The sequence below is a fragment of the Dermacentor albipictus genome, chromosome 1, assembly GCF_038994185.2.
Source record: "Dermacentor albipictus isolate Rhodes 1998 colony chromosome 1, USDA_Dalb.pri_finalv2, whole genome shotgun sequence".
Lineage (NCBI taxonomy): Eukaryota > Metazoa > Arthropoda > Arachnida > Ixodida > Ixodidae > Dermacentor > Dermacentor albipictus.
Window position 1 is genome coordinate 269,672,939 of NC_091821.1, and position 144,179 is coordinate 269,817,117.

Below are 144,179 nucleotides of genomic sequence, written 5' to 3' on the forward strand. Positions count from 1 at the left end.
CATTCATTATTACACAGCATTAGAAGCATAAAGACAAGATACTTTTTCACAAGGTCAATGAACAATTGTAAAGGTAGCACATTTGTATACACAGTTGAATTGTTATGTTACTGCTCAACGATACTGCATTCACAGTTACTGCAAGCTGCTGGAGCAAAGAGAAGAAGCTGGAAAACCTCCTCTAAGTGTATGTACACAAACTGTATGACAAGTCTTGCATCTACACCAGACAAAACCCATTATCTCCAAATGCTGCAAGTTTCTAATTTGCACTTAGAATGCTGAGCCAGAAAGTGTTGTATTTAGTGCTTTATAGACCCTAGTTTTTGGTACTAGCACACCAAATCACTAGCAGTCCTTAACTTTATTTTGAAAGATATCTACAGCTTGATAAGCTTCTAGCAACTTCATGTACCAGGGTTTGCGGTACAATGGCATCTCCGTAAAGCTAAGCAATTCGTTCTTTTGTTAAAAAAAAAATACTGCTGTTTGGTTGTGCAACCTGCACCAACTACAAAGAGATCTGGCCAATGCAGTAAGAAACACTGTAGTCTTGGCTTACAACAAATAGTGTTAAAAATTTTGCACAAACAGGCATTGTAGCTTGCATAGGACCACTTTGTACAATGATGCGAGAGGCAGCATGCCAGTGCATAATTGGCATTTTGTACTGGTATGATGTCCTATGCAAAGCAGTTCAGTGCAGTGCAAAGACTGCCACATGGTTAATGAATATGAAGTAAAATAGCATGCTAACAGACCCAGCTTGGATTTTGCAGACCCGAAGAAAGAAAGGATGATAGGAATGGGCAACCCTTTGTGGTCTTGTGTTGCCGGCACTGGAGCAAGTTGGCTCCAGTCAGGAAGCATGCTAAGAGTACTCAATGAAATACATAAAAATTTCTTGCACACTTGTAGCACCGTACCTCAGGAGAAACTTGCAATGCATTTTCATTCAGGTTTTCACTTCTGTACTGTGGGAGGATAGCACACTTTCCAGTTGGTAGCCCCGTTTGCATGGTAGCAGCCTGTTCAAAACATGGCAGCATTTTCATGAAGTGCTCATTATAATACCAATTTACATGCATTCAGTGCATCTGCCGGATGATTGCAGTGGTCAGGATGAACAATGGTTTGTGACACATTTGCACTAACAAGTGGCATGGCTGCATGCTGTTTAGAAATCCACAAATAGTATCCAACTGAAACAACTGCCAGGCATGGGCAAAAGCACACGACCACAAAGGATTGATAGCAGCCCTGAAGATTTTATATTCAGCACAGAATCCTCACTTCTGCTGCAAGTGCATAATAAGAACTAGAACCAGTCAAAGGAATATTTCAACAGCAAACAGGGCGCTGTTTCATGAAATGAAGCACATTTACTGTATCAGGAAAGAGCTGCCATTTTCAATTCTCAAAGCAATACAGATCTTGAACAAGAATGTTGCTTATACGACAATCATCACCATGTAATCTGTACAAACAGCAAGGCCATCACATGTCACTCAAGAGCAACCAATGTGACAAAAGTTCTACAAGCACATTTAAACGGAGCCACAGAAATGCTTCTGGCAGTATTACTTACACATGCAATGTGCTCCGCACTCCCACCAGATTACTACAAGGTCAAGTACGCAATGAGTTAAATAATAATACGTAAAAAAAGACAAAAGAAAAGTACACAAATTTACTGTACCTTCAGTCAATCACATGACAAAAATGTATAGTAGACCGAGTTTAGACAGAGCAGGGTGCAATGGCTGCTAACTACATTCTTGCAATTTCACAGGTATAACCATGCATTGGTTTTTCATTGCTTACCACTAAATTATGCCCTTGTATGAGATAACAATGGTTTAAAACAATGACAGTATTTCAAGATAGTTATGTACAAGATAAAAAGCACTTTTGTTGCATGGCTTGCTCATGACCAAAGTGTCAGTGCTTCACAGCAAGTTACATACAACATGTGACCAATGATGATTCCTATATTATTCTACATTAACAAGCTTTGTTCACACACTTGGCTGCCCTCATGAAATGCACTGCTCCCTACAACACAACTGCGTTTCCTTTTACAAATCTCTTGTGAAGATACCTAAATAATATCCCACTTGATCTGTCATATCATTATGTGCGGGGCCAATTTTCTGTATTTTTGAATTCAAGAAAAACAAAAAGATATCTGCTAATTCATAAAAAAAAATTACCCTGAAATTTTTAGGCATATTGAAGTACATCTGTCATTACATTTTCATCTCTTGGGACTGTGAATGCTTAGAAAAATGTTTCTAGTTCTGAATCATGATCTAACAATGAAATTAAAGGAGTTTGTATGAGCTAATGAAGCTGAGATATGCTAGTCACAAGATAAAATTGAAGCAGTGCTACAAGATGATAAAAATGCACTATATATGACAAAAAAATATGACTTTATGCAATGCATAAGCAACCGAATGTAGAGGTGCAAAATTAGGCTTTCATGCGAAATCTTTGTGATAGCCCAACAAAACGTAACTGCACACGCTTTACAAAAGCTTCTCCCAGCCAGCGCCTAGACACCAACAAAGGTTGCAGGGGCAAAGGCTCACTGGGACGTAACCACCCAGCTTGCAGGCACCCACTGTGGTTCTGCTTCCACTGCTTTCACAGCTGTCATCAGTTGGTAGAAGGCACGAGGAAGGTCCTCGTTTACAATGGTCAGATCAAACATGTGACCATACAGGAAATCCATCTTGTGGCCCAAATAAACAATGTCATGGAATTCATCATCCTGAAAATAATTATTTGATCCCTTGAGACAACTTTCACTGACATGAACTATCAACCAAGAGGCAGCAAGGAACATGCACACAATTACAGATTATTCACACAAAGCTCCATTGTTAAAATTTTTTAGGCTAAGATATTTGTTTCTACATTCTTGCACACAGGTATGCAGGATATTACCAAATTTTTTTTTTGATGCTTCTTCTTTTCACTTTTGAAGTGATTCCACCAAAGTTCAGTAAGCCCCACTGTGCAAGACACTTCTTATTAAGAAGGTTGTGCAGTGTCACAAGTGATGCAACCAAGCCTGGAAAGACATTCTCCTATCAAAATGCACTCGACGTGTGTGTAGCCTATCCCACTATTGTGATGACTATAAGTTCGTCAGAAAGCACAAATGACACTAAATAGGAACTGAATGCAAACTGAGGTGTTACTTAGCCCTACTATCACAAATTGTGTTGCCACTATCTTCGTCACAAAGTTATGCATTTCTTTAGGAGTGTGCGAATGTTCAAAACTTTCTAATAACGAATCACATTTTATCCAATTCGATTCCGTCTTTGAGTCAAATAGTTGCTGTTCTAAGTAAGAACATTTTTCAAATAGTTTTTGAATGCAGTAAACTTCTATTAATTCGAATGTGGTTAATTTGATTTTTTGGCTACTTTAGCCCCGACCGAAGGACCTAGCTGGTGCCCATGCATTTCTATGGGGCCATACTTTCATTATGTCGATCCTAAAATTGGTATTTGCCTAATAATTTGAACTTGACCAGTCAGCACACAAGCGCATGGCCCCATGGTGACCCCAATAGCGACCCCTTCAGTGGCACCATCTGTCTCAGCAGAGCTTAGGGGACAGTGAATGCACCGAAATTGTGTCGCCTCCCGACGATAACACTTTTCGGCCTGCTGTAGGAATATTTTCAAGCAATAACCTTAGCTCACAATGTCTGTATGTCTTTACAGTATTCACCTGATTCTAACACACAGTTTTTGTTCTTTTCAAATACTGCCAAATGAATCAGCGGTGTGTCTCGGTGCTTTTTCTGCATATTGTTTCCATTCAACCTGCCAGATAATTCCATCAATTTCATCAATCCCGTCAGTGTCAGAGTAATTCAAGTTGACTGTATTCGCACACCCCTACATTTGTTTAATGGGGCCCTGCAATGCACTAAGCAAAGCTTGTTGAGGGGCACCGATGGCACAACCCTGATGCGGCGATATTGCGCACTTCGTAGACAGGACATGACAAAAGAGTGATACTATGATGACTGGTTAAAAATGTAATGTGCGACTTACATTCCCATGATTTTGCGAGTGTTGCAAAAAAGCTCTGGCATTGTTTTACAATAATTTTAGGTATCATACAACCACGGGCAAGGTGTTGCAACCACTGGAATGATGCATCACATGTCGAGCGTTTCGACGTACCAAAGGCCATGAGAATGCCATGAAAACGCCATCAATAGGCTGAGCAGGCTTGACAACCATGGCATGCCGACTTCTGCTAATGCCCTGCTGCTATTGGGTGGCACCATGCGATGTCATGGGAAAGCAAGTGTGCACTTTAAAGCTGCAAAAATTTGAGCGGAGGGTAACTCTCATTTTGCTTGTATTTTGAATTTTCTCTAACTTTAACTTGAGTTTGTGTAGGGCAATCTTCACGATTCCTTTTGCTTTGCGTTCTATGACATGCCGACCATAGATCTACAGCAAATCTGGTGACCTGAAAACAGCACTGAAAGGCCTCTTTAATGGGCACAAGTTCACTTAGTAGTGTTCTTTGAGTCTGTAAAAAGACACTGATGCCAGGATGTTTATCTCTGCTAATAAAAACAGAAAACCCTTGATGGATATTGATGCAACAAGCATATTAAGAGAAAGACATATCTTTACACTTAAGAAGTCCCTGCATTTTTTATGAAAGTCACTTTATACCTGAAGTTTTGTCTTTTCAGCCCATTCTCTTTTCAGCCTATTCTCTTACGAAAGAAAAATACTTATGAAGCAGAAAAAGAAATTTTGAACAATAATTCAAACAGTAGCACAATTCCATGGAAGCCACATTGCATAATGTCACAAATGACATTTCAGAACAAAGTAAAATATTATGTGACATCTGTGCTGCTCAAATAATTGCTGAACTTCCCCACAAGAAGGTCAACAATTAAGGAACCGTCTAATGCTGTGTTTCCAAAAGTGGCTTGGATTTTGAGAAAAGCCAGCAGAGCTTCAGAGAATTCCCTTTGAACACACCACAAACAAACAAACAACAAGCAGCAGAGCTGACAATGTTTGGGTGCTTTCTTGCCAACTGTACAAGCAGCATGAAAAGTTTCAGTACAGGCTGCTAAAAAACAGAAGACACGATTGCTCTCAGCTGAATGAAAAACGTCACTGAAATGCTTAACACTAGATAAAAAGAAAAAAGAAAAGAGTGCCTTAAATACACACCGTAAACCCTCGTGAGCAGTTTTCATCAAATGTAGAACGTGCACAAGCCTTATTTCTTGTCTCCTTCAGTATTTCAATGCTTGGAGGCTTGATAAATATTACGAATGGCTTAAGCTCCGCCGTTCTCAGCATTTTCAGTGCCTGAAATGTACAGCAGTTAAGTAGTGAGAAATATAACTGGCTACATGAATTCAACTTTAACACATTCTATATTAAACAGCTGCAAAAGTGACAAAAGGCAAACATTAAACCTGCCATTCTTGCATACAATGCAGTCAAGCACTGAGCAGAAAAACAGCGATATGTTCAAACAGCATGAAAAGCCTGATGATGATGATGTATAGGGTTTTTTGGCGCAAGGGCCAGGGATGGCCAAACAGCACCAAGTATTGGTGCGGGAGAGTTGATGATGCAGTAACAACTGTCAGATGTATCGAGGCTGTATAGAGGCATAAAATATTTATTCCCCGTAATGTACATAAAATATGCAAGTATTAAAATGTCAAGGACAAGGAATGTGAGCGATGACCATAAAATATATTCTAAAATGAAAAAAGAAGAATGAAAAAAAAATGTGTTGATTCCACTAGCACTAACACCTCACTAAGAGCCTTGAACACAAGGGTCTGGAGGCACGTGCTCTACTAAACTTAGTACTAAGCTCGCAGCAAAACCCTCTAGATAAAGAGACAGCTACGAATCTCTCGGGCTAATAACATGCAGCACAACATCATTTAAAGAGTTATGCACTGCCCTGGTTTCAAATAGAGGTTATGGGTCAAGAAACAGTGTCGGATATAAGGGTATATTTTGTTTCTATGCCAAAGGAAAGTGCCGTCTTCGCTCTTCTTCTGCTTCCCGGCACTCCAGCAAGACATAGATTACGATCAGCCTTTCGCCGCATCTGCCACAGGGGGGAGGTTCAACGCCAGTTAACGGTATGAATGTGCAGCATATGTATGCCCTATTCAGAGGCGGCAAAATAAAATTTCAGATCATCGTGACTTTGTTAGTGATGGCCAGTTCCCTAGAACTAGCTTAATTAGATGGAGCTTATTGGCGCTTATTCAATGTTTGCTCATTCTACATGTGTTGCCAATAGCTCCCGAGTTTTTTTTAGTAAGAATGGCTTCAAGTATGTGGCAGGAACAGGTATGGTTGGATTTGCAGGTTTTGTTGCTATTGAAGTTGCCATTTTATCTGCAAGCACGTTACCCGCTATACACCTATGCCCAGGCACCCAACATTTTACAACCTGTAGGTTGGATGCATACGTTTTGCAGTGCAATGAATACAGGTCGTTGATAACAGAATTTTTGTGTTTTGTAGCAATTGGAAAATTTTGGCGACACTTAAGGAATCTGTGAATATAAAAGCCTTTGGGAGTTTTGCTTTCTTAATGTGTTTAGTGGCTGACAGTAATGCATAAGCCTCTGCCAAGAATATGCTGGTTTCAGGGTGTAGAACATCGGATTCCGAGAATGATGGGCTGGCAGCTGCATAAGAGATGTTGGCTTGCCACTTTTAAACATCTGTGTAAAGCTCTGAGCCGTTGTACTTTGACTGAAGCTTCAGGAAGTGCATCTGTATGTGCACATATGGAGCATGTTTTGTTGCCTCAATAAATTGTGTCACATTCAACAAGTTGCCATTGCCATGGTGGCAGCAGCTTCAATGGAGCCGTCAGACAATGTTGGAGGATTGAGACACCCATTTTCTGAGAGAGTTTCCTGACCCGCACTGAAAAAAGCTCGCTCACTGAGGGACGATTATGGAGTAGTGCAGCAGACGTCATATCATTAACGGATGTGTAGCAAGGGTGTCAAGGGTTAGACTGCACCTTGAGGAAATATGTGAAACTGCTGAATGTTCTCTGTAGGTTAGGGGACCACTCAGTGCTCGGAACGGCAGAGCGATATGCCATGGCACCGTAGTCTAAATGTGACCGAACAAGGCTCTTGTAGAGGTTCAATAGACACTTCCTATCACTTCCCCATGTTGCATGAGAGAGAATTTTCAATAAGTTATTTGTTTTTAGGCATTTTGCCTTCAGATCTTTAATGTGTGGGATGAACGTCAATTTTGCATCAAGCACAATACCTAAAAACTTGTGCTCCTTGATCACGGGTATTTGTTGCACATGCAGTACGATACTGAGATCTGGAACCAGCCCTCTATTTCTTCAGAAAAATACAGGAACCTTTCTGGGGGTTAAGCTTGAATCCATTTTCTTCTGCCCATTCAGACACATTGTTTAGGCCTTGCTGTACCTGTTGTTCACAAACTGGGAAATTACAAGATTTGAAGCCTAACTGTACATCATCAACATAGAGAGAATACATAATTGCTGGAGGTAGCAATGCATGGAGCATTGTCACCTTAACAATGAAGAGCATGCAGCTGAGCACGCCTCCTTGAGGTACACCAGTTCCTTGTGTAAATGTTAGGGACAATATATTGCCGATTCTGACTTGGAAAGTACGGTTAGACAGGTAGCTTTCTATAGTGTTAAGCATATTTCCTCAAATGCCCGTGTGCGACAGGTCTCGTAATACAGTGCAGTCCACTTATGATATCAACAAGAATGAAAAATTTGATTATTATAACCAATCATCGCTATATCTGAACTGCCGTAAAAAAATTTTCAAAAAAAGCTGCCGAACATACCTTCATAGCCCCGAAACCGAATTTTTCACCTACGATAAAAAAAACTGATGTTGTAGAAAGAAGGCTGCGAAAAATAAAACATTTATTTATACCTCTAAACGGCGTGTCAAGCGTTAGGCACGCTGGAATAGTTAGAAATCTGCACTTGCTTTCGCAGAAGTTTCAGGTTCACAAGTGCATCACGTCCAGTGGCTATGCGAACACTGGCGGCTATAATTTAGTGTACATGAAATCAATGACCAACTCTACTGATGACAGTACACTTTGTGTGTACATTGGGGTTGGTGTCAAAGACAAGCCCCTGTCAATCTCGTCGCCTTCGTCGCACAACGCCGCCGTCTGTCGCGACAATGATCTTATCAATATCTTTTCACAGAACGAGGCAGTGCTATTTACACTCAGAAACTCCTCCATCGAAGCACCACCTATTTTATCGCCAGCAGCAACATGCTCCCAGAGTTCAGTAATGTCAGCGGCTGCTAACGTGTTGGTTTCTCCCACGGGGGTTTCGGCCGGGCGCACGAATCCCGCCGTTTCCATTCATCGACATGGTCACTGGTTCTAGCATTCACGAACATAGCGCTCACGGTTTTCAAAATCGTCAATATTATTGACTGTGCGAACCGGTACTTTGAGTCTTGCAAAATTTGCAGCTTCATCTCAAGTGACACGGCTTTCCACTTTGTCAGGGCACCTACTACTGCTTCCACATCACATTTCCACCCTCGCTGAGGGAGAGAGAAAGATTGTAGAAAGGGAGTGCAGGGGTAATTCCCTTCTAGGATTTTTTTTTCTCTCTGGATGCTTGCCGGCGACGCAGACGCGAAGCAGCTGACACTATCTTGTAGCATGCTGCGCCAACTTGCGATGCTCTTCGTAGCTTTCGCAATCGGCGTGCTGGCGGGACGCACTGCGCGGTAATGGTGGCAGATACGGACTCGCATAGGCAAACCTCTCGCCCCGTCTCGGTTAGGGGAACTTAGCAAAGCAAATTTCTCAATTATTCTGCATGGAAAACGCCGCCCAAAAGGCAGAATTTCGATCGTTATATCCAATATGCGGTGAATAAAATATCTTTATATATATATTTTTTTCTCATATCCCAAATGCATAAGTTGATACTCGATGTATTGTTATATGTGGTATCGTTATAAGTGGGCTGCACTGTAATACCGTACCGCCATGTCGTGTCGTATGCATTTGCCATATCTAGGAATACAGACAAGAAGTACTGCTTGTGTACAAATGCATCACGGATGTTTGCTTCAATATGCAAGGGATGGTCGGTTGTAGATCGGCCTTTTCTAAAGCCACAATGAAAAGGATCAAGCACTTTGTTGGACTCTAGGAAATGTACGAGACGGCGATTGACCATTTTCTCCAAAAAACTTACAAAGGCAGCTTGTAAGTGCTATAGGATGGTAGCTGGTCAGCAATGAAGTATCTTTACAGTGCTTCAAAACTGGGATCACAATAGCTTCTTTCCATTTAGATAAGAGGTACCCAGCAGCCCAGATAGTACTGAAAAGTGTGTGGCGTTATTTGTGTGTTGGAGTGCTGGTGCTTAAGCATATCGTACATGATTCTACTGGGGTCCAGTGCAGAGCTCTGACATGCTAAGGAAGCTTTAAGTTTGGCAATGTTAAAAGGACGGTTATAAGGATTGTTTGGGCTATATTTTCGATTCAGTAGCTTAAGTTCTTCTATTGCTTTATATTTCAGAAAGTTGTCCAAATAGTTAGTCGAGCTAGACCCGTGCTCGATGTGTTCACCAAGAGCGTCAGCCTGGTCTTCCAACTTGCTCCCTTCATCCTCTAGGAGCAACAGATGGATTTGTTGCCCCTTAAGCTTCCTTAGTCTGTTCCATACTTGCGCCTCCTGTGAGTATGAATTAATACCGGAGACGAACCTTTCCCAGCTTGCCCTCCTAGCTTTGTGTCACGTCCACCTTCCCTGTAATTTAATGTTATTGAATTAGATCAGATTTTCCGCAGTTGGGTATCGACGGAGTATGCTCCATGCTTAATTTTGTTTCTTCCGCGCCTTCTTGCACTCATCGTTCCACCACGACACTCGTCTTTTGGATAAGATATCGCTCGATTGTGGAATAAATTTGCTTGCTACATCGATGATGAAAGCGGTAAAATAAGCTTAAGCGTCGTCAATACTAAAATCGGTGATAAAATGCCGGGATAGGTAAGTTGATTCCTTAAAATAATCCTAGTCAGTGGAAGCACACGTGGAGGACATTCATGTTGTTAAATTAAGTTTTAAATTACAGGGAAGTGGTCCCTTCCGTAAGGATATTTAATAACGCTTCACTCTAAGTAAGGGAGAAGAGCTGTTGAGCCAATCGATAGGTCTATAGAAGAATAATTGTGCAACATATTGTAATAAGTTGGTTCGTCTTTATTGAGCAGGCATACACCGGTGTTTACTAAGAAGTTCTCTATGAATCGGCCTCTCGCGTCACATCGCGAGGCTCCCCACATTGTGTTGTGAGCGTTATAATCTCCCACGAGTATGTAAGGTTAGGGAAGCTGATCAATGAAGTTATAAAAGTCTGGTTTTTCGAGATGATGGTTCAGGGGTATATAAATGGAATGTACAGTGACCAATTTATTAAAAAGAATAGCCTGAACTGACACTGCCTCATGGGATTGTCTGAAGGGCGACATGTCGGCAAGCTACAGACTTGTTGGACACTACTGCTACACCGCAAGAGGCGTTAGCCTCATCGCAGTCTTTCCAGAAGATGGGGTAATCAAAATGAAAATTAGTGTTCATAGGTTTCAGATGTGTCTCTTGAACACACAGCAACTTTGGATTATGTTTGTGTATCTAATATTGTCGAGGTAATGAAGAAGTCCTCTGACATTCCATTGTAGTATTTGCATCTCCATTATGCATAAATGTGTTTTCTGCTGTGAGTTTAAAAGACGAAGATTAGCTCATGGGCCCTTTCCGGGTGCCGTGATGCAAGCTTTGTGTTTTTTGAAGTGATTGCGAGGGTTTTGTCGCTCCTTAGGCGGTGGCGGCGCCATCTGGCTAGTTGTTGTGTCCATCGCCTCTTGCGAGGTGTTGGACACGCATTCTTCCGAGCGCTGCATTTGGCATGAAGGCCTCGACACATCGGACGAGACCTTTGAGGCCACCGGCCTGGAGGTCGATGGTCCCTTCTGCTGGAGTGGTGGAACAGTGCTAACTGTAGCCATCGATGGGGAGGGGGAGATGGCATCACTACTGGCTCAATGCATGGGGGCCGGACAGCCGCCGGAAGTCGTGTCGCCGTCCCCCAACGCATCACATCGGCAAAAGTGTTCTTGGGCAGGTAGGATACCCGCCTACATGCCTCCTTGAAAGTTATATTTTCTTTTACTTTATTTGTTACTATTTCCTTTTCTTTTTTCCATGAAGGGCACGACTGCGAGTATGCAGTGTGCTCCCCATTACAGTTTACACAATGGAGGGAGTTCTCGCAAGATTCAGAGGCGTATCCATGGGCACCACCTTTCGAACAAGTTTGGCGGCCTCGGCAGATTTGTGAACTGTGGCCGAAATGCTGGCATTTGAAACATCTGAGGGGATTTGGCATGTATAACGAAACATGGAGCTTGATGTACCCGGCCTCGATGGACTCGGGCAGAACACTTGAAACAAATGTAAGTATCAGGTGCTTTGGATTTCCTTGCTGTCACGCTTCATCTTAATTCGTTTAACAATGATGTTCTGCTCACTAAAGCCCTCAAGGAGTTCAGCTTCAGTTAGCTCCAATAGATTATAACCTAAGACAACGCCACGATAGGTATTCTTAGTACAATATGGGGTTACTGTTACTTGAGCATCCCCAAATGACACTAGATTGGGCAGTTTTTCATGCTGTTTCTGGTCGTGGAGCTCTAAGAGGAGATCACCACTTGCCATCTTTAATGCTTTATAACCTGCACCAAAAAATTAGGTAAGAGACTTCGAAACAAGAAATGGCGAAATTGTTTGCACTGGTCAATCTGGTTTTTCAGAATGAATCACATGGAAAGAGGGGAACGATTCTTTTTGGCGACCAAAAAACTGGAAGACTTCATCGGTGCACCCTTTTTTCTGAGGGCGATCAGGAAGTGGGGGGAAGGAACTAGCCATAGATGAATGTGTAGTTTTCGGCAGTAATGCCAGCCATCCACCGTGACACTGCAAGGACTTTTTGTCAGACAAGTGAAACGAATAAGAAGAATCTGTAGCGAAAACAATTATACCCACCACCTAAATGACCTTAAAGTAACGCTAGCGGAAAGGAACTATCCACAAATTCCTCTAGACTGGGCTTATGACATCGCGTCAAGATTAGAGAAGCAGTCGGAATTAGTAGCTAAGAAACAATCTACAGCAGAATCTGAGAGACTGCCAGCCTCTATAACAAAATATTCTAATGCCCTCCTAAACATAAACAACATCATATGAAAATACAACCTAATGCTATAAAGTAACGAGCGTCTGAGAAAAGTGTTCCCGGATGTGCTAATGGTTACCTATCACCAAAACAGAAACCTTAAAGACATGTTGGTGCATACAAAAGTCAGCCAACATCCTCCCCCATAATAATAACCTTATTCTCCCCCAGGTGCAATAATTTGTATGCTTGACTTTCTGTAAGAAACAATATATTGGTGAAACAGGGCTATCAATGAACGTCAGGTTAAACTGACATCACGCTGACACAGCTAAAGAACTTCCCAAAGCGTTGCTGAGCATTTCAACCAACCAGGTCATAACCTTGATGAACTTAGACTCTACATACTACAGTTTAAAAAATTAAAATATGAGGTTTTATATGCTAAAGCCATGATTTGATTATGAGGCACACAGTAGTGGGAGACTCCGGAAATTTGGTCCAGCTGAGGTTCTTTAATGTGCACCTTAGTCTATGTACATGGGTGTCTTCGCATTTCGCCCCCATTGAAATGCGGCTGCCATGGTCGGGATTCAATCCCGCGACCTCGTGCTTAGCAGCCCAAAACCATAGCTACTAAGCAACCACGACAGGTACACTACAGTCAAATTTCTGTTCTGCGTGAGACAGAAAATACAGAGAATCATACCTCATTGATAAGTTCAAGACATTGCAACCAATAGGCATTAACGTTTCAAAGAGAGCTTTAGAATCTATTCGCTACTCTAAATTTCAAACTATAGGCAACAGCATTCATTGGCTTGCTTAGTTTTGTAATTGGGTTGTCAATAATATTCCAACCTCCCTTTTCTTTCACTCATTCTTTTCGCTGTTAATTTATACATTTATTCTTTTTTTCCATGAGCACCATTTTCTGCTGCTACTTTTATTCTCTCTTTTAGATAGATGATAGTTCACCGACTTCCAGCGGAGCAGATAAAATCCCCCCCCCCCCCTGCTTCCCTTCGTCCAGGCCTCTTCCACGAAAAGAGGAACCCACTATGGGTTCCTCTTTTCCGGCTGACACACGGTGCTACCTCACATTCCTTCACAGACGTTCAGTAGCACAACTTTCTTTTCAATTCTACACCCTCGGCTGCTAACACACCCTCGGTCATTGCCTCGCTTCCCTGCCTTACCCGCTACCCCCTTTAGAAGAACCGTACTTATATATTGACACATGTACTTGCTTATCTTTATCGGGCGATCACGTATCACCACCTAACAAATTTTATCGCGCAGCACAGGACGCACCTGCATGTATCGGAAGTTTCTGGAATGTTGTCGATGGTTCCATCTGATGCCTGTCACCGAACCTTGTGTAATCTGATTGCATGTATGCGCAACGCAAATACTGTGGAACTTTGTGGGTACTCGAAATATACACTGACGCAAGTAGCCAAGGCCTCGGTGCCATCCTAGTCCAAAGAAAAGACGGACTTGAACGCGTGATATCTTACGCTAGCCAATCGTTGTCAAAAGCGGAAGGCAATTATTCTACAACCGAAAAGGAATGCCTCGCCATCATTTGGGCTACAGCAAAATTTCGCCCTTACCTATATGGCAGGCCATTCAAAGTCGTCAGCGACCATCACGCCTTGTGTTGGCTAGTGAATATGAAGGACCCTTCAGGACGGCTGGCGCGGTGGAGCCCAACACTGCAAGAATATGATATCACTGTAACCTACAAGTCTAGACGAAAACAATCTGATGCCGATTGCCTATCAAACGCCTCCCGTGACTCGCCGCCGTGAGATGACAAGGATGACGACGCCTTCCTTGGAATATTAAGCGCGGAAGACTTCGCTGAACAGCAACGAGCAGACCCGGAGTTGAAAAACCTCGTCGAGTATTTGGAAGGGCACACCGATGTTGTCCCTAGGGTATTTAAGTGAGGACTGTCATCGTTCTAGCTTCAAAACAACCTACTCGTAAGAAGAACTTCTCACCAATCCGCGCCAACTACTTTCTTGTTGTTCCCTCAGGGCTGCATCCAGAAGCATTGCCACCCTACATGACGATCCAACCACTGGATACCTCGGATTCTCCCGGACACTATTGAGGGTACAGGGAAGGTATTATTGGCCGTGCCTGACCACCGACGTCGCCCGTTATTTCAGGACATGCCGAGACTGTCAGCGACGCAAGACACCACTGACAAGGCCAGCGGGATTACTACAGCCAATCGAGCCTCCTTGCCGACCATTTCAGCAGATTGGGATGAACTTGTTGGGACCCTTTCCGACGTTAACAACCAGAAATAAGTGTATCGTTGTGGCGACAGACTACCTCACCCGCTTCGCTGAAATAAAAGCTCTGAGGAAGTGGCGAAATTCTTTGTCGAGAACATCTTGCTGCGACATGGAGCCCCAAAAGTCCTCATTACCGATAGAGGAACGGCCTTTACAGTGGAGCTCACTCAAGCGATTCTGCAGTACAGTCAGACGAGGCACGGGAGGACAACTGCCTACCACCCACAGACGAATGGTCTTACGAAGCGCCTGAACAAGACCCTCGCCAACATGCTAGCAATGTACGTCAACGTCGAACACAAGATCAGGGATGCCGTCCTGCCGTACATAACCTTTGCTTACAAGACGGCGGCGCAAGAAACAACACAGATCACGCCATTTAAGCTGGTTTATGGCAGAAATTCAACAACGACACTCGACGCCATGCTGCCGCACGTCACTGACGAAGAGAATCTTGACGTCGCTACCTATCTCCAGTGCGCCAAAGAAGCCCGACAGCCCGCCTGCCTACAGATCAAGAACCAGCAGCGTACCGACAGCTGACACTACAACCTCCGACGATGCTTCGTCGAGTACCAGCCCGGCGACCGTGTTTGGGTTTGGACCCCGATATGCCGACAAGGACTCAGTGAGAAACTATTGCAACGCTATTTCGGACCCTACAAGGTCATCGGACATATTGGCGCACTGGACTATGAGGTCGTGCCAGATGGCATTTCGCATTCACAGCGGCGCCGCAAACAATCTGAAGTGGTCCACGTGGTGCATCTTAAACCCTTTTACGCATGCTGACGAACTTCCTCATTTTGTTGGTTCTTTGCTACGGGTGTTTTTCTCTATTACTTTCGTTTGTTTGCAGCATAGTTGACAATATACTGTGCCTAGGAGAGCCTATGTCGCCTTGAAAAAGACAAGTCTACTTGTCGAAACGTTGGCTCCTGCTTTCACCTTGTTTTCGTTTTGCTCAGCATTGTTTCATGCAGTTTTAGGCTTCTCAACTATTCAAGAAGGTGCCAGCAAAATTTCAGCCACAGCTGCGTAGTAATAAAGTGACTATGTGCATTTTTAGATGGGTTGGTTGTACCTCAGATAGTTGAAGTATGCCCATTAGCACTGTGTTGAAAAAGCATTTACAGCACAAAGAAAAGACCGCATGAAATGGCTACCATCATTGTAGAGGCCATTTTCCTCTCTTTTATGAGCTCAAGCAGTGGCATTAAGGGTGAAATGGATGCACGCAAAGGCTGATGAAGTCAAAAGCAACAAATTTTTGGCAGCAACTGCCAAAGAAACAAAACTCAAGGAACTATTGGCACAGATGGTGTTATTTGACTACAATTTAGCATCCCATGGTTCTTCCTATCATCACACAATTTCCTGGAACATGCAGCTTCACGCATTCAAACTGTTTTCAACTGCCATTTTTGGTGCATGTTGCGCCCTACTGTCCCACTGCCTTTTCTAGTGCGCACATTTGCATCTCTAAAATAGCTCTCATGTTCGGCAGATGGTCAAACAGCATCGTTTTATTAAACCAAGTGGCACAGCCTGCGATAGCGTGCTTATATAAAAATTCCATCGGCAACTGGACTAAGAAAGAAGTGATGACAGGCAAAAGTGGCTCACGCTCTGGGCTTTCTATGCCACTTTGAGAAATCAATGCAGTTTTTCCTACGATGATGGACACATCTTTTCAGCGAGCATGGGTACTTAAAATAGCCACAGCCCTGGCAGTCATAAAATCAAATAATAATAATAATAATAATAATAATAATAATAATAATAATAATAATAATAATAATAATAATAATAATAATAATGTTTATTTCGCCTTAAGATGTACAGATCATTTTGGCGGGTTGGCCCAAGTCAGGAGGAGACTTGTTGGGCCGTACCCTGCTCAACAAGTGCTCGACGAAAGTGATTCAGAAGATGCTTGGAAAGTTGCACACTGTTCATGGCATGCACATGGCATATCCTTCCGAAAATAGCTTTGAAGAATGCTAATCCAAAACGACAGTGAATGTAGAAGTGGAAGCAAATGTGGCCAAACAGAAGTGGAAGATTAAAGCCATTCTCACGGAAGATTGCATAACACAAGAAGAATGTCTCATATATTTTCCAGGAAGGTTTTAGAGGCCACATGTCAAGTACAAATAAAATAGCACAGTTCTAAATCTTAGAAGGCGTTTTTGTCACTTTGCATTCTTTTAGCAAAGTTCAAGATTACAAAGACTAGTGTTTCTACATAACATTACACAAACTTCGTTTGAGAGAGTTTTCTGGGGTTAAATTTTATGCAGAATGTTACAGTGGACTCAGATTTATGGTTTGCCTTTCTTCTTAGAGTAAACTTGAAACTTTGAACGCAAGGTGGGAGTGCAATTGTAGCCCATGCCAATTACATATATAATCTTTTTTTCTCAGAAAACTATTGAAGTAAAAAAAAATGCTCCATAGTAGCATTGTTCTTGCTTTCCTAATATTATATAAGCACAAGAATGCTGAAATTTCTTTCATTTTGATTTTATTTTGCAATGGTAGTTTTTCTGACTAATCAATGCCTTGAACCCTTACTCTGACGATGTTACGGGAAGGAAGAAGTGTACGTCTATGCACAGATGGCTTTTAATGGCATAGCATAGAGCAGCGAAAATCCTAAACTCTTCTTCGTCGTCTCCAAGACCACAATCAGTGTCCTCTTCTTACCACATTACAGATTGTGACATCGCCCCTTGCGGAAAAAGCACCTTATTGATGTGGCTCATTGGTCTGAGAAAGGTACGGTGGGAGACGGCTGATGTGGATGATGCCAGACGGAGAAGGTACGGTGGCATCCAATGGAGACACTTCATAGGTGACAGGGGTCACCAGGCGGAGGATGCGATAGGGGCCGTAGTATCACGACAGGAGTTTCTACGAAATACCAACACACCGAGTTGGAGACCAAACCAGCACAAGAGCACCTGGTTCGTATTCCACGTCGTGATGGCGCTGGTCATAACGGCACTTCTGGCATGTCTGTGAAGCAGAAAGACGAATGCGGGCAATCTGGCGTCCTTGGGTCACTGTGACTATGACATCCCAAGTGTACTCTGTCGGAGAGTCGAGTGTGGTCGAAAGGAGAGTCTTGAAAGGCAGTCGGCTCACGACCGAAGAGGAAATAGAAGGACGAGTAGCCAGCTGTGCCGTGACACGAGGAATTGTAAGCGAACGTGACAAATGGTAGAGCTGTGTCCCAGTCACGATGTTCAGCAGAAACATGCATTGCTAGCATGTCAGTTAATGCGTGGTTCAGGCGTTTGGTAAGACGGTTAGTTTGAGGATGGTAAGCAGTAGTAAGCTTGTGTTTAGTAGCACACGGTCGAAGCAAGTCATCAATGACTTTGGCAAGAAAGTATCTTCCGCAATCTGTGAGAAATTGACGAGGTGCACCGTGGTGTAAGAACGTCCTGAAGCAAGAAACCTGCACCTCTACCAATGATGTTACGAGAAGGCAGAAGAATACGTCTATGCACAGATGGCTTTTAATGGCGGAACCAACATGCATAGAGCAGCAAGAAATCTAAACTCTTCGTCATCTCCAAGGCCACCATCAGTGTCCTCCTCTTCTCACATTACAGACTGTGACAATATACTCTATGATGACAAAAGTTTGCATCTATCCCTACGCTATTGCTTTTAACATGCTGTCCAAACCCAAAAGTTTTCTTAAAATTGAGCCAGAGATTAGGAAGTTCACTTTCACAGGTTGTATCCCCCCATAAGAGAATGTCTTGCCTACGGGCACCACCTTGGGGCTTGGCACTTTCCTGTGTATAGCTGGCAACTGCTACTGCGCTTTGTAGGAGCTTTCAGGGAGCACATCTGTGGCAGAGCCTGTCAGCATTCACATGAGCAGACACCTTCAAGGCTGCCTTGGACAGCACTAGCCTGTCCGCAATATCTGGTGCACTCCTCCAATTTTTGTAGTAAAATGTTTTAACACATGTACTGCTGGGCCTTGATCTGCTGCTCATAAAAGTCGCGAGGCCTGGCTCACTGGGATGAGAATGGCTGGAACGACTTTGTTCTTTCTACTCTTTCCTCTCCTTGTTCTTTGCAAGTCAATTACACCCCCCACAAGGATGTTTCATCACACCCAGGCTTCCATTTACTTCTGCTCTAACATTGCCAAAAAAAATTGATTGTGCGTAAAGCATTGTCAACAGGTCCTTTCAGCAATCCCTCCTTCCATTTTTCAACTGTGAGATCAGATTTGTCCAATGTCTCCAAGCATGCTCACCTATGTTGTATTTTCCATGAGATCCTCCGTTCCATTGCAGACATCAAAACATATGGGCAAATCTCAAGGCAGCTACATCCTTTATTCTAAATTCCACTGCCAGTGACAATAAAGAAGTGACTTCATCATTATTCCCATTTGCTTAGCCCATTATTCTCTCTTTCTTTGCACTAAATAATATGCACAAACAAAATTGTTTAAGGTGTGTTGTTTGCTCTTAGACTTGAATGTGGAATTGCACATTATTTACTGCTATGGTTTTGCATCAGGCCTGCACATCCAGCCTGAAATAAAGTTCCTAAACTGAATATAGTTTTCTGCTTAGGAGTTAGCATATGCCATTTCAGTAGAAACTCATTCACTGGAATAGTGCTAATCTTGCCCAAGCAAGAAACTCATTAACCAACGAAGATATCAATACGCACAATTTCATACAAGAATGAAGTTTTCAAAGCAGTCACAAGAATTCAAGGCGCACAGTTCTGAATCAGAAATTCAGGCTTTGTACTGCAGCTTCACCTACACACTTGCTAGAAGCTACGAATCAGGGTGCCACCTCAAAGTCATCCAAGGCTCAGAGGACAAACAATTCTCAAGATGTATTCATACCTGTGGATGTGGATTCAGCACGCATGTGTAGCCCAGGTCAATGATGGCCCGAACAGTGTCAAGGCTGGTCCCATAAAGGTTGCCTCTGTACTCCCCGTGCTCAACAAAGCGCCCTTGCCGGATCTTTTCTTCCATTTCAGATCGGCTCACAAAATAGTAATCTCGACCATCAACCTCCCAGGGCTTAATGGGACGACTCGTATCTTGCACATCAAAGAGAAGAAGCAATTTCTATTAAAGTCTAGCAGCTCCTAAAATACTCTTCATACAGTAGAAACAAAGTAGAATATGCCATACCAAGATGCCCACGTAGCTACCCTCATCTTTATACAGGGTCTTCATAAGTTAAAACGATTCGTAACTTTAATAAAAAGGCTACGCTAGCTACACAAATGTTGCTTGAAAAGGTGGTTTATGTGCTTTGGTGGACAATTTTCACGGACATGTAGTGTTAGTAAATAATGAACAAAGATTTGTTAACTTTTTTTTTTCTTTTTGCAAACATGATATATGCTTATATAAGGCACTTGAAGATGAGCATATTTGAAAATGACTCCACTTTGTTTGATACTCCTATACAATTTGTGTTCATGAAATTTTACTCTGTACACTCATTTTGCATTCAGAGGCAGAAGTTTCAACACAAAGATGAACCTCCTATGTGATGCAGTCGATTGCGGGGGGAAAGGGAAAGTCAGTCTTGTCAGCTAAGAGCAGTAGCACAGCTCTTAGCTCCACCCGGCTTATAGACTGGCTTTCTACCAGGAATCAGCTATGACACATGGGGGGTTCATCTTAGCGTCAAGGTTCCTGCATATGAACAGGAAATGAGCAAACTGGGTGCCAAATTTGATGATGAATATCTATGAACACAAGTGTTCTAGAAGTATCAATGTGAAGTATCAATAGACCTGCGGCAAGTCGTTTCTTCATCCATTTTAATTTCCATTAACTTATCGCTTCTTTATTTCATTAATTAAGCACAAGTCATTTCCCCTATGTTGTCCTTGGTGTCAGTGTTTGTTGGCTTCTTATGATATGACTAATAAAATCGGGCCCCTCGGTTAACCCCCTTTCTTCTCATATCTCTATAGCAGTATCAAACAAAATGGAGTTGTCTCCGAATATGCTTGTCTTCAAGTGCCTACTATAAATGTATACCATGAATGCAAACAAAGCAAGTTAATCTTTGTACACCATAATTGAAAAAAAAAGAAAAAAATGCAAATCTTTAATTATTCATTCACTAACCCAACTGGTTCACAAAAACTGCGCCCGCCAAGTGCATAAGCCACCTGTGCAAGCAGCATTTGCTAAGCTAGAAGAGCCTTTTTACTAAAATTACTGATACTTCAACTTTAACAGCCTTGTAAAGCATAGAATAATGCCTCCTTTTGAACAAACTGTTACTAGATGCATGGGGAAGTTCCAAAAAAGTTCTGCCATTAAAGTTGCATTGCACACGGTGCTACAATGCCAGCTGAGTAGCATAGCAGCAATGCATTTATGGTTGGTTACGTCTGTGTTGCTGGTGCAAAAGCAACTCGGGCTATCTTGCGCCAATGAGAATGCATTTATGTTGCATTTTAAATACATCCTATTGGTATTGTAATAAAATAAAGCTCAATCACGACATGAAAATTAAAAAAAACAAGAATTTTTTAGTCAGGTTATTCCAAAATCAAAGTTTGCACAAGGCAGCATGCTTATATACCAATTCCATCATTAATTCAACCAAGAAAAACAAAAACCAATTTAGAACACACCCACTGCAGCAATTTCAAAAGCTGATAAGCATTTTTCAAGCTTTGAAATTGCTAGAGACAGATGAATATGCCATTACACCACATGCTGGAAAAGTGTCCTATAGTCACTCACAAGGAATTGTAGTTTTAAACTTGTCAGGATCACTTGCAACAAGCCTTCGCTTTAGTTCGTTGCGACCAACACCTGGAGGACCTGGAAAAAAAAATTACTTGAACATCACCACTGTTATGTCAGCACAAAGCAGAAGGCAACGTCTTAAGAACCTGCAAAAAATGAATAACTGTTTGTATTTTGTGTAGTGCAGTACATACAATGCTTTGACACCTGTGGGAATGCTGAAATATGAGTATTTAGCACCTTACTAACACAAAATTTTAGCAGCACATAATAATATCGGTCTGACCACACATAACAGAAGAATAATGGGGATGAGAGAACAGGGCATATAAAATGGTGAGCACCGATTCCACAGACTTTTGCTGCCACAACTTTTTCCTGAATATTTGTTCGGTGTCTATTGTTGCTTTTGATATCTGTTACCGATCACATGCACCAAAAGAACAATACGTAGTGGCTTAGGGCATAGAAGAAAAAGGACCATTGCATTGTACTGTTGTATATGCACAATTCACCTATATTTTGAAAAAGATAGGTAAATGTGCAACTGTAAATGTTATGCCTTACAAACTGCTGAAACTATGATTGAGGGTTAACAGCGACATGCATTACTCACAAGACTGGAAGAAGAAACACAAAAACTAATTTGTTGCTTGTAATGAGGGAATGGCCTATCCAATTTTTTTTTTTTTTGTCACAGTGAAATTTGTGGGACAATCAAGCAGGTGTCTCAATGGAAGGCAAAGCATCATTCTAACAATGAGAAGATAAGCAATAACCAGACATCTTGCAACTGAATGCCAGGAGTGTAGTTGCACCCCTCCGTTCACCACTGTAATGTCATAAAAACTGCCAACAGACTTGTAAAGCAGATTATCGAAGCATTTGTCAAAAATAGCCTAAAAAACACTGTGTCGATGTGCAGTCGGGTTCACCGTTTAAAAAGCAAATAATTTGACAAGTACATAGTGATAAGATTGCATGGTACATAAATTTGATCAACCTAACTTTTATATCGAATTTTGGCTTGAATGTGCATATATGTATTGTTCTCTATGCAATAAATACAGTTACTAGTCAGCATCATGTGTGTGAGCCTTACTCTCTTTGTCCTGCTTATCTCAAATCCTGTCATTTTTTTCATGCTCTAAAGGCGACATGTGCAGGGTGCTAAAAAAATAAAATTATAGTGATACCATATGATATTTTAATTAATTCTAATGCATCCTATGTGTGCCTCTGAAAAATAAACTCATACTTGTTTTCCAGAAAAGTTCACCAAAGCATGACATGCATGGTATAATGAAGTACGAAACCAAAACTACAATAGGTGGTGTGCAGTCTCAAAGGCTGTGCTTTGCTGTATTGCAAAAGGCAGAAGTTTATCACCTCCAAATCACTCCTTCAGCAACCTCAGAGTTCTCAATTTTGTTTTTCCAGGCAAGAACAAATCGCTATTCCTCTCTCCCACTACAAAAATCTGGTGAGAGAATAAAGGTGCTGAATTTCTGGATTTTCTTAAGTAAAAAAATCAGTGTGTGTTACGGTCACGGGCATTGCCTTTTCCAGTTTTTGTACTGAAAATAACTTGTGCCAGAATTCATCTTGTGACGACTGTCGACGGCAATGCGTTAGCACTGAATCAATATAGTGACACATCGTATTGTCACCATAAAAACGAGTTATGTATGAGGCGCGTAGTGCAGGGGGCTCCTCTTTCGCACTTCCCTAAGAACACTTGGCGCCATCTAGTGCTGCCACCATGAAGCCTGTCCGTGGCTTCCGAAATGTATGGCGCCTGAGGAATGCGTTATGCAGCAACTGGACTGCTATCTCGCTCCTCTCTGGACACGCTGCGCCATCTAGTGGCACTGCTGCAAAGTCTGCACATAGCTTCTAAGATGAGAAGTGTGGTGCACCAGTGCCTGTGAATGCTGAAAATTGTTTCCTCGCTTGCCGCACACTCAGTAGCACATGCTCAGTAACCCAAGTTGATGAGAAGTTCACTAAAGAGTGGCACGTACCTAGTGCATACATGGAGCAGCTTGCTAAAGCGCTGTGTTCATTGAAAAGCAGCACATACCCTGTGCATTCATGGCACAGCCTGTGAAAGCGCTGGGTTGCTATCCTTGAGGAACCCACATGACGTACATTCTATTCCGCCCAGCATTGGAGACAGAGGATCTTGTGTCATTTTAGAGCGCCATATTGCGAGTGGCATATACAGCACACACCTACTGGCACATAGCCGGTAACCCAAGTTGGCCTCAACGAGGTTCACTGGAGGCTCTCACAGACCGAGTGGCACATACCCAGTAGTCGAAGTCGGCGTGAAAGTGTTTCTTTGAACAGTAGTGCCTACCCAGTTCCACATCTACAGTGACCCATGTCAACATGAAAAAGGTTCATTGAATGGCAGGTATGTACACACTGGCACATAGTCAGTGACCCAGGTTGGTCCGATGGTTTCAAACCTAGTCACCTCAGCACAGCAGCCTGATGTGCTACCCATTCGACCAATGACTACCCTGTGTCACCAAGGTAGGCAGGAAAACAGATACAAACACACAAACAAACATCCAAACAGATTGATAGCCTCCAGAAAGTGCGTGAAGTATCCAAAGAATGCTTATGCATTAAACTGGGTGCACATGAGCATCCCGGATAAGTTAAAATCAAGGAAATATGGTAACTCTACGGTGAATGAGTTTGTGTGAAAGTAATCAACAAAGGCCATTAAAAAATGAAAAAGCAATTATGGGGTTTTACATGCCAAAACCATGATTTGATTACAGTCAAACCCACTTATAACGCTACCGGTTTTAACAATATATCGGTCAACGAGAAGCTGCTGCACCGTCAACTTTTGTATGTGTTCCATGGTGAAATAATCTGCTTACTACAGTGCCCCGATGCCGCATTATCGGTTATAATGATAAAATCTGGCTGCTGGGTGTCCAAGCCAAAAGGTAGTGAAATGCAAAATCCGCGAAAAGAAAGGAAAAGAAAACCAGAAATTCGAGCTGCTGCAAGATGGGCCACTGCTCCAACAGCTGCCGCACACTAGTTTTTCAGCTATCTCCGCGCGCCTCTCTCCCGCTGCCCTTCCATCCCTCCGAACACGAATGGGCTGCGCTCATAGCTCTAAGCCGCCCCACCCTCTGAAACACGAATGGACCGCGTCAATGGCGTTGCTCGCAGGTTGCTCGCACGTTGCTTGCTGGCTCCTCATTCAGCGCAGTTCTGCAAACAGCTTAATCGCTCGCATTCGTCTTTGTTGGTTGCATCAAAATTGTTCCTGGCCATGCGGTTACTCAGCCTCGTTTGATGAACAGTTGGTTTGACTCGCCGCCGAAACGGAAGATGGCTGATCCACCCGCTATTCATCGGCAATGCACAATGTTGCCGGTGAAAAGAAAGCGCATGGCTATAGATTTGGAAACTAAATGCTTCTAACTGATGAGGTGATCGTCGCAAACATGCTTGCATCAGACAGCGATGGCGATGACGGCAGCGATGACGCAGTAGGGCAGGCTGCCTCAACGTTGTCCTCACAGGAGGCCCGGCAGATGATTCAGTCCCTCCGGTGCTTCGTTTTCACGAGGAACCTTCTGCTGAACTATGTGGAGCACCTAGATGTCTTAGAGGATGCAGGCGAGCTTCGCGTAAAGCATGCAAGGCTGACAGACATAGGGTTTTTCTCGTGCAAGCCAGTGAGAAGTGCGTGGCGAGATGCTTGTGGCAACCTCGCCTCAGCGTTTCTTCTGGATTTCTCAAACTGACAGGCTGCGGCGACAGCCTTCTTGCAATTTTAAAAAGCCCCTGGGCCACCAAAGCGATACCTCGGTGGTGCTCGCATATTGCATGCCACCTGTGACTTCTCTTTGCAGTTGTTATAGCAGTGCCATTCTTTAACGCCAACAGCCACGGCTTGTTACACGCAATCGGAGCTCCAAGGAAAGAGTTAGAGTGAATACAATCAGCAGCTGGATGGAGGAAAGTGCTGGGGGGGGGGGCACTGACCTCCCTGTTATTATAGTTTTCTCACATAAGCTCTGCCATCCCCCTATTTTGAGTTTTTCATGCAACCCGGTTATAACAATTATTGGTTATAACGATGGAATTTTCGTGGCCCTTGAATACTGCTATAAGTAGGTTCGACTGTAGGAGTTACGCTGTAGCAGGGGAGCTCTGGAATAATTTGGACCACCTGGGGTTCTTTAAGTGCATCTAAATCTAAGTGCACGGGTGTTTTGGCATTTCGTTCCCACCGTAACAAAAGTAATTTGTCTTTTTTTTTCAACAGCCATTAGCATAAGTAATGAAAGCTGCAATGAACAGGTCATTAAATGACAGCTCACGAAAGAAAAATTCCAAAGCATAGATGACAGGTGACCTGTTCTGGCTCTCCATAGAGGGGCTCATTCAGTTTTTGGTTGAGACAGGGGAAAAAAAAAAAACACTGAAAGGATAGATCATGTCAACTGTACTCTCTTACATGAAGTGGACTGCCACACATTTTTTGCAGAACTGTTTAAAGAATCCAGTAATTAGATATGAACATTTACTACAACTTTCCAGCATAAACATTCACCTTTCTTTTTTTAATAGTAAATGCTTAAATATAACCAGAAATTCCCATTCTATGTTGACTATCACAATATGCCAACCATACAAATATGTACATGGCAGCAGTGTTAGAAGTAATGAAACATGTGAAACCATGTCTGTTACTGAAACTGAATTTTAAGCAGACTAAAGCACAACAGCGAGAAAGAGTCCATAAACAAATTTTCTGTGTAGCTGGAAATTTAAGAAATCTTGAACTTGCATTTTTACATGAAAATATCTGAACAGCACTTTGAAAATAAACTGACCCCAAAGTAAAGAACCAACTTTTCTTAGATTTGTCAACATCTGGCCCATATATTAAGGTATTGTGCAAACTTCATAACTATTTGAACTTTTCACTTCAAAATTATTCAACACTAATTACTATTCTTTTCGACTTAGCTTCAAAGCAAAAAAATGGATATTAACACAGGCCTAATAAGAAGTACGATAGCGCAAGGCAAGACGAGGACAAGTAAGTAAACAGGACGGCTGCTTGTTCCTTGTCCTCGTCTTGTTCTGCGCTGCCATACTGATAATGAATCACTGTCAGCTAGCCTGGGTGTCAGTTCTATTGTCTTTAACTATTCCAGGAAACAAATGAGATTTCCAGTACAAATATGGAAGGAATTTTTTTTCTGTATGTTTGTGCGATATTACCACAGAGATTGCATTAAGAATAAAAAGAAAAAGCACGAAAACAATCCTTGGTCTGGTTTGTGCATTAAAAATTCATAGGGCCGCTACATTCATATGGGCACAAATTACCAGCAAAATGTTAAGGCTGCATACATAAGCTGCATATATTGTGAAATCATACATTTTTTTAAAATATGGCACCACACAATGGCAATACAGGCACCACCACAGTCACTGCACCTCCCATGCATATGCCGCAACCGCTGCTGCAGCCACACTGGCACCTCCAATGCATGTGACTTTATAACCACAGAAGCGCAGGTCACGTGCACAGGCGCTGTCACCACACTTTTTCACCTCTCATTATTCGTCAAACAGGATTTAAACCAAAGTGCATGAAGGCCAACTTGCTACACTAAGTGCACTTTCTTATACACAGGGTGTCCCACGTAACTTGAGCCAAACATTAAATATATGCAAATGCCACGTAGCTGGACAGAACCAAGGTAATGTTGTTTGCCAACACTTGAAAATACTCAAATTATTATTTTTCATTCTGCCTAATTAGAAAATTAGGCTTAATTAATGAACAGACTTCTTAAATATTATAATTAAATGAAAAGTGTCAATGAGACAACTCTAGGGCAACATGAATAATTCCCGATACAGCTTGCTGTTGCTCGAAACGTGCTACCAAAAGTTTTTCTGGGCATGAAAGAAGCTCGCAAATACACATAAAATTGCCGTGCGACAGGCCGCTCAAGGCACTTTCCGTTTATTCGCGGGCTTCTTCCACGCTCAGAAAAACACTTTTATGCAGCACATATTGAGCAACAGAAAGCTGTATCAGGAGTTTTTCATGTTACTCTACAATTTTCTCATTTCCACTTTTCACCTAATTATAATATTTGAGAAGTTTATTATTTAAGACTAATTATCTCATTAGGCAGAATGCAAAAAATAATCTGAGTATCTCCAAGCGACAGCAAACAACATTACCTTGGCTGTGACGTAAGCAAATGGACATAAGCCGGCCAGGGTACCCCCGGGTACTATTCACGGTTACTATTCATGGAGCCCATTTATTCGACAGTAGACATCAAGAAAAAAAAAAAAAGTTCACCATATATGGAAAAAAAATTTTTTTTTTTTTTTTGCTTCTACTCACCAATGAGCACAATGGGACGGTTAAGTCCAGGCCTTGGATAAAGCTTGGCAACCTCTTCATAAGTTGAAATAAGCTCTCGATCAAAGTCTGAAAAATTTTAAAAAAACAAAAATGCAGTGCTTACTGTCATACACACTTGCTGGAAGCAGTCAGGCGAATCAAGGCAGTATTAATTGAATTCTATCATATTGGCCTCATAAGAGTCATCACCCAAGTGATGAGTTTTATGCTAAATAGCAGTTTTGCAACAGTAAATCACACTATGTTTACCTTCATTGTCAGAGACATCATACATGACCTTCTTGGCTCTCCGAGCCTTCAGCTCTTTGCGCATTGGCGAGTAGCAGCCTGCTGGCAGGCCCTCATCATCATCCTCCTGATTCATCACTCGCAATGATGCGAATCGCCTGAAAATGGAGTAAAATTACCTCCAGGTTGAACTAAGTCCGTTTATGCGTCAATTCACAGACAGAGGGAAAAAAGATGCATGCATGAATAGCCTTGGCTTTTCTTGGTTCATGTACACGTATGTTGGTTTTCATGATGCAGTCATGTTTTGCCAAATGGCACCAGGCCAGTAGAACTAGCAATACATTTCAAATAAAAATATTGTAGAGGAGCCTAAATGTAATAGCCGAAGGCAGACAGTATGCAACTGTCATATATGTATTTAAGGTACGCCACATAGAAGTTTGTAAAATCCAAGCACTGCTTTTCCCATATCAAATATTTCCCATACTTTCTTAGGACCCTATAAATGTGCAATAACTATTCTCTAGGAGGCTTCACAACGATAAATCTGGGCCAGTATAATGTAATGATATGTTTCACTCTACTCCTTTTTTTTATCATTCACAACTCATGGGCAGTTCATCACGATAACGTAAGCAGAGTGCCACTCAGACCATTGACAAAGCAAAGAAAGAATTGGAATAGAATTTGTTACATTATCGCTTCAAGAACATGAACTGAGAGAGAAGACAGGCTGCTATAAAAACATACCATCGCGAATTCTTGCATACCCGAGACACCATCCTTTCCCACACTTACCTGGCAAAACTGATTCATTTAATGCTTAAAGAGCACCACGATATCAACTAAATAGAAAGTCGAGCTCTATACCACCGTCAATAAACAAAACGTTATCTCTACACCTTTGATTGCACCACAGAGATAACATTTTATTTTGTTTATTGACGGCACCATAAAGTTCCACTTTCCACTTTGCTCATTCCGTGGTGGTCACTGCTGCCTTTTTTTATACTTTCTGTGCAAGTGAATGTGTCTGCATTTTTTTTTTCTTTTCTCTAGTCTTGATCACTTGTTATATATTAGACCTGTAGTAGTATGCCAAGTCTTTTGCTCAGCTAATATCTCCACCTCATTTGCTCGGCTAGTCTCTCCACTTATCTCCCCACAGATCCAGACAAGCCTTGCCAGGCTTTTTGTCCGTGCTCCAAACATCTGAGAGATGTTGAATAAAGCTAAATTGAAAAAAAAATAATTGTCATAATCTATCCACCTATCATAAAAATTTCTCTCACCAGCATCGACTTATTTTCACAAACTGGTTGATACACACGTTTTCCTTGTGATAGATTCTTGGAATACACAAGTTGCGTGCAGGGTGGGTGGGCTATGTAGTGTAAGTAACGTAGGATGGCAGTGCGTGTTCAAGAGGCTATTGCCCTACACTAGTAGCCTGGCATAATGCAGCACCAACATTCTGAACAGTTTAGCTCAAAGCACCCAATTGAAAAATATATCTTTTTGTTCACTACAAATAGCCAATGCTTATCAACTTTTTCCTCTTTTATGCCAAAACATGCCCAAAATTGTGAGACATATTAACAGCACTAAGGATGACAACTTTAAAAACACGAAGTACATTTTAACCTCGACATAGCAAACTCCAGCATATTTATTGAAGTGTATTTCAGGTTTATTTCACAAGTTATGTTGAAGTTACATTTAAAAAAATTATTGTTGCAGGGGGTCCCAGAGTTTGGAAAGAATTGACAGGGGACCTTCTAAGATACATAAATAGGGTAATAATACCCAGAGAGCAAGCAGCAATGGAAAGTGCAGACATGTGAGCAATCTAAATCGTACTAATGACATAAATTGATTATTTCTAACAAAAGAATTAGGAACATACAATAATGGTAATAATAAGTAATGCAACCACACGTAAGTCAACGTACAGCATAATGAAAAACTTTACAACATGAATAATCAACTTCACATAATATAAAAAACTTAACTGCCTATATATCAATTAGCTATACAAAAAAATCAAAAATGCCCAAAGGTGACATGTTGTCAGCCACTCAAAAAATTCCAATGGGTTGCTCAATTCCCTCACAAAATATTTCTCGGTGTGTGCGGAAAATAAGTAAATGTGTGACAATTTTATTCTTGTGGTAAATTAATTCCATATCGCTATGCATGAAAAAAGAGCTGTTATCTTCCCGTGATTAGTTCTTACAGCAGGCAAAAGAAGGTTATTCCACTGGGTAAACTGAGTACAATTGTCGTTAGTAAGGTGTCCACGATTAATACATTTAGTGTAAATGCATTCTATGTAAGTAAGCATCACGTGTGATGAGCCTATATGCAATCACAGATCATTTCTGTTTGAATAATTGTCATAGTGGAAGAATATGAAGTTTTGGGAACATCGATCTACAGGAAAAATCAAATAGACTGAAAGTCATTAGTTCGATGGCTTGGTTCTGAAGGCGCTGCAGATGTTCAATAGGCGTAAAACACGTGTTGGCCCAACATGATATGCAATACGAAAGATGGCTATGAATCTATGCAAAGTACAAACATAGAACAAGGCAAGGTTGGAAATAAGTTTGCGTCCTGATAATAATGTGGATACCAAATGCAATCTTTTTCCCGACTGAATGAGCATGGGCACGAAATTTCAGTTCAGTGCCTAAGAGGATGCCAAGAAATCGTGGTTCATTTGAAATCAGGAAGACATAATGAGCAATTTTAACAAAAGGTTGCATGCTGATTGAAATTCATGGGGAATGGAACACCATGAATGTAGTTTTAGTGGGATTGGTGAGCAGCTGCTTATCTTTGCGCAATAGCGTAATATTGTTTAGGTCGATGTTTAGTTTAGACTGGAGAGTGGGAACTGTGTTACTGGATGTAAAGATCATCAGCATCAGGCACGTACCACGCATCATTACACAACTTCTCAAATAGCAATACAAGTCGGTTTTGGCACTGAACTTGGTATAGCAGCAAACGAGCGATCCAAAAGAACTGTGACTGTTCCAAAAATATATTTTTTTCTATAATTCTTCCATAGCTAATAAAAAAAAATGCTACTATAATCGGATACAACTTAAGTCTCCAGTGTAGCCACGCCAATGCCCTCATAACTGCCAGCCACTGTTAATCCGCAAGGCTGCAAATAATTCGTACTTCTAACTTTTTCTCTTACCCAAATAAGGTGGTAACCACAAAAATAAAATTATTAGCGCCTAATTTTATACGTTTTTCCTTGCCTATTATAGTGGAATGGCAGAAGCCTAATTCTTTATTGAACTGAAATAAAATGCTTGCAAGGTATTGTCAAGTTTCACTTCAGTTGGCAGGGAAATTTCATGAGTAAAATGGGCTCAGCAGTGAAATGAACTGTACTGCAGACTTCTCAAGAGTAAAATGCTCAGACTTCATACCCTTTGTCCCTGTCTGTTGCACATCTCATTGCATCCGTCAATGAAAGGACTCAAGAACAGCAGATGCTCCGGAAGCATCAAGTACGATGCCATTTTGAAAAGGTTGCATGACGACGATTTTTTTGCTTATGTGATTGGCTGGCGGAGTAAAACAAACCTGTGGGGTCCCTGTGCCATGGTTGCCAACTGCTGTTATTTTTAAAGTTGTAATCTACTATAGAGATCTTTATTTTACACTTTCACTTGTTTAGTTGTTCTTGGTGGTGTTCTTCTTGCGCTTCTTTTCTGTGCGAGTCCATTTGATGTGGTCCCTTGTTTGCCAAGTGAAGGAGAGGTGTACCTCTCTTTCACACCTTATTTCATTTCTCTTTTATGGGCTTATGCGTCTTCATGGCGAATGGTGGGCGTTATTCACATTTGTACTAGTAAAGGTACCCCTCCCCCCTTATTTGCATAGAAAAGTTACTTTGAGTTAGGCCCCCTCTTGAAATACATTCCTGGGTACATGCCTGATCAGCATATATCATACATTTTATCTTATTAAGAACAGTAGATAAGCCACTAATGAAAAGCAAAAAATAAAAGGGGGCCTGAAATTGATCTTTGGGAGACTCCTACATTGACGAGTTTGGATGATAAGAGATGACCATTAACTAGCACCTTCCGAGACAGGTTACTCAAGTAGTTACAAATAAAGTTTTAAGGAGGACCAGATATGCCAAATGATTCAAGTTTAACAAGCAATATGTGATGGTTTATGGTATCAAAGGATTTTGTCAGATCAATAAATACAGATTCCATATTTAGGCCTCCGTAAATAACTTAATTTATTCAGTTAAGGTGATAAGCACCAGTTCTGCAGATACCCTTGATGAAATCCACATTGCTGATGGGACAAAAGGTTATATTTTAACAAGTAATGCATTAAACAAGTGTGGAATTGCTTTTCAATCACTTTACCAAAAAACAAAAACAAAAAAGGAACATACAAATTGGCCTATAATTTTCTGGTGAAGTATGGTCACCTTTCTTAAAGACAGGAACAATTCTACCAGCCTTAAGACAGCTCGGAAAAACCACGACAGAGATCAATGTTTCTAATGCTTAAAGCTGAAACAAACAATACTTCCTCTAAAATTAACTTTATTTTAAAAGTATTGATATGGTCTAAACCAGCACTTGTAGTCTGAACACATAATGACTTGATGAACTTTATCTGCAGTCGTCGGAAACAAAAGGAATGACTACACCGAAGTATGTCAGGTAAAGTGCATGCCAGCTGCATATCTGTAGATGAGAAAAAATGATCGCTGAATGCATCTACTATTCTAGCAGGACCTGTATTTACATCACTTTGCTTTATTTTTGTTATGGTCTCTAATAGTCATCAACAATTTGCCAGCAACAACTCATGTCTGAATTATTTATAATGAGATCCTGATAGTAATTTCATTTAGCATGCCTTAACATACAACATTGTAGAATATTGCAATAGTGCAAGATTAAAAGACTGTGACTTCACTTTCTTATGGAGAAAGTAAATAAACAAATTTATTATGATGCATTATATTCATTTAATGCAATGAATATAAGAAAATTCTTGATATAACAAAGTATTTAACTTTTACAGCTTCTTGTCCATAGAATCTCATGCATTTCAAACTTCAATATAACAAAGTATATTTTACACAATTTCAATACAATGAAATTTCACTGCTGCCGTGAAGACAATAAATGGAAACTTTCGCGGACGCACCTCTATATTTGATGTCCAAGCGTGACAAGATCTGATTACACCCCACACGCTGTATGCTTTGAGTGCAAGGGAAAATGCGCAAGAGTGAGTGGAGAAGGATGGTGGCTTGATGCATGCTATCTTGCCACGCGAGCAAACACGGGAAGATGGCATGCATCAAGCCAAATGGGGAGGAATGGGGGGCAGGTGGACACGAGTCTCCTTTTCAAGTCCGGCTGTAGCTGGCAGGGCTGTCAGTGCGATTGTGTGCATACACAGCCCATGTGCCCTGTTTTAGAAGTAATTTGCTGCAGGTGCAAAGACAGGGTGAGCTGAGATGGCCATGGTATCGTGTGCATTGTCTTAGCATGCATTAGTGCTGGAGGTTGTGCAATCTCGAGTTTAGGATACGTGTTGAAGCGAGAGGCAGATGAAGCATTCGCTTCCCATTGCTGGTGCTTTTTATGATAGCATCACCTCACTGCAGGCATCACTATCAGCTGTGAGGGCAGAGTGGACATGAAAATGTCGCTGGCTGCACTTCCCATCACCGATGTGACAATATGATATCATCATATGCCATGAAACCGTTTCTTTTATCGCATACTCTCAAATTCAAGAAAGTGAATTTTTTTCTCATGAAAACTTTTTTTTCTTCCAATTGCCCGATATTACAGAAAATGTTGCAGCCCCTTCCATGTAAAAAAAATTCATTGGCGACTGTACTTATTTGCCTAAAAGGTAGCATTTCAACATAAAATAATTTCATTATAATGAAGCAATGTGCCAATTTTACCAACTTTGCTACATCATGATTTAACTGTGTACAGGACAGGTGCTGGAATTATGCATGGAGCGGAGGCATTTAAGATTTTTTTAATGCTTACACAAACCAGACCATTTTCATAAGAGCAAAAATAAGCAATGAGACAGTCGGGCTACAACTCTTGAACATCTTCCAACGTATAAACAGCAAAGAAAGGTCATAACTTATGTTACCATAGAGTCTAGTGTAAGTGCTTCACCTGGTAGAAGAGCTGCATTTATATTTGGGTCAAAATATTTAAGAAACGCAAACTGTAAATAAAGTCAAACATCGTTATAATGATGTCAAATGTGACATGAAAATGCTATTGTTAAATTTAATATTTACATACACTAGTAATATCAGTAAAAAAAAATTGTGACAAGTCCATGTGAAAAAAGTGCAAGCACGATACCTCCAATGAGCCAGTAACAGGCCTCCTACAGAATTTGGTGGCCTGTCACTGGCTTGCTGTTCCTTTATGTGGTGTGGGAACAACAATAAATTACACACACATGCTTTGCACTGTCACTAGTACGCAACCTGTGATCACATGGGATTGGCATGCTGGCTTGCTGGCGGCAGTCCCCTGAAGCCAATCCTTTGGTCAAAACATGTGCATGTGCCTACCAGGCATATTTTTTATATTTTTTTAGACTAGAGGACTTCTACAAATTGCTTGTGGTAGATAGCATAATTCTAATCTTTGAAGAAGCAGACATTAGTTGAACATAAATCAAAATCAAAAAGTGACTATTTAACAAAAATTCACCATTTAAGTTTTAACACTGACACTGATTGTTCCCAACTACTGAACGAAACATTTTCATCGGTATTCACGCGTGAATGTTTAGAACCGTTAGCCACCATGACTCCCACTGATTTATTTACGCCAAAATAATAATTACCGATTCTGGAATTTATTCTCTCCTTACTAATCTTAAGATTTCATCTTCCGCTGATAATACTGGCTTAAATAAAACAATTCTAAAAAATATTGCCCCAAGCATCTTCCCAATTCTGTCGGCCTTATTTTCACAATCACTATCAACAGGCGTTATCTATCACGATTGGAAGGTGGCTAAGGTAGTGCCATTCTTGAAGTCTGGGGATCGTTCTTCACCGCTTAACTATCGACCAATTTCTTTAAAAAGTAACATTTGTAAATTAGTCGAACATATTATACATTCCCAGGTCATTAACTACCTTGAACAACATAACCTCATATTTAAGCAACAGCACGGTTTTCGCAGAGGCTATTCAGTGACACTCAGCTCGCTGGCTTTATTCACGACGTACATTCATCAATAGACACTGGAATTCAAGTAGATGCCATATTCCTAGATTATTCAAACGCATTCGACCGTGTCCCTCATCGTTGACTTATTCACAAACTTACACAGCTGAACATTGACTCTACTGTTGTCACATGGATAAAAGACTTTCTTTCTAACAGGATACAATTTACATCGGTTAACAATCACAACTCATTTCTGAAATCGAGGGTTCGACGGAAGCCTGTCTGGTCGGGATGAAGCATTGAAGGAATAAAACGAAGGACACCGACCAACATAGAAGTGCTAAAAAATGAAAAATCTAAAAGACGTTTCGGCTTCGCTACGGAAGCCTTGTTCACAATGGGATGACGGAAGGTTCATGGAAGCTTATGTATGCTTTAGAACGTGACGTAAGCAGCGCATGTATGACGGGGGGAGGGTTTCCTCATTTCGATTGAGCGTGTGACGTGTTTTTTGTATCTCCAGTGACTCCAGATAAAGACGCGATTTTTGGTTTCTTTCTTGGCCGATAATTCTCGAGCGATCCCAGTCGATATTGTGGCCCGTTGCATCCGTGTGCTCGGCAAGGGCATTCGACACTGTACGCTTCTAACGAGAGCCGTCCATCGGCTCTCGTTACATGTGTACTTCTAACGAGAGCCGTCCATCGTGTACCGTAAGGACACACATACTGGCCGCTACCTGAACTTTCAATCCGTTCATCCAGACGCTCACAAAAGGTCGGTTGCTGCCTCACTGCTCAACCGTACGAACCGCATTTGCACCACAGCAGAAAGCCGTTCCACTGACTTGGACCACGTGCGAGGTGATCTCTCGGCAAGCGGCTACCCCACATCCTTTTTGACTGCTGTGGAGCGCCGTCTGTCCAATCCTGCTCGTCCGACCAATCCCCGACCAAGAAAGCGTGCTGCCATACCTTACGTTCCAGGGATAAGCGAAACCCTGTCTCGCGTTCTACGCAGTTATGACGTTGAGGTGGCGCACGTGCCCGTATGTAAGCTGAGGCAAGCGCTCGTCGGCGGTAAGGACAGGCTTCCGAGAGAATCATTTCCCGGCGTGGTCTATAAGATACCCTGCGCAGATTGCGACTACGCATACATCGGTGAATCGGGAAACTTCAAACAGAGACTGAGGCAGCATCAGAAAGATGTGGAAAAGAAGCGTACAGTGTCGAATGCCCTTGCCGAGCACACGGATGCAACGGGCCACAATATCGACTGGGATCGCTCGAGAATTATCGGCCAAGAAAGAAACCAAAAATCGCGTCTGTATCTGGAGTCACTGGAGATACAAAAAACACGTCACACGCTCAATCGAAATGAGGGAACCCTCCCCCCGTCATACATGCGCTGCTTACGTCACGTTCTAAAGCATACATAAGCTTCCATGAACCTTCCGTCATCCCATTGTGAACAAGGCTTCCGTAGCGAAGCCGAAACGTCTTTTAGATTTTTCATTTTTTAGCACTTCTATGTTGGTCGGTGTCCTTCGTTTTATTCCTTCACAACTCATCTCTAGTCCCCGTAACATCTGGTGTACCACAGGGAAGTGTGCTTGGGCCCCTACTTTTTCTAATATATATTAATGATCTACCAGATGGCATCAAATCCAATATCAGACTATTTGCAGATGATTGCGTCATATATCGTAATATTCACCCTAACTGTGATCATGACATTCTTCAATCTGACTTAAACGCAATAAACGTATGGTGTTCAACTTGGCTAATGCCTCTAAATCTTACTAAAACTAAATTCATGTCTTTTACTAATCAGGCGCCCCGAACATCAACATCTTCCTCCTAAACGACAGCCTTGTTGAACAAGTTTCCAGCTGCAAATATCTTGGCGTGGACCTAACCCCTAACTTGACGTGGAATAATCACATTAACCATATCCTCACTTCTGCAAACCGTTTGCTTGGTTTCCTTAAACATAACCTCAAACATGCTCCCGTACACTTACGCAAATTGGCACACACAACACTAATACGCCCTAAAATAGAGTACGCGTCAGCCATATGGGATCCCCATCAGGCATACCTAATAACTGACTAAGAAGCCCTGCAGAACCGTGCTGTACGCTTCATCTTTTCAGATTATTCACGAGAAACCAGTGTAACAGCATCAAAAAATCGCGCCGAGCTTGAAGCCTTGTCACTTTGCCGTAATATATCTCGTTTAACACGCACTATTCCATAAGCTCTACTATCACGTGTCTCTTCATAACGAGTTCATGTGTGAACCCTCAGCCATTTTTTCACGTGGGGATCATTCTTGCAGCGCCTTGTCTGTCGTACATGTTGTTCTTTCGTCCACGTCTTCGTAGCGCTCATTTCATCAAGTTTGCAAAGTCAAATGCATAATGTGTCATTCCCTCGCATTTGGTCAGTCATTTATACCTCACACTGCGAAAGAATGGAATAATCTGCCATCGCACATTGTCACCGAAACAAATGCCTTGAAATTTACAGACGCTCCACACAGTACCATGTATATACCTAATATATCACGCTTCACTCTCTGATTTGTAAACACAATTTTTTAATGCGCCGATAACCAAAGCCTCCACGACAGTGTCATAGTTTGCACAAATCATTTAGAGTTGCTGTACTGATAACTATCATTAATTTCCTTTTTGTGTTTGTACGTTGATGCACTGTAATTAATTTTGTCCCAGTTTTGTTTTTCTATTGTATTTACATTTACGCACTGTTAACCTCACCGATGTAACCTTTACCCTATGTAATACCCTCCCTGGAGGGCCTTTAGGGTTATTGTGAAATAAAAAAATTCAAAAACTAATTATGTTGCCACGCACATTGCAATTCACAAATTCTAGCCTGTGAGTTGGCAAAGCATATCCAGTCAGAACGAATTCTAATGATACAACGGTTTCAAGATATGCACCGTCAAACTTGCAGCAAAAAATGCAAAAATAAAAACAACAAAAAATAAATGGACCACCAACATATTTGTCACAAACTTCAGGAATATCTTGAAACTGGTGTCATCTTCAGAATTCTTTGCAGACTCACCAGCCACAACTAATAAATTGGAATATGGGTTGTGAAGTAACTAGTTAACTTATTTAGTGAAGTTTTGTCGTTAGTAAATTATGCATTTATATCTTTCGTACAAGTAATAATCACTTCTTCCGAGTAATTCAGCTCAAGGAGTAGAGTTGTACTATCTGCAACAAGCAATCTTAAAAAATTCTGTACAGCCTAAAAAAAAAGAAACACCCGGCAGTGTGTGCCATTTCATTTCTCTTGCAAGGGGCCGAACGTGGACCCAATCAATGACTATGGCTGTTAATATAGCCACGAGTGTGATGTCATGCTTGCATGCCAGTGATGTCTACTGGTATGAATATACAGTTAAACCTCGATATAATGAATTTCAGTATAATGAAATTCTCGATATAACGAAGTATTTAACTTTTCATAACCTCTTTTCTAGAACACCATGTATTTAGAACTTCAATATATTGAAGTGTATTTGCATGCGATTTCAATATACCGAACTTTCGCTGCCGCCGCAAAGGAATGCCGAGACAATAAATGGAAACTTCCACCGACGTAGATGGTCAGATGATTGAACTACAAATGGCTGCTTGCAAATGTGTTCTATATAGAGTGTTCCGTATAAAGCATTATCTATAAACATGTTTCGTATCGTGTTCCATACAGAGACTAAACCCCGTGAGGGCGATTTTATGCGCGACAGCTTCGAGTGACGAAATCGGTCGTCGCTGGAACAGATCACTCGGTCTTCTGAAAATCTATAATTCATCGCTCATCACCCGGAAGTGCTATGAGCGACTAGCCAATAACGCGAAGCCTTAACTGGATGTACATCACTCAAATACTACCAACTGCGGCACGGAATGAGCAAACGATCGAATTTAAATACATGCTAGAATAAGAACCTACTGTAAGACCTTCAGAAATATTTTATGCTGCTTCTTACAGTAAAATACATCAACTTAAATTGATAAAGCACACGTCACGCTAGTTTCAATGCATATTTGCTGCCCTCATACGGGCAACACTAGGGAGATGTCGCTCAAAATTGTCACTCGCATGGGGTACAACTTGTTGGCGACGAGTGAATGCAACAGCCATCTCCATTGCATCGCTTGTCGCTGTCACGCACAAAATTAATGTTCAAGTGCGATAAGGTCCTATCGCGCCCCACCCACTGTATGAATTAGGTGTGAGTGAAAGTGTGCGAGGGTGAAAGAAGGAGAGCTCGCTCGCAGTAAATCGCCCAAGCGCGTGCGAGGAGGCGGAGTGGGGGGTAAGTTGGCACGCTTCTCGGCCGTGGCTGCGCATGGCTGCAAGCGTGGCTGAGCACATACGCAGCCACGCACCCTACTTTAGAGGTAATCTGCAGCGTGTGCAAAGAGTGGGTGTGCCGAGATGGCGTGGCACAATGTAAGCCTTCTTACGGCATGTTTAATATTGAAGGTTGCATAATCTTGAGTTTCGGTAACCCGTTGGAGCGAGAGGCAGACAAAGCATTCGCTCCCGACTGCCGGCGCTTTTCCTGATAGCATTGTCCCAGTGCGGGTGACCCTATCAGCCTTGGGGCACGCAAAAGCATGGCTGGCTTCGCCTAATTCACACTGCAGACAAGATATTGTCAACGTGTGTGGCATGCAACCTTATCATTTGTCGCTGACTCCCATATTTATCAAAATGAATTGTTTTCTCATTGAAATTTGTTTTTGTTTGATTTCCCGATAATTCGGAAAATTTTGCGGTCCCTTTAAATCGGTTGGCGACTGTACTTCTTTGCATAGAAGGCCGAATTTCAATAAAACGAAATTTCTATATAATGAAGCAAATTGCTCATTTTACTGACTTCGTTATATCGAGGTTTAACTGCAGTAACAAGCTCCCAATGATATGTCACCAGTCGCTCCAAAAGCCATCGTCAAATTTGTCGTAGCTGTACTGCCTAAGCTGCAAATCCTAACCAGTGCCACTTCAACAAAATTCGACAAGGTGGTGGAACATTGTTCCTGGCCACCATGTTTGCAGCATCCTGCATGAAGATGTACAGTATTAGGCAAAGTGACCTATATTATGCTTTCCTGGTACAGTTTGATTCCTGTATATTTGTAAGCTTAATTTACAGTAGGTCACTGACACAAAGTTTTACTTATTGCCTGCATTGCTTTTTCTTCATTTAAAAAGAGTAATATTGTTCTGAACCATAATTGTCAGTATATGTACCTTATTATGAATGCCTCTCTCCTTTTTTAATACTAATGTCAATTTGTCTGTACTGCCTTCTTGTGGTATGTGCTCCTGTACAACAGCACAATTTTTTGTCAACACTGCCTTTTTGTATAAATCAGTCTTTTAGCCTGTGACACTAATTATGCGTGTTGTGCTTTCTCACGGCTACGTTATATTTGTAAGCTTGATTCCGTGTCAGCCAACAATTTCCTGCAAGGGTACAGCTGTCGTATGACACGCTTTTTGTCTCTGCTCCCCGCATTTCTTCTCATATGAAACACAGAAATAAATTTAAGTGAAAAATTTTAGTTGTCACTATATATTGGTTTCAGGGGTTGTTGGTTTCACTGTCATCTATGTAGTAAACCCCTTTCATTGATGGCTAGCAAATTTATCAAAAAAGCCTTGTGTTACACTGGGGCGACACTTTAAAAACATCACCTTGCTGGCACGTCATTCCGTCACCTAATAAGTGCAATAGCGGAAGTTCCGATTCACTAAAAAAAAAACACTATGCTACAAAGATGATAATTGCTACTAAGAGTGCTTGCATAAAGAAAAGCATTGGTTCTTTATAATGAAGAACACAACAAAAAAAGCCTTATGCTGATTTCTGTTTATTAAGGTTTTGGCAGTAGCATTAGGACTTCCATCTCATGGTGGCTGCTACAAATGAAACACGTCTCATGTTTTTCGCTCTTCTGGTGTCGCGCAGTTCATGCACCCACACCTGGGGACCCCGCCCAATGATTGCATTTGGAGATTTAAAAACCTCTACTGCAGGAAGAAATCAAAATGGCTTCTTTTATGTTCCTCGAGAGCAAGTTACTGCCTGACGCTGCAAGATGTGGACTCAGTTGAATTGAGGACTATATATATATATATTTTACATAGTGTGTGGCACAAACACACGGTGCAGTCATATGAGCACATGCATGCAGAATGCCCTATGTTTAAGGCACGGCAAAGAATGGGGGCTGCTTGAAATCGGACGGAAACTTCGCAAGGGTCTAAGAAGCGCTGCATAATTTCGTTTTTATATGTCAGCTTTTCTGCAGCGCAAATGTGCTACGCGGTGAAGCATACGCTATGTATTGCGGTGAAGCACTCCAAGAGTGAAAACCACTCTCACGGGACACAGTATGTGTTTCATTATTGTACAAGCGCACCCACCATCTATTGTCACAGCATGAGCACTGAGGTGCCTAATGAGCATACTGGCAGGCCTTCAGAGCTATTTTGGATAAAGGTGTGGCAATTTGAGCCCTTGTTTTGTCAATCCTGCACCTCCCGTATGAGACGGTAATGCGGCCTAGTACTATTTTGCAAAGTAAAAAGCAGGCAGTAAAAAGAAAAAAAGACAGCGGTTTGGATATTAATTGTACATGACTTCTGCTTGAATAAAAGTAAAAGCTTTGTGCACCGAAAAAAGTGCGTAGAACTTCTTAATTAACCATGAGATAATACTCCTGTTGAGAAGTTGTTTTATATACCAAAGGCAATGACATGTGGTCAGACTCAACAAGGAAAATGTTTGCTCACTAGTTCGTTCAGGCATTTTGCTTGCATTGACAATCATCGTCCGTGGTTTCTCCATAATAAATTTCGTAATACATTGTGAAGTGGCTCCTTTCCACATTTATTATGCTTCACCGCACTACATTGTGTATGCTTCACCGCTTATTACCACTGTAATACGAAGATGACCTTAGGGAACTGGATTATGCAACCCATCCCAAACGTTTACCAGAAAACTTTGCATTGGATGGATGCATGCAGTGAAAGATAAACAGGGCAATGTCATCAGCAAGTTTGATTATATACCGTATTTGCTCACATAATGATCGCACTTTCTTGTAAAAAAAATTGACGAAAATTCAGGGGTGCGATCCTTACGCGGGTTAAATTTCCCACGAAAAGAAACATTTTCTTTTTTCATCCCGCAGCAAATGCGGGATGACAAGCAGGCAGCTGCCGCTGTCAGTGCGGGACACCAAAACAAAAATGGCGGCTGGCGGAGCAAGCCAAACGCATCGAACGCGATTATTTTTCTTCTCGTGAGTACATTACACGCATTGAAACAGTTTCTTCTGTATCAGTAATAAATAATATCGTTAATATCGGCAAGTTTGCGACAATAACGTAGTCATGTCCACTTTTAGGGGACAGAAACAGAGATGGGCGCGCTAAGCTGCTGCCAGTGACATAGAAACACATGGCGGGCATGCTGCGGAAACTGTGGCATTTATCTTCACTGCTATCTTAATACGGCACGTTTTTGCTAAGGGTGGGCGAATATCTTAGCTGCGTTACAAGCATCGGCGTATGAATAGGGTATACTTCTAACATATCAGTGTAAACGTGGCCACTATCGTTGCCACTCGCGATTAGTTGCGTGCCCACGAGTGCAGGCGAGAAGAATCGAAAGGCGCCCTTTATGTTGTTGTTATTGACCAAAACCATTATGAAGCCTACAAATAATAAAGCCGAGGCAAGTTTGGTTGTAGCTTTTTTTTTTTCATGGAAGTGCAGAAAGTGATGAAAGGAATGAAATGGGGTATCTGCTTAAGAATGTTGGGTGCGTGCAGACCAGTTGGTATGTCTTCAAGAGTCGTTTGCGAAGCATTCGACAGCGATCATCATTAGCTAGACTTGGCACACGACATATCGCTGTGACAAATTCAGGATGCGATCATTACACGGGGGGGGGAATCAAATATTGGTAACAAAATTCAGGGGTGTGATCATTACGCGAGTAAATACAGTAGTAAACATGGCAAAGTTCTGTACTGAACTGTACAGCACCTAGGATAGCACCCACCCAGAAGCATTTTCTTTGCTGGCAATGTCACTTTGCAACATGACAGTGTTTCCAGTGGATGCGAAAACATCCCGAAAGCACTGCCAGCCGAAGCTATGCTCATCCTTGCAGGGGGCAAGCATAGTCCTGTCTGGACGAACTTGCAGTTAGGGGGAAACTCTTTCTGCAGTGTAGCTATCAGACGAAGTACACACACGACTTGCGGCAATGCTCGTCAATACAGGCTGCGCAGCCAGATGACATCTTTAACAAAAGATGTAAGTCACGTGTAATGTATACATTGGCAGGTAAATTGCAGAACTCGCACAATACAGTGGCAGCAGACTGACAAGCCGAATGAAACAGAATTAAACAATTACCGTGTGGGGCGCAGGCCACCTGATTCGGGTTTTGGCAAGTGCACTGGTGCTCACTGTATATACGATGCACATCAAATTTTTTTAGTATGTTTTCAAATACATTGGAACCACTACATTTATTTATTTTTTATATTTACATCAGACACAAAGCGCTACGACTAAAACATGCATATTTTTTTTAGCGCCTTGGCTTTTTGTGCCAGACCTAGAACTTCAGCTGTTGGACTGTTTAGGAGACAGAATAATGCATTGCTGACACCTTTTTAATTATATATTATTGTGCAACTAAGAAGAAGAGGTCCTGCTGCAGTTTATAAATGTGGGACCGCATTCTGTATAACACCTTCTGCATATATGTACCTGTAATGAAACAATAAACTTGAATCTGAATCTGAAAAGCTCCTTTGTGAGAACATTTAACACACCTCTCCTGGAGGCTTTGTGCAGGTATGAGTCCTGCACGAGCTGATCGCTGTCCCTCCCAGCGTGCCTGCCACCAATTGGAGTCATCTTGGCTAACCAGGTGCAGTACTTGGCCCCGGTGAAATTGCAGGCCTGCTTCCTTGCATGGAATCAGTGGATCTGCTGCAGGATCATAGTCAAACAGTGCCCGGACACGTACTCGGCTCTCACGACCAACAGAAGCTTCCTCAGCTGGAACGAGTTTCAGAGTAATGGTCCCCGCCTGGCTCTGCTGCTGCGTGAAAGAAGAGCCACCCCTCGCTGACTGGCTGCTTGCTTGCTTACTTGATTGACTGATTTTAATATTCTAAAACAACATCGGGGATAGAACAGATGCTGCAGTGGGAAACTCCAGATTAATTTTGACGAGTACTTGCAATTCCTTAATGCGCATTTAATCTTGGTGCATGAGCAATTTTGTGTTCCACTCCTACTGAAATGCGGATGCCATGGCTGGAAATCGAACCCACAACCTTGGGCTAAGCAAAAGAATGCCACAGCCATTAAGTCACTCGTTAGTAATTCCAAATCAGGTTAAATTTAACTTCTGCTTCAGTCTTGCATGATAGACCAAATTTTCACATTATACAACTTTCTTATAGTGTCACTATTTACCTCCATAGGTCGTGAAGCTCACTTGGACTTGCACTGACCCATGAGCCTGAGCTTGAAGAAGACCTACAAATGTGATTCTGAATGAGTCAAGCTGAGGCCAAGCAGGCACTAGTATAAGTCTGGGTGAGTCGAGGTGCATACAAGTGAGTGTCAACAATTGTTTAAGTGAGTTGAAGTGAGTCGGGTTGTGCATGGATCTGAGTGCCAGTGAAATAGAGGTAGCACAAGCCTGAGTGAGATAAGTACATCTGAATCACATGATTTCCTGTGTTTTAGCGTTCACAGACCTTCATGCAAAAATTATTAAAAGTGTACATATTCTCTCTTTCTCATCCTGTATGCGTTGTTCACTATGATATTCACAAACCACATAGCCCAACTTCATACTCTTGAGCGAACCTACATTTATATCCCAGAGTGGTATCCTGTAAGGTGACAAAATACACAGTAATTTGTGGAAGTGTATTTCTGTGAAATATGAGCTTTAGCTAAGATTTGAGCTTTTAAGCAGGTTTGTATTCAGTGTGCTCGTTACACACCTGTGTCAATATTACGGGACATAGTCATAGGTTGGCCATACTTAAGAGCTTACCAGACTCATACCCATTCATTTAACAGGCGTGAGTGCAAGTGATGAAAGGCAAGAGTGGATGAGAGCAGAAACAGCAGCAAGCAGGAAAGTGAGTGGTCACAAGTACGAATTAGAGTGACCGATGGTGACTCTGAATGGGTGCGAGTGTATAATTTTACGAGCCAAACAAAAAAGCCGGACTTTAGATGGAAACTCAAAATTTCTATAAAAGACAACCAAAACACTAAAGCTATTCCTAAATACAAGTTCGTCATTAGCTTCGAGAGGCAAGATTAGCATTCCATGCAGAGGTTACCAAGCAAATAATGGTAACCAAAAGTTCAGACACACTTGTGTACTATGTTCCCTCTCTCATAAACACACACAAAAGCAATAGAAATAAAGCATAATGACATGCATGTACCTTTCTCATATTTATAATACAGTAAGCAGAGACAAAAAAAAGAAAACATTAGGGCACACACAAGCACAGCTAAGCAATGCCATTCTGTCCAAGAAAACTGTTCTCACCAAAATGCTGACGACATCATGTGGTGCCTTGCCTTTCAGACTAACCCCATTCACTTCATGGACTTCATCACCAACATGGATAAGACCTGCACAGTAAGGGTCATCCTATATGTCACAACCTGATAAGAAAATCAACAGAGAAGCGTTGTAAATATTATTTTCAAAATAAAGGAACAGCCGATTAAACCTCAAGGAATACTTCACAGAAGAAGCTAAAACATACATCCAATGTGTGAATGAATGAAGACAATGCTATTTTTCAGTATTTCAAATTTTGTGTTTTTAACGAAGTGCAACCATCCATACTAAGTGTTAAAGTGGCGGAAATAGCTATGGCTGTTTTAGCGAATTCTTTGCAGTGGCAAAACGAATTTCGGAGTGGCTGCCTCCACCTTTGTAGACAGCTGCTTGCTGCCAGAAATATAGAGCTAAATGCCCAAATTTACAGTCTCCACTATGCCACTCAGATAGCAAAAAAAAACTTAAGGGTACAACAAAGCACAGGACAGGAAACAAACAGAATAATATAAACAACACTGTCATGTAAATAAAAGTACAGTAGAATGCCAATAATACGTTCCTGTTATGTTTAGGATTTAAAAGACTGGCCTTATTTAGTTCTCATAGGGTCACGTGGATTAGCTACCCGTTCGTTTCATTTCCATTTCCAGTTGTTACACACAAAAACGGATAGCACAGCTCCGATGCAGCAGCACCCGTTGGCAATGCTTACACTGACCGGTGTTTTTCACCACTGAAGACATGTTAAGGATGTGCAAGACATCAACAACAATGTTTGTCTGCCAAAGAGGTGCCGATGCTTAAGGATGCTATAATATAAATAAGAGCCCACACCACCTATCGTTTGCAGGTACGTTCTTCCAACGATGGCGTTGGAACATCAGAACCACTGATTGCATCAAACATTGTCACCGGTCTCAGCTAGGCTCACGACATCGAAAGCAGAGAAGAGGAGCACAAAGGCCCAAGCGGCCGTCCCAACCCCTTTTCACAGAAGCTGTCATGGCCTTCAATATACACCGCTGCATGAAAATTGAAAACAAGGATGCAAGTCCTCAAATAGAGGCTGTTATTATCAAACATTTGTCCCAAGCACCAGATGAAAACCACAAGTTTCATTTAGCGCAATTCATGGCAATGACCACTCCAAAAAGTGTTTATGTTCAATATAACTGCCACAAAGCAATAGAAAGCTTTATTTACCTGGTTTGAAATAGTTTGTTAGCTTTCTATAGAACTTCAAATAAAGTTTTGTGTGAAAGTAGGTTTATACCTCACCTAAGTACTGCTACATGCATTATCTCATGTTACATCTTAACACATCCTACATTCCTTTGTGGTCTCTGCAATCTGCTGTGAAGAAAAATAGAAATATAAAACTGCATGGTTATCAAAATGAGCTTAATGTCTCATTTCTCTACTTATTTACACTTCTCTTTACTTTTTTGCTGCTACTAAATATAAAAAAACTTATAGCTATATTTTCTAGATCCTGTCAATGTCTCTTGGCTACCTTCATTACAGCCGGGCCCTCCTCCTTCAATCCAAGTAACCACGCAGCCTTTTTGAACATATATGCACCTTGGCTGTCTTTTTTGCTTACCATATGGTCAAGTTAGCTTAATTAGGGTCTCTTCTTCTACAAGGTACAAGGTAAGTTCTCTTGTACAAGGAAGCCATTGCAGCACCATTTCAGTTCGTCTATATGCCTTGCAGAACTTTCTCTCCAGAAATATAAATGTTATGGTCCACATGTAGAAGCTAACCAGCACCAACAATGGGGGCTGCTTAGCAGATGGTCTCTCCTCTGCCATCTGCTACGCTCCTGTTAGAATTGCATCGAATGCCCCAGAAATTTGAGGCCACAGAGTGATTAACTATGATAAGAACTTATAGTTAGCATTTCAGAGCTCAATGTCATCACAATGATTCAAGGGCATGTGGGTCCTCTGGTACAAGCGGTTAAGATGTTACACTGCTGCATGTGCCTTTGCCAAAGTTAGTGGTGAGCAATGGCGATGCTGCAAATGGCACTGCAGTGATTTCAGCAGGTAGGCTCCGCTTTGCTGTCTGCTACACTCTGGCTACAACAACTTTCTTTTCATCTGTTTGTTCACACCCCAAATGTAAGCTGCGCCCGCGCCCGCCCGCTTACCCAGTCCGTCCGTCTATCCATGTGGCCTGGTGAGGGGCACCCTCACCAGGTCACATAGCAAATTCTGGTTATATACTGGAAGTTGTTAAGTGCCCTCTAAGGAGTGTTCTACACCAAGAATATTCCAGATTAGTTCATTAAAGGGCCCCTCTCATCAGGTCTGGCCATTTTGAGCTGACAAGTATACCAATGCATGCTAACAATCGTACCAACTAAGTATTACATCCCTAAGCATATCGGAAAGAGCTTAAGCTAATTTCAAACCAAATGGCATTTGCCTTTTTCCTTGCGAGCGCCCCACTTCCAGGCGGAGAGTCAACGTATATCATACAAGTGCACCTAGATATATGGCATTACTGTGACGTTGCTCATAGTGGCACGTGACTTCCGAGAATTATTCAAAGCAACAGCAGTTATTTGTTTGATCTGTTACTTCAATAGACAAATTAATGTTTAGAGAAATAATAAAACCTATAAACTGAATGTCTGTGTCTCTTTGTTTTACGTTGTAACATAGCAAGAGAGGTGTACTTCCATTTCATCTTCTTGTTCCCGTGTCATGCAGCCGCACGCACAGGGAATGAAACTATGTGATTTTCTACAGTGTTCGAGTACGCAATCACGCTCTGTGATCAACTTGCGACTTATACTTCTAGTCAGGTGTTCTCGTGCAGAGAGGTCAAAATCGTGCGCTGTGCAAAACGAGACAAATGCAACAGCTCACACGAGAGACTACCAGCGGAAGTGTGCCGCACAGCAAAAAAGCGAGAGAAAGAAAAAAAAAAAGGCGGGGCCTGTGACGTATGCACCACGCGGTCCTCCAGCTCCAGTATGGGAGAACACAGGGAAGAAATTTCGCTTGCAGAGACCAGACGGGGGTAAGTGGAGAGAGTTATGTTGGTGATGACGCTTGCCTCCTGAAATCATGGGTTTCCGGCACTGAAATAATTCTATCTCGGCTATTAATGAACTAACGTGAAGAATTATTGCAGCATCATGCTCCCTAGAGAGCACGTAACAACTTCCAGCATAGTATAACCAAAATTTGGCATATGGCCTGGTGGGAGGCCGTTTAATAGCAGAGATAGAAATATTCGAAGCGCTGTGAACCCATGACTGAAGCAACCGATTAAACAAATAATTGATGTTGCCTCGAATAATTTTCGAAGTCACACGTCACTGTGAGTGATGCCACAGCCCTGCATGTATGTGGCACACTTGGGTGACTGACGTTGACTCTCTGGCTGGGAGCCCGGCCCTAGCGAGGAGAAAGGCAAAGGGCATTTGAAATTTAAGCTCTTTCCAAGGTGCTTAGGGATGTAATATTTAGCAGACACGATCGTTAGCACGTATTGTATGCACTGCGCTTGTCAGCTCAAACTTGCCAGACCTGGTGAGAGGCCCTTTAAGAGTAGGCACGTGGCTAATAAACCCTCATATTGTCACGTGGTAGTGAGGGTGAAGAAAGAAGCAGTACGGTGGAATACAAAACTAGCTTTTATTGGGCGAACCTGTGCCCACAAAACAGGCTACACTTATAGCACAACGAAAGCGGCGAACACAGTCGGCGATCGTCGAGAATCTGATCAGCGGGTCAAGCGCGTCGGCTTTTATAGATCAGTCGTGGAATGTTCCAGATTAACCGATGGGACCCGCGTGCCTTCCACAAAGTTCTACACCATTCGCGTCAGGTGATGAAATCAGACAACATAAGTCTCGGCGACAACAGACAGCGGATAGAAGCATCGATAACTTTACAGAAACTTCGGATACATGCAGGCGCGTCCCATGCTGTGCATTTGTTAGGCGGCGAAACGTGGTTGCCCGATAAAGATAAGTACACGTGTCAATACCCCCCTCTTAAAAAGCATCGACCCGATGCTGTATACAAACGAAAGTAATAAAGAAAAACACCCGTAGCAAAGAAAACAACAAAATGAGGAAGTTCGTCAGCGTCCGTAAAAGGGTTTCAGACGCACCATGTGGACCACTTCAGATCGTGCGCGGCGCCGCTGTGAATGCAAAATTCCATCTGGCACGACCTCATAGTCCAGTGCGCCAATACGTCGAATGACCTTGTAGGGTCCAAAATAGCGACGCAATAGTTTCTCACTCAGTCCTCGTCGGCGTATCGGTGTCCAAACCCAAACACGGTCACCGGGCTGGTACTCGACGAAGCGTCGTCGGAGGTTGTAGTGTCGGCTGTCGGTACGCTGCTGGTTTTTGATCCGTAGGCGGGCGAGTTGTCGGGCTTCTTCGGCGCGCTGGAGATAGGTAGCGACGTCAAGATTCTCTTCGTCAGTGACGTGCGGCAGCATGGCGTCGAGCGTCGTCGTCGGGTTCCTGCCGTAAACCAACTTGAACGGCGTGATCTGTGTTGTTTCTTGTACCGCCGTGTTATAAGCGAATGTTATGTATGGCAGGACGGCATCCCAGGTCTTGTGTTCAACGTCGACGTACATCGCTAGCATGTCGGCGAGGGTCTTATTCAGCCGCTCCGTAAGACCATTCGTCTGCGGGTGGTAAGCCGTTGTCCTCCTGTGTCTTGTCTGGCTGTATTTCAGAATGGCTTGGGTGAGCTCCGCTGTAAAGGCCGTTCCTCGGTCGGTGATGAGGACTTCTGGGGCGCCATATCGCAGCAGGATGTTTTGGACAAAGAATTTTGCCACTTCCGATGCGCTACCTTTCGGCAGTGCTTTTGTTTCAGCGAAGCAGGTGAGGTAGTCCGTCGCCACGACGATCCACTTATTTCCGGTTATTGACGTCGGAAAGGGTCCCAGCAAGTCCATCCCGATCTGCTGGAATGGTCGGCAAGGAGGCTCGATTGGCTGTAGTAATCCAGCTGGCCTTGTCGGCGGTGTCTTGCGTCGCTGACAGTCTCGGCATGTTCTGACATAACGGGTGACGTCGGCGGTCAGGCGCGGCCAATAATACTTTTCTCGTATCCTTGATAGTGTCCGGGAAAATCCGAGGTGTCCAGCGGTCAGATCGTCATGTAGGGCGTGCAATACTTCTGGTCGAAGTCCTGACGGGACAACAAGAAGGTAATTGGAGCGGACTGGTGAGAAGTTCTTCTTCACGAGTAGACTGTCTTGAAGCGTGAAGGAAGATAATCCGCGCTTAAATGCCCTGGGGACAACGTCGGTGTGCCCTTCCAAATAATCAACGAGGCCTTTAAGTTTCGGGTCCGCTCGTTGTTGTTCGGCGAAGTCTTCCGCGCTTATTATTCCAAGGAAGGCGTCGTCATCCTCGTCATCTTGCGGCGGCGGGTCAATGGGGGCGCGTGATAGGCAATCGGCGTCTGAGTGTTTTCGTCCGGACTTGTGTGTTACAGTGATGTCGTATTCTTGCAGTCTGAGGCTCCACCGTGCCAGCCGTCCTGAGGGATCCTTTAAATTCGCTAGCCAACACAAGGCGTGATGGTCGCTGACGACTTCGAATGGCCTGCCATATAGGTAAGGGCGAAATTTCGCTGTAGCCCAAACGATGGCGAGGCATTCCTTTTCGGTTGTAGAATAATTGCCTTCCGCTTTTGACAACGACCAGCTAGCGTAAGCTATCACGTGTTCATGTCCATCTTTTCTCTGGACCAGGACGGCGCCGAGGCCTAGGCTACTGGCGTCAGTGTGGATTTCGGTATCGGCGTGCTCGTCGAAGTGCGCAAGTACGGGCAGCGACTGCATGCGTCGTTTGAGTTCTTGAAATGCCTCGGCCTGCGGCGTTTCCCACTTGAACTCGACGTCACATTTAGTTAGCTGCGTCAGCGGGTCAGCGATGCGTGAAAAGTTCTTGACAAATCGCCTGTAGTAGGCACACATGCCAAGAAATCTACGCAATGCCTTCTTGTCGATGGGCTGTGGGAACTCTGCTATGGCAGCTGTCTTCTGCGGGTCGGGGCGGACTCCGGATTTGCTGATGACGTGGCCTAAAAATAGAAGCTCCTCGTAAGCGAAGCGGCACTTTTCCGGCTTCAGAGTAAGTCCTGATGACCTGATGGCCTCTAGTACTGTTGCCAGCCGTCTAAGGTGAACGTCGAAATTTCCGGCGAAGACGACGACGTCATCCAAGTATACGAGACAGGTCTGCCACTTCAATCCTGCTAGAACCGTGTCCATCACGCGCTGGAACGTTGCGGGCACCGAGCACAGTCCGAATGGCATAACCTTGAACTCGTAAAGGCCGTCTGGGGTGATGAAGGCGGTCTTTTCGCGATCTCTTTCGTAGACTTCTATTTGCCAATAGCCAGACTTGAGGTCCATGGACGAGAAGTATTTAGCGTTGCAGAGCCGATCCAATGCGTCGTCGATCCAACCGATGGCACGCGGGTCCCATCGGTTAATCTGGAACATTCCACGACTGATCTATAAAAGCCGACGCGCTTGACCCTCTGATCAGATTCTCGACGATCGCCGACTGTGTTCGCCGCTTTCATTGTGCTATAAGTGTAGCCTGTTTTGTGGGCACAGGTTCGCCCAATAAAAGCTAGTTTTGTATTCCACCGTACTGCTTCTTTCTTTACCGTCACTACCACGTGACATCTGGTGGAGGTGCTGGGTAATCGGCAATGTCACATGGGCGCTCCCCAAGCTGTGGACGCGGCGCGTTGACGGCGAACCCTCTCAGTCCCATGTCGCGGTATGGGCATCGGCGGTACACATGGCCGGCTTCTCCGCAGTGATAGCAGAGCGGGCGGTGGTCGGGGGCTCGCCAAATGTCCGTCTTCCTCGCATAGGTGCGCTGGGCGACGGGTGGGTGCGCTGGCGGCGGCGGCGGTGGACGACGGACTTGCGGTGTTGCAGGACCTTGGCGCGGTCGCGCAGGGGGGCCTTGACGGCGGGCGACGGCGGCGGCGTAGGTCATTGCTTCCAGCTGCGGTGGTTCTGGTTGCACCTCAGGAACTCCAAGGGATCGGTGCACCTCTTCTTTCACGGTGTCGGCGATAGAGGCCACTTGAGGCTGTGACGAAGGCAAGACCTTGCGCAGTTCTTCGCGCACAATGGCCCTGATGGTCTCGCGCAGATCGTCCGTGGCCAGTGATTGAATTCCTGCGTAGTGGGTAGAGCTTGTGCGGCGGTTGAACTGCCGGTTCCGCATTTCGAGTGTCTTCTCAATGCCGGTGGCCTCGCGAAGGAACTCTGCTATGGTCGTCGGTAGGCTTCGTACCATTGCGCCGAAAAGTTCTTCCTTCACACCACGCATGAGTAGGCGTACTTTCTTTTCCTCGGCCATATCCGGGTCGGCGTGGCGGAACAGACGGCTCATTTCTTCCGTAAAGATGGCAACGTTCTCATTTGGTAGCTGCACTCGGGCGTCCAGCATAGCTTTGGCCCTTTCCTTGCGCACGACACTTGTAAAGGTGCGCAGGAAGCCGCTACGGAACAGGTCCCACGTTGTCAAGGTCGACTCCCTGTTCTCAAACCAAGTTCTGGCAGCGTCTTCTAAGGCGAAGTAGACATGCCGCAGCTTGTCGTCGGAGTCCCAGTTGTTGAATGTCGCGATCCGTTCGTAGGTTTCCAGCCATGATTCCGGGTCTTCGAATGTTGAACCGCGGAACGTTGGAGGCTCCCTGGGCTGCTGCAGCACGATGGGGGATGCTGGGGCTGCCATTGGGGTTTCCTTGGCCACAATCTTCTTGGTCTTCTCAGGTAGAAGTCCGTGCTCCGGGGGCAGCTGTTGAAAACGGTGGCTTGCTCGATGTTCCGGGGCAGCGCTGGTGTTGTCTTTGCGGTCCGGGCTTGGATTACGGCTTGTCGGGGGCGTCCGGTACATGGACGTAAAGCACCTCCACCAGATGTCACGTGGTAGTGACGGTGAAGAAAGAAGCAGTACGGTGGAATACAAAACTAGCTTTTATAGGGCGAACCTGTGCCCACAAAACAGGCTACACTTATAGCACAACGAAAGCGGCGGACACAGTCGGCGATCGTCGAGAAAACTAGCTTTTATTGGACGAACCTGTGCCCACAAAACAGGCTACACTTATAGCACAACGAAAGCGGCGAACACAGTCGGCGATCGTCGAGAATCTGATCAGCGGGTCAAGCGCGTCGGCTTTTATAGATCAGTCGTGGAATGTTCCAGATTAACCGATGGGACCCGCGTGCCTTCCACAAAGTTCTACACCATTCGCGTCAGGTGATGAAATCAGATAACATAAGTCTCGGCGACAACAGACAGCGGATAGAAGCATCGATAACTTTCCAGAAACTTCGGATACATGCAGGCGCGTCCCATGCTGTGCGATTACATTTGTTAGGCGGCGAAACGTGGTTGCTCGATAAAGATAAGTACACGTGTCAATATGCTACCTAAAAATTTAAAATTAAATTATGGGGCTTTACGTGCCAAAACCACTTTCTGATTATGAGGCACGCCGTAGTGGGGGACTCCGGAAATTCAGACCACCTGGGGTTCTTCAACGTGCACCTAAATCTAAGTACACAGGTGTTTTCGCATTTCGCCCCCATCGAAATGCGGCCGCCATGCTCATATGCTACCTAATAGCATCAAGGCTGCCCTATGCTTTCCTTGGCTTCATTGTTTGCTGGCTTTACATGGTCACGATTAATGAAAATGAAGCCCATTGGTTTCACTTCTGGTTAATTCATAGCGAGGGTCTCGAATCTGGCAGCTTGAAGGTTACATCTAATAATACTTCTCAAGTGAATATTGATACATCACAAACCGTTCTGAAATATACCACTAATATGTGAGTAGAAATTTCATAAAACCTTCGTATACATTACAATAAATCACATAAGCTGTAAATTCATATACTAAATTTGTTTGCTTTAGATGCTCTAACGGATGCAATTTACGGAAGTGCGATATCTGTTTTTGGTGCAGAGTAATGGATCTGCAAACTTCATGCTTCAATTTTTTTAAACTTACCAATTTCCAGAAATTTTTGTAGAAAGTTCCAAGCCCTGAATCAAAATTTTGCTTCCTACAGTCACCAGAATTTCTCAACTGCAACAAATTTCATTCAAACCAGTTTGGCGTGGGGAAGTTGTCTCAAACATTTATGCATTTTACGTGTATTTGAATACGCAGTATCGTAGTTAGCCCCGATGTCGAGTTTCTTCTAAACACGTTCACTGCAGCAACAAGTTTTGAAGTCTCAATTCCTATGCAGGATGACCCACCAGTGGGCCACTTGTTATATTCCTCTGGTGCGTCGAGACCCACCTGTGAGTCACCAGGGAGTTGTGCTCTCATACGTTGTGCGGGCTGCATCATGAGACGGGCATCGGCATTATCAGTTTATTGCCATCGCACATAACCCCAAAACAATGGAATGCCCAAGACTGGCTATCACTGGTAATCACATACACCTCTGTATGCCAGTAGATATTGCTCCTCATGCCCAGGGTCCACCTCACTGCTCAACTAATCCGCTGAACTTCGTAGTCACGTTCCATATACAACACTCCTTCCTCCTTAGTCCAAACTCAACAGTCAGCCAATGCCGGCCCAAAGCCCCTAAGGTGTTGGGGTGTTTTCCTGGGAATGCTGCAAACAGCTTGGGCCTGACGGTTCTACATTTTGCTCAGTTTGTGCTGAATGAGGTGGTGTAATGTCTGGGGGTAGCCTGACTGTTAGTTTCCCCTCAGATTCACTGTACTCTGCTGCCTTGCTGCTGCTTGCTCCGCCATTGATGCGGGCTGGACTTCAGGCCACCATTCTGCAGGTACAGGTTCTGCTACCCTGGCGGGAGTGATGCTACGACGACGACGAAGCTGGTCCACATGCCAGCGACACACACAGCTGTCAGGAAGAGCAACCTCATAAGACATCGAGCCAGTTGCTCTAGAGATTTATGGCAAAGGCCCATGGGAGGCCCTGATTGTATTGAAATGCAAAGGCAGGGTCCTTGAGCTGGAATGTGCGTGGTGTAGGCAAAGCTTCTGTCAGCCAGGAGAACTTGTCCGGGCCTGATCTGGCTGCAGCCAGTTCAGCACGGTAGACAGTTGTTCGCCCATCAGTAGTTCAAACGCACACTGCTACGGGAATATCCCGTAGCAGTGTGCGGGGTTACTTGCTGCTGTAGGGTAAACACTGCCAGGCAGTGTGCTCAGCCCACATGAATTATGCGAGATAATTCCCCCTTCATGGTCCGTACCATCCTTTCAGCCTGACTGTTCCTGGATGGAAGGAACAAAGCAGGCATCACCTGATCGATAAGGTTGGTGTCAAGGAATCCCCGAAACTCTGCGGATGTAAACTGCGAGCCACTGCCTAGCAGGCCACATGTTGTGAACAGTGTTCTTAAGGTACTAATTACATACAGTGACCGATGTCACTTGGATGGCCTCAAGCCATTTCAAATAAATGTCCACAACAATCAAGAAAGTCTGCCCTTGGAAGGGAACAGCAAAGTCGATTTGGAGGCGCAACCATGGAGTGCAGGTCTGCTCCCATAGACGAACCGGTGCCAGGGGCATCTCAAGCCATGTTTCTTGGCACGGAAGACACCACCGAAAACATTCCTCAATGGCCACATTCATGGCAGGCAACCATACGTAGATGTGGGCGAGCACCTTCAACCTAACGATGCCTGGGTGTATGGTGCGCTAGGCTTCGAGTACCCTGAAATGTAGTTTTTGCAGAATCACTACACAGTAAGCGTCCCTTGTGGGCAGACAGCTCACATTGCCTAAACATGAAGGACGTGAAATTTGGGACTCGCAGTGCCCCTCAGCCACCTCCTCCACACCAAGTTGAAGACATTGGAAAGGAGACTGCCCTTGGAAGAGCGCCTAGCCACATCAAATGCATGCACTGGAGGTTCTGAAAGTGCATCTGGAAGCACAAAAACCTCTGCTGGGAATGGGTCATCCTGGCACTGGTGCATTAGGGGAAGTCTGCTGAGGCTATCTGTGCAGCCCACTCTTTTCCTGGCTGGTGGTGGAGAGAATACTGGTATCCGTTCAGAAAGATGGACCACCTCAGCATACACAACAAAAGCATCTCTGCCGTTGGTGGTCTGTTGTGAACAGCCCAAGCATTGGCTTGTGGATCTGCAACAGGCGGCCAAACACATAGTCAAGGAACTTCTTTACTTCCACGACCACAGCGAATGCCTCCTTATCAATCTGGGAGTAGTTACACTCTGTGGAGGACAAGGTCTTCGAATAAAAAGCGATTGGTGCTTTGCCATCCAGCATTCTATGACTCAGCATCACTCCTATTCCATATGGGAACACACCAAAGGTGAGGATGATTGGCTTCTCATCAAAATTTGTCACAACCTGGTTGGATGCCAATAGTTGCTTCACCCTGTCGAATGCTATCTGTTGTGGGCTTTCCCACAGCCAGGCTATTTTCTTATCCAACAAGCAATGCAGGGGTTCTGCGATAGTGGTCTCGTGTGGCAAAAATGTATTATAAAAATTTAGAAGACCTAGAAAGGTCTGCAGCTCTGCTTTCTTCGAGGAGTGCAGTGCATTAAGGATGGCTTGTGTCTTGGCCAGTGTGAGGTAGATTCCTTTGGCATCGATTCACAAACCCAAAAACTTCACTTGAGTCCATCTAACTAACATTTTGACCTTGAGACCTGCATCTTGGTACCCCTGGAGGACTTCTTGGAGCCGACTCAGCAGTTCTTCATGAGAGGCTCCCGAAATGAGGACATCACCAAAATATAGAATGATGCCTGGTAGTCCTGGATGAAGGCAGTCCACACAGAAGGTCTTCCATTGAACTCTGGAAAAGGCCAAGCATGGCGCTGACCCCGAACTGTAATCGGCAGACATTAAAAGCACCCCGATGAAGCACAATGGTGTGTGCCTCTGCACATTGATCAGTCACTGGCAGCTGCTAGTATGTCTGTACGAAGTCTAGCTTTGCCAGAGAGAAATGCCAGCAGGTGGCTGACCACTGGCATTAGACATGAGTGCTGCTGCAAGGCTTTGTTGATCGTGCCCTTGTAGTCAGCACAAATGCAAACATCCTTCAGTGGCATAAGAATATGGGTTTTCCATTGAGAATGATATACTGGTTCCAGGGCTCCTTGTTGCAACAGTTTGTCCAGCCCGTCATCAATATTCAGCCAAAGTGCGAAAGGAACCCTTCTTGCTTTCAGGTGGATAGCCACAACCTCAGGATTAAGTGCAAGCTGCACAGGCAGTCCTTTGTAACAGCCCAGTGTTTTGCTGAACACAGAGGCAATATCCTTAAATATGTTATCAAATGAGAGTGGTAGCTGGTTGATATACTGCACTTTCGTAATATCGATACCGAGCGCCGGAAACCAATCCTGCCTGAGAAGGCTTCGGCGCTCGCCTTTCACAATTACTAGGCATAGTGGGCCATCAAAATCCTCCAACTGCACTCGGACAGAACCCATTCCATGCAAGGTAATACGGTTGGTTTGATAGTCTCTCATCATGTCAAGTGGCTGCAACTTTGGGATACACCCCTTTGGAAAGATATTGTTACGGAACAATGAAAGAAGAGAGAAGAAGAACATCGTGAGACGCTGGCTGCTGTGTATTGTTGGTGGTCAGCCATCTTAACTACTCTCACTCATTTTGTATACATATCGTAAATACACTCTTTCTATACTCCCAACATCCCCGTAACATAATGGTGGAGGTGCTGGGTACCATGGCTGGAAACAGAGCTCCGCAGTGGATGTCGCATCACCGTTCTCACCATGAATGACGGTGAGCACTTGGGATCAACGTCGTTGCCACCTCCAACGTCACCATCGCCCGTTACGTCGCTGTCCCCTTCGATTGTGGTTGTACAATGCAAGAATCCCAGAACTTTCTGCGAGACTGATGGCGCCGACGTTGAAGAGTGGGTGGCTATGTACGAATGTGTGAGTGGAATCAACAGATGGGACCCTACGCTTATGCTAGTTAACCTGTTGTTCTACCTAAGAGGCACGGCAAAGGTGTGGTACGAAAACCACGAAGAGGAGCGAACCAGCTGGGACCAATGCAAAGAGAAGTTGACAGAGTTGTTTGGCAAACCAGCCGGAAAATTGCCGCAAAGTAGGAACTGGCCTCCCATGCCCAATCACCCATGGAGTCCTATGTCTCGTACATCCAGGACGTGCTAGCACTTTGTTGTAAAGCCGATCACGACATGACAGAAGCTGAGAAGGTCGGGCACGTGCTTAAGGGCATTGCTGACGATGCATTTAATCTGCTCATGTGCAAGAGCTGCTCTACAGCTGACGCAATCATTAAAGAGTGCTGACAATTCGAACAGGCCAAAAGCCGACACATCTTGCAACCATTCGCCAGACTTCCCAATACTGCCGCAACATCAACGTGTGAAGATCAACCCGCACAGCAGCATGCGTCGCCATCAGAGGATGTGGTGCGAATCGTTAACTGTGAACTGGATGCGATGGAGCCTGCAGCTTTCTGTTCGCGTAGCCCTGATGCTACCACATTTTCAGTTCCCCTCATACAAGCCATCGTTCGACAGGAGCTTGAAAACATTGGCCGACATTCTGTCTGTGCTGTCGCCAGTCCCAGAGCTAACGAACGCCCTTCTACTATTTTTGCTCCACCCCAACGCTTCTCTCCGCGTCATCGCAAGCCAATTGAGTGGAGAACCGCGGACGACCAGCCGATATGTTTCACCTGTCACCGCATTGGTCATGTCGCCAGATACTGTCACAAGTTGTGGCTCTCAAGACCTCTCACGCCAACCAACCTGAGCCATTTTAATGGAAATGCCTGCAACGTTTCGCCCACCGCCGAGTCTAACAGCGCCAACAACTCTGCTAGGAACACGTGGTACAGTCACTCACTATCGCCGCACAGACACCAGTCTCATTCACCGCGAATGCGTCGCCCATCTCCCCGTTCGCTGCAGCCACATCGCCTTTCGTCCCGTGACTTTTGGCCGCACCCTTTCGGAAAACTAAGCGCAGCGCTCGGAGGTGGTGCTGCATTGCCAACTACTGCAGCAAATCCTCTGTCTGTGCCCACAAAGAAAAGTATAATTGACGTTAAAATTGACGGCATACCTGTCGAAGCACTCATTGACACTGGAGCCCACGTGTCTGTGATGAGTGCTAGCCTACGTAGACGTTTAAAGAAGGTCCTCACCCCAGCAGCTGCCCGATTGCTACTTGTGGCCTATGATTCTGGCTGGTAGTTCTTGGAATGTGTACTGCGCGTTTGTGTATAGCCAGCCGCCCTACTTCTGTTCTCTTTGCTGAGATTGACAACTGCCCTCACGACGTTATCCTCGGATTGGACTTTTTATCCCATCATTCCACTTTCATCGACTGCGCAACCGGCATTCTTCAGTTGGAACTGCCTCAAGTCGCCAATGCTCAGAGCACCGCTCCACTGCACTTGTGTTCGCTTCACGATGTGCATCTGTCACCTGAGGCAGTCACTTACGTCGCTTTGACCACACAGCCACAGATTCCCAACGGTGAATATGTCCTTCGCCCCATCATGGACGTGCTTTTGAACCGGAATGCTGCTCTTCCACATACGCTGGTGACAATTACTAATAGCGGCATCGTTCTTCCGCTTCTGAATTTCAGCCTGTACCCTCAAGTGCTTCCAGCTGGCATGTTCTTGGCCAGCCTTTCTAATACTTCCGAATTTGACATTGAAAGTCTGGATGCCGAGAGTGGCTTCTTAGCGCCAATTGCAGCTCACAGCTCTGGTTCCCTAACGGATGACTTTATGAAGATGATTGCACCTGACCTCACCTCTGCACAGGCCATGGACATACGTCTCCTCCTTGAATCGTACCGTGAGATCTTTGATTTCGACGACAGGCCTTTAGGACTAACATCTGTTGTTCAACACCGTATCAACACTGGACACGAATCCTATTCTTCGGCGTCCCTATCATGTATCACATGCTAAACGTAGAGTCATCCAATCAGAAGTGGACAAAATCCTCCGCAAAGGGGTCATCGAACCACCAGCCAGCCCTTGGGCTTCGCCTGTCGTCCTTGTGAAAAAAAAAAAAAAAAAACGATGGTACCTGGCACTATTGCGTCGATTTTCGTCATTTAAACAAGATCACCCGAAAGGACGTCTACCCACTACCACACATCGATGACGCCTTGAACTGCTTGCACGGAGCAAAATACTTCTTGTCCATCTATCTTCGATTCGGCTACTGGCAGATTTCAGTTGATGAAATGGATCGTGAGAAGACGGCCTTCATCCCGCCGGATGGCTTACATCAGTTCAAAGTCATGCCCTTTGGCCTATGCAATGCTCCTGCGACATTTGAATGTATGATGGACTCTCTTCTGCAAGGCTACAAATGGACCACTGTCTCTGTTACCTTGATGACGTTACTGTTTTTTTCTCCCACGTTCGGCAGCCACCTTACCCGACTCGCTGCCATTCTTGCGGTCTTCTGAAAAGCCGGCCTCTAACTGAACTCCACGAAGTGTCAATTCGGGCGCCGTCAGATTACCGTGTTGGGACACCTTGTTGACGCATCCAGTGTCCAACCAGATCTGGAAAAAGTACGCGCCATGTGCAGTTTCCCTGTGCCACGTTCTGCTTCTGACGTGCGCTGCTTCGTCGGCCTGTGTTCTTACTTTCACCGTTTCGTCAAAGACTTCGCCCACGTTGGTCAGCCTTTGACAGATCTTCTGAAGAAAATCACGTCGTTCTCATGGGGCTCTGAGCAAGCTCACGCCGCACTCAGTGGATTTCTGACCACCCCTCCCATACTTGCCCACTTTGATCCATCTGCACAGCAGAATGGTACCGAGTGCATGATAGCTTACGCCAGCCGCCTACTGTCACCTGTCGAAAGAAATTACTCCGTCACCAAGCAGGAGTGCTTGGCTTTAGTTGGGGCTGTCGCCAAGTTCCGGCCACATTTGTACGGCCGCACATTTTCAGTCGTTACAGACCACCACGCACTCTGCTGGCCGTCTTCCCTCCGGGACCCAACAGGATGGCTTGGTCGCTGGGCTTTGCAGGTCCAGGAATTTTCGTTTGTTGTCAATTACAAGACTGGATGCCTCCAGAAGAATGCCGACTGCCTCTCTCGTCACACCGTGGATCCCCATGATCTTGCTGCGCATGATCTGGTGACCTGCGTGATGGCTTTTAATGACATCACTGACATGCGCGCTGAACAATAATACGACGAATCTTTACAGTCCATCATCATCGCCAGAGTACAATCTGGCAGCACTGACGGCACATGCCACATGTTTGTGCTGTACAACGGCATCCTCTACAGTTGCAATATCAACCCTGACAGCTCTGAGTTGCTCTTTATTCTTCCTCGTCGTCTGTGATCCATCGTTCTCAAAGAACTTCATGATGCACAAACGGCCGGACACCTTGGGGTTTTGCGTACATACGACCGTGTACGACGCCGGTTCGTCTGGCCGGGTCTATACGCTCTGTGCGTCATTATGTTGCAAACTTGCGAATTGTATCAGCGCCGGAAGAAACCTCTCCTGCCACCTGTCGGACGACTCCATCCAATTGAAGTTCCCTCTGAACCATTCTTTTGTGTACACCTTAACCTGCTTGGCCCTTTTCCGACGACGACTAGAAGGAATAAGAGGATCGCTGTCACTACTGATTATGCGACACGCTACACGCTAGGCGATAACAAAGGCATTGCTGACTAGTTGCGCAACAGACGTCGCCGATTTTCTCCTCCACGACATTATTCTCCATGAACCCTGGTGCACCCTGACAATTACTTACAGACCATGGCCGCTCGTTCTTGTCTCGAGCTGTCAACGAGCTCCTCTGCTCTTGTGTCACTGAGCACAAGGTGTCCATCGCCTACCACCCACAAACGAACGGTCTTAAGGAACGTCTCAACCGAACACTCAGAGATGCTGTCGATGTACGTCTCCAATGATCACCGTGACTGGGACGCCACGCTGGTCTACGTGACATTCACGTATAACGTGTCCCGACATGACATTGCAGGATATTCACCCTTTTATCTTTTGTATGGTCGCAACCCCACATCACTGTTTGACACCATCTTCCTTTCTGTGCCACGTGTTGCAACTGAGTACGCTTGTGAAGTCATCGATCGCGCTCACATAGCACGTCGTCGCCCGATCTGATTTATTAGCCTCACAGCATATATAAAGAGAGCGTTATGACTGGTGCCATCGCGATGTTAAGTTCGCACCTGGTGCTTGGGAGCTCCTTTGGTCACCATGTCGTCAGGTTGGCCGCTCCAGAAGCTTCTCACTCTAAACAGGGCCTTATGAAGTCCTACGTCAAGTTAACAACATAAATTACTAGATTGCGCCGCTACGGTTTGATGCATCCTCAAGTCCGACGCCTGTTGACGTCGTGCACGTTTCGCGGCTGAAGCCATACTTCGCTCGCAATTCTTCGCCTACCATGCCCCGCGACGGCGCTGCACCACCCAGGGGTCATGTCACGGAACGCTGAAAGAAGAGAGAGGAAGAAGAACGCAGGACGCTGGCTGCTGCATGTTGTTGGTGGTCAGCCATCTTAACTACTCTGACTCATTTTGTATGTATAGTATTGTAAATACACTCTTTCTATACTTCCAACATCCTCGTAACAATATGTCTGGCTGTGGCATCAGAGATGATAGAAAAAGTTGATCCTGAGTCCACCTCCATCTGGCACTGTGCACCTTCAATTCCGACTCCCACATGCATCTTCTTGGCAGGTTGAAACACATTGTAGATAGTGGTCACCGCCAGACCGTCACAGTATGAAATATTTGTGCGAGGGGTGGCCCAGAAATTTTCTGTCCGGCCTTCAGCTTCGGAATTTCAACGTGGGTCAGGCTGCCTTCGGGACCAGCAAATCTTAATAATGTGCCCAGTTTTTCCACATCCCTTGCACTAGTTGTCATAGAACCGACATAGGCGGCGTTCATGTGGGCCCCAACAGCTGGTACAGGAACCGCTCACCCATCTTTCGGTGTCCTATCGCTAACAGGGGCTAGCATGCAACCAAAGAATGTCTTCTTTGGCGAGATCTCACTCCCCGTCATTGACCATCATCGTCCTTTGGTGCAATGGCCCAAATCGTGGCATTTTTATGCTTTGAAGTGAGAGTAAGCTGGGTTCCCGGACAACGGCTTCAGTGGCAACTGCTTCCTCGATAGCATTGGTGAGGTACACCTCCTTTTTGCTAGTAGTTGCCAATTCACCATGTCGTTCTGCAGCCCAAACGCAAAACGGTCCCGTAGCGCTGCATCGTGATTTGAAGGGTAGTGAGGTAGGCGGCGGCAGACTCGCTCAGTGCTTGGTTGCGGTGGTGGAATTTCTTTTGCTTAGCAAGCTGTGGTGGCTTCAGTGCTAGGCGACTGTGCAGCGTGGTAAGGATTGCTTCAAAGGGGTTATTTTTCAGCTGGCCCGGTGCCTCGAGCGTTTGGCCAAATGAAGCGTGGAGGGACTGCAGTGGCTGAGGAATGTCGGCCCCTTCTTGCCAGCGTCTCTAATGTCCTGCGCCTCAAGAAAGAACTCTAAACTTGGTACAAAGTCCTCCCAATTTTCAGGGTGGGCGAGGCCAAAGGCTCAAGCACCTGTTGTGGCGGTCGTCATTGTGAGTGGGTAGGCACCAGAGCTAGCATTCCATGACGGTGATTTGAGTCAAGTGACTCACTTAGGCTTGTTGCTGGATGGGTCCCACCCTCGCTGTCACTGTTATGTTGTGTGGGTTGCATCACGAAACAGCATTGGCAATATCAGTTTATTCGCATTGCACAAAACCCAAAACAATGGAATGCTCAAAACTGGTTAACACTGGTAATTACAGCAGAACCTCGTTGATATGATGCTGTTACATAAAATCTTATGTCACCAACATTCACAAGCAAGAACACAAGAAAATTACCCGATACAGTTATGCTTCTTTTTTACTGATTCATATGTTCCTGGAGCACATGATCTTTCGAAACCTAGGTTCAGTACATCGCCAAACTGCAATCATATGTTAAGTTTTCAGGCCACTACATCCCATCTAAACAAGAAAAGGCAAGAGGAGCACGCATTCGAGAACAGTAGCCGTCCATCACAGCAACTTCCTTGCAGTACTCGCTTGCCTATCTCGCCTGAAAACACCAATACACGCTCAGTTTCCTATTCCGGTATCAGCAAACCTTTTCCTTGGTTGTTTTGCGCCACATTCACTGCTATCCCTACCCACCCTATTGCGATAAGCATATGTTTCGCAGGACGTAGGGTGTAGTGCCATTGGAAGCATACTGCACAGATTTAATAGGTGATAACTCAAATGCGCCGCCTTTCACTGCTGCAGGCAGCACGAAGTGAGCGTCATGTTTCACTCAGACAGCATCGTAGGCATTGTATTCCAGCATCGGCCACCAGCTTGATTTCGTTTGACAACCCATGTTTGACAATGGTCGCTTGGGTGCCACCAGCTCCACGCACATTGGTATCTTGTACTGCAACAATTTGTGCCAAGTGGGCACATCAAAACTCCCACCAACCTGCCCTGATCGAAAAAGGTGCAGACCAAGGCCGAATTCAAGGAACACAAACATAAGCTTGCCAAAGCCATGAAAACGACAATGCATGTTTCGAGCCGCTCGGCCCCCCCAGCTCAGCATGCATTGGCGTATTGTGCTGTGTTGATTTGCACAACGCTTTGCTTTATGTAGATGTCAGCTAAGTCAAGTCTGCCAACATTTTTTTTAGCGACCTTGGATCGTACATTTTTTATCTAGTTTTTTCCAAAACGTATCAATGAGGTTCTACTGTTTATGCACCTCTGTACACCGACAGATGGTGCTCCTGAAGCCCACGATGCACTGCACTGCTCAACCAATCTGCTGAACTTAGCGGCCAGGTTCAGTACACATGTTCCTTTGAAAGTTCCTTAAGCTGCAGAGGGATTGGTGCCATGACTCCTCAAATCAGAAGCAAAAACATTTTTTCTCCTTTGATTTCTAGAAAAGGCTTCAGTGCACTGCAGGAAGACCCTGCACAACCACAAAGAAAGAAAAAGTCCGAGGACATCTACGCATTTCTTTTGAGTTGTGAATGTGAAAGCATTATTGTCCAATTAAATGCCACTGAGCGGTCCTTCGAGTTATGAACTCCTTGTGGGCAAGCGAGGGCATTGAGATGCTTGGCACATTTTGATTTGGTCCTACCGAGGTGCAGTTTGAACGCAGGTGAGAGCTTGCGCAGACAAGGAACGTGCCGATAACACAGGCTTCCGAAAGCGAGAGCAAGGGTGATGCAGCATTGCAGCAATGCCCTCTCTCTCACACAAGACGCGGCTCGCTGGTGTTTCGTTTCGCCCACTCTGCTACGTTAAGACAGGCTCGTGCCGTGGCACCGCCACCAATGGGTCCCCATTGGTGTTGATGGGTCCTCACTAGTGGCCTCAAGGTGTGCTCTTGATGTGGTGTCATCACAGACAATGGGAATTTAGCCGGCTACAGATGCTGGATACCACCTTTTTCACTCTTTGAGCCATTTGACACTTTTGCATCAATAAATGCTGTGACACACCTGTGACTCAGACCACAGTGAATGTGTTAATAGCAAATGTTTATTCTATACACTGGCTTGCTCAGCTTTCTGCTGCACTTTTGCAATGGTGTGCATCTTACTTGGAGGGGCCATCACTAATTGAGACTTAAAGCTTGGAGGACATGCACGGCCAGTCTATTGTCAAAATGCAGAACAGGTTTAGAACGACAGAAAGCTGAGCTAGTTGGTAAGGATTCATTATGCAAAATAGAAGTGAGGCGTGCAGACAGGACACAAGAGTAGGGAAGTGGACGACACGAACGCCGAAGCCCACGGCGTTCGTGTTGTCCACTTCCCTACTCTTGTGTCCTGTCTGCACGCCTCACTTCTATTTTGCAGAACAGGTGTTTCCAGTGATTTACAGTTGAGCCTTTCCAACAGGCAGGCAACTATTTCATAGCATTGTGCTGCTTGTGCCATCTTCAGGGTTACAGTGCAGTTAACTTTACGATTTGCTGTATGTTCAACAGATGGTGCTCTGAACAGTTTCTGCAAGCGCAATACATGTTTAGCATTAACAAACATATTTTTAAATGAAAAGCAGCTTAGTGCTCGCCCAGGAAATTTGGGCACTGAACATTAATACATCTGTTGCACTGCTCGGGCCGAAGTCACTGTGGTGTTGCAGTGATCACACTCAGTTGCTGCTTCATAGATCCCAAAGTTGCATCCTGGTGACTCCTGTGTCTGACTATGTCATTTGTGCAGCAGCTAGAAAAAGCAGCCACAGATGGCAATGATGTTCCAAGCAACGAAAGAGCCCCTTAATGATTATTGCTATAAAATTGTGAAACCTCGCACACATGGCCAGCTATTAACCTCTCACAGTGAGTTACCATCATGACATATAAGCTGCCTAAATGGATACATGCCAAATATAGAGGCAGCATCTAAGAAAAGCAGTTCAGCAAAAAAATGAAAAAGCAGCAAAAGATCACAGTAAATAAGTGATGTCACAGTAGATGCAAACATTGTAACACATCAATACATGTTCTCACCACTTCTGTCAGCAGCCCCTCCATGCATAATCCTTGCAATAGTGATTGCTTTAGCAATTTCATTGTACTTAATGGTGGCACCCTGCACGTAAAAAAGAAGTAAATTATCTTGCACCTTTGAGCAAAAAAGTGAAAATTAAACAAGCAGTTGCCTTGCACGTAAAACTGAACAACAAGAAGAACACTAAATTCCTTCCGACTAGCATATTAATCTTTCTCAATTCTGACAATGGCTGACAAAGGCTTAGTAGACTAGAAAACCAGAACCACACTTCCACTCTTGAATTTCACATCTAAATTGTAGCACATGCGATATAAGCATGATGAAACCACAGGCGAACTGGATATTATGCATACCTTCACTTTTGAATGTGCAGAAGAATCTCTGTTACATTCCTGTTTCCAGAAACAAACTTACAATGGCTGTATTTAATGAAAAATGGTTCGAGACAATCATCACCGATTTCTTTGGTAAACGAGCCTAAGTCTTCATTCATGCTCTTTCATTCTGCAACCACAGCTGCTGAACGGGACTAACCTTGTTTGGCTTTCATTCGGTTTATTTTGTTCATACATTAAGGAAGCATTTTGACATGCAAACAAGGCGCTGCCACACCTCAATGGGCAAAGCGCAGAGTGGAGCAACAGGGGGTCTCTAGATTGAGGGCCTCCACCTAAACAGATAACTGGGTTTATATAAGTGTTTATCGCTCTCACATTTTGTTCACCATATATTTTTTTATGTTGTCATGAAATGAACTGACAATACTTTTATTCATCATTTTAGCAGCTATAATTCTGTCTTAAGCTTAAACTGAAAAGTTCCAAGGAATGTCCAGCGGTGCAATTTTTATTCGCCCACACTTATCACAAATATAATTTCCAGTGCCATGATAACAAAAAAGATATATATAGTGCAAAGGAAACAGAACACTTCTGAAATGACTGGTTGCACTGATCAGATATAATGGTAAGGCATGTGGCTGGCACAAGAGGTATGCCAGGGCACATTCATTTTGCACAGCTTGGAAAGGGGTGGCATGACATGAAAAATGCCTCCTCTTGTCTCAAAATGCCTTCTAAATACCCTGTCATCCAGGAAACTTCATGCTCTTCAATGACAAGTTTTTTTAATGCTGCACTAGATTTTTAGCTTTTCCTGTATTTATCACTAATGTTAACAGCATTTAGTGGATGTTCCAGATTCATCACTATGGCGACAAGCGGTGGAGGCTAAAACTCTCAGGATTAGGTTATAAATTCATGTGCACCTACTATCGGTGTCAAAAGCTTGTGGGGCACACAACCTGCAAAATAGCTGAATTTCTACAAAACCTACACATGCAGCTTGAAATATGAAGTTGCAGCCTACATTATCCTACATGACAAGCACAGTGCTGCATTTGTTTGGGCACTGCATGCCCAAACTAAGCACTTCTGGAACCCATACCCCATGAACTTTGGCACTAACCGTACATAAGTACTCAAGGAAGTAGACAAATTGACGGCTATCATGTAGCTTAGTTGGCAAAACGTGACATAAAAGAAGACAGCTAATTTTCCTATGCTTTTATTGGCTTCATTTTCTGTTGGTGTCACATGGCTGTTTCAAAACATTGAGCCCCTCAGCTTCCCTAATTCTTTTTGCTCAAGCATATGAGAGTGTATTTTAAGATATTTGCTGATGCTGCCCTGTACTTACCATGATATTTTATGTGATTAAAATTGACTTCAGTATTCATGATGCATAGAAGTACCTCACCTTTACAACGTGACAGAGTTTGTGCAGTGCAACAAAACCTTCTCCAATATTTGGATAACTGCAGGAATGCTAATGCTAAAATTAGCTCCAAGTTTCCTACAAAAGATTATCTTTTTGAAAGAAAGCATTAGAAAAATCAGAATTACCTGCAGGCATGTTAAAGCAAAGCCCCAATAAGCACCAAATTATTGTGACAATTAAGCTCTCTTTCAAAATAAAAATAAAGCTCTAAATTTCCTCCAAAATAAACTCTAAAAACACATGAACCTACAAAAGGTTCCTGCAGCACAAAGGTGACAAGTACAGGGCCGCTATTTTGTAGCGATACCTTATGGCTTATTCTATGCTATTCTTATCATCCGCCACACACGGCCGCCTGATCCCGTTGATAATGTGGGCAGACCGTCGCTCGGACCACTGGCCAAGCGCGAAAAGCCTGAAAAAGCATAGAATCGTAAAAGGCATCGCTACAAAATACCGGCCCTGGGCACTCTCGCTGAGCGATGTGAAATATGCAACCACCCCATCAATTTCAATGGAATGAGTGACACACAGACTAGTGTTAAAAAAAAGCTCTTACTCGAATCATGACACATATCTAGAACAACGGGTCATTGGGAATGATACTTATCATGTGTGCCTACACAACAAGAGCACATAGAACACATAGAAGGGTTAAAGCTGCTATTGCTATGAATGCCCGATAGCTGTCACTCCAGAAGAATAGGCTGCATTGGACCTGGAATCTCCTTTGGGTTAAACTGCAGAAAAATGTACCCAAAGCTTACTAATGGCTCGTTGCTTTTCACAAGCTGGACTATCTTGATGGTCTCTTCATCCTCTTCAGCTTCATAGATTGCTTCTGTGAGCGATGGTAGAAAGTCCTTTTTTGCTATAATATCATGGGCCCCAAGCAAAGCCTGGTAAACAGATGGCAATTACAAATATGACAACTGCTTTGCATGAGCAACTAATACATCAGAGAAAACAACCAACAAGCAATTAGTATTAGTACCATACCTGAATGACAAAATCTTAACACAAAGTACTGCTGCAAGTCTGCTGTTGACAGATAGATTAGTTGACTGCATAGAGACTAAGGGAGTGTAGCTATTAGAATTCTTAAATGCAAATAAAGGAACTTGAAGAAGGGGGTACCAGTGGAACACAAATGACATGTACAGAAGGAAAAGGCATTAGACACGGACGGATGCTAGACTTTCAACTGTGCTTTATTGGAATTCACATTACCACACATAACCTATGATGCATGTACATCTTCAACTCCTCCAAAGACATGTGCATTGATAGCACCGTGAAAAGTACATAGCTGCATGAAACAACTGATGCACACGCATGTTCTACTCATCCCAAGATGAGAATCAATGTCAGTTTTTATCACCTGTTACCTACCCACTAGGTAAGCACGCTCCTTGTTGGTGAAACACAGACGTGTCATTGACACAGTTTTCTTTCTGATTTCCAATGTGAAAGACTTCTAAGATTTCCCGCTCATATCTAGGCTTTGCCCTCCATAAAATGGTCACATGATCAAACATTGGCACAACTTTTTTTGCACTTCTTGCAGCCACAGCAATGAATTGCCAGATCGCTTCCCTGGTCCCCGCTTAAGGATGCGTTACGCTCTTGCAAGTGCTTATTAACACACCTGCCTGTCTGGCCTATATAGACTTTACCACAAGCCAACGGAATGCAGTAAACACCAGTCTTGTACTCAATGAAGGGTGTCACATGTTTAATTTTACAGGCCCCTCTATTTCTCCTCTTGTTTCCAGTCCTCGCGCACACACTAGCCAGTCTGCAAGGTGCAGAAAATACAACGCTTACACCTTGCCTTTCAGCCACCTTCTAAATTTTGTGAGAGATTTTACGAATGTATGGCATTACTTCTAGTTCCTTCCATCGCTCTGATGTCGCCGACTTCTGTCCTGCAAAACCTGTTACTTTCCACAATCTGGCTTCAGCAGCAGCCCTAATGACCGAGAAAAAGAAGCCTGCTGCGAGCAACCACTCAACCTGCTGTTGCAGGCTACACAGTGGCAGCAGCTCTTCTTCACTGTGTCCAGAAGGCGTCTGACTGCTACACCCCTCCTGACCAGTTTAGACAGATTAGAATCATATGGCATTAGTGCTTTTTTTATTCAGAGGTGAAAACATCCAGCAGACATGGCCATTGTCGTGAAAGGTTAGTTGCAAGTCCAGGAACCTAATGCCTCTGTTATCGAGCAGTTCACAGGTGAAATTTAAACCACGAGAGCCAGCCTTAAAAACATATAGAATATCCTGTGCAATACTATGTACTATGTCCCCAGGTGAAAGCTTTTAAAAAGATTTTAAAAATCGTCAACATATCTAAACACTCGTATCACATGATCGTTGTTCAACAATGTGAAAATGAGGTAAATTTTTGCCAGGAATATACTGCATAGCACTAGGGCAATGCCAGACCCAATACAAATCCCTTGCTTTTGTAAAAATATGCAACCCTTAAACTTGATCAGGACAGACTCCAAATACCAGGACAGGAGCTCAAGAAATGCTCAAATGTTCATGCCTGCTAGGTTTTGAAAACGAACCTCCCCACTAAGTTCAATCGCTTAGGAGACATAGTAGATAGTATGACAAAGGACATTTTATCTGTTTTTAAGGGCTGCTCTCGTGGTTTAAATTTCACCTATGAACTGCCTGATAAGAAAGGCATTGGGTTCCTCGACTTACAACTAACCTTTCATGACAATGACCATGTCTGCTGGATGTTTTCACCCCAGACTAAAAAAGCACTAATGCCGTGTGATTCTAATCGCTCTAACCTGGTCAAGAGGGATGTAGCGGTTTGACGCCTTCTGGACGCAGTGCAGAAGCACTACTGCCATCGCATTGTGTGTAGCCTGAAACAGCAGGTTGAGAGGTTGTTTGCAGCATGTTTCCTTCTCTCGGTCATTAGGGCTGTTGCTGAAGCCGGACTGCGGAAAGTGAAGGGTCTTGCAGGCCAGAAGTCGATGACATCAGAGCAAAGGAAGGCACTAGAAGTAATGCTATACATTCATAAAATCTCTCATAACATTAAGAAGGTGGGTGAAAGACAAGGTGTAAATGCTGTATTTTCCACACCTTGCAAACTAGCTAGCCTGTGCATGAGGATTGGAAACAATGGGAGAAAGAGAGGGGCCTGTAAAATTAAACATGCGACACCCTTCATCGAGCGCAACAATGGTGTCGTTTACTGCATTCCGTTGGCTTGTGGTAAAGTCTATATAGGCCAGACAGTTAAGTGTGTTAATCAGTGATAAGTGTGTTAAGTGTGTTAAGAACATAACACATCTTAAGCGGGGACCAGGGAAGCAATTTGGCAATTTATTGCCATGGCTGCAAGAAGTGAAAAAAAAAAACTTTACCAATGTTCGGTCATGTGACCATCTTAGGGAAGGGAAAGACTAGATATGAGCGTGAAATCTTAGAAGCCTTTCACACTGTAAATTGTAAAGAAAATTATATCGGCGATACGTCTTTGGGTTATTGGGATTGAAGCGGTCGTAGTTGTAGGAAGGACCTTGACTCTTCGTCGGGACTTAGGAGAGCAGGATTTATTTTCATTTTTTTACATCTTAGACAAGACATACATCGACAGTCTAGCGTGACTTCCATATGGAGCCCGCAAGACTAACATACAGCAAACAGCTTACGAGCACACAGCTCACGAGTACATTTCGAGCATGACAACGAGCACTAGGACGCGCACACAACGAGCACGCACTAGCAGCCGACAATCGCTGCTTATAAGCACTTGGTCCCCCCTTGATTCCAAGCGGACGGAAACGTTCGTCCAGTCACCGTTCAACGTCACCGAAGATGACCCGCCCTTTTGGAGGTGGAGGAGGGCTCACATACACGTGCCGCACACACACACTGGTGTAAAGGTCCGGAGTCGACGACAGAGGGGCTTCGTAGAACTCTGCTCCGTCCCGGGTGGCGCTGCCGGGTAGCACATTGACTGGTGTCTCGAAAAGCTCATGGTTAGGTTCCGCCAATTACCTCCCCTCGAGAACTCCCTTGAGCTGACCCCGCGCCACGTGGCTGCCGGTTATCCGCGGTTCTCTGAAGTGCGCCCCGTCCGGTTGGATTGGAACACGTGCAGCGGGCTGAAATAGCTGGCACGTTGTCACCCCGTACGGCCATTCCTAACAGGGTTTAACGTATAAGAGTGTGCTTACCTAGCGAGTAGGTAAAAGGTGATAAAAAGTGACATTGATGCACGTGCCTTGGCAGGAGTAGAAGATGCGCATATGCGTCGGTTGTTGCGTGCGGCAATGTACTTTTCGAGGTGCTATCAATGAACATGTCTTGGTAGGAGTTGAAGATGCACATGCATCAGAGGTTATGTGCAGCAACGTTAATTCCAATAAAGTACAGTTGAAAGCCCAGCCTTCGTCTGTGTCTGATGGCTTTTCCTTATGTAGGAGTCCTTTGATTCCCTGGTACCCCCCTTTTTCAAGTTCATCATGCATCAACTGGCCTAAGAGCTTGCGCTAATGCAAATCAAGAAGTCTTTGCTATTCAACTTGTACTTGATTCAAGAATTCAATATTTAACATTGTAAAATATTCGTTTCTGTTGAAATATAAGGAACAACGACACTTATTGGAATCTCAAGGGAAAATTACCGATGTAAGCGAGACCGTTTCAAATGATTCTACCGCATAACAATCACTGGTTCTGTGAAGAGGAACCAATTTCTCAGTAAAACACATAAAGCACCCAACTTCCGTAATATAACTTTTAGTCATTCATTGAGAATACTTCACCTTTAGGCACCCTGTGAATTTGCTGTTTCAATTTAGACAAATAATTTTTTTAAGAGAAGCTTGTTTGGCAGACTTTCCCGGACTTTCCTTACCGTGCCTGCTAGGTGCTGCTGCTGTCTTTCCGAATAGCTCTCACAAAAATTTAATTACGTACCTAATGGTGGGATCAAGCCTTGATCCCCCAGTGCAGTAGCCCAATGCTCTAACCATTAGGCCACAATCGCACGTATACTTCTATCGTGCTAATTGCTAAATAGCTCTTTGAGAGAATTGCCGCATACGTCGCATTGTGTAGCATGTGTGCGGGAGAGCACATGTACACATGCCAGTTTCTTTTACACCAAAGATGCAGGAATGAAATGGGCAGCCACTTGGTTAACCGCTTTACATAGATTAAAAGATGTGAATTGGATCTGCATAACTTTTTGACACATCTCATATCGACTGCATCTCCTTAACCGACATGAAGTGCAGTATTACACTTGCCTTCCTCAGTAAATGCAACATTCTACATACATCTGCTGATGTGCGCTTCTCGTTTTATTTAACTGTCGTCATGGATCGCAGGATAACGGTAAAAAGTCACAATTCACAAACTCCTCAAAACTTTATGTCCAGTTATGGACAGCATTATATGCATGTATCAAATAATGTAAGGCTTTTTTTTACCAGACAACCTCCATGCAAATATATACATCTCAATTTAAGCAGAAATAAGAAAATATACTGTATTCAATGTTTGAAGGTTTTTTCTTGTAAATATTCATGTTCAGTTTGATTCACGAATTCAGTTTGATTCAAGAATTTCATTATTTGAACATCCTTAATAAATATTGTACGGGCGCAACAATTAAAAAAAATTAACGTGAATAGACCGTTTTTTCGTAGGCGCCGCCATATTGTGAGCGCAGTGGTGCCGCCTATGAGCAGCGCCATACTGGCTTGGGTGAAAGCGGTCTTTTGCATGGCAGGTATATGCTCGGCGGCAGGTTCTGGCGTTTGTTTTCGCCGTCGTGCGGCCTGTTTAGTATGACGTGCGTCTTCTACGTGGTAAACGGTTCTGTGAGACGTGCTGAAGTGGTTTAAAACGTCATGGCCGGAATTTCTGCTGGCGTTGAGGTGGACGGAACACGCAGCGCGATGTGTGCGCGCGTATTCGAGTCTACAATCACCCTCGGAGATGAATTGTGTATTTCTGAATGTTCCAGTCACTAATGTGACCTTATTGCAGTATTATCCTCTATTTCTAAGCTGCGGTTTAGGAGCCATGAAGCATACGCGACGATCGTAACAGCGTGAGCGTGGGTACCGTTCTGCTACGATAGGAACTGTGATGTTATACTTTAATTGACAAGCGTTCAAACTGTTCGCTGCAGGTTACATTGCGTGACTACTTGGTTCGATGGATGAGGTTTGTGCCCCTGAATAAAATAGTTTTTGCAAGTGATAGCAGCATACCTTACAGTCTGAATTACGCTTGTCCAGCAAAGGGACTGTTTACGAACTGCGCGAGCGTCCTAAGCAGTGGTAGGTGCTGGATTACATACATCTTTGTTCTATATACCGCATGGTCCAAGCATACCGCATCAGCGGTTATATATTTATAAACGTTGTGCGGCGTGACTATGCGAGGCCCTGTTGCGGCGTTAGCCCGTTTTCTCTTGCTTTTTCTAGAAAGAGGATGAGAACCAAATTTCTTTTTCGGTTGTGTTCGTTCCGTTCTCTACGACGCACTCGCACGCATTATGGAAATTTTGTCGTCAAAAATAGGCATCGCATTCTTTTTATGCGATCCCTCATATATTATGGCTGTATGCAGGCCAAAAAAGGCAATGCCGAAGCGCACAGCTTACGTATGTACCGTGCTGGATCACCAACCGCAGTAATCACTGTGTTGAGCAGCGCTATCGGCCTCATGCAGGAAGGCTAGCGTAGACATACGGTAATTTCAAGCCTACTAGACTTGAAATGCGCGAGAACGATGCTGGTGCATCACAAATATTTGATTGCGCCTGCCGCTTAGATGTTTTGTGGTTGCCTTAGGTTGGCCGTGCACGAGCATGCGCTTTTATGCTTTATGTTTTACTCCCTACGCCAAGCGATCAGATATTGAGCAGATTTACCATTTCATGCTGCTAATACAGAGACACCGGTTTTCTTTGCTGAATTAAAACCGATATAAGCAAAATAGTTCACAACACACACACACCGCGACTGATAATGTGCGTACACCGCGGCTGATAAAACGCGTCACATTTTCGCGCCCCCAAAAGATATTTCCGCCTATTGTAGTTACCTATACACCGAAAGGCTTCCCTGACGACCTTATATGAACGGACACGGCGTAAATTTCACAGAGTACGATCTAAAACATCAAGAAATCGTTCCGCAGCACGCGACAGCAATACTTTCAAGCAGCGCCGCGCCGGATCGCCCAAGCCAGAGAGGAGGAAAGGCTCTCCGCGCGCCCTATCCTCCTCGCCCGATGAAACGGTCCATAGCCACCTCATTTACATTGTCATGTTTATGAACAAGATGCATGTTTTTTAAGCACTGATGCTGCAATATAGGCCAGTCAGTCACTCATTTTTACAACCCCTACAGGCACCTAAATCCAATCACTTTTAGCATAATACTTCATTGCCCAGAAGCTCTAAGATATTTCCATATTCCCTATGATATAACTATACAAACAAATCTGAGTACCCTGTTAAAGTTGATGAAAACATCATGCACAAATAAAGCAAGAAGAAAAGATGAGTTCACACCTTGACATGTGGGGAAGATATCAAAATACAGAGCTCCTCAGCCTCTGGCTCCATATTTTTTTGGAGGGCATGTAACACCTGTGTAATAAGAAGTTAGGCATCACACAGGTGCGACAACAAATGTATTTTTTAACGAAGCTCATCAATAAAGAAGCTAATACCTTTTCGGCAGTGAGTGAGGCATCACAGCTGGAAGGAGCAATTCCTCTGTTGCTGAAGCTGACAATCTTTGTATGTATCTGCATGACAAATATATTTAAAATGATAATTAAAAGACTAAAAACATAAGTACAACCTATTAAAAGTAAGCTACTTCAGCTAATGCACCCTGTGAACAAGAATCAGTAACTTGCATACTAGTCTAGAGCTATATAAGCAAAAAAAACTGTTGAATAACATTTTGGAACAACACAACTTCCAAAAATTTTAAAAACAAGCCAGCTATATAACAAAAATGGACTACATAGTACAACCTCATTCAAACTTTATTGAAGAAAGCATGAGAGAAACATACTAACCAAGAAAACGTAAGATCCAAAGTCAGTAAAAAATCTGGCAGACTCAACTGTAGCTGATAACTACGTGATGCGAAGCACTGGGCGAATCCCTACAGCATGAGGCGCCGACATGCATAGAGCTGGTGGGCCCAAGCAGCCTGATATGAGCATCATTGTTCTCACTGCTTCAGCTATCTTACGTTTGCACTCCTTAAACTTGACCTAAGTCAGCAGTTTCTTTGGGTGGGGCATCTTGGCAGGAAATTTTGACATGCCCACTCGGTTTCTGTATGAATCGTTGAGGCACGAGATGCCAACGCTCGTGTAGCTGGTGGGGCCGCCTGAGTGACACAAGACAGCTTTGTTGTTTTCATTCAAAACGGGATTGTATCAACAAGGTTCTACTGCATTAAGAGTGTGCAAATATTCGAAATTTTAAATATTAACCAAATAGTCTTCATAGATTCGAAATGGCAGGCGACACCAGAATACGATGCTGCCAGAGTGAAACATGACGCTCACTTCGTGCCACCTGCAGCAATGACCAGCAGCGCGTTTGGGTTATCGCCTATTAAAAGCATCCAGTATATGCTTCTAATGCAACTTCGCCACACGCACTGCGAAACAGATAGATGAAATGCTTATTGCAATAGGGTTGACGGTGATAGCTCTGAATGCGATACGCAATGACCTATGAGATTTGCTGGTTGCAGAAGAGAAAACTGAGTGTGTGTGTGAGAGGAAACGGGCGCGTGAATATTCTAAATTTTAGATATTAACCAGATAGTCTTTGCCATTAAATTTGCGTTAGATTCAAGAATTCTCTATTAAACGTTACTGAATATTCAGTTCTGTTCGAATACGAGGGATAACACTTATTTGAGTTTACAGGGAAAAAGGCGAGTAGCGACTGCTCTGACTGATTCTGCTGCAGGAGAACAGTTGTTGCTACACAGAGGTGCCAGTTGCTGAGAAAACCCATGGAATAGCAAATTTTTCTTATCAATTTTCAGTCATTCAGTGAAGGCGCTTCACCATTTAGGCATAGCAATTTATTATTTGAACAATCTCGCCTTGTTTGCATTCCTTTAAACTTGATACGCAGTGCCACAGTATTGCACACTGCTTCTTCACCAAACAGCATGCTTCATGCATCTGGCGATATGCCGTTTCTGTGCTTCATTACTGTCACTGTCATACGGTGTGCCACGTATACGATCGTCTTTCTGTTTCTCATTTAAAAGCATCTCAGTTGATTGTAGATGCAGTGCTGAGTGGAATTACATTTACAGTATCAATTTAAGTAAATTAACAATTTTTTATAACACAGACTCAACACAACCTTCTTATTTCAGTACTTAAAAATGATAAAATACCCAGTATTCAATTTGACAACCAAAAGTTGCTTTTTCTAATATCAGCATTCAATTCATCAGAAATTTCATGATTCAAATACTCCTAGTAACCACTTAGGAACTCTCCAGCTGTACAACATGGACTGTGTAAAGCAGAAGTTAATTACAAGAATGAGCCAGCTAATTTGTATAAGGAAGCTTAATTGTTACATTTGGGAATTGTTTACCCTTGAAAGACAGCTTGAATGTTGCCTTGTACAACTTTTGCTGCCAGAGTGCTCTAACATAACTAGTCAAATATACCAAAAGACAATAGTTGTCTTGTACAACTCTAGTTGCCAAAGTGTTCTGAAATAACAAGCCAAACATTCCAAAAGACAATAGTTGCAACGTTCAAGTAAGAAGACCTTGAAGTTCAAATGCAATGAAATTTTCTATTGTGTAAAAAGGCTAGTTTCAGACAGTGTAGATAGTAGCCTCCGAGCAAAATTTTACATTTTAGATACGAGTGGTTTAGTACCGAAAAGTTCGCATGAATGTACATTTTTAATACCAAATATGGAAAAAAGAAGCCACTGTTACAGCTCACTGGAAATGATGCAGGAGCCAGAACATTAAAAAGCGGTACGGCCCCTCTGCGTGCCCACCAAGATTAGCCCAATAGTGTGCTGTAGTGGGCCTTTGGTTCTGTGACGTGATGGAACTATTCACTGTGAAGCAATACTGTGGACAAGGAAGTAAAGCACTAGGACACTAGACGCACACAAAGCGCAGACTAAAATCTTTTTAATGACAGTGACAGAAAAAAGTATATATAGCGAGAGTAGTCTTATTCTAGAAGGTTCCTCCGCTCAGTTCTCCGCCTGGACTTGAGGAAGTGGATGGCAGCGTCTCCCCTCAACTGCTCTTCATTGACACTCCACAGCAATTAGTGAGACAGTGTCTTTTCTAGTGGAGTGGAAAAAGAGCATCGAGTCGAGGATTACTTGAATATACATGGATTAGTCTGTACTTAATGTCTGTCTGGTGTCCCAGTTCTTTACATCTTTGTCCACAGTGTTGCTTCGCAAAGCAGTGTTTCATCATGTCCAAGATTAGGCAGCGCCCAAGGTAAGCTAAAAATATCAGAGGCAACATGCTGGGGTTTGCGTCATACTGTCAGCCTAGGTGCTATTTAAAGGCTGCTTATAAGAAATTTAGACAATTAGCAGGCTAGTAGGCTTTGAAAAAATTGCTTTGATAGTATATACTGTATACCCTGCAACACTACCAAAACGTAATGTGCCGAGAGACACAAAGGAACTATCTACAATGCATTTAAAGAGCAGTACAGCCAAAGTCCTTGATGGTAACCAGCTCGTGCCAAGCCCAGATCAGCTTCATCTTCCTTTGCGCAATGTCTTGCAAGCGCCTGTTGTATCACAACAATATTATACATCTTTAAAGTGAAAGATCATGGCAATTGGCCTTAAAGATGGTACGACATTACAATCACTTATACCATGTGGAAAATCAATAAACCAACACTGCATCCAAATACTACATAGTCTTTTTCTCAGATCCGACTTTTCTAGAAGGTCGGAAAAAAATCAAGCAACATTAAGAAATATGTGAACAACAGGCATTGCATTACATACAGCGGCCAGGAAAGGTAGTGATCATACCTTTAGAAAGCAGTCAAGCCATTTTCACAGCTTTTAGCCCAGCAAACCTTTCAGCATATTGTCTGGTAAATAAATTTGAATTTGAACAAAAACAAAATAAACTTATACACCAAGTTCTCAAGAACATTGAACCCACAAAGAATTCTGAGCAACAACGTACATGAACCAAGGCTTGGAGGGCTTTGTTTTGGAGCAGAGCAGCAAGGAAGGCACGGTCGTCATCCCCACTGTGAGCTTTCTGGCACACCTGCTCCAGTGAAGCCAGAAGCCTTTGTAGGGCTGGAAAAAGAGCCAAAAGACAACCAGGAAATCTACCTTTCAGCCATTTATTAGAGCAACCTGCCGTCAGTGAACAAACACACACAAGTTCGTTTAAGAAAATGAAAAGTATTTTACAGGAACAATTTTTGCCCACTGAACATTTGCCTTGCTAACAACAGCAGCAATACAGCCATAGTAGATGGCTGTATTTCAGCTTTTTTTTAAGTATGAATGTAATGTCTCAGCCTCTACATCCGAAGAAGATGTGCTTAGGCCTCAGCTTGCATTAACTTGCTCAAGTGCAAGGACTTGCCCATAAGAGACAAACTCTATCGAACATGACCAGGGAAAGAACAAGCTGTACAGTTTTCAAATACTAGTAGACCTGTTGCACTACTATGAGAAAGCACATGAGTCTGTCGAGAAGCATATTATATGGAGTGGACTTTTTTTTTTTTAATAGGCCCCTACACCTCTCCCAGCACAACACCTTCACTTATGAGATTCCAAATGCAGGCCTTGGCGAGGATGTCAGATTGCTTATTATCAAAAGTACTACTCAGCAGAAAAAAAATTATTCCTTGTCTCTAAGGGGGTTCAAACTTATGACTAGAGACTGAATAATAGGCAACTGCCTATTTGTTATTTTGAGCCAAGGCATATTTTCATGCATGAGCATGAATTAGGGGTTAAGAAGAGGTTTAGCACTGACGTTATAGTGCCTATAATGCCTATTTGTGTCCTTTGTGCTTACATATGCAGATTTCTGCTTTTAGCACCTGCAAATGTTTTTGGGGTGCTCTTTTTGTTTGAAGATCACATTCTGTTGCTTCTTTCCACAAGACCTGGCAGCATTGGCAGACTCTGCTGCTATTGGCAACACACCTGGCAATGTTACCTAACAAATAAGTCATTGCGTTGTCAATGTTAGTTGATCTTTTGAGGGCCTTTCACCCTCTGTCTGACACACGTTAGCAATGCAAGAGAAAAAGACCACGAAAAGTCTCTCTCCTTCTGCAGCGGACCCGTAATTCCATATTACACTGCACACAGAAAATTTAGATACATTTTGTATGCTATTCTGGAACACACAGCAACACTCCCGAAGTGGCTGCTTTCTGGAGCATCTGGCAGGCAGCGACACAAGTTTACACTAGCACCGTCAGTAGCAGCTTGCATCCCCATAAAAAATGGCAACATTGCATTTTTTTTCAAACCAGGCAAGCATTTGTGCTAAGTGTTGTAATGAACAACATAGACTCCAAAATGTGATTTTTCTGCAAAATTTCTGCAAGAACAGAGCAGTAGTAACCACAAAATCATTTTTCTATGATTTTAAGTGAAATATGCACATCCCTGTACAACAGGTGTGCACCAAGAGGTGCACATAATTTATCCTAAGGCCCAAACAATGAAATCTTCCTTTCTTTCGAATGCTTCTTAATGTTACATGAGGCCTCCTTTTAGCGAATTACTGATGGAGGAAGCAAGCATACTCTAAAAGCTCCCTTCGCCTGTCCTCACGTAAGGAACAGTCACCGCATGCCTGGGTATGAGAGCTTCCCTTATAAGCTTTATGCGAATGACTTCATTCAATTAAAAGAAAGTTGGATTTTCACATAATTTTTAAATTGAACTGCTAATATAGAGATGCATCAACACTTTCTTCCAGTTTTGTTTCAACATGAGAGACCACCACAGTCAAGCGCTAAATGATGTGTTTCAGCAACACTGGCACACCAGCGTCACGAAGTGCCACTCATGCCCAAGGCTCATGCCAAATGTGCAACTGAAACGAACGCTAACAGCTGGCACCATGCTCACATTTCTCTGCAGGCGGACGACAGCACGTACGTGCAAGCAAACATTACATGAGGCAGGGTGAATCATTCATTCAGCATCAGGAGCAGAGTAAGGAAGCATGACAGTAGCTTTGGAACAACCTTACGCTGAGGAAGCACCAAGGAAGCCTTCACCGAGGGCACCTCAATAAAGAAGCTTTCAGAGTGACATAAGGTGGCCTCACCGCAATGAAGGCTTCCTAACTGAGGTAAGAAAGATTTCGTTGTTTGGTCTTAAATGTCCCATGAACACATCCAGTAAAGATTAGGTGAGATGGCTCAAAAAGTGCTTATAGAATTTCAATATGCAGCTTACATTATTCCACTATACAGAACATGGTTATGTTGCATAGATGCCATTCAATGAATCATCAGATCAATAATCTAATGTGCCAAGGGCAACAATGATTTCAAAAAGCATGCTAAACTATGCTATTTAAAACAAGGTCTCAAATAATGAAGCAGTGCAAGTAAAGTAAAAGCAATGTTAACCTGTTTGTTGGTCAGAGCTTAAACTTTGTTAAACAGTAAAGTATACAATGAACATACCTTGGTCACTACGAGTTCCATTGTACTTGCCTCCTACAGCCATTCCCTTTGGTGGCAGCAACTCATCTTTACTGAAAAAGTTATAAATATGCGGTAAGTTTCCATTATTACTACAAACTAATAAAGACACAGTACTTTACAACAATGACATAGCTCCACAAAGCAACAAACAAGACAACGATAGCCAGCTATGACCCCGATCTGTAATTGTTCTAAGTGTTTTGTACTCTGTGTCAGTAAGAACATTAACAAAGACTTTCAAGACGATGATAGATGAAGACGAAACCTGGTAGGGCCCCAACAGCTGAAGCAAAGGAGACAAGACGGCATCTTGCGAGGATTAAATTAACAGGAGCAGTAGTACGACTGACGTGAACATACTCAGCTGCTGCCCACAAAATAAAGGTGAATGAGGCCGACCGAAAGCGCTACCAGTTGAATTTAGTAGACGCACACCCCCATTGGCATTTTCCCAAGGCTAATTCCGTCTCACACCTAGATACAAGAGTGCCAGTGGAAATCTCAACAGGGCCATTCTGATTTTGTAGCCTTGTTCAACTGACCTAAGAAACTAGTGGTGACAACAATCTATCAGGGCTTAGAGCAACTAGGATCAACCAGTGGCTCACACCAATCCTTCGTATTATGCTCGCCAATTAGCCGTAAAATATATTAGAGGCGATGCCAAAACACTGGTCTGCAAGTACTTAATCCCCAGCACGTCGATGTTCCCCATGAAACCTGACATGAGTATTGCAATGAAACGCAGTAATATAAGCAGCCGCAAAGCGTAACGCACGTATATTGCGTCAAATTATATTTTCATTGACGCATTGGGAGGAACTGACGCGAATGCTGTGTGTGGCTGCGTGAACTTGCATCTAAGCAAGCGCTTCGCGAGTACTCCGATGCACAAAACCAGATTAATGATGCTTGGATGACACACTCGACAATGAAATTATCTGTGTTGCACTAGAAACATCTCACCTTAAAAACGTCTCTCGCCAGCGCAACTAGCTGCAAGTGGGCGTCATCGCGTCACGTCACTGCAAAGAAATCCAAACGAAGCACGGCGCAGTCAAGCGAGGTTAGTGTGATGCAACAAGCGCGTCTGTTTTCCGCGCTTTGCATCTGCGCTGCGTTAGCATAAGCACAATATCTGGCATGTAGCAGAACGGTGTGTTTCGGTCAGCGCACCATCTGCTCCTTTCAACGCAACTGTAAGGTTTAACGAGTAGTTTACTATGTTGGTTTCTCGTTTATTTTTGTCCTCTCGTTTCGATCATAGTTCGATCATGGTTCATGATAAATGCTGCGTCAAAATTCAAACCACCTTCAAGTGCCGTCAGCGTCTGTGAACGACAAAGCTGAGTACGGTGCGACCAAGGTTACGGCACACGGCTCAACAGCGCAAACGCTGAGCCACAGCCAGAGCACCACTGTGCGATTAAGGAGCCAAATGATTAAACTTAGGAAACTTTAAGTTAACAGATACACATAACAAGTGCATCACGCAGTTAACCTACCTGTGCTCCCTCCTAACGACAACAAAACCATCGCGCGTTTCAGAAAACGGCGTCCGACGACTCCGAAAAGGAGGGAGTGGGAACAGTTGTCAAACATACATACGCAGGCTCAAAACAAAACCGAAAGCCTGAAAGGGATAGATTGGCAGGGTGCCTGGCCAAGCTAAAGCGCACCAAGCGCCAAGTGTGCCAAGCAACTTATGGCCTTCAAGACTCGCTCGCAATGGCAGCTTCAGTTTGAGCAATCTTGGAGGCCATTAGCAAGTGGCACTAGTTCCAAAACTTAACGTTGAGTGGTACGGCGACCGCAATAACCATTGAGTAGCGCGAATTTCAAATAAAGAAAAGTGCATTGGCGAGCCGCCTGAGCGTGATTGATTGATTGATTGATTGATTGATTGATTGATTGATTGATTGATTGATTGATTGATTGATTGATTGATTGATTGATTGATTGATTGAAGCCTTTATTTGAAATGATGTTCTGCGAGGCTGCAAATACTTCGTACTTCATACTTTTCAAGTTACCTAAATACGGCGGTAACCACAAAAATAAAATTAAAAGCGCGTAACAGTAGTTAATACCTGTTATTCTTGTCTCCACTGATGTTTAGCCCCAATTACTGAGACCCACTGTCACGTATTACAAATAAGCACACTCATTAGTGAGTGCAATGAATGCTTAACACATGTAACACAAGAATGTTCAAAGCTGAAAGTATCGTCACGAGCCACATATTGTGAACAAGTGACAAACAATATTACGCCTTTTCTGTAATTAAGCAGTTATCATTAACATCATCATCATCAACCTATTTTATGTCCACTGCAGGACGAAAGCCTCTTCCTGCGATCTCCAATTACCCCTGTCCTGCGTCAACCGATTCCAACTAGCACCCGCGAATTTCCTAATTTCATCGCACCACCTAGTCTTCTGCCGTACTCTACGGCGCTTCCCTTCTCTTGGTGCCCATTCTGTAACCCTAATGGTCCAACGGTTACCTAACCTGCACATTACATGACCTGCCCAGCGCCATTTTTTTTCCCTTACTATCAAGTAGAATATGGCTATTGGGGGCAAGGACTTACGGAGTCGCCGTCTGTCGGAAGCGCCTCCCTTGCGTAGTATATATATATGAGGGATCACGCGGCGCGCTCCTCATAGGTTTCGCTTACGGAGCTCTATAACAACACCACGCGACAGCCCTCCTGGACATTTACGTAAGTACTATCAAAACGAGGGACGTTTTTGAATGTCGATATAATAATCTTGGGCAAACTGAAAGCACAGAATCGTTTACAGACGCCACCTCTTTACCGAATACGTACAGTGAACACCACTGCGCACGGTCGCCGCGATGAAGTCTCTCGAACCGGCTTCTAGCGTTAAAGGTAGGCAAACACTGAGAGTAAACGGCCGCCCGCTGTGGTTCAGCGCCAAAGACAGGATGACCAGCTATAACGAATTGATCAAGGCCTTTCGGCTGGCCCGCAGCCTTCTCCCGCCGCCCTGCAAAGGGCTGAGCAGGTACGTCGCAGGCCGTGCTGTTCAGGCAACTACAAACGAGAACGCTTCCGAGCCCGGCGCTATTGCATAGGATGTACCCCGAATCGCACCCCGATGACAAGTGCAGAGCGTGCTGCAGGGAGACGGCCACATTCGAGCACATGCTATGGGATTGCTCCAAACATCCAAGCGAAGCTAACTCAGGACGTATACCGCCGCAGCTCGAGGAAGCAACGCGGAGCGACGACCAAGAAAAACAACTCCAGGCCGTCCAGCAGGTCATCGAGGCGCTGGCTAGGCAGGAGCCTGGCGAGCCGGCAACGGCGAGCGGGGATCCTCGCAGAGCACCCGCCACGATGACGACGTAGGCCACGTCCGAAGCGCGCCTGCGCGCTTTAATGCAGGCTCAATAAACGTTTTCCCAATCGAACGAGAGTAAACTATGTGAAATATGTTCTTATATATAGTGGCTTGTCTGTATAACCAAATGGAGCAAAACAGAATGAAGCCTCAATGAAGCGATCGCACGAGTTCTCAACGACCGACTGCGCGTCTGCATGCATGTCCGCGCAGAATGTTTAGCTTTCGCTGTGAGCGCGTTTTCGCACCGTGCCGTGAACTTTAGGCCGCAGCATATGAGCATTTGACAGTACACTAGCAACCATTGCTGCGTGGCCGCTATCAGAACTGTTCAAAAATAACCTCGTTATAGAGACTTCGACGCCTACGGCGATTATGATGTGCCGTCGCGACGATTCAATATTTTTTTGCCAAATTCTAAATTCTTGGACATTTCAATATTATTTCTGAAGTTGCGGCGCACTGTATGTTTATCGGTCTTCGCAGCGTGCGATTTCCCTCTGCTTCTTTTTCGTATAGCCAGTGCATTCATTCATAACACAAACATGACCATATGCCATGCCTTTTTTTTAATGTGCGTCTTACCGCTCCCTTTCCGTTGCAGTGAACTTGCCAGTATCTAGCATCAACAAGTTCATAGACCAAACCGTCATGACATTACCCGGGCAGCGAACGCGGGCGAGCGTCTCAGTACGTGTTTTCTGCTACTCACCGAACATCGCAGTCCCGGCGCCGTAGCAGAAATATTCCTCGCGTCTGTGCTTGCTGCATACCTGAGTTGCAGCCGATGGCTGTCTGCCGGTTCTATGTTTCGCGAGCCAAGCTTCACGCTGCTCCTTGTCCTGAAGCTACGTGTAAATAAGTCTGGCACCGGGCTCCGTTACGTACGTGCGGCACTGCGGCACCGAGCAGTAGCCTACCATGCTGCACGCCTCCAAAGGCAGCCACTACCTATTATAGTACTTTCAAATGTTGTCAAGCAGACATCCAAGGCGGTAAAATTTCACCACTTAATCAGAGCCGCAGCGCAGGTGGGACTTCAAACTTTCGTTTTCAGCTCGCTTCGGCGCTACCGAAGCAGCCGACACGGCCGCTGTGTCCACGTGGGCCCACATGCCACGTCACGCCGACGGTGGCGCCAGCTTTTCCAGTGGTGGAGTTCGCCCCCAATACCCGTTTGCTCTCTGATCCAAACCGCTCTCTTTCTATCTCTCAAGGTTATGCCTAGCATTCTTCGTTCCATCGCTTTTTAGGCAGTCCTTAACTTGTTCTCAAGCTTCTTTGTCAGTCTCCAAGTCCCTGCCCCATATGTCAGCACCGGTAAAATGCACTGATTATTCCCCTTCCTTTTCTATGATAACGGTAAGCTTCCAGTCAGGAGCTGACTATGTCTGCCGTATGCGATCCAACCCATTTTTATTCTTCTATGAATTTCCTTCTCTTGATCAGGGTTCCCTGTGATAATTTGACCCTGGTAAACGTACTCCTTCACAGACTCTAGAAGGTGACTGGCGATCCTGAACTCTTGTTCCCTTGCCTGGTTATTCATCATTACCTTTGTCTTCTGTTAATCTGCAACGCCACTCTTACACTCACTACTTTAAGGTCCTCAATCATTTGTTGTAACTCGTCTGCAGTGTTGCTGAATAAAACAATGTCATCGTCAAATCGAAGGTTGCTGAGGTATTCACCGTCGATCCTTACTCCCAAGCCTTCCAGTTTAATAGCTTGAATATTTCTTCCAAGCACGCAGTGAATAGCATTAGAGAGATTGTGTCCTTGTCTGACCCCTTTCGTTATAGGTATCTTCCTACTTGTGGAAAATTAGGGTAGCTGTGGAATCTCTGTAGATATTTTCCAGGATAGTTACGTAAGCGGTCTGTACTCCTTGATTACGTAATGCCTCTATGACGCTGGTATCTCTACTGAATCAAATGTGTTTTCGTAATCTATGAAAGCCATATATAGAAGCTGATTGTACTCTGCGGATTTCTCGATTACCTGATTGATGACATAGATGTGATCCATTGCAGAGTATCCATTCCTGAAACCTGCCTGTTCCCTTGCTTGACTAAAGTCCAGTGTTGCTCTTATTCTATTAGATATTATCTTGGTGAATATTTTACATAATATTGGGAGTAAGCTAATGTGCCTATTATTTTTCAATTCTTTAACGTCTACCTTTTTGTGGATTAGCATAATGTTGGCATTCTTCCAGTTTTCTGGGACACTTGCAGTCGATAGACACTTCGTGTAAAGAGCCGCCAGTTTCCAAACATTATGTCTCCTCCACATTTGATTAAATCGACTGTTATTCCACCTTCTCCTGCCGCTCTTCCTCGTTTCATATCTTGCAAGACCCTTCTGACCTCATCGCTAGTTATAGGAGGAGTTTCTGCACCCTGTTCATTACTATTTCTAATGAAGTTATCCTGAGTCCTCTAGGTACTATACAAGTCAGTATAGAATTCTTTCGCTGCTTTTACTATACCTTCGGGATTGCTGAGGATATTACCCTGCTTATTTTTCAGTGCATACATCTTGGTTTGTCCTATGCCAAGTTTTCTTCTCACCAATTTCAGGCTGCGTTCATTTCTTACGGCTTCTTCAGTCTTTCTCACGTTATAATTTCGAATATCCCTTATTTTCGCCTTGTTGATCGGTTTTGACAGTTCCGCGAGTTCCATCTTATCTCTTGAGTTGGACACTTACATTCTTTGTCGTTTCTTTATTAGGTCATTTGTTACTTGAGAGAGCTTGCCCTCTTGTTGACTTGGTGCCTTGCGTCCGACTTCAATTGCTGCCTCTGAAGCCAGCCTATATAGTCACGATTTCATTCATTACCTCTATGTCATATTCATGTCTCTGTTCTAAGGCTGCATATTCGTTTGCAAGTACCAGACTGACTTTGTTTGTGTTTACCCTTACCGCCACTAGGTTGGCCTGTTTCTTCTTGACCAATTTTACTCATTCTCTCTTCAAATTGAGGTGAATCCTGGCCGTCACTAACCTGTTACCACTGCACTTTACCCAACCCCTACCTTACACTTCTACATTCTGCACTATGCTGGAATCGTCAGAAAGTATGAAATCAATTTCATTTCTTGTTTCCACTTTATTTATTTATTTATTTATTTATTTATTTATTTAAAATTCCTTACAGGACCGAAGAATGGGCATTGGGTAAGGGAAAAAAATTTACACAGTATAAAGAGCAAACAATTATACAAAATTATACAATTATACAATGCTTTGTACATAATAATACAACGGAGAGTGAAGTTTACACAAACTTTAAAATTCTAAGATAAGAAAATAAAAGCATACAAGAAACAACGCAGACAAGAAGTTTTTTTTTTAATTAAGAAATGAATGTTTATGTCATGACGGAATTTTTCTTTGTTAGCTTCAGCTACCAGGATATCGGGAAGGTCGTTCCACAAGCGGATGACACGTGGAAGCGCAGATTAGTTAAAAGCGTCTGTGTTGCCGTAGATGCGCGTGAAAGAAAGATGATTGTGCAATCTTCGTGAGGTGAATGGAGAAACTTGCAGTGCAATTGGTGATGGCCTCGGTCCGTGAATGTACTTGTGAAACAGCAATATAAGTGCTACATCACGACGAGTGTTCAAAGAAGGAATTGATAAATTGTTTTTAATTTGCGTTATACTTCTGTTGCAGTTGTAATTTTGTGAAATGAAACGAGCGGCTCTATTATGAACTGATTCTAGCATAGTGGTTAAATAAATGTAATGAGGGGACCGTATTGAAGAAGCAAATTCAAGTTTAGGGCGAACAAATGTAAGATAGGCTAATTTGCGGATATTTGTCGGCGTCCTACGGAGGTTCCGGCGTAAACATCCCAAGGATCGGGAAGCATTTCCGCAGATGTTGTTGATATGTGTAGTTCAGGAAAGGTTTGTTGTCAGGGTTACGCCTAGGTATTTGAAAGAAGTAACTACAGGCACAGGAATGTTATTAATATGGTATGAGAAGTCGGAAAGGAAATGTTTGCGAGTGAAAGACATTGCATTTATCTGGATTAAGCGACATTAGCCAGGTGCTACATCAACTGCTAATATGCTTTCTGCTACTATGCTTCCTGAAAAAGGGGTTCATTATTCGCAGCAACTTCTAGCCCTGCCTTCTAGCATGCGCACCAGTTTAATTAAGACCACTAAGGCAAGAAATTTACTGGGTAGCAACACTGCCTGCTTTATGTTTTCGTGTACAACTATCAACATTTCTACATTACGTATGTGCGCGTCCAGATCGTCCATGCAGTGGCGTAAAGGCACGTTTATAGTCCGACGTTATCGGCGCGCGGGCGAGCGTCGTTCGCGGTCAGTCACGCTACGTCGGTTGCGCTGCGCCAGCCGAGATGCCATCCCCTCTACACTTCCATGCGCGCGCCGTCGGCTGCTATCTTCGGAGCATGCGCAGAAGGTTCGCCAAGTCGCGCGCCGTCCGCAAAAGCCGTCTGCGGAGTTGTGTTGGCGCCTTTTTCTTCGCGCGCAATGCATTGTGGTGCAAGAGTTCCGCCGACTCCGACGCGCGAATGGCTCAGGAGCCATATCGGCGCCGGGCCCATCAGGGGGCGTCGGAAGCCGCCGGTCGTTTTTGCCGACGTGACGTAGCGTGCGCGCGCGGGGGCGTTACGTCTCGCGTCCGGGCGATGCGGGCGTTTAGGGTTAGTGTTGTGACCCATATATCAAAGATCATTCTGCAACGTGAGCGACTTGCGACATTCGTGTGCAAAAAATAAACTATTCAGCGTTCGGCATGGCCTTGGAGAAGCAAATCGGTAAATTCCCGCTTTTCACGAGCTCGGGAAACTCAGATGAACGGAGGTTTCAGATAAGCTTCAGATATACATATTTTTACAGTTCGAATTATCGACATATCCAACTATTTCGTGATCCGCTTTTACGTCAGAGATTTAAGAACGAATCATGTGCATATATGGCATATGCTAAAGGGAAGTGGGGGACCTCTATTGAAGGTAAAATGGCACACCGTGCTATAAGAGCACCACGATATGCGACGGACGCTTAGTTGAATATGACAATTAGAACTGTTACAGGAAGAGTACACACACGCTAAAATATTGGTAAAGCTCCCAGTGTCCACTGCTGCTGCAGAACGTAGTTTCTCGACACTGAAGAGAGTAAAGACATGTTTGAGGAACCGGATAGTAGCGGCATAACCAGGTCTGGCTCTTATGTCCATTCACCGGTGTTACGTCTCAACCCCACAAAGGCGTTAATTGGACGTTTGCCACGTGTCAAACCACCATCCCTCCTATCCAGACGTCAAACGCAGCGTGGACACTGACGGTTGAAGGGCGCTCACCCCACAATTACCTATAAACCTGAGCAAATAATGAAAGGGAGGGAACCAGGACAACGTATTGAGAGGCGCTGTTAATTAGACTTTTACGACGAGTCTAATCACCACCCATCCCTCAGCACTTATCCAACCGTCAAGACAGCGTGTAAGCCGGCTGTTGCAGGGTTCCACGAAAGGCCCTCAGCCCGCCGCTCACCTAGCGAGGTGGGCCACGACGAACGAACCAGGTGTCGCTGGATGATTTCTTTCTTCTACAAATTCCAAATCAGTTTCTTCGAGGCGGAGTTAATGCGGGTTATTGCGAGCGTGGGCGTGGTATCGCAACGGAGTCGACGATGGTGATTTGCTGCTGGACAGTCTTTAGATTCTCTAATCGACTCGCCTAGGGAAGACGACGGTATTAAAAGCAGAGACTTTTCGAAAGTGAGGACAGAGGGTCCTGATGTGAACTGAGACGTTTAATTAGCTCCTGCATGGAGTGGGCTTCCGCACTGGAGCTGTGTAACTAAGCTAATAAACCATTTTCCCTTCATTTTCTACAACCTGAGGCAGTATAGTCAATGGGCTTGGTTGATTCCCTGCCCTGAACGCCACCCTAGCCGCGACACCGGGTGCAAGTCAGCGTCGACGAGTGATTTCGGTTTTTATGAAGAAGCCATTCAGTATCAGAATCGCGGTGTCAAGCAAATATTGAACCCCGCCGCAAAACCACATCTTGTCTAAGAAAAACAATCTGTTTCAAAGGCAGATTCGTTATGACTCTGAAGCATAACTGCGAGTCGGCCTAGTTGGTACAGATTCATCTTAAAACTTTTTGTGCGCAAACAAACAGGGACGAAGAATAGGGGCAACACTCGCTCGTCCTTGTGTTGCCCCTATTCTTCGTCCCTGTTTGTTCGCGCACAAAAAGTTTTAAGATGAATCGTTATGACTGCCATAAAAACAGGTATATAGGCAGGAGACGGCCTTGCGCAATAGAATCATCACGCCGTCTTCTCATTGAATAATTTTATGCCTCCTAAATATACCAGTGCATACGTTATCACATCGCTGAAAAAGAAAAGAAAAGAAAAAGAATCGAGCACAGCTTAGCATTTCTTATGAATTGTGAATGCGAAAGCATTTATGTCCAATTGAAGGTCGTTGGACGGTCCTTCGAATTAGGAACTCCTCGTGGCCAAGCGAGAGCGTTGAGACGCTTGGCCAACGCCTCCTAGATAGCACAAGTTCGGTGCACTTCCATCCGTGAAGTCATGCTACCTTGCCCGACTGCCATAGAATCTAATTGGTGTCTCGCATGCTGTTGACAAGCGAATAACGGAGGCATAAGTGCGATGCCCACATAGGTTGTCGGCTGACAAACCGAGTACGCGTTAGCACTTTACAGGGCGCCAGATCCCCCCATCCCCACACACGCTAGACACAAATAAAATCTGACAATACGCTTTCGTTGAAAACAAGTTGCCAGAGCGAAGTTCTGAAGCAGTAAAGAAATTAGAACTGTATATACGAGAATGCAACTGCTAGACAACCAGCAAAGGTACTGAAGCCAGCACGCTCAATATGGGCCACTTTGGCCCGTCAGATTTTGTGAATAAAGCAAATGAGGAAGCATATTATCGGACCCATGTTTTTCACGATATATAAGCGGACTTACATCAAATCTCCTTTTCCAAAATTTGAAACGGAGTTTATTTTATATTTTGAAAATGAGACTTTTTGAAAAAAGTTGTTTATTCAATCATGTTTTTCTTCTCTTGTGTTCATGTAGCAAGATAATGTTTTGCAGAAATGTCACAAAGGGAACGTTCTATGTTTGGCACTTTTCTCAAGTTTCTGTCTAAAATAGAAAACGCGCCAAGACGCAAGGTCAACCACATGTTGTGGTTGACCTTGCCAAAATCTGCCTGGTGCACCTGTATATGCGGCGCCAGCCAGGCTAAACCGTAAGCGAGGGAACGCTTCCATAATCAGCAGGTGCGCCATTATGGAGGTGCTACTTCACTGCCTACCCGCCGTGGTTGCTCAGTGGCTATGATGTTGGGCTGCTGAGCACGAGGTCGCGGGATCGAATGCCGGCCACGGCGGCCGCATTTCGATGGGGGCGAAATGCGAAAACACCCGTGTACTTAGATTTAGGTGCACGTTAAAGAAACCCAGGTGGTCGAAATTTCCGGAGTCCTCCACTACGGCGTGCCTCATAATGAGAAAGTGGTTTTGCCACGTAAAACCCCATAATTATTATATACTTCACTGCCTGCTCCCGGTTTCCCGTGTGCAATGGTTACTGGAACCTTCTTAGGCACCGCCGCGTACGACTCACGCTGTGCCTTTCCAAAAATTTATCTGAGTCATTTCCTGAGCCGTTTATTTCGTTTCCTGTTATCACATGTTTTCCGCATCGCTCTCATATAACGTCTTCCTGTCTTACCTCGACCTTCACCTCTGCGTTTCAATGCCAGGGGTGAATCTCCGCATGGCTGCCATTGGCTGTTTTCGAGCAGACCCTCTTTAGACGCTAGCGCCAAGGTCCCCTTCAGTTACGGCCCAACAGGAGGGCGATGCTCTAGCAAAATGGCGGCGCACACGATTGTTTACGATGTCATGGTAACAGGAACAGCAGCCACGGGATGCCTCCTCGCCCAACGTTACTAGTAACGTTGTCCTCGCCCTAGCGATTTTTTTTTCCTTTTTTTTATTATGCCGACCCGCTCCGCTCCTTTTCCCCCATGCCGCGCGCGCCGCTTACTTTTGTTTTTGCCTGTACGCGGCGCGTTCTTTTTTTTTTTCTTATCGCGCGCGCTACGGCATCCACGAGGCAGCTCACTAGCAATGCCAATGCACGCGCTACGCCGCGCATTGGCGTTGCTTGCGAGCTGGCGCGTGGTGCGCCGTGGGCTATGCGTTGGCACGCACGCAGTCTTGCCCATACTTACATTAAACCAGCATGTGCCGGGACATAAATTAAACTTCCAAAACAACAGATTTTTGGTCTCGCTTTATTGACTTCGTTTCTGAAAACAAAGATTTTTCTTATAACGTGGTGTGATACACGTTCAAAAAATGATCAAAAGTGAAAGGTGCATGACATATACATGAGTACAAAACAGAAAAGTTCACAGACAGTGAAATAAGAAAAAAAAATGCTAGAAAACACGAAGGCCGTTTCATGTACACACACATATAAAAAAGCAAGATTTTTATATAACGCCCTCAAGACCAAAATGTAGACGAGCTTCTGATATATGCACTAAGATATTGCACAATCTGGACGACGTGTATGCCATAGTCATGACAACTAAAGAAAGGGAAAACTCACTGGTAATGGCACGAACAATTACACGCAAAATACATTGAAATAGAATAAAATGCTAAGATTGTTTGATTGACAGGCCATAACCCCCCCCCCCAAAAAAAAAAGAACAAGAGCTTACTTATACAGAGAAAAGGTAGCAATCTTAAGCCGAGGTTTCAGACTAAAAACTGACTACTCAATTGATGAAGACTTCTCTAAAAGAATAAGAGACATATGGAAGAAACTTTGGGGTAGTGCAAAATCAGACCGTAAAAAAAGGAAAAAGTATCACTTTCTTTTGACAAGCTTTGCATTAACAAAAGCGCATATATTTGGGACGAAGAGAAGAAAGACAAAGTACCGATGCAAAAAAGAAAAAACGACACAGAAACAAACCGCCGAATAACCGGCCGAGCCGCACAATCAAAAGGTTAACATTGATAAATGTAAACGTCCACAGTGTCCTAAATAAAACAGAAGCCTTGGAAAGCCTTCTAGTCGACTACGAGCCCGATATTGTGGCCATCACGGAAACATGGCTATCACCCGTTATATTCGACCACGAGAGTGCTCCGCCAAACTACACAATCATCCGAAAAGACCGACCTTCACGGGGTGGAGGAGTGGCTTTACTGATAAAAAACTGTCTTCGCTTTGTCCTTCCTCCCGAAGTGGACAACGCTGAAGCCGTTTTCTGCAGACTTTTGTGCGACGGGACATCAATTGTTCTGTTTATCGGAGCCCTTCCTCTGACAGCGCATGCCTTTCAGCAATTCAAGAATATATGCAGCGTCATGTCCATCAATCCAGGATTATTCTTGCGGGCAACTTTAACCTTGCTGACATTCACTGGCCCACAATGCATCACACATCAGAAGCCTCAGAAGTGCTAATAGACTTACTGCTAAATTTTAACCTACATCAACTTGTCACTCGTCCAAGTCGCGTTCAAGGCTCAACGAAAAATATCTTCGACCTCACATTTCTTAGCAACCATTTTTCTACAAGTCAAGTACAAATGGAGATTATTGAAGGGATATCTGATCACAGTATACCTATGTGCACATTCCAGCTTGATCATTGTATTACTACACTGTCTACAGTAAAAAGTTTTTTAAACTTTCATGAAGCAGATGACTCCAGCATACGAACTTATCTGCCGCATGAATTCGATTCCTTTTTGGAAAAAAGCATCTCAGGAATCTACTGATGTAAATGTATTGTGGCTACATTTTAAGAGAATGTCCTGCACTGCATAACTAATTATACTCTAATGCAAAAGAAAAAAAAACAGCACATTAAGAATCCATGGATCACACGCGAAGTCATCCATGCTAAACGGCGCGCAAATCGGCTTCGTAAGGCAAGCAAGAATAACCCAAAACCATCTACAACCTTGAAGTTAAAATTTGCTGTTATGCATTTCAAGCAGAAACTAAAAGATTCGAAGCACTACTACTACAGTGTCACTCTTGCTAGCTTCCTAAAAATAATCCGCAAAGATTCTGGAAACATCTGCGCAGTACCGAGCAGACAATAACCAAACTAACTGAAGAAGAAAAAAGTGCAACGGCAAATAAATGTAATGATTTCTTCAAGTCAGTCTTCACGGAAGACAATGGTACACTTCCCCCTCTTCCACCATCCTGTCCCTCAGTGCTTGATCCCTTAATAATAACGGACGCCGGAATCAACAATCTTCTCCTCAACATTGACCCTAAGAAAGCAAACGGCCCTGAAGAAATTCCAAACGAATTCCTAAAGAAATATGCTGAGTGGTGCAGTAGATATCTGGGACAGATTTTTCGTAAGTCACTAGCAACTACTAATCTACCACACGACTGGAAAAAGGCTAAATACCGATGCACAAGAAAGGAGACAAAAATAATGTTGCCAATTTCAGACCCATATCTCTCACCAGCACTTCATGCAAAATACTAGAACACATCATTCTAAAACACACGACAGTGTTTATAGAACGCGAAAACATCCTATCGCCTATCCAGCACGGTTTTCGATCTGGCATATCAACCATCACTCAACTAACACAGGTAGTTCATGACCTTGCTCTTAGTATTAATAATCGTTCTCACATTGACATGATTTACTTGACTTATCTAAAGCTTTTGATCGCGTAAGCTAATTGCAAAAGTGGAGCAAGCCATCGGGAAGGGAGAAGTTTCTGCTTGGATGACAGCTTTTCTAACACACCGCTCACAATTTGTTATGTTTGACCATATGCCATCTGATGTCGTTCCTGTTACATCTGAAGTACCACAAGGCTCGGTACTCGGGCCGCTGTTATTTCTTATCTTTATTAACGATATAACCAATAATATAGCGTGCAAAATCAAACTCTTCGCGGATGATTGCGTGATATATAAAGAAATTAACAGCCATAACGACCATCTCGATCTTTCTGATTCCCTTAACACGCTAGCCGAGTGGTGCTCCCAGTGGCAAATGTCTATTAACGTCAATAAATCAGCAGCAATGACAGTAACAAGAAAAAAGCAACCCTCTCGTTTCACCTACATCGTTAATGGCAAGCCTCTTTCGATGGTTGAGCAACAAAAGAATAACGATGACATCAAACCTCAATTGGGAAGCACACATAACTAATATTACAACTACTGCACAGCGAAAGCTATTTTATCTAAAAAGACGCCTAAAGATCGCTCCGACGAACATTAAACTTCTGGCCTACAAAACATTTGTGAGACTTATTTTAGAATACGCTAACACAATTTGGTTTCCTTACACAGCAACTAACATAGCTAAACTTGAAGCCGTACAAAGAAAAGCCGCAAGGTTCATTCATAGCAGACATCGTTCTACTGACTTACTTTCACGTCTCTTAGCTTCCTCAGGCCTCAACACATTATCGACGAGAGCAAAACAAGGTGGACTAATTTTCAAATTCTGCACCGTCAGTATAAAATTCATATCACCCAGTACATTACATATTCGCAATCTAGAATGACACGGCATCAACACGAGCATACGCTAACCGAGTATTCCTTTTCTAATGACGCATTCAGGTACACATTCTTTCCTCGGGTAATCAGAGAATGGAATGAACTTAACTCGTCATTAACAGCGACAAACTCTTTATCCCTGTTCATTTCACAGCTGGAGCTCATCACAAGAGATTATTAACGACTTCTAATGTTTGTTCCCTATTCTCTTTATGTACAACTGACAGTACTTAGAAAAAAGAATTGTATACGCTTTTGTCCCCAAATATTTCACGTTTTTGCTTTGTCTATGATGTGCCCCGGTTGTTGTTCATTTTTCTGCGTTGTTTAGTGTTCTATTGTATACCTTATCTTTTGTATGTTGTTGAATATCGTTGCTTTTTAGTTCTTTGTGTAGTTCGCACGTGTATTTATGTTCGGAAAAGAAAGTGTTGATGCCCATCTGTTAGGCTCTCGGCTGAGAGCAGCAGTATTGTAAAATAAATAAACAAACAAATAAATAAATAAATAAATAAACCTGCACGAAAGTATATGAAATGCGTGACATGTTCATTACTACTGAACAAAATGAAAAATACATGGCAGAAGAAAAATAACATTGTACTGAAAACTGAAATACACATTATCACATTATTTTGCACTTGGTCACAACTTGAGTAACAGTGGCAAGGGGGAACAGAAGGTAGTTGGCTTTTCAGCAGCACAGAAAACATTCGCAGAAAGGCCTATTCCTCAATCAAAGACCAGGTAAAATAAGCCAATAAGACGGCTTTTCTTTCACCCCGAATACAATGCTTAGCAGTAAAATTACGTCACTTAATGCACTAAGTCGTACCTACTGGGCATTCCTTTGTAGAATAAACAGGAACTGCAAAAATCTGCATTTAGGACACTTACAATGCTCATAATTTCCAGAAGAAAAAATAAGCGTATCATGCCTACACATGAAGGCTGTTCGCGGAGTTTTCCCATCGGCGATTGCTGAGATAATCCACAAACACGGAACAGTAAGCTGAAAGAATATTTAGCGCCAGCAAACAAGGACGGAAGGGATCGAGACGACACCACAATGCGCTAACTTCAACAACTTGATTTTCAGGAAATACACCTGTATAACCCATGCACAGTGGCACCACCTCATCCAAATTTTAACCATCCCGAAAAAAAAAAGCCGTCTCCATATCTAACAAGTCGACCGAAGGGGCACTAACACACGTATCACTATTCCGCCAGATAGCCTGAGCCTCAATAATCTCTCGCACGTTTTTATCTTTGTGCTTCGCAAGAACCCGGCAGGATCCATACATCGGCGCACAGCCGCATTCCTGACAGTGAGTTGACAGATGACCGTATTGCTTATTTTTCACGTTTAGGCTATGTTTCCGTAATCGATCATTAAGACATCTCCCTGTCTATCCGATGTATTTTTTCCCACAGGACAGCGGAAGCTCATATACAACAGCTTCTATACGCAACCCACTGGTGCTTTTCGATTATTCGTAGAGCATCCGGCAGCTGGCTTACGGTACGGGTCCGTTAATCGACATATTTTTGCCAGGTTTTCTGGTGCTGAAAAGATCACTTTTGTGTCCACCCGGCTAGCCATTTCTTTTTTTAAAGTAACACTGCAAGAAAGTCACTCGAATCACGTCGCTACAGAATAATTATGTGCCCAGGCGGATATATTTTGAAACAAGAACCAACGCAATCACTTCACTAATTAAACTAATAGCATTAACTAACTTCTTAGTGAGGATACGGCGGCATTCGCCGAAGCATGTAAAATACGCTAGGTTGACTGTGCAGGCTCTGCTTTTTTTCTGTCCCGTGGAGGGCCCGACGCTCCTGGCAGCCCGTAAAAGCACGCCATGGAAGTGCAACCTGCACAACCATCTGACACCACAAAAGATCACGCAGTGAATTACTAGTTTGCTACCAGACCGGCTACATGGCCTTCCTCGACTGGGACGTCGCCGAACCCAGCTATAAAGGCAGTGGCTGACTCTTACCACCTCAGAGGGCGTGGCGGCATTCGCGGAAGCATGTCAACTAACTTCGCTTGGTTGACTGTGAAGGTCAATTTTCACATTCTATATTCAAGCGTTCGTACCAGTTATTACGCACGTGTTATGCTGCCGTTCCCTCACAGATGCTTCTGTGTTTGTGCTGATTGTTGGTCTTCGATGTTTCTTATACTGTGCGGTGACATAGAGACTAACGCTGGACCTACAGATCAAGAAATGCTAAAAACTATCTTATCCGAACTGAAAGATATAAAGGCAGCTGACAAAAGGCGCGATGAGATGCTTTCTAAAATGAACGCTAAACATTCGAAGCTCGAGAATATCGAAAGCGAACAAAGTAAAGATTAAGGTTCTTGAGGAATCCGTTCAGCGCCTCGAAAAGCCATCTGTTGCGACGACGGTTACTTGATCCTCGACTGGCGTTGCTACTGGGTAGCGTGGCGTTGTCGGTACGCCGTCCGGGAGGCCATCGCGACCAGGCAGGGGAAAGATGATTTCCAGTGCGAAACTTGCACTGTTTATTCCACGGTAACGAAATAGGAAAGGAAGAAGAGAATATAAACGGATACATTGCGAGGCCACTTAAGTAAGCCCGCTGAAATCGTAGGCGGGATTTCGCTCACGCCAACGTCATATGGTATGTACTGAGTCCAATCGGCGATTCGTGGCTGCTCCCTCTCTCCTAGGCGATGTTGCACGTGCATGCCTCCGCTGGCGGTAACCTGTGGGTCCCGTTTGGCTTGAGGAAGGAGGGCCTCCTCTTTACTGGCACAGTTCGCAAGAGGCGGCCCCCTCTTTGTCCCGCACACACACAGAGGGGCCCATAATCACTGCGGGGCGCCAGCCAGACTGAGAACCACCTGAGACATCCACAGGAATTTGAGATCTACCATGCGCTCCGGATTAGTAAAAGAAACAAAATGTGCTAAAGGTGAAAGTATTGACCAGCCGTTCCACTGAAGCACCTCCAACGACTCTCTGCAGTCGAAATGCCTTCGCTTTTCAAAATAAAGTGCGACTGGCTTTTGTTAGACTTCAAATGAGGACATCAGGAAGAATCCTCACTGATAGACTACTGGTTCTGTTATGAGCTCGAGCGTTATGTTCTGCGTCTATCATTGTTAAATCTTGGATACGCAGGTTGTCAGAAGGAGCAGAGCGCGCGGGAGGGTACTCGGTACCAACACCAGAGATAGCCATCTCCATCTTTCCGTCACTGATTGTTGTACGGAACCTGTGAGCTGGGATGCTACAGAGCATGGTCCAGTTGCTTGCATCATAGTAGTCATTTGCAAAGAAGCGACAGAATTTTGAACGGCCGTTTCTATGGCTGCAGGAAAATAAGTCAGGTACAGGACTGTGTATAGCTGGAACTCCAGCATAACCAAACGTTCTTTCTTTCACAATATTTATAGCCTCTCTCCTAGAGCAACGTAGTTTGTCTGTGAATTCGAGCACCTGTATTTATTGGGGCCAAACAGAACCATTCGCGCAATCGGCGGGATGGTTTTCGTTACAGAGGAACTTGAAGAACACAATCACTGTGAGCGTAACTTTCATCGCATGTGCAACAACGTTGGCTCAATTTACGCCCGCAAACGCTGAGGCCTAATTGTCAGCAATTTCGACACTGAGGAGGACGCGGTGAAGGGTCTCTACTCTGAATTCTCTGGTGGGGCAGGAAGTTACAACAATAGTGGCGATTGCTAATTCTCTTGGTTCCCTGATATTTTTCACGGATCGATTACAGCGATCTACAGCAATCACAACAGCCCCAACCTCTCCAATGTTACCGCCGAAGTTAGATTAGAGTCGACACCCTCATAGCGTAAGCGAAATGAGCAGGGACGAAGGCACTCAGTGGTGTAGACGCCAAAAAATGTGCGCTTTAGCAAGTTCGGAACACGCGTCTTTCTGGCGACCTACACACGGTACTTCCACGAGTGTTGCCACAGCTCCTGAAGGAGGAAATATCTTTATTGAAGCCACAGCTACTGATTTATTTTTACAATGTTTTAGTCATTCAGAGCTAAAGCTTTAGAATCTACAAATTTCTCGCTTGTTCTAGAAAAAAACGACAGCGAAATTGACTTTTTCAAGATTTGCTACTTTTTATACTGTCTTCTATGAAATTACTACTTTTTTAATAGATAACTGCTAAAGCGCGCTCAACTATTACCTCGCGCGAGCAACAAGCGTAAGGCAGGCGTATCATATTGAACACTTCCGACTTCAAATACAAGATGTCGTATGAGGCCCTCCCAAAATTGGTTTAGAGGTTGAGACAATGCGTCTTTTCAGCGGTAAGGGCGTTCGGAAGTCAGTGTGAATCGTGTGACTCTTCACACCACGCACAGCGCCAAGTATGTTGGAACATTCTTGAATTAGCAATAACTACACTGGATCCGTGATGGCAGAAACTTCGTTTAATGTTCCTCTTTTGCAAGCACAAGAAATGTACTGATATCTACTTATTTGTTATGCAAAAAGCTACTACCAATATTTTATTGCCTGTAGCAACACTGGCTCCACGGTCGAATTGCGTCATATCCGTGATGGTTTAGTGCAAGGATGTAGCAGGGAGAACACAGTCCTGGATAGCCTGAAGGTTATCCTATCAGATGGAGCCTCCATTAGAAGGAAGCAACGTCGCATGGATGTTGGTCATGTTGCTCCCTAGAAAAAAATCCAAATGTAGGTCATGAGTTCGAAGAGGTGCCGTCCAAGACAAAAAGAAACCGTTCGGGGGAGATTTTGGACATCAGCCTATGCTGAAACCGTCAAACTTATTAAAGAAAATACCAAAAGCAAGTACAGAAAAGGCTAAAACCACCCGAAATTCAGCCATTTCACCAGAGCCAGAGGTGCAAAAAAAGCCATAACCGAATGCCGGAAGGCCTCCATCATCGTGGCTTCGCCTGCATCGAGCTCCTCGTGCCCACAATGCATGTGGCGCTTTACGCGTGCACACACACGCGGTACAGTTCGTTCTCGACAACGTTACTAGATTGGTTGGTTCTCGATGACTATCTGCCCCTGAGTCAAGATAACATAGCGTATTGTAAATATGAATGCCAGCGCAAATACTGCGACAGTACATGTCTACAAAGGCCTGCACCAGCGTTGGCCTTTTCGTGATAAGCACGTGAAGCAGGACAGATGCAACTGAAGGAAACACTCGTGAGCCATAACGAGACGGTGAACATGACAAAACAAGGCTTTAAGGATTATGTGTACCTTGCGCACCAGCCAACACGGGCCAAGCTGTTTTAAAGAAGGGACCATGAGATATGAAGACGGGACCAGCGCTGTCTTGTCAGTCGCCTTGGCATTCTGGTAAATTTTTCTGTTATCATTTATTAGCTCATTAAACAAAATTATTTCCCTAATTTCATTATTACTTGCATAATTGTGTAAGCCCTAATGTAAAATTGTACATCGCATTCGAAAACATAATATTCAACAATTTCCCCAGTTCGCTACTTTTTCCCCAGTTATTTTTTCCCCGTTTCAATGTAATTTGAGGAATTGACGTTTACTGTGTGATTTGGTCTCGAGATCATTTAGCACGGGAAAATAAAAATTATACCGGTAAACGCAGGCTTCTGGTGAGCACATGATTATAAGCGCCTGTGTGTGTCTGTTTTCTCTTCTACGTCCTTGTGCTTTTTGCGCTACAAAAAAAAAAAACTACTCTGCAAGGTTGCGAGGCGATTGGGAGAATTTTCGCAAGTACCAAGTGTAAACAACTTGTCATCATTTAGTATACTTTGGTGACGCCTCCAGGACACCAAACCAACACCAACAGGAGAACGAAAGTTGCAACGCTTATTGGGTTGGGGGCTCACCGAGGACCCAACCGACGGAACACCTTGGTTCCAGCTTTGATCCCCCCGCTGCCCCTTGGACGCCGCCCGCTTTTTTATGCACCGGGTCATCCGAAGTAAAGAACGCACGTCAATATCTGTGTCTTGCGATTTTCTGTCAGATCTTGTTTATGCTGTCGTGTTATTTTTAGGTTGGTGAGAGGTGCATCAGCGTGCCTTCGTTCTCGCTTATCACGAATTAGTTGCATTTTCTCAGTAACCGGCTCCGAGAATTTGTTGTCAGCTTGTTGTTACGTCATTTCTTATGTCGTTATGCATGTGTCTGGAGTTTGGAGAAATTTTGTGAAGCCCATGATATAATCACGGACTCCCGATAGGTTTTTGGAAAATTTGCTCTGCTTCATCAAACACACACACGCACACACACACACACACATTATATATATATATATATATATATATATATATATATATATATATATATATATAAACGAGAAGAAAGGGGGTTAACCAAGGGACCCGATATTTATTAGTCATATAATGAGAAGCCAACAAACACTGACACCAAGGACAACATAGGGTAATTGCATGTGCTTAATAAATGAAATAAAGTAATGATAAATTAATGGAAATTAAAGTGGATGAAAAAACAACTTGCCGCAGGTGGGAACCGAACCCACAACCTTCGCATGTCGCGTGCGATGCTCTACCAATTGAGCTACCGCGGCGGCGTTTCCCCATCCACATTCTTGGGTATTTATGTGTACTAGTAGAACCCTGGGAGTGTTAGCCAGCGCCCCCAGGGGGCGCTGGCTAACAGGGGGCGTTTACGGCGAAGCGTTCGTTGAGAGCGACGTTGCATAAGTGGGGCTGTCAAAAGTCGCAAATGGGATTCTCTGGATCGTCTTCAGAGTCGGTTCGGCCGAAGAGTTTGGCGGCGTATGACTCGACAGGCTGTAGTCGCGGGGCCGCGCGATGTCCGGCTCGCTTTTACTTCGCCTCTCCCGCTCGCTCCGAGAAGCCGCTGCGAAACCTGCCGTTACGTTTCACGCTACTTTCCTTCTTATCCTCGAAAGTTTCAGAAAACTGTTGTTGTTGTGTGACTTCATGTCACAAGTACAGTGTCTGCATGAGCTGCACAGAATTTTATAAAAAAAGTGAATTTTGTAAGGATATTTCCCGATCGAGATTCCACGAACTTATGTCTTTTTGTGATTACTAGGAACACGGTAGCGCGAAAAATATGGCAGATAAGTGATAACCATATCCCTAATAATCCCGTAATTAGTACTTATAGATAAAACACTTCAATTCGAGAATTGAGGACTCAAAGTCATGTTATTGACTCAACAAAAACTTCTTAAAACAAAATCGTTTTGGGTGCTACAACCTACAGTACTTTGGCACTGCGGGCGGCGCCAAATAGTGGACCAGTGAGGTTGATCCCTTAATCCTCTCCATTGCGGGTGCAGACCAACAGTAGTACAAGCTTTCGCTGGCACGAGCTTAACTTTGGCACTGCGGGCGGCGCCAAATAGTGGACCAGTGAGGTTGATCCCTTAATCCTCTCCATTGCGGGCGCAGACCAACAGTATAGTGCAAGCTTTCGCTGGCACGAGCTTCATCTCGGCATTTTCTTTTTTTTTTTTGTGACGCCAAGAATTGACGCGAACCGCGCTCTAATTTGTTCTCAATCTTGCGGTGGTACCGCAGCTCAGATAATCACGTTTGTCCGTATAGCAGCAAATGAAAACAAGGCTTTATTGATCAGAATGAAGAGAACTCGTAATTTTCATAGCATTGGCGCTCGCGCAGCGGGGAGGCAGGTAGCGTTTTCTAATAGCGCGGGGAGATCAGCGTCACTGACAAACAATTTAATTTTCGTTTTCGTTCAGGGCTGCCCACAGACAAAATAGTGCGTGCCATACTACCTACGTCGATTTTTGTGAAGTTGTTGCTGGGCAAGATATGAATGTCGGGCTTCAATTTTGCAAATGCAATATTGCCGCTAAAATTGATAATTAAAACTTTATTATACAGATATTTTTTGTTACTTGTGACGTGAGTCATATTTTCCACGATGCCGCATTTGTATTGGCTGCCAAGCCTTATAGTCTGGTAGAAGATGTGCACATGGGCTTACCACACGTTATCAGTGCAGCACCCTGCATGTGTTATTTGGCGCAGGAAAAACAGCGTGTATATTTGCTGCATTCGCGATCTCTGGGAAAGAAACCGAAGGAGAGGGGACCCGGAGAGGGGACCCGGGGAAGGTGCGCAGTATCCAAGGCGGCTGTACTGGGGCTGAAACCCGGAAATTGTCGATATCCTCGCCTTACTCGACTACATCAGGGCGGGGGTGACAGAAGACCTATGGGCCCCGGGTGCCATGACGACCTAGCTACGCCACTGGGGAGGTGTAGTCGTAATCAAACTTAGGAACAGGTATAGATTAAACGTAGTACAAGCCTACGGTCCAGCATCCAGTCACGATGATAGGGAAGTAGATTAGTTTTATGAAAGTGTTGTATTAGCGATGAGAAAAGTGCAAACTCAGTATACTGTAGTAATGGGCGACTTCAATGCAAAAGTCGGGAAAAAGCAGGCTGATGAACAAGCAACTGGCAACTACCGGCGGCGTCGATTCTAAGAACGCTAGAGGAGAGATGCTGGTAGAATTCGCAGAAAGCAATAAGCTTCGAATAATGAACACCATTTTCAGGAAGCGTAGCAACAGAAAGTGGACTCGGAAATGGAAACAAGGACGAAACACGGTACAAAACGATATTTTAGACCGGAAAGAAAACATAACCGAAACGGTTTTTTTTTTTTTCGGAGTGAAACCGAAACATTCTTTATCAGTTTTCAGTTCAATGGGAAAGTCGGCAATCCGAAACAATCGCCGTCAGGCAACGTCAGAATTAGCGCATATCTCAGCTAGGGTTGCGCATACGTGCGTATCTCAAGCAGGAAGTCCTCTCCCTTGGTCACTCTTGACAACGAGGTTAACTTTAATTATAATAATTAAGGATTTGATTAAATAATTAACACTAATTATCTAATTAGGCGGAATACAAACAATAATCTGAGTGTCTCCAAGCGACGGCAAAGAGCATTACCTTGGTTCTGTCCAGCTAGGGGGTATTTGCATATTTTAAATGTGTAGCTCAAGTTAAGTGAAACACCCGGTATTTGTGCTACCCGATTCTGTTAGCATATGGGTATGAGCCACGGTACACTCTCCCCCGAACGGACCACTATGAGTTGTGTTCCATCGCTTTTCTTATTTGGAGCAAAGCAGGGCGCGTCTGCCTGGTAGCAGATTTTTCGATTTCGGTCGGTCGCAAAAAGAAAATCGTAGACGAATGTAGTAGCTCCACCGCTAAAGATAATCCTTCAGTCAACATCGCCACGAATGTGCTTCGAGGCGAACGAGGAAGTTGCGCGTGAGGACAGTACCACGCGCACCGCCCACTCGCTCCTCGTGCCCGCCGTGGAAAGACATCTGCAGGAACGTCAACATGCAGGACTCCACCGAAACCCGCCGGGCGATACCGTCGACCTCTGCACCCGTAAGTTATGGGTGACACTACCCGGCGGAACAGCTACTGGATGGCGGGTTGTCGCTTTTCGGCCGAGAGCCCGTTAATCTGGGGCCATTCACGGCAACAGGCTTGTACTTTGAGGCCCACATAAATTCGAAAGTCCGTGCCCGACGGTCCCGCCACCGTGCCAGGGATGCGTCCGAAGCGAAACCCCGTGGGCCACGCGGTGGCGTCCGAGGCCCGCAGCAGCGCGGCGCCGATCGATCAGTGAGTCACTGCGCGATGGCCGGAGCTAGCGGCGTGCTCGCTGCGAGCCGCGCGGCGCGGCGGCCCCTCGGACGGCAGCCGAGCCCATGAGCAGGTAGGCCCTGCCCGGCTTTTGCCGCGTCCTTAGTTGAGCCGCCGAGCCGTGCCCTGTCCCCTAGGTACGCGGGCTGCTCCGCAGGCGAGGCCGAAACGCGGCCGTTGATGCGGGCTCCGAGCCCCATCGGCTGCCTCTCTGGCGTCCGGCTGCGCTCAGTGTCGGAACGACGTCCACGCTCGCAGGCCATGCTTCAGCCCGACTCGATGAACGCGGAGACCGCCTCGCTGCCGGGCAGCCGCCGAAACCCGCTCGATGTCTTCACCAGCATGTTCAGGTGAGCCTTTCTCCGCTCGCCGGCCCACGCCGCAGCGTCTCGGATTGTGCGCGCGCTGTCACAGTGAAGCGCGGATGTCCAGGCCGATCCTGCTCGGTCGCCCGTACACCTCCGGATCGTGCCGCATCCGATGCCGCGGTGTCGCTTTCAGCGGCGGTCGCGGCATAGCTTACTGTCGAAAGGCGTGACACCAGGTGCCTCGGGGAAGAACACGCCCACACAAAATATTGTCACTGGCCTATCAACCCAACTGTTCGGTTGTCAGTGGGCTCAGCAATCCAACTTAAAGTGAAGAAAGGGGTAAAATGTCGCTCTCGTAAACGACCTGACTTTTTTCTATCGAAGTATATAGGTTGGAACTTTCACGTCGACGTATAAGTTTAGATAAAACGAGGTCCGACCTATAAATGTGGCAATATTTTCAGTTGCCTACAATAATGAATGTTGGGTTTTAACCAGCCAGCGCAGACAAGCACTCTAATTCTCAACGCGCCTGCTGTCGTCAACGGCACTTTTGCCAGAAGAGACTAGATTAGTTGTTCAGACAATGAGCAGAACACAACCATCCCGTACCTCGATGCTTCGGTGTCGATACGATGAGTCTGCTCCTTCATTTCTAAACGCAGTCGGTTACTGGCAAAAGTTCCTTACCAATGCCAGCCGAGATTAAATGTTGTCGTGCATGCGGTAACGGCCAGAATTTTCGCTTGTTGGCACAGTTTCGCTTACCTGTGTCTTGGGGCACGCAAGACTGTCCAAGTCTTTCGAGTCCTCATCAATCGATTGGCTTCTCTGTCAAGCAGAAGCTGACTCTGTCGTGGGACGTCGCGCGTTTCATCGACCCTTATGAATGGCCGGAGTGATCAGCTGTGAATCTCATGTCGGACCTCGCGATGACTATGCCAACACGCGACTGCAGTGTGCTGCATGTGTCAGAGAATACGAAAATATACTCGAATGGCAGCGCTTTACAGAGATGAAAAGTTTGTTTTCTTTGCAGGAATAGCAATACGCGCTTGAAGGCGCATGTTGTAATTGCTAGATCGAAGTCAGCTATAGTGTTCATGTCATATCAATTTACTAGAATTCTGACCCGCAGACAGTTTGACATCTCTTCACAAACGTGCTAGGCAATTCATAGCGTTGCACTCATAAATACCAGAATCTTGAGGTACGTGGACGCGATAAAGTATGAAACAGCACTCTTACGAAGATTTCGTTCTATTCGAATTCATTCAATGCCATGTTCTTGCTGTGTCAGTTAACAGTCAATTATAAGAAATTATTCTGTATTGAAAACGATTGTTAAGAAAGGCATATTCTGCTAGTATCGCACAACACATACAACTGACTTTGACGCAACTTAATAACGATTTGGAAAGTTCCATTGATGACTGTTCATGCATCGAGTGGTGACGTTTAAATCAAAACGCTTTCAACGGACTTGACACCACAAAGTATCATTATACTCGTATACTGAAATTAACCCACGCAAGCGTTGGTTTCATCTATGATTGGCACTATGATAGGTTTTTGTACTGGACGACTTATATTGCAAATATTTTCCCAGCGGCGGCTCAGTACTGGGCAAGTTGTAAAATGCATGTACAGTTATATCAGCTTAGGTTCTTACTTTGATACTTTGTACAGATTATGTTTGTTTTTGTTTGTTCTCCACCTGAATGGTTATGACGTGTATAACACAATCTCATGACTGCCGATAATGATACAGAGCCCTTGTGAGTGAGAGCACCTATTGTTGCCTTCTTGTCTCCATAATATGTAGCGCTCCTTTTTTTTTAATTTAAAACAAAGATATATCCCGGCAAGCTTTCCCATCATTTAGATCTGTTGACATTGCCACTGCAACGAAATATAATAGAACGAATGTGTGTTTTATTAATATTTTATGCGTTTCTTCCACTACAGTGTGACCTTGTAATGACTAAGGATAACATGATCGCTATAACAATCGGTCATTGTACTTGGTGGCATCTCGCTGTGAATATTGAGACCTCTGCTTCGCGAGTTTTTATGGCAGCATGTGATTTTGATTTTATATGAACTATAGAACGAATGCTTAACATCAAATCCGCGTCAATGTCGGCAAACGAGGAAGGGCGATGTAAACAGTCATGTCTGAAAATGATGCGATGACTAGCTCGAGAAGTTCTAGAGTGGCATGCACATTTTGATAGTGCGAGCTCAAAGAAATAATAAAGAAAGCAATTACCTTGCACGACCATGATTCTTGAAACTTCTGGAAAAATGAAAGATTGTGCAGAGGACTTCCACATAACTACTCGCGAAGTTTTTGTCGTTTTCTCGTACGAAGCAACGCAAACAATTTTAACTTGTGTCTACATAGATTCGCCACATTGTTGCAATGTTTGTGTCCATGATCGTCACGCTCGAACAGAAGGCATCGTTTATCGAACTCTGCCAAGACGTTCGCTGCCGATGTTGAATGACGCAAATTTCGCGTAGAAGGTCGTCACTGGAGATGGCAATTGAGTCTGTACGAGTACGCGTCTGCAGAAGTATTCGCGAAGCTAGAGCCCAGAATCCCCAAGACGAGTAGCGGTAGGATGCATGTACCCGGCACGTGTCGAGAATAGCGATTATTTCGCGGTGCTCATCGGAGGAGTGAAAGGTACAGTTTGCTGATGCACAAGGGGAACAAGTCGGTGATGTTGGTGTTTTGTTGTACCGCTGTTCGGGAAGTTATTTTATTGCGCGTATCCGGTTTTCCCGATCACATTCCCGGGATTTATAATGAAAATTATGTGAGAAGAACCACGCATTACCCTTGTCGTAACCTTGGGTTGGTGACGCGGGTAAGTTAACATCGTACACCCCTGGGCGAGTAAGCTCATGGTCAATTGTGCTGTCGTTTTTATTTACGCGTTATTCATAGGTAACGTGGGTATTTTTGCCGCCAGATGCGTGCTGCAAGGCTTAATTAAAGTCAGCAAGGGGAAGGGGGGTAGGGCGGGACGCCGGTATTAAGGTGTATTTTTGCAGAAAACTGCATCCGCGTCTGCCAAAAGTTGCATATGCATGCTTAAAACGCGTTTATTGTTTGTCCAAAATATCATTTTTTTATTTTGCATTCTTTTGATAGCGCATGTCTTTAACTTTCAAAAGCCTATACCGCTTAGGTATACGCGACTTCTAAAACACTCATTTTAGTTGTCGCGCCTACCAAAAAGTGGGCATGCCCCATGGTCGAGACTCAATTTTGTATGAAGCTTTCATCAGATAAAAACAACTTGCGTTGGACAGAAGTTTCAGTTTTGCGACATTCTTTTTTCTGTGTAGTACATCTTACAGTCATCAGGGAGGTATAGTTCTTGTGCTCTCTCTCTCTCTTTCTTCTGAATGGCGACGCGCGCTCTTTGGAGAGTATGTCGCGTCTGTGAAAGAGTTATTTCGCGCATTTTACAGTGTTTTTGATGGGGAGAATGCAAATACTAACGCGAAAACAAACGTTATATGGCGACTGCTACAGTGCAAGCGTGCTAAAGCCCCTAGCGGTCACTCCTGGACATTTGTTTGTTTCATTGAGCACGCTATCGATGGACTTGCAGCGGGTAAAAAAAAGCGACATCAAAGTGAAAGCCTAAGCAAAGCAGCTATGAAAGGACTGCACAAAGAGAAAGGAAGTCTACAATAGTAGTGATCACGAAAAAGAGTGTAATGCTCGACTGCTTTGATAAATCAAGCATTCTAGCCTCACTTTATTTGCATTTTTCTCAGAACGTCATTTTAGGACGTTTATAAAAGAAAATGCTGGGTGTATGTAAACTGCGTGAACATATTAGTTAGTGCCATGTACCAGTTTGGAACAAGAATCAATATCCACAAGCTAATGGCAGCTTAGCAAAGAAAAAAAGCATGTCGTAGTCGCAGTTGCACTACGTAAGAACAAAAACAATAATTTGCCTTTACTTACTTACGTATCTACATAGTTTAGTTACAGCCTTGTAGGGTACGCCTGTCCTTTCATCTGCAAAATGCGAAAGCTCGGCAAATAGTTATAAAAATGACATTATGAAAAAAAATAACCTACAGCGAAGATACGTTAAAAAAAGATTTTTCGGCTTTATAGACAGCCCAATTATAACTGATACCATAGGAAGACATTAAAAAGCACAACTATGTTGATGGCTCTTCTGATTGCAATTGTAACTATAACCATCTTTCAAAGCCTCACCCCACCTTAAGCACCAGTGTGCTGTGCGACGCCAGCGCAAACTTCCGCACTCTACACTGCCCTCGGTATTTCCAGCCAGCCCAAAGTGCAGACTATGCTCAAAACTTTTCAAGTGCAAAGCACTCGTGATAAACTGAGTCCTTTCACACTGTCACGTTCGACCTTCGGTTGGGATCTTCGGTTGAAAGAGCAGCCGGTGCCTCCAGGAACTGGCTAACTGGCCTCTGGTTAAAGGGCAAGGGTAAAATGTAAAATACTCTTCTCATAGTCGGCACAAGCCGCAACTTGAGTTAACCTTGCGGTGCAACTGGTGCCGATTATGTTTCATAACAAGTCAGCGTGCATCTAAGCGGCGTAGACGAGAAAGAGTACTCAAGAGCGCAAAAGTGACATTTGTCTCAACTTTTCGTTGCCGGAATATTCGGCTGAGCTCACTAAGCGTCGACACAGCATCGGAACAGAAGTCAACTTATATGTGAAACAAAACGACCAGGCAAAAAAGAAGAAACAGCTTTTTAAAGGTTATCTTCTCAAACTGCTATGAATAAAGCTTGGTTTCTTTAAGCACACTTACTGCACCTTCTTGGGAGCTGCGCGGGGCGCTATATACTTATAAGGCGACGGCCCACAATGTATCCGTGGTTCCGTGTATCTCGTTATAAAGGCGCTCGGCTGTAAGGGTAGCCATGCATTTTTCCAGTACCTGGGACAAAAATACTTGAGGTTTTCTCATACACCTGCGGAGCAGTGTGCAGCATGCGTATGTAGCCTTGTAGGGCCGTGTTGTGCGAGAAAACGCGAACACTGCGCGTAGGCCCCATCTACACCGTCCGTGGAGGCCTCGTACGGAGCCAGCAAGACAGACGGGGAAGCGCTAGGGTATGGACAACAGCGGACGACCCAGTCGGCAGAACGTAAATTGAGCCGGCGGCCAGAGAGGTCACTGATGCTTATGTCCCATGCTAACGCGGGCCAAGCTGGCCAAGGGTCTTTTGTTAGCAGTCACCTTGTGCACACTGTTGAATTTTCCTGTTACCATTGATGAGCTATGTGTACAAAATTAGTTGCCTAATTTTATAATTCTCTGCACAATTGCGCAAGCTCGAATGTCGAATTGTGCATCGCATTCAAAAGTTCGTATTCTACAGTTTGCAGCTCGCTATATCTTCCTGTTATTGTTTCTGCGTTTCAAAGCAGTGGCACAAAACGCGAGAAAGAATGCGAAGTGAATGCGGGCCTGCGCCTTTTTCGCGCGCGGCAGCAGCGCTCTCAAAAGTGGTTTCATAAAATCAACACTTCTCAATGGATGACTTGGCGACCACAAAATTAGTGCAGAAACTCGCTTGTCACATAGTGTATAAGCATTATTAACCCTTAATAACCTTTGATTAGGCTTAATTTAACATTAGTTACTGTTGGCTGGGATCAATAATTTATTCTAAATTAACTTTAATTAGCCTCACATTTCTTAATTACCGTCCTGAGTGAAGTACGCGTATGCTGCGTGATATTCTAGTTGCTGTAGAAAGGAAAAGGTAGACCACGGACACCGGCTTATGGCACGAAAGAACGGCATAATGAAGAAGACGACCAACATCCTGGTGTGGCACGAGCGAGCACAGACGCAAAATAACAAGAACACTACAGCCAATTAGAGACTGACACAGTCTCTGACAAAGGAAGAGAAGAAAGAATTGGAATAGGGAGAGCGCGAGACCAATGCCTCTTACGCTAACCTATCCTAACGTTAACCTAACCGAACGTGGCCGAGACGAAAAGACAATAATCCTCACCGCGTAACCGCTGTGAGAATACGCCACGCCACCCTAGCCCTCTTTACGCTAATCTAACCTACAGTAACCTATACCTAACCTAAACCTAAGCTAACCTAACCTAACGTGTGCGAGATGCAAAGCCAACAATCCTCACGGCGTGACATCAGGCAGTGGCGTTCAACCGCGGTTGCTGAGGCGCTGTGCGTTTATTTCACTCACGGGGGACCTCTCACCACTCAAAAATGCTCCTGAAAAGTCGCGGACTGCAGCATACGAAAAGCCTGCCAAGAGCGAAGACACTGCACCAGGAGAGCAGCGGCCGGGGCCGCGGGGCGTGGCGTTTCTCACAGCGCTGAACGTTTCTGCGTAGGCGTGAGTTAGAGCGGGTTCGAGAGAGAAAATCTGGGGGCCTTTGCTCCTTGATTATGTGAATCTGCGTAGGCACTACGGAGGAGGTTTCTTAACGCGTGTTGTATGCGTTTGTCCCCTATAGGCATGCCGGCATTGCGGAGTGCGGTCCAGTTTACGCTCCGCCGCTGGCTGCCCGCGCGGTGAAGCAGTGGGCACGGACGCCCCATTTGGTGGTCGCTGTATCTGTATCTGATCGCTGTATCGCGATGATAGATTGCATTTTTTACAAGCACTACTCCAGGAGGGCACATGCAACCGGCAAACGGAGGCCCCAGGAGAGCACCTGAGGTTATACTAAAGCAGGCAGCGCAGGATCTCCAGGGCACCCAAGCGGTAGCGGGGGATCAAAGCTCGAAGCAGGGTGACCCGTGGGTTGGGGCCGCGGAGGCCGAAGCGTGCCAGGGGGCGTTCACATAAAAAATTGGCTGTCCGTGATATATAGCGGGCAGCCCATCTTATACTCCCCTAGCACGCGCAGGCCTCGGCGAGCCCCAACCCACGGACCAGTTCGGTTCTAGCTTTGATGTCCCCGTTGCCACTTTGGTGTCCTAGAGGAGCCGACAATAATGCGAAATAATGCCTCGTTGTTTTAATTAGTAAAAAAAAACACGATTGAATAAATATAGTTACGTGCAGCCGCCAACTTGCGACGCTAAACCGCGCCCCGCGACTTCTGGCGGCACACACACGTACAACACGCGCTAAGAAACTCCTCCGTAGTACCTAGGCATAGTCGTATATTCTAGGAGCAGAAGTCCCTACATCTCCTTTCTCGCACCCACTCTTACTCGCGCTTGCGCGCAAACTTCCGTCGTCTCCTCAAGTGCCACGCCCCGCTGTACCTACTAGCAATTGTAAATACGCGGCCGGGTCTCTACAACGGCCCCTACTGCTCCCTCAGAAAGATCACTTGTGTTATTTGTTTTTCATTTTTTGAAGGTAGAGCGTCGTAAGGGGCAGGCAAGGTTTAATCCGGCATGACTGACTCAGCACCAGCGCCGCAGGCGCGAGAAAGTCTGTCCGACGTACCTTCAGACACAGCGATCACCAAATGGCGCCTCCGTGCCCACTCCCTCCTCGCGCGAGCAGCCAGCGTCGGAGGTAAACTCGACGCCACTCCGCAATGCCAGCACGCCTATAGGGGACAAATTAGATATCTGTAAACGTTGGTGCTTAGGCAAAGTCAGATATTCAGGGAGCAAAAGCCCCCAGATTTTCTTTCTCGCACCCGCTCTTACTCGCACCTGCGCAGAAACGTCGGGCGCTTCCGGAAGTGCCACGCCCCACTGTACTTACTAGCAATTGTAAAAATGCTCCAGGGCGGTGCTGCTTGCCGCGCGCCCTGCTTGGTTTCTTGCAACGCTACCAGATGGTGCTCGCCTCCACGCATACGCGGGCCGGGATGCGTAGTTTGTGCGTATGGCACGTTCTGTGCTTGTTTTCCTATGCCACAAAAACGCAGGTGCTGGGCTGACAGTGTAAACATTACAATCGTTCATAGCCTGAAGAGAGCGCTTGGAGCTGGCGTTTCTTCAGCGTGCTGGCCACGTATGCAGAATGATCACGTAAACACGCGCCAGCAAAATGGCTCCAAAGCATACACTCAGCATCGAGGGCACCTAGGCCCGAAAGAAGCGTCGCGCGCAGAACAGGAGCGTCTTCGCTACGTAGTAAAACGTGGTGCAGGCCGCGAAATTGTGTATATAAGTATACATGCAATTATATTAATTCAATTACGTACAGCACCACAATTCAATCAATATTTAATACTTCTGCTGCGATGCGATCTGCCATGTGAGGTAATAATGCTCAACACTCTCAGACGTATGAACTATGACGCAGAACAGCGCCTCAAGCAAACACGTCTCCCTGTGTGGTCTACTCTGACAAACAGCACCAACAGCAGAGGTGCACGCAAGGTAACGCGTAACATCAACTCACCAATCTCGTGTTGGAATAAACGCTGAAGAAATTGCATATTCGCCACCAACATCACCGCTAATTATGGTCAATCAAAGCAAACAGCATACAAAGCTTCGCTTACAGCGATTCCCACAGTGCGTGGGTGTCGCCTTTTTTTTTTTTTTTTCTAATGCCCCGCTGCGCGCCGCGTTCACTCTCATCTTTCGCCGTGCTCGTTAATACCACGCATCATCCGTCTTCCCCTTGGGGAGAGACGACCTCCAGTGGCGCGAGGAATCGCTCGATCGCGCGGCGACAGATTCGGGTTCCGCCAGCAGAAAAGGGGGAAGGCCCCGCAGGGAGTCGCCACGGTGCGCACACCATTGATTGGCTTGTCACGGCCGGTCTTCTCTGCGACAGTCCGAGCAAGGACAGGCGCGACTGCTTCGCTTTCCTTCGCGACGTGTCCTTGGCGTTCGCGCACAGCACACGTATCGAGACCGCCCCGATACCAAGCTCGCCGGCCTGCGAGTACCTTGCATCTTAAATCGGGGTCACTCCTGAAGGACCGATGAGCTTCGATTCCAAAACTGAAGTCAAATCGCAGTCGCGTATACCTTCTGGAACGCATTGTTTCCTACATTATGGATAGATATATTTTATTTCTCTCAAAACAAAGTACAGAAATGAGAGAGGACGGAAGGGAAAAAGCTGCCGAATGCAGCTTGAGGATCCCCTACGCCCTACAGAGTAGCAGTGTGGTGAAAAACAAAGGCAATACGACAGGTTGTAAACTATACACAGAAACAGAATTCAATATCACAATACTCGTAATCTATTGCATAATTGTAATTTTACACGTAATCTATTATATTGTCATGATTTTACACAATTAACGCAATTACACAATTTCTTCGCCAATTCCCATTACACAATTCTAACGCCAACGTAGACAAAAATACAGATAAATAGAATTCATTCAAGTCCCCTACAATGCATTCTCACACAGTTACACAGGTGAGCTATTCGTTCGAAGGCTTGAAACGATTTATCAATTCTATGAAAGCTTGTGTAGAAAGCAACGTAAGAGAAAAAAGATTCGAGAACATTTAGGTATCTAGGCAGATTCTACGATAAAGATTGTGTGCGGTATTTGGTGCGACTTAACGGTAGGGTCCATGATATAGAGTGACGTACATCATATGTAGGTTCATGACGTACTAGCTAAAACATTGTTAGCATAAGGTTCGTTGCTACAGCAGTTTTGTAAATGCAAAGCAGTTTGAACACATACAAGGTAGTTATTCTTAAAATACCGAACTGCCTGAAATATTCTCTGGTGTGAGCATTCCACGGTATATTAGCTATCAGTCTTATCGCATGCTTTTGTTTTATCAGTCTTATCGCAGGCGCTGTTTATTGTGTTGTGTCGTTGTTCCCCAAACTGTGTGGCAATAAGTAATCACTGGCGCTATATATGAATTATAAATGAGGAGTTTAACCTGTGTGGGAAGGGTTAACCTATGTTTACATAACACGCTATTTAACCTGTTTATTTTAGCGAATATTTTCAATTTGTAGGTCCCAATTGAGTGTCTCAGAGAATATAACACCAAGAGATTGTATACTGGATACAATATCAATCTTGTCATTACCTAATAATAGTTCGATATCACCACTTACTACTTTATTTTTTGTTCTCTATATCACAGCCTTTATTTTATTCGCAATAGCTTACAAGAAATGTTACAAGAAATGGCCCGAGTTCAGTGGCTTCATGCCGTAGGAGTGTTCGGTACGGTTAAGGTCAGGGATCGCATGCACTTTCAGCACGTTAACTTTTGTGCAAGCGTGATGTACATGTATATTGTTGCTTCTAACCCGACACGATGCGTCACGTTACGTTTACGTGAGGAAATGCACAAACGATGTAACTGACAGGCCGTGGGCCAGGAGATATACACGAATAGAGTGGGTACTTTGTGCTACGTGTGGGAATTTAAGCTATCTCAAGCACATGGAGATGAAACTTAAATGGTGTTCTCTATATACAGCGGCATTGCACGCGGGACTTACGGCACAGAATTCGCAGTCTGATTTATTTATCGCGCCAGTATGATTACCCGGCTTTTCGAAATGTAGAAGGAAAAAAGAAGTCAGTAGAGACACTTAAGACTGCTTACGTGTGGGAATGCGAAAGCATTATAGTCTCTCTGATGAAATTTTTTTTTTCCGCGCGTCCTTGTCCGCGCAAGCTCTCGCCTGCGTTCTAACTGCGCGCCTCGGTAAGGCCAAACGCGCCAAGCGTCTCAACGCGCTCGCTTGCCCGCGAGGAGTTCGTAACTCGAAGGAACGCTCAGCGCCGTTCGAATGGACATTAATGTTTTTTTTTTTTCATACGCTCATTGTACACACGCGTGGCGTGGCGCCACCGCGTCCCCATTGGATGCGCTGTCACGCGCCCAATGACGCACGCACTAGGCACGCCTTCAGCCAACCAGAAGAGTGCAGCAGCCGTGTTGTCGGGGAAGCGTGCTCGTCTCGGGCCCCGGAGGCCCGGGTTTGATTCCCAGTAACACCGAAATTTAAAATATTTTCTTTTCAAAGGAATTAATTTACTTTGTTTACAAGAGCATCCCCCCCTTTATTTATTTTTCTTTTTTTTTTTGCTGACAGCTAGCCAAGCTAGCTTCTCTGCAGAGCGACCGGGGCAGACACAGCACGGGACATTTATTCAAATTGTTTTGTTACGGCCACACCTACGGATTCATACCACATCCCTTTAGGGAACAGATTAATAGTAGCTATTAATCCAGACGCTGCACATCTCCTAGTTGGTGCATTTCTTATTTGGATTAATCTTTAGAAATAATTAACGTTCGGGCAGCAGACCCTTTGTTCCAGACGAATGTTGCATAGGAATGGCACTGACCACCGGGTGGCATTGTGGCCCAGGTGGACCTGATTCGCTCGGAGTGTGTGCCATTAAGGACAGCAGAAAGTCGAAGAAAACGGGCCTTCCAGAAGAACGCAATAAGAATAGCCATTTTGTTCGCCCAGGTTCCACGCTACAAAGCACGAAAGTTTTTTTTTTTTTGCATAACACAAAGCCATGCGCCAGCTTCTAGTTATGATGTCCAATGAATAAGATCTTCATAAAAGCGATGACTTAACAAATGAACACGATACTGCTATGTTTTAGCAAGGAAAAATAGAAAACATATTTTTGGGGCTCTAGTTGGTACGTGTCCGGAGAAGCTGGATATGCTCGTTAGTCTATCTAGCGGGAGCGTCCACCTTTTCTGCTACGGAACCTATAAGGTTTCAAGCTTGGCCCTCTTTAAGTCAAACCCTGCTGTTTCTAGCCTCGTAGTCCAACTTGGTATAAATCCATACTTATCAAACACTCTCGAAGCCACGTAAATGTGTCCGGACATGCCAAGTGCATATAATACTCCGAGCGAAGGAGTTAAAAGGCATGTAATGAACCCGAACAGATGCTGCTGTTTTTGTTTCTTGCATCATGTAACTTTGCGGGACTTGATAGCCAGCCCTATCGATAGCTTTTGAATAACGTCACACCCTGGTACAGTAGAACTCCAGGTAGCATATACTACAGTACTAAAGAACTAAAGAACTAAGACTGAAAGAACTGTGTGCGAAGGTGCAATAGTCGGATGGATTTACAATATATCTCGACCTCACATTTCGCAAGTGAGTGCCTGGAATGAAAATGAAACTATGCACTTGCGATTAAGGGCAACTTTTCAATTTAAGAACTGTTCAGAAAGCGGACGCATATACAGGTTGTCCCACGTAATGAGCCAAAATTTTCCCCTTAACTAACGGATCAGTTATGTTTAATTAATCAACTGTTTAAGTATTGGCTGCAGACCTCAAGCGTGATACGCAGAGTTGTAGAGCACCTTGAGAAACCTCTCAATAAATTGTTTCCGACACCATATAAAGGGTGTCCCAACTAACTTGGACCAGGATTTTGAAAAAAAAAGGTATGTGTTCTTCAGAACAGAAATCGCGTGGATGTTAGCGTTTATCTAAACTTGCAGTACCATTTTTTGCTCGTTTTTTTGAGTAATTAGCCGAGATAAATTAACTTTTTAAATATAGCTTGAGACGTTCAGGCGTCAATAAGAAAGTTGTGGAGCTTCACAAATATTGCCCAACCCAGGTACCTCCAACGAGATAGACTTAGCGTGGCCATTTTTATTTGGGCAAAACGAAAGCCCGCGGAGTTTAAAAGATACCACTTGACAACGCACTTGTGCGCCCGAATGCGCCACGATTACAGTGCTCTCAACCGTGCTTTGTAAAAGAATTGGCAGTGGCTTAGCTCGGCTAAGCCAGGGTATACGTAGCGAAAGCTAAGGCATAGCATGGTTAGCCTTGGTTAGTCTTGATTGCAAGTCCAGGTTAGTCTGGTTGTCTAGCTATGTTGCGGCGTTTAGCCAGCCAGTCGTTCGGCGCGCTGTTTCCTGGGTGATTCGTTTCCTCATCATCTCGTTCCGATGTCGATTCCAGGCCTTCTCCTGCTTATCAGAATTGTCGCCGACCATACTGCCGCCTCAACTGTGGTTGCGGCGCACGCGAGCTCGATTTTTGAATCCTCCGACATGTTATCAGGCATGCGACGCAGCTGGCGAAGCGAGCAGAGGCGAACACAATGACGAGGAACGCTGTGTGACGTCATGTGCCTCCTAGGAGCACGGCCACGGCGAAATCGCAAGTTCGCGGCCAGTAAAGATTTCGCTTTAGAACATCGCTCGCTTCGCGCCTTTTGTGCTGCCCACGACAGAGATTCGCGTTATGCTTGTTTCCGAGATAAACGCCAGTGGGTTCGGGCGGCAATTGAAATACAACGCGGCTCCCGTTTCTGCGGCGATAATTGCACTCTCCCGCTAGCAGAGTGCATGCGGAGGAAAAATGACGAGCTCATGAGTTCGAATTAGGGAGCAAGACCCCAACAAGCAAACACGCATTATAACAAGCTTGATAACGACGTGTGAATTACGCTGGTTGTCCCAAAAGGAGGAATTGTAAACTGCCACGGAAGCTTGCTTTTTAGCTTGCTGTCCATTACTTGTCGGCAGAGAATTTATTTCATATTACTTACGTGCCTTTTCCACGTCGTAAAAAAGTTTCACACAGATGGCTCTTTTCATGGATTACGGTTGTAGAGATTTATTCGCTGTGATTTCTGTCTAAAGAATGTGTTCAAACAAGTCGCCCTCTGCCATAATGCAGTATTGGCACCTTTTCAGCACGTCCGATGTAGCTTTTTTGATGACGCAAAACGGTATCTCGCTGCAGGCCTCAGTAATCTCTGCCTTTAGCGCTTCTGGTGTAGTTGTAGGTTTGCGCTACACTCATTCTTTCACATGTCCCCACAAGAAGAAGAGGTGTCAAGTCCGGTGGCCTTGCAGGCTATGCCACTGGTCCATGCCGCCCGACCCGCACTGGCGTTTGAAGGCTTCGTCAAACCAGACTCGGGTAAGGCTGCTGCTGTGAGCTGGTGCACCATCGTGCTGATACCAAGTTCGCTTTAAAAACGCAAGAGGAAGATCACAGCGAAAATCTTCGACTGGGCCTTCCAAGATGTCACTGACGTACCGCTGAGCAGTGAACATGTGGTCAAAAAATATGGGGCCAATTATTCTTCCGTCAAAGAAATCGCACCACAAACTGAATGACCATTGGTACTGGTGTCTGGTCTTCGCCACCTAATGCGGTTACGTATCGCTCCAGTAATGCGTAGGTTGTCCCATCTGTCCAGAGCGCTTTGTCAACAAAATCCGATTTTCGTCACTGTTCACAAGGATCCAATTTGAGAAATCAAGCCGCCATTCAAAGTCTCTCTCTTGCAGCTTTTGATGCAGTTGGAGGTGATGCGGATGCATTTCAGCCTTCCTAAGAACTCTTGGCACTGAAGACTTCAAAATGCCAACATCACCACTCACATCACGCACGCTCGAATGAGTGTTTGCAGTCATGAAAGCCAAATTGTCTCCTTCAGTCTCTTCACTGATGGTCCCCTTTCTGTGCCACGTCTTCTTGAAGCTACCTGTTTCTTTCAGCGTCAAGTAACTCATAATTGTGTTCGCACTATGTCTTCCCCCACATTGCCAATTTCGGTATACCTTGGCATCAATCCTCTTGTCACCCATGCCACTCCCAAGGCTAAGACCATGTTCGCCTTCTGCTCGCTTGAGTACAGCATGATTTAGGCACTGCAAACAAATTCTTCGAAACGGTTGCGCGGCACGACAGTAACAGACAGTCGAGCTCACATGCATCTAGCCGCTGGCACAGCTTGGAAGAAAAGCGGCGTGGTAGCAAATTATGCTCCATCTCGCACAGTTTCCAGATGTATGATGCATGCTTTGTGTGTATTTCTTCTATTCCCCATCGACTTTAACACTCGAAAAATAATTGCTCTTCTCGTCATATCGGAATAAACGGCTGATGACGGCGCGTTATTTAGCGGCAGGCGCGATCGGCTGCTGACGAAGCGCTTTTTCGGAGCGCTGTCGCCAGCCGCTGCCGGTAATGTCAGAGCCGAGCAAAGGTTGAAGCCCTTTCTCATAAGTGAAGGGAAGGCGCAGCGCTGGCGATGTTTTTACAAATCACTCATGAGAGCGTCGTAATCGCGGCGCATTCGGGCGCACAGAGCGCGCTGTCAAGAGGTACTTTTTAACTCCGCGGGCTTTCGTTTTTCCCGAATAAAATCGGCCACGCTAAATCTATCTAGTTGGATGTACCTGGGTTGGGCCATAGAGTTTCTCACTATAACACCTAGAGGGTAATCTGGCGCCACCGTCTATGGGAGTTTCTTAAGGGGGCACCGTGCCGTCATGGGAATGACGGTATATGTGTCTGCGAGGCTCGTGTTGGCTGGTGTTGTAAGAGGCTTCGTCTAAAACGTGGATATGGCTACCCAAATAACGCGTTCTCAAAATAAAATCTTCATAAAATGTTTCTATTCACGCATATTACATCTTTACTCACCCACGATGCATGACCAAGCGAAGAAAAGCAAAACAGACGACCAACTGTTGCAAAGCGAGTGCGAACCTTGTCGTCTGTCCTCCAACTTTAGCGGCCCGCTGATCCTTTTTACGTAACATGTAGTCGTACACACAATAACAAGCTCTCATAGTTAAACAAAAGATGTTTTCGCATAATAATAAAGCTAAAACAGCTTTTCACGTGCTGTTCTAGCAGAAAATGAATCATTGTGACAGACGGAACGCGGTACTTGCCAAGCGCGTCTTCAAGGTCGTAGAGTTTCTCACTACATTACCTAGAGGGAAATCTGGCGCTGCTGCGCTGTGGTATGCATGGGAATGCCGGTATATTGTGGATTCGGATTGGCATCGTTCTCGTAGAGACAGGACACCTTGAAGACACGCTTTGCAAGTAGCGTTCCGTCTGTTACAATGATTCATTTTCTACTAGAATAACACGTGAAAAGCTGTTTTAGCTTTATTATTACGCGAAAACATGTTTTGTTTAAGTATGAGAACTTGTCATTGTGTGTACGACTACATGTTACGTAAAAAGTATCAGCGGGCCGCTAAAGCTGGAAAACAGACGACAAGGTTCGCGCTCGCTTTGAAACAGTTTGTCGTCTGTTCTTGCTTTTCTTCGCTTGGTCATGCATCGTGGGTGAGTAAAGATGTAATATGCGCGAATGGAAACATTTTATGAAGATTTTACTTTGAGAACGCGTTATTTGCGTAGCCATATCCACGTTTTAGACGAAGCCTCTTACAACACCAGCCAACACGAGCCTCGCAGACATGTATACCGTCATTCCCATGACGGCACGGTGCCCCCTTAAGAAACTCCCATAGACGGTGGCGCCAGATTACCCTCTAGGTGTTATAGTGAGAAACTCTATGTTCAAGGTGTCCTGTTTCTACGAGAACGATGCCAATCCGAATCCACAATATACCGGCATTCCCATGCATACCACAGCGCGCAGCAGCGCCAGATTTCCCTCTAGGTAATGTAGTGAGAAACTCTATGGGTAGGGCAATACTTGTGAAGCTCCACAACTTTCCTATTGACGCCTGAACGTTTCAAGCTATATTTAAAAAGTTAATTAATTTATCTCGGCTAACAACTAAAAAAAGACGAGCAAAAAAATGGTACTGTAAATTTTGATAAACCCCAGCAACATCCACACGATTTCTGTTTGAAGAACGCATAGGTGTTTTTTTTTTTCAAAATCTCAGTCCAAGTTAGCTGGGACACCCTGTATATCTCATGTGGTCCTTTTGCCGCGTTCCAAAGAAAGCCCGCAAACTATGAAAAAATACCACGTGACGGGGCGCTTGCGCACTGTTATTGCGCTGCTCTCAAGTGTGCGATGGATGAACAAGGTCGGCTGCAGCGAGACTGGCCCGCGATAGGGCGTTATGCCTGGTGTAGATATATCTGGGCATGCGGCTCTTATCGCATGACGGTGTAAATGCCCTGTTGCGGGCCAGTCTCGATGCAGCCGACCTTGTTCATCCATCGCACACTTGAGAGCAGCACAATAACAGTGCGCAAGCGCCCCGTCACGTGGTATTTTTCTCATATTTCGTGGGCTTTCTTTAGAACGCGGAAAAAAGTACCACGTGAGATATATCGAGTTGGAAACAATTTATTGAGAGGTTTCTCAAGGTGCTCTACAACTTTGCGTATCACACTTGGGGTCTGCAGGCAATAGTTAAAAAGTTGAATAAATAAACATAACTGATCCATTACCTAAGTGGAAAAAAAAATAGCCTGCGTAGCTCTAGACCAGTGCCAACATTATACATTCAGTTCAACTCGCGTTCAGAGTGCCTTTCATTTTTAAAACTTTGGCTGTAGTTATGTGGGACAACCTGTATACTCGTCATGAACCACTGGGCAAGTGCCGCATGACACTTGATACGCATGAAATAAATGTGTGCTTGCACAGTTCTTGCAATACTGAAGGAATAATAGACAGCAGAAGTGATTCGGACGCCGTGGGCATATCGGCGGAGGAAACCACCAGTGCTCTCTGCCAAAGTTATAATATTACTTGCAGCTTAATGGCAAAGAGGGTACAAGCACGTTTGATCAATTGTTGGGAACATAATCGAAAACCTGGAAAATCTAGACAATTTGTAATTTTACGGGCAGCTAACATAAATTCGGTACATTTCGGGACCACAATGTTGCTGAGAACCTGGTGCAAGCAGTTTGGTAGATAAGTGTACGTGGTTGACACTAATATCGGGAAATTTGTCGAAACCAGTACAAGTCCCGGAAATCCGAACTCTAATTATATCTGGCAGAGAAGTTTTAGACATGCGCTGGACTACCGACGATGATGATAATGACGACGACGACGCGTGGTGGTGGGGTTACACCGTAATGTACTTAACCACACATCCAACTGCTATAACTGTTTCTAGGCAACAGCAGGTGGCAGCATGGCTGTGTCGCCATGTATCCTGTTGCCTCTTTTCTGTCATACTCGTAAATTTATAGGCTGTAAGCTAAAGTAATCGCGAGCCAACTATAGTTCAGACGAGAACGTTGTCGAGGACTTCGAAAGAAGGATGCATATACGACGAGGACTAGCGCAGACTTACAGCTCTATTACAGAAAGTCAAAGTAAGCAAGCATTTGAGTTCACTGCTGGCTTGCATTTGGAGGACCAGCACAGTGAGAAGCTGCGTCCATGACGTCACATGCACGTTCTATCTATAGAGAAAACATTGAGAGATTACTTCTGCGGATGTGCTGGAGCAACTAAGCGACCACATTAATTAGCGTGCCTTCTGCGGGCCGAATCGCAGGCGGCGTTCGCTGCGACCGGCGGGCGGGCCGAGCATGACGCAGTCGTCGGATCGGATCTGGGAACTGCTCTCCACGTCGCCGGTGCGCGTGCGCAACCTGGAGCAGGACATGGAGGCACTGCGCCAGTCGCGTCATGACAACCCTTACCTGCAACAGCAGATGGAGCGATTCTCGATTCAGGACGAGCCCGCGGCGGCCGACGAGCGACAAATGCTCTTCCCGCCCGATGACTTCCGCGACCTGCACAAGCACCTGATCCGCAGCCCGCCGCCCCAGTTCCCGCAGGATGTGGCGCACTTCGTCTTCCCCGGATCACCGCCATCGGTAAGTGCTGTTGGCATGAATGGCATAATGATATATGCACCGGTGTAAGTTTGTCAGCTTAGCATTCTGGCCAGGTTTGAGCTCAGAGAAAGCGTCAGCCATGGCTGCCTGTTATAAAACCTTTCATTTTCTAGATCCTTTGATTATTTCCTACAATTCCAGAATTGATAGATCCTCAATAAGCGACATGCGGTTCCGTAATGGCCCTTGGGATTGGCGAAGTATGCTACAGGGTTGTCGCATTATTGGCGGGTGCAACTAAAGGACGCAGCGCTCTTTTTTTTATTGCTTAAAGATTTCTGTATAAAGCGTTGAAACCATGGTATTACGAGGTTGAACAGCCGACACGATGAACAGGAGGAGGGTTGTCCATTTTTCTCCACAGTGCGAGAAAGGACAGAATGAACGGAGCAGGAAATTCATCTTGTTTAGACACATAAAAAGGAAACTCTAGTAGGCGTAAACGGCAAAAATGGCGAGATAATTGAAAAAGAAGTCACCATTACCCCATTGCGAAATCATTAGAAGTGCAGACGATCCGTAATGTAAAACCGACATTCTGGGCTAATATGGTCCAAGCACTGAGGGTTTTTATATTGACGACATAGTTGATATGGGAAGACACGGAAAGGGGCACTTTAGAACCAACAAATGAGGACACAACAATGGTTAACGGCGGGTATGGCTGTCTGTAGAACACTGAAGAATTCGAAAAGCTAGGAGGCTTTTCACTTGCAAACTGGACTTCGGATAGGTTATACGGTTATTCTCAAAGACAACGGAGTACCTTAGCATTTCCAAGGAATGAGGGGGGAGTGGGGCAGTACATTCATTCATTACATTTCATGCTGGAGAAAGGATCATGAACAGATCAAACGAATGAAGAAGGCACTGGCTGCTAAGAAGGAAAAACGCGACAAGAACAAACAAAGGAAGACAACATTGATTAAATACATGGAGTTTCCAGATGTCGAAATGAGACACCGAATTAAAAGAGCCATCTTTTGGACTTTATCCAAATAAGAACCACAAAGCAAAATGATCAAGCGGTTTGAGCTTCAAGTCGTCTTCAGATGAGCCGTCTTGCCAAAGATGTATGCAAGGCCTGACGATGTGCAACGGTAAGGAAAATAAAGAAGCGACTGAGAACGCAGGAAAGGAAGTCTTGGTAGAAATTTCTTGCATATCTCGGGAAAAAAGAAGAAAAAGAAAACTTGGTGATGAAATGAATGGACTTAAGTAGCAGTGTGAGCAAAGGCCGAGGCAAAGAAGATCGATACGATGCACACACCTAAGTCCTATCGCAATCAACCTATCGACGAAGATGACGCTGGCGCTCAACGTCACCGTCCGCTCGGCCATTCATGTAGAAGGGGATGAAGACAGAACCTGGTCACGGGCCTCCGTCACAATTATACTGGACATGGCCAGAGATGGATGCTATGAGCGTCCCCTTTGGAACGGGGCGGTGGGTTGCGCCACCAAGTTCTCGCTATTATACTGCCTAATGTCCTACCCAAGTTAAAAGAAGAAAAAAAAAAGCACTATAAACTCCCACAACCAGATTTTCTGACCCGCTATCGCGAACTTTGCTTTTGTATGTCTCCGTATTTTGTCGTTTCCCTACTTTTCTTCCACCAGTATTCCAATCGCCTCTTACTAATTTCTATTGCGTACATGTTTACTTTTCCCCTGCTCTCGCTGAACCCAAGGGCTTCAAGGAGGCCAGTGGTGCCTAAATCGACCACTGGGCAGATGTCTTCACATTCTAATAAAACATGCTCCATCGCTTCCCAAGCCTTACCGCAGCAAGCACATGCTTCTTCTTCCTTCTTATATCTCGCTTTATAGGTGCTGCGTGTTCTAAGGCATCCCGATCTCGCTTAGAAAAGTCATGAGCTTCCCTTTGAGTTATCATACATTGTTTCTTTCCCGATTTCGTTTAGTCCTCTTAAGTAGTTACTCATGGCAGGTTTATTTCCATTGCCGCCACCCATGAGATTAATTCAGCCTCTCTGACTTTCCGCTTGACGTTATTTGTTGCATGTTGCTCACCCTACAGGCCGCATACCTGCTGGTAAGCTTCCTAGTTCTTTTCCTCCACTGTGAATCAATGTTCTTTTTTCTGTACATATTACTCGACACTCTCCCAGCCCATTTACTTTCTAACATATTTCTCAGTCGTTCTTCATAATCAATTTCACTGCGAGCTTCCATCACTTAAAAGCATGTCCAGCCAATACCACCCTGGAAGAGGGCGCGATACACCTAGCGCCCTCTCTCGGTGGGCGTCCGCTCGGCTCTGCGTAACTGAATGGGCATCGCAGATGAAAAGTCTGATATCTCCATAAAATGCCGTTATCAAAGAGAATTCGAGTTATATGTGGGAAAAAAAGATTCCTTTTGGAACGTACTTTTTTTTTGCATAGAAACAAACAGGAACAAAGAAAGGGAGCAACACAAGGACGAGCGCTTTATAACAACTGGTTTTATTTTCGAAGAACCACCTGCTTAAACACCCACAGATCTGCGCGATCCAGTCAGCAGAACACGCCAATAGCGCATATAACAACGCTTGTGATAAAATGCCGCGGATCAGCGCTGCTCGGTCAACACAAAAACAGCAAAGCGCAAAAAAACGAGCACTTAGGATGAAAATACGTTAAATATATGATGACAGGAAAGAATTCTCTTTATCTAACAACGAAACAGAAGGATGACTGATGCATTTTTCCTTTAATTTTTGCAATCCAGTGAGCTTCCACAATTTGTCTCGCGGTTTGATTTCTATGCCCAAACAATATCTCGGTGCTTATAAGACCAGGTGAGCAAGCAGGTTTTTGACAATGCATTGCCAAATACGTAGTAGGGCGACCTTTCAGACTAGACAAGTGTTTCCTTAGACTCGTGTTAATGCACCACGCATTCTGCCCTACGTACACATGACCACACGTCATAGGAATCTGATACACAACGTTCTTCGCGCAATCGACAAATTGGTTCTTACTCGGATATTTAATACTACATTGATTCTTTGTATCATCCTTACTTTCGACCTTACTTTTTACCCTAGAATACACACTACCTATTTTGTTTTTAGCCGAAAACACCACTTTTACTTTGTAACAACTCTTCAATAAGTTTGAGCTTTGTGGAAATAAAGCTCTAGGCTTTTGAGCAGTTACATTTTTTCAGTGGGAGCTCGCAGAAATAGTCTAAAGCCCCTCCCGCATTTCGCGTTTTTACCGGCATCTTCTGGCGTTACGTTTCTCAGCGTCGTCGCATGAACGTCGCCAGGAAGGATGCCCAGCCACATGACAAGCACGCAGATCACAGCACAGTCAAGTGAGCTAGAAGAAATATTCTAGATTATAGTTTTTATTCCTTATTTACAATTCTACAGTATAAAAAGAATATTCAGCGGAATGTTAGAGCGGCTGCGGTCGCAGACGATGCCGCCGGGCCACTTCACTGTCGTCGGTACCGCCGACACTGGAGCACCCCGGCGACGCACAGCGCGAGCTGGTTGCTGCGGAGTCGCTTGCGAAAGTTGCAAGCAGAGTGGACGCGGTAGCGCTCTGATTGGCCTCCGCTCATCGAGACACGTTTTCGGGGGAGATTTGATTTTTTAGACTGTGATGCCCATTCATCTGCGCAGCGCTGACCGGACGCCCACTGAGAGTGGGCGCTGCCTCACGTCCCACATTTCTGGGGACAACCATTCATTTTAAAAGTTCGCGACAGATCACTGTGTACGAAGAAACGCAGGACGATATGAAAACAAATAAAGGGAAGAAAGTTTATAGGATCTTTAAAACTCGCAAGTGGGTAGGAGATACATGTACATTAGAGAACCAATTGGCCCTTCTCGACCAAGCCCGGCGTGCCTCGATCGCCAGTGGGACACTGGACTGAGGAACCCGCCTACTGTACCTAGATATAATCTTCAATATGGTTTATACTGCTACTACTAGAAAGAAAAGGCACACCCACCCTGCAACGGTACATCTTGCTAATCACACCAAGCAGTTCGAGGGAGCTCGTAGAGGATCGAGTATTTAGACATTCGGAATACATGAGAGGTAAAATGACCAGGCAGTAGTCGAGCAAGGAATGTCGCCGGAGCCGACGTTCACTTGTGTTCGTCAGGACAAAGACAAGTCCCCTTGTCGTATTGCTGATCACCTCGAGCCTCCATTGGATTTCCATCTGACGACAGCTGGTTACGGAGAAGAGTTACAAAGATATTAGGAAAATTGGTTGAGTAATGTAGGACTTTCTTAAAGTTCACGCTGTCGTAGCAGTGGTAGCATTGAAAAGGATGAATAACGCGGCAAATCACTTCGACCGGACGGACTTACATTGGAGTCCAGCAAGGCGATGAGAACACTGGGGATCAATGCAGTGTGAGGTGCGATTATTATCGGACTATATCTCATCCAAAATGAATGGAGAGAACTGGGCATAATTGTCTCGTTATACAAGAGCAGCATTCAGGATTATGACGGCTGCAGAGGAATCACGCTTATGCTGCAGACCATGATGCGGATTCTTGACAGAAGGCGGCGACAATAGGTAAATATAGGACATCATCGGTTTGGAAAAATGCATGGTATATGCAATTATCGGCCTGATATAGATGATGCACAGGTCTAAAGAAACCAAGCAGCACAACGTTTTCGTTGATCGTTAGCTTTGAGAAAATATGTAACACACTAGAATGCAGGAAACCTGGAGGAGCAACCTGGAGGAAACCTGGAGGAGAAATTTACGTCTAATCAGGTTGAGCATTCTTGATAACTTTAAGGTGAGGTATTCAATATGTCTATTACAGGTCAAATTTCCTGAAAAGTAGACCCCAAGATATTTATAGTGTTCAACCCATTCAAGAGGCAGTCCATCCAAATTATAAATGGATCCCACAGGGAGCCGTTTACGGGTGAAAGACACAAGTTGACAATTTGTGCTGTTTAAAACATGGCAAACTTCTAGCACCAACCTTGGATTGCGTTAAATTACTCTGTATGCAGCTAACATCATGATCAGATTGTATATTTCTATAAATTACGCCGTCGTCTGCATACAATCGCACTTTACATTGAAGTCGTTGCACAATATCATTTATATCAACTAAACATACCAACGGCCCCAAAACAGACCTTTGAGGCACGCCAGAAGTTATGGTGACACCAGTTGATTTAACTGCGTTGATCAGGACATGCTGCCGAGGACATGCAATGTCGAGGAGTGCTGAAGAAAATTTGTGAAAGAATCAGGTTTCAGGACCTATAGCAGAAACACAATCGAGTATATTGCCCGCGACATTAAAATTTACTGATGCGAATGCCTAAAGGTGCACACGATTCTTGATAAAAACGACATTTTTTAGCAATTTAGTTTAACGGTGGACGAAACAAGAAAACGCATGAGCTTACCAACGGAGTCGAGACACAAAGGTATAGCGGTAAGGATAGTTCAGTCCTCTTTGACAAGTGCTAACCTGCCAGCCAAGTTAAAAGGAGAGAACTGCAAGATGTTAACTAGTAATATGGAAGGAAGCCAACGCAAATATACCAAAGTGAGGAGTGCTGAAGTACATCTTTGAGGTGCATCTTTGAGGTACATCTATGAGTACATCTTTGAGGTACATCTTTGAGTAAATATTTCAGGTACGTCTTTGAGCTTGAGGTACATTTTTTGCAATAGCGCTGTTACTTGGATTCGTCGTTTAAATTCTTAATTTGCTTATTTTGAGATGTGTTGTATTTTCTTCTTCACTTGCACTCAAACGCACTCAAACGCCCTTTTAGTGCTTACTTCGCAAACGTATTCTGTTGAGTTACGTTTTTTCTATTCCTTTTTCTTCCTTTTTTTTGTTGCTTTGGAACCTTGTTTCGTATTTTGCAATTTGCTTTCTTGCGTTGCGTTTCGATGTTCACTTGCTTCGTAACCCTTTTCCTTTGTAGTTTGCTTGCCCTTTCATTGTAATAACTAAACCTCCCTTAGTCAACGCCCTTTTGGCCTGTAAGGTATATTTAAATGAATGAATGAATGAATGAATGAATGAATAAATCTTGATGAGAAGCACCAAGTGGCCGCAATTATGATGAGATGATATTGTTGAGTGACAAGGAAAAATTGAGTTCAGAAAGACCGCATCTGAGAAACCGTCTCAACCGACGATAGTGGGAAGGCTAAGATGTTTTGGCCCAGTGATAAGCCAGGAGAGCTAAGTCAGTCAAAACGCAATGACGATCAATGACTCTGATGTCAAAATGAAACAACGTCGACCTGAGAAGAAGTAAAAAGACAATGCGTAAGATTCCAGCGACAAGAAGCTGAGGAAGTAGTAGTAGACTGATGGCGAATTTGCAAAAGAAAAAAACTAGCAGCCACACATAAACAACATAGCTGACAGAAGATGGTGAGGTAACTGAACGCAAGCATTAGAAGACATAAAATGGAGGCTATGTTTTCAACATTGGCCCTAAACAGCGTCTGGAGACAGCTCCAGTAATGAAGGCTTTGTTGACCTTGAAGCTTGATTTTGACAAAAGAGAATGCTACGAACGACTTCACCCCATTTCCTATCTCTGTTGCTTGAAAAGAAGCGGTGCAGGCACCGTCGACACTCACATTCCATCGCACTGAATTTCGAGGTTGTATTTATTGGACTTAATCGGTCTAAAGCTTCGTACAGTATAGCGTCATAATAGCGCACAGGACACTCTACACTGTGCGCTATAATGTACATAATGAATGACCAACTTGTGCAACACTTACATCTGACGGGTTTAAAGTCCCAAAGCAACAATGGGGTTATGGCAGATGGCATATAGCAAAGGACTCGGTAATAATTTGGCCACCTGCGGCTCTTTAATGCTCCCGCACCTGAAGCGCCGTATGCAAACTCTTTCTTGCATAAAATACTTTTTGTTATCTAAAACGCTGCTCGCGCTAAAGTTGTGTGCCAAGTGGCTCATGTAAACGTTTCTCTGCTCATCCACACGGGCGACTACCACGGATCTTGAAAGGAAGCTGCCAGGTCGGCAAACCATTATGCCTACACGCTGATAACGTTCAATTGTACTGGATATAACGAACGTACAAAACGCGTAACGCGTAGTGCGCCACTGGTGGCGGCCTCGCCAAGTGCACTCGGCAACGGAGGCAGCCGTCCGCCGTAGTTTTCTGCGTCGTTGCTCGTGCTTCTCTGTTTGATTCATGTTTTCGGATAAGCAGCACCCGTCGCATGTGTGTGGTGGGCAAAGTTTCAAGGCATGTTGAAGAACAATTTTTTGCGTGGCTCAAATAGCTGCAACAAATTGCCGGCGATACGGTGCTAATCATTCCACGCGAGGCTTCATGAGCGGGAGCAACGGCAGCAATGGTTTGTCGCCGTTCGGCGGGAAATTTATTGTTAACACGCTTTCTTTTGTCATTTCGGTATTTGTTGCACTCGATAACGTTTACACGGGTAAGCAACAAAGTTGATCACGGCCCATCGATGTTTTGGTTTGGTTTGTCCGCAGTTCAGCAAGCGGGTGAAAGACACTTCTCTCAATTTATGAATGCTATACTTGCAGTTTCTGTCGTTTGCCGCTGCTATCACTTGTTGCTCTAGCAAGTGTGCCCGACTGTACAGGTGCATCATGTTAAAGCTGCCAATAGGCTTGCAAGAACTGATTTCGTTGGTTTGATGCGGCCCAGTAAACTTGTCGCACAAGCTGTCACGCAGTGCATGTTCTTGTATCTATTTTACGCGTAGCTTCGTGCATATTGAACCGTTGGTCGTTGTTTTAATCACAACGTTTTCACCTTGCCTGGTTTGTAAGGGCTTAAATCACGCTGTTCTGTCCCAATGATCCCAGGCAAGAACTTCTTTAACAGCCTTATTTTTTTTCGCAATAAGACATATTTGTGGGTACTTGAGAAATGTGTTAAAGAGGTAGCACGGGGCGAGGAATGCTGTTAGCTGCTGCACATGGTATTGCTGTTCGATTTCCAGTGAGAAAATTGCCTCATGTTTGTGAAGTCATTGCACCTTGATGCTGTCTGAGCAAACTTATGACACATAGCGCTTTGTTTGTTTCACAGTTGAGTACCTGAGTTGAGATGACTACGCGGAATGTGTTCGTGCTTACTTACAGGTCCGCTGGCCGCGCGGCGACACTGGCCAAACGCGGAGCAGAACCCGCCGAAGTGTGCCGTCTTTACGAAGCGCTTTTGTTTTGCCACGTTTACCTTGCAAGCTTCTATTCATTTCTTAAAGCACAGGGGCATCGCTCGTACACACCAGCACGAAGTAATTTTAATGAGAAATATTTATATAGCAAACCATCGTTAACTACCAACATTCGCTGTTAAAAATATTACATTTCGTCACTTCGTGAAAGTAGTCGCTTAGAAATTCCTAACTTGTGGTTAAGTTTAGGGCTACAGTTCAACTTGTCCACTAGAATAGTGGAGGCTAGCATAAAGAAAATAGCTTCCTGGTACCATCATTCGTTAGTTTTGTTCGTGCATTGAGAAGTGGATCAGCTAAAGCTGCCCGAATCAGTCAGCCAAAACTAACAAAAAGTAGAACGTTTTTGCTTTCATTCACACATTTCTTACTGGAAAAAGGCTGACCCCCACGCAGTGCAAAAGTGTCAATCTGCAGAAGCAATTTTCATGCACAATTGAAATTTGTACATAATAAGGGAACACAGATTTCTGAATATCCAAACCAACGCAAAAATGATTAACCATCACGGCTCTGTCTATTGTTTTTACTTTAGCCTTGGCTGCACATGTCAACAAAGAGTGAACAACATGTATAGCGTAACAAACACGCACTCAAGTCCTTCATTACAAGTACTTCATCGGCAGCAGATGGGCTCCCGTCATTATGAATAAGTCGAGCGACACTGCTCTGTTAGTCCACTCAGGCTTGTACAGAGCTAGTTTACTCATGCAAAGTGAATACATGTTCAGATATTAGAGTGACATACTTGTGCCTACCTGTTGTGGAAACCTGAAAAACTCCGCAGAACCGTAAATCCCGGGGTTAGAACACCACAGAACCGCACAAGATATGTGATGCCTCGATTTAGCAATCTTCGTCTAATGCTAGCTTGACCTGGTATCTTGCGTCTTTCGTTCCTTGCACGCCTGAGCAAGTTTCTCAGTCTTATCTTTCCCGTCTTCATACTTTGCACGATAACCGAAGCAGATGCGAAGTACGAAAACACCCGTGTACTTAGATTCAGGGGCACGTTAGAGAACCCCAGGTGGCACAAATTTCCGGAGTCCCGCACTATGGCGTGCCTCATAATCAGATCGTGGTTCTGGCGCGTAAAACCCCATAATTTAATTAATTTAACCGAAGCAGATGACCGAGCGCGATCCGACTTGTGATATCGCTGAGCGAGTGGCAAGGGTGAGCGGAGGCAAGCTCGACGGACGCACGAAGTCAACCACTTCCCGCGCTTCGTCCGATTTAAAATTCACAAAGAGAGAAATAAAAAAATAGCCAAACAGAAAGAAGAATTGTTTTCTGGTTGCTCAAATTTCTTCATTTCTAAACAGATGTGAATGAGAAGAAATGCGAACATCCACGCCTACTTTGTTCCACCAGATCTTAGGATGCTCGGCAACCGCTAGGAGCGCACATTTTCCTTGAAACCGAAACTAGCACTCACCTTCCGGGAGTTGGTACAACTGTGATTGCATTGTCATGACCAGTGTGGAGAGCGCGTGTGGTGTCTGGCCAGGCGCGCCCTCCAGACCCGCCGTATCCGCATGCGTTTGAACGATGACGTGGATCTGGCAATTCTTTGCTTATCAGGTTCGAGCAAGCACAGTGTTCAAGTAAGGCATTAAACACGCGCGCGTCTGTTGCTATTCAGAAAATCGTCTCGTTTCTGCCGTAGCCCAAGCGGCTGGCGTCGGCAGATTCTGTAGGAAACTGAAACATCCGCAACGCCATCTGCCCAGCGCTTGGCGCCCATAACGGCGCACGTCCGGTTGGCATGTGAGCCGAAAGGCCATGGTCAAAGACGAGTCAGAGCTTTTCAAAGTGGCGAGCCAGACGCAGCGCAGTTACGTACAAAACTTGTGGTCTTGTCTTTTCACGCATAGCGTAACTCATAGCGCCAGTAAAAGCTTCAGAGAGGTTTGCACATCACCTGCCTCTAAAGACGTTGGCAGATTTACTTCTCAGCGTCCCGTCTGCCAGTAGAGCTCAGGTCATTGAGCGCAAGACATTGCACGATGTTCCAATGAAACACACGATCGTTACATGTTCACTTGTGTTCAAGGTTACTTGTGCAACGTCACTTATAGAAAGGCTGGGTGGCTTCCAAGCGACCACGTCCGTCAAATTGGTGCTTCGTTGTAATTTTGTAATTTCCCACCTCCGTTTGATGGTTCGTTGCATGAGTTAGCGCAATGCACGCGTGTTCCATCCTGAGAGAGATGGCTGTGCAGGAGGACGAGACCATGATGGAACCCGAGATGCTGGGCCACGCGGGCCCATACAGTGCGGAACCGACGCGCCAGGTGCCGCAGGAAACGCGCGACCAGATGTCGTCCAGCTACCCGGCGGACGACGTACACCGCGGCTTAGCCCGTGCCGCGGCCACTACCCGGTGAAGGGTGGCGCGGCCCCGCCGAGCCCCGGTTTGCCGGCGGTCCCGCATCGCTCAAGTGGTCGCCGGTGAACCGAGCGCGTGCGGACCCCAGGGCTCAACCACCTCTGCTGCCACGCTGGCGGACCAGTGGGGGACGCGCCCTTTGGCAGTGCTGCTTCTGCGGACACCGGCGGGGACGTCCCTCGCTTCGCAAAGCTCCCTTCAACAGCAAATGGTTTTCAAGAGCGACTCAGAGCTGCAATGGGTCCAGGACGGGGCGAGACATTTGCGAAAACAGCAGACACTGCGTCCATACGTTAAAGAGCGCTGTGCTCCTCTTCTGTAACAGAAACTGCCAAAGGCGGCAGCAGTTTCGCGCAGGTTGCGTGGCTTTCCCCGGTAGGTAAAGAAAGTTAACGGGCCAATTAACGCAAAGCAGCCACCATTCTTTGCTTTAGAATGTTGTTGCGTGTGGATGACGGAAGCAGGGTTGTAGTCGCGACATGGGTGGAAAAAAAAGAAGTTGCCAACTTTTTTTTCGCCTAAGCTGATTGGATCTGTCAGCAAGGGCAAAAAATTGTGCCATAACTGTCCGAGCCACTTGCAGCGCGTAGCGGCTGCGGTGCGCGACTTGAGTGGCCTTACTGGCTCTTTCGTGAGCGGCTGGTGCTAACCTGTCAAAGAATGTTCTAGACGTTGAAGACTTTGGTGCGAAGACCTGCTTGGTCGCGTGGAGTGGAAGCATTGCAATACCTGTACAGTTTACATCAGCGCCAAAAAGAACAGAAAAAGACACGCTTGAAGGCATTCATAGAGTTGTTCAAAAAGTTATAAACCAGGGGCTGAATTCGCAAAGCTCTTCGTTGTTTGCAGGCGTATATATTCGGTGCGGGACGGGGCTAAACGGAACGGTTCGTTGTTTAACGGCCATCTTCACTCATCCCACATTTGCTATCACGATCGGCTGAAACGTGTTCTTACGGACCGCAATAGCGCGTATGAAGTGCTTTGTGAATACGGGCCCGGAGTTTGTTTTTGCTCACGTCTGGGCGCCCAGACTCATAGAAGTAACGACGACACACGATAACCTCTTGTTGCCTCCTTGTCTTTTTGTCTCACTTCATTAAATAGCAAAGCACGTTCATTTAGTGGCGCCTATGCGAAAGGTGACTGGCCTCTTGTGGCTATGGATGTGAGGTCCACAGTACCGCGGTATTGTTCATGACGCTGGAGAGAGACACTATTACGGTAAATGTGGAAGCCAGGACCAGAGTGCATTCAGGCAACCTAGTGCTGGCTGAGCATCGAGACCGAATCGCGGTACTCGGAAAATGTTTTTTTTTTTCTTGTTATTAAACGTACCTATCCATGCTGTTTCGGCTACAGGGCGCAAGCGGCATATGTTGGCTCGAGCCGCCCAGAGGGCGCGAACTGCGGCAGCGATTAGTCTGAAGGATTAATGCTGTGCCAGGGTGAAAGTCCAGTTGCTAACGCTGAGGACGCTAACATGCCCGTGACGGCTAACACACATCGTATGCAAGTACCAATCAATGTGGAGTTGATAAGCCGTCAAAGACCAACAAGCGCACAGGTCAACATGTCGGTTTAGTGCGCTCAAAGGGCGGCTCCCGCGGCTTCTTGTGATGTAGTACAACAGTCTTGCGCATTATTCTTACCTGCAGTTTAGCGCCTAAAATGCCTATCGCTGTGGCAGCGAGAAGCAATCGTCAGGCGACCCACAATCCAGTCGAAAATTGAAACAATGTCCCAAAATGCGAAGCAATCTTGTGTCGTCAGCTTGTCATACAGGCTTTCTTGTCGTACCGACCGAGTTCGCCTCATCGTTACGGTACGCCACCCTTACGACATAAATTGCTGTCGATCAGACAGGACAACACTGCAGCACCGACAGGTAGTCAGCTTGCACTACAGTAGCTTCCGATGATTTCTGCCGCATTATGAACAGTGTGTCTAAAGACACAAAGAGATACTGTCGTTAGGAGAGAAATTTCCTGTTGTGTATTTCGACTGGGCGGCGGAGCTTTTCTTCGCGTGTCAACGCCTGCCGCAGTCCGTGCGAACCAGCAGTTCGAGGTGTCTTCCGCGACGCGCCACTTGTTTCCAATACAAAGTCGCTCATGAGGTGCGAAGTCGGTGCGTGTCTCCTGAAAAGTTCAAGCTGAAATGTCACGTTGTAGACTCTCTCTCCTCCTCTCTGTGCGCGACATGCGCCCTAACGCAAAAGAGGAATAAACCTTCTAGTCATAGACGCTCATGTGCCAAAGGAATGCGACGCTTCTGCGGAGAGCGGGCAGAAGCGCGTCGTTCTGCGTGCCAGCCGCGTAGCTGTAGTTCCTCGAGTGAAAGCGATCGGTGTGCAAACGCGTTCCTCCTCTGAACGACGGCTCGCGCTCGGTTTCGCGGGCTCGTGCTTCAGCTGTAGCGCGTGCTCGTGTGACCTCCTGCAGCGCCGCATCGTTTGCGTTGGGTATGCAAGTAACTATGCGCGACCAGCCGGCGGTTCGTCACGCGTCTGTCCGCTACCTGTCGATATTCTCAGTATGATGCTGACAACGGCAAGGTCGCATGCTTCGAGCTGAGCAACCGTGGATCCATCAACTTCGGCGTGGTTCGGCGACTCGACGGGCCGGCCTTGTATATAATGTCTCGTGGTGACGCCGCCGTTGGCAGCCGTCGAGGCTCTTCAGAGCTTGTCGAATAAAGAGTTTGTTACCTACAAAAGAGTCCACTTGTCTAAATGCAGAAAAAAGACACCAGTGTGTTATTAGCATGCATGGCTCCTTGAGAAAGCCGAGAGTGTACGTACATCAGCGGTGTGTACGTACTTCAGCGGTGTAAATTATAATATGTTTGTTGCTGGGTTCGCATTGTTGGCGACTGTGCAGGCTCTAGATTCATTACACTTTTCGAAATTCTACCAGGGCTCTTCAGTCGTAACTGCTACACCATGGCCGCACAGGAAAACCTTTCAGTGGACAAGATAAATCCAGATAGAAGTACTTTCTCCGCGATCAAACTTGAAATTAATTGTGCACAGAGCCAAATAATGCTTCCCCAACTACTCACGGATGCGGTGGTGCCGCAAGCAACCATATGCTACGAAGCATGCTGAGCAGTTGCGGTTGGAAGAAAATCTTCAAGCTGTGACTAGTATACGGAACAGTCCGCATTTTTCTCGCCGAAAGCTATCAAATGCTCTTTGCGTAAAGTTATCTGGCACTATCACACACCGGGGAAAACGAAGTTGTTACGATGTCGCACGTGTACCTATGTTTGGACGATGTATACTGTTCCTACATGAACAATATACGTTGTTCAAGGCGCACTGAATGTACGAGAACAAAACGCGTTTCTTTTTTCTTTCTTTTTTTACTTGGCCGGCAAAGTGAAATACAAGGACACCGGAAGTTTCTCGGGGACACAAAACAAAAGCTCAGCGCGATGTCACGGCGTGCGCAAAACCATGTAATGAGACCCAGCGTGTGCAGGCCTTTCGAGCGCGCCAGCGGTGGTGGGATGCGAAGGTTCGCAGCAAAAGTGCACCGTTCAGCAGTACGCGGTGTTTCTGTTGTTCCCAAATTCCGTTTCCTTCACCATTTTTTGCTCACAGGCAACTTCAGTTCTGATGTTTTGGAACCCGAGCGGCGCCTCCAGTAGTGCTGGAGAAGCTGTTACACTAATGCTGCGTCCAGTTCACGCCGTCTTCTCGCAAGGCGGTTTTCGATTCAAAGCATTCCTTGAGCGCACTGTTCGGTCCCTCCCAACTGTTTCAGTTGTATTTGGACAGGGCACATACAAGATTCGAATTTTCAAAACACGCTCTTACTGCCCCTACCCCCTCCCTCTTGATTTGGTAATGTTTGCCTCTGTTCATTTCGTATACGCAGTGCAAAAAGATACTGAGGTGCAGCGCTTCCTGGACTGAGCACGCCGTTGTTGTTTAGTCTGCGCCCCGACAAGAAGAAACATTTTCACAGGACCTGAACTTTACTAAAGGAGAAGAAAGTGGGACTCTAAGGGAAAAAAAATGCAGCGCAGGTACACACTGCCTGATTTATTTTCGCTTAGGTGAAGAACCGTGATCAGCATATGGCTACAGCCCGATAGAGCGTCTCTACGGTGAAGAAAAAAACGCATAGGCTGGAGACCAGGAATCCGGTTTTTTGTGTCCTGTTCTCTTGGAGCACTATCACTCTAGCGAGTCATTAAGAATGTAAGACCTTTATCAAATTCTTCAACGCTTCAGCACAATGGACTACTTGGACAAAGGTGATGTATGCAGACGCACTTTGTTTCTATTGCAAGAAGACCGGCGTAATACAGAACAACGAACGCAGTTGCACGGAGCGCGTCTGAAAGAACATCTCTCAAAATACAGATGTCGAGACTGCGCAAAGCAACAGTGGCTCTTCAGGGATGAGACACAAGCACTTCTTCCAATGACATGATCTACGCGGGCCCAGGATGTCAGTGCTTAATTTAAATTTTTAGTAATTTGTAAACTCACAATCCTGTTTTGGCGGAGCCAATTTGTTTTACACACACAAAAAGACCTCAATAGTTTTAGGCCGTCTTAAAGATAAACTATAAGTAAAACTACGCTCACAATAGAGTTTTATGTGTTGATAATTCATACGCGAGACTATAAATGAAATAGACTTTATATTCTGCGCTAACCCTGGCATCATACAAGATGTGGACGTGCTCGGCAAGGTGCGCTGCAGCAACCATAGGATAGTAAGAACTCGAATTAGCGTAGACTTGAGGAGGGAACGGAAGAAACTGGTACTTAAGAAGCCGATCAATGAGTTATCGGTAAAAGGGAAAATAGAGGAATTCCGGATCGAGCTACAGGGCAGGTATTCGGCTTTAACTCAGGAAGAGGACCTTAGTGTTGAAACAATGAACGACAATCTCATGGGCATCATTAAGGAGTGTGCAATAGAAGTCGGTGGTAACTCCGTTAGACAGGATACCAGTAAGCTATCGCAGGAGACGAAAGATCTGATCAAGAAACGACAATGTATGAAAGCCTCTAACCTTACAGCTAGAATAGAACTGGCAGAACTTTCGAAGTTAATCAACAAGCGTAAGACAGCTGACATAAGGAAGTATAATATGGATGGAATTGAACGTGCTCTCAGGAACGAAGGAAGCATAAAAGCAGTGAAAAAGAAACTAGGAATTGGCAAGAATCAGATGTATGCGTTAATAGACAAAAGCCGGCAATATCATTACTAATATAGATGAGATAGTTCAAGTGGCTGAGGAGTTCTATAAAGATTTATACAGTACCAGTGGCACTAATGGAAGAGAGAATAGTCTAGAGGAATTTGAAATCCCACAAGTAACGCGGGAAGAAGTAAAGAAAGCCTTGGGAGCTTTGCAAAGGGAGAAGGCAGCTGGGTAGGATCAGGTAACAGCAAATTTGTTGAAGGATGGTGGGCAGATTGTTCTAGAAAAACTCGCCACCCTGTATACGCAATGCCTCATGACTTCGAGCGTACTGGAATCGTAGAAGAACGCTAACATAATCCTAATTCATAAGAAAGGGGACGTCAAAGACAAAAATTATAGACCGATCAGCTCATTGTCCGTTGCCTACAAAGTATTTACTAAGGTAATCGCAAATAGAATCAGGAACACCTTAGACTTCTGTCAACCAAAGGACCAGGCAGGATTCCGTAAAGGCTACTCAACAATAGACCATATTCACACTATCAATCAGGTGATAGAGAAATGTGCGGAATATAACCAGCCCTTATATATAGCTTTCATTGATTATGAGAAAGCGTTTGATTCAGTCGAAACCTCAGGAGTCATGGAGGCATCACGGAATCAGGGTGTAGACGAGCCGTATGTAAAAATACTGAAATATATCTATAGCGGCTCCACAGCCACCGTAGTCCTCCATAAAGAAAGCAACAAAACCCAATAAAGAAAGGCGTCAGGCAGGGAGATACGATCTCTACAATGCTATTCACAGCGTGTTTACACGAGGTATTCAGATACCTGGATTGGGAAGAATTGGGATAAGAGTTAATGGTGAATACCTTAGAAACTTGCGATTCAGTGATGATATTGCCTTGCTTGGTAACTCAGGGGACCAATTGCAATGCATGTTCACTGACCTGGAGAGGCAAAGCAGAAGGGTGGGCCTAAAAATTAATCTGCAGAAAACTAAAGTAATGTTTAACAGTCTCGGCAGAGAACAGCAGTTTACGATAGGTAGCGAGGCACTGGAAATGGTAAGGGAATACATCTACTTAAGGCAGGTAGTGACCGCGGATCTGGATCATGACTGAAATAATCAGAAGAATAAGAATGGGCTGGGGTGCGTTTGGCAGGCATTCAAAGATCATGAACAGCAGGTTGCCATTATCCCTCCATAGAAAAGTGTACAACAGCTGTGCCTTACCAGTACTCACGTACAGGGCAGAAACCTGGAGGCTTACGAAAAGGGTTCTACTTAAATTGAGGACGACGCAACGAGCTATGGAAAGAAGAATGATGGGTGTAACGTTAAGGGATAAGAAAAGAGCAGATTGGGTGAGGGAACAAACCCGAGTTAATGACGTCTTAGTTGAAATCAAGAAAACGAAATGGGCATGGGCAGGACATGTAATGAGGAGGGAAGATAACCGATGGTCATTGAGGGTTACGGACTGGATTACAATGGAAGGGATGCGTAGCAGGGGGTGGCAGAAAGTTAGGTGGGCGGATGAGATTAAGAAGTTTGCAGAGACAACATGGCCACAATTAGTACATGACAGGGTAGTTGGAGAAGTATATACAGGAGAGGTCTTTGCCCTGCAGTGGGCGTAACCAGGATGATGATGATGATGATGATGATGATGATGATGAAATAATTGAATTATGGGGTTTTACGTGCCAAAACCACTTTCTGATTATGAGGCA

General features: G+C 44.6%; 2 protein-coding genes and 1 long non-coding RNA gene across 4 annotated transcripts; 1 reads left to right on the forward strand and 2 right to left on the reverse strand.

The window, feature by feature from the left end:
• Positions 1 to 472: 472 nt before the first annotated feature.
• Positions 473 to 83,998, reverse strand: metro (membrane palmitoylated protein 7-like protein metro). Its single transcript, XM_065449412.2, has 16 exons — positions 83,959 to 83,998; positions 83,111 to 83,181; positions 80,620 to 80,738; positions 77,105 to 77,182; positions 76,944 to 77,021; positions 70,141 to 70,272; positions 67,591 to 67,672; positions 45,939 to 46,024; positions 44,185 to 44,456; positions 28,064 to 28,200; positions 27,794 to 27,880; positions 21,370 to 21,450; positions 19,492 to 19,694; positions 5,235 to 5,375; positions 2,628 to 2,776; positions 473 to 1,028 (listed from the first exon to the last, which is right to left on the reverse strand). Exons 2-16 carry the CDS (start codon positions 83,151 to 83,153, stop codon positions 956 to 958), a joined length of 1,761 nt encoding a protein of 586 aa, XP_065305484.1. The 5' UTR covers positions 83,154 to 83,181; positions 83,959 to 83,998; the 3' UTR covers positions 473 to 955.
• On the reverse strand, positions 79,566 to 80,603 carry LOC135916181 (uncharacterized). The gene is made up of 2 exons (XR_010568868.1): positions 80,460 to 80,603; positions 79,566 to 79,743 (listed from the first exon to the last, which is right to left on the reverse strand). It is a non-coding gene; the product is annotated as an uncharacterized lncRNA (long non-coding RNA).
• A 23,396-nt stretch (positions 83,999 to 107,394) lies between the features above and the next one.
• Positions 107,395 to 138,388, forward strand: LOC135916185 (uncharacterized). Of its 2 annotated transcripts, none has more exons than XM_065449468.1 (4): positions 107,395 to 107,548; positions 108,068 to 108,159; positions 126,303 to 126,627; positions 137,098 to 138,388. In XM_065449468.1, the coding sequence occupies exons 1-4, from the start codon at positions 107,498 to 107,500 to the stop codon at positions 137,260 to 137,262; spliced, it is 633 nt and encodes a 210-aa protein (XP_065305540.1). In that variant the 5' UTR covers positions 107,395 to 107,497; the 3' UTR covers positions 137,263 to 138,388. The 2 variants fall into 2 exon arrangements, with proteins under 2 accessions (XP_065305540.1, XP_065305531.1); XM_065449459.1 differs by lacking the exon at positions 107,395 to 107,548 and adding an exon at positions 107,860 to 107,882 and having other exon boundaries at positions 107,947 to 108,159.
• Positions 138,389 to 144,179: the final 5,791 nt, after the last annotated feature.

What these genes read in the sequence shown, in the direction of transcription:
- metro (XM_065449412.2), bottom strand. Translation starts at nt 83,153, where the DNA reads ATGGCTGTAGGAGGCAAGTACAATGGAACTCGTAGTGACCAAG. An exon ending in ATGATGTCGTCAGCATTTTG is followed by an intron (nt 44,457 to 45,938) that starts GTGAGAACAGTT and finishes TCTTTCACGCAG; the next exon opens with CAGCAGAGCCAGGCGGGGAC. An exon ending in ACTGCTCACGAGGGTTTACG is followed by an intron (nt 2,777 to 5,234) that starts GTGTGTATTTAA and finishes AATTATTTTCAG; the next exon opens with GATGATGAATTCCATGACAT.
- LOC135916185 (XM_065449459.1), top strand. An exon ending in GTCTTCACCAGCATGTTCAG is followed by an intron (nt 108,160 to 126,302) that starts GTGAGCCTTTCT and finishes GCCGAATCGCAG; the next exon opens with GCGGCGTTCGCTGCGACCGG. An exon ending in TCCCCGGATCACCGCCATCG is followed by an intron (nt 126,628 to 137,097) that starts GTAAGTGCTGTT and finishes ATGGCTGTGCAG; the next exon opens with GAGGACGAGACCATGATGGA.